At 49.1% G+C, this 139872-nt stretch overlaps 3 protein-coding genes across 3 annotated transcripts; all 3 read right to left on the bottom strand.

Annotated features, from left to right (window-relative positions):
* Positions 1 to 27054: 27054 nt before the first annotated feature.
* On the bottom strand, positions 27055 to 34414 carry Gatd3 (glutamine amidotransferase class 1 domain containing 3). The gene is made up of 7 exons (XM_048451332.3): positions 34235 to 34414; positions 34006 to 34058; positions 33438 to 33551; positions 32158 to 32277; positions 29428 to 29520; positions 28421 to 28577; positions 27055 to 27693 (listed from the first exon to the last, which is right to left on the bottom strand). Exons 1-7 carry the CDS (start codon positions 34367 to 34369, stop codon positions 27565 to 27567), a joined length of 801 nt encoding a protein of 266 aa, XP_048307289.1. The 5' UTR covers positions 34370 to 34414; the 3' UTR covers positions 27055 to 27564.
* A 933-nt stretch (positions 34415 to 35347) lies between these two features.
* On the bottom strand, positions 35348 to 48750 carry Pwp2 (PWP2 small subunit processome component). The gene is made up of 21 exons (XM_048451330.3): positions 48651 to 48750; positions 47653 to 47765; positions 46528 to 46622; positions 46251 to 46350; positions 45978 to 46121; positions 45238 to 45373; positions 44789 to 45030; positions 43677 to 43820; positions 43320 to 43390; positions 42706 to 42842; positions 42180 to 42328; positions 41930 to 42077; positions 41516 to 41666; positions 40709 to 40889; positions 39988 to 40135; positions 39278 to 39386; positions 38708 to 38773; positions 37666 to 37884; positions 37412 to 37562; positions 37224 to 37298; positions 35348 to 36850 (listed from the first exon to the last, which is right to left on the bottom strand). The coding sequence occupies exons 1-21, from the start codon at positions 48666 to 48668 to the stop codon at positions 36673 to 36675; spliced, it is 2775 nt and encodes a 924-aa protein (XP_048307287.3). The 5' UTR covers positions 48669 to 48750; the 3' UTR covers positions 35348 to 36672.
* A 1698-nt stretch (positions 48751 to 50448) lies between these two features.
* On the bottom strand, positions 50449 to 113435 carry Trappc10 (trafficking protein particle complex subunit 10). Its single transcript, XM_048451329.3, has 23 exons — positions 113277 to 113435; positions 97199 to 97280; positions 94264 to 94399; positions 89293 to 89489; positions 86813 to 87008; positions 84834 to 84945; positions 81221 to 81468; positions 78328 to 78474; positions 77635 to 77749; positions 77206 to 77282; positions 76235 to 76326; positions 74341 to 74481; positions 73966 to 74078; positions 70410 to 70924; positions 69370 to 69511; positions 67996 to 68154; positions 66813 to 67042; positions 64844 to 64944; positions 62509 to 62635; positions 61248 to 61418; positions 57714 to 57891; positions 52638 to 52832; positions 50449 to 51805 (listed from the first exon to the last, which is right to left on the bottom strand). Exons 1-23 carry the CDS (start codon positions 113341 to 113343, stop codon positions 51567 to 51569), a joined length of 3780 nt encoding a protein of 1259 aa, XP_048307286.2. The 5' UTR covers positions 113344 to 113435; the 3' UTR covers positions 50449 to 51566.
* Positions 113436 to 139872: the final 26437 nt, after the last annotated feature.

Here is a 139872-nt window from a genome sequence, read left to right on the forward strand (position 1 = left end):
AGCAGCAGTCATGGGTCCTACTGAGAAGGGAGCTTGCAGGCAGTCACAGGCGATCTGATGAGAATGGCGCCTACTTTGCTCTGGAAGACCGCATTCTACAACCCCATGCAGTACCATTGTGCATCCCCACAGGAATGTGAGGGAGGGGAGCCAGGGCTGTTTGAAGCGTGAAAGTTTACAGGAGCCTGAGAGCTGGCCTTGGACCTGGGGAGGCAGGCAGCCAGAGGACCCCCTTACCTAAGCAGCTCAGGCTCCAGGCTCCATCGGCTCCAGCTGGCAGACATGCTGCTCAAACTCACAGGTGTGGAAGAAGGCAGGGCCTGGCCACGTAGAAGCCAGCAGGCTGCTGCAGGCTGAGAGGTACTCCTGGACAGTCCTCAGAGCTGGGAAGGTGACTGTGTTTGGAAAGAGGGCTTTCAACGGGACTGGCTAAGAGTTACCATGAAGTCCTGCTCCTCTCCACCTCCTGAGAAGCTGAGATCCCCATGCCCACACTTAGTCTCCACAAGATGAAGAGGCTCAGAGCATAAGAAAAATGGCGAACTGGAGGAATTTGGGGAATACTAGCATCTGTGGGGTACAAAAAAAAAAGAGAAGAAAGGACAGTCACCAGGTCCCACCAACACTATGATCCAGACTGCTACTGCAGGGGCCCCTCTCCACTGCCCAGAGGCTGGACTAGGACATCGTGATCTGGGTGGTGGGGGTGGGATAGGTGGAGGGAGTTTCTCCTGAAAGAGGAGCAGGTGGGAGGGGCCTTAGGAGCAGGGACTCCTCCTCCCCCTCCTCCTCAGAGAAAGTGGTGTGCCTCTCCTCCACTGCTGTTTCCTCTCGGTGATTCCACACTGACTTTCTCCCCACCCAGGGAAACTCCATTACTGGTCTGGGAATCCCTTGTAGGAACACATGTGCACCTGGCTGCCACAGAGAAGTGCGGGAGGGCTGACCTCTCCCTGTGCCCACTGGTCCTGGATCTGGCAAGATGGCATCTTTCCCACACCTGACCCATTCCACCCACATCAAAGTAGACAGTCTCCTGCCTGAGCCCTGGGGTGGGAGTGGCGGCAGTGGTGGGGGCTCATAGTTGGTATCCACTCTTAGAATCACCTCATGGACCCTGGAGCAGCCTCTAGACCCCAGAATGGTCCTTCAGGACTCTTGTATAGCGTTCTATCTACAACTGTGATTCTCAACTGTCCTAATGCTCTGACTTTTTGTGGTGTCCCCAACCATGAAGTTATTTCATTGCTACTTTATCCCTGTGGTTTTGCTACTGTTAGGAGTCATAATATCCTAGCATTTCTGCATCATAAATCACTGTATCATGTAGCCATGTTTGAACCACAAGGAAAAAGTGACTTCACCTTAAAAAATGGGATTAATTTACCCTTTGTTTTACCCTAAAGATTTAAACCATATGATTTGGATAACATTTGTGTCATGCTAAAAAACACTGACAAACTGGGCCAATCAAGTGGTTCTAGCTTACATGAGACAACTTCTTTTTGTAAGTGACATTTAAGTTGCTTGAGTGGGAACTGGATACACGCTAACACCTAGACCAGTGGTTCCCAACCTTCCTAACGCTGTGACCCCTTAATCCAGTTCCTCATGTTGTGATGACCCCCCGACTACAAAATTATTTTTGTTGCTACTTCATAACTGCAACTTTGCTACCGTTAGTGAATTGCTAGTGTAAATATCTGATATGTGGGATATCCCACAAAGAGGGTAGTGACCCACAGGTTGAGAACCACTGACCTAGATGGATTTTTAAACTAGCCTTACAGCCTAGAAATGAACAGAGGGTGTTTGCATAAATAGGCAGGGGAAAAGCGGCCAGGCCAGGCTTGCTGTGTCTAGCCAGAGGAGCAGCAGCTTCAGGCTGCCCAGCATGCAGGGGTGGAAGAGCAGCTGAGTCATCAGCCTGGTGTATCCAGGTCTGGGTGATGCACCATGTGCCCAGGGCATTCCAGTAACCCTTGTATCTATGCCAGCTGAGTTAAGCCGGCTATAACTCCTGATCTCGCTGGTGGGCCTCCTACTGTAACGCCTATGCCTGCGCCTGTGCCTGCATTACTCTCGGCACAGTTCACGCACCACTGTACTGTATGCAAGCCAGGCAAGGGCCTGAAGATTAAAAGAACACACAAGAGACCTAGGTCATTCAAAAGGAGACCAGGCAAATGCCGTTTATTCAAGCTTAGGAAAATCCTATATACCTAGCTGCTGCACAAGGAATTTCCCCCAGGCAGGTGGGAAATCGCCACACCCAAGATGGAGTACACAATGCCCTATAGCTAATCACCAGGCGGGACAAGGGAGCACAGGAACAAACAGGATGTTTTAGTTGGCTGGCCAGAAACTGTCCTCAAGATGAAACCCAGAAGAAGGGGTAGACTCATGGGCCCTACAACCGGCACCATGTCAAGATTCTTTGGGAACTTAAAGGAAAACTGTGAGACCAATATGGCAATAAATTATTATGACCACAAATTATTACAAGTATTTTATAACTGTGACAGGACTAACCTGGACATGGGGTCCAGGCATTGCAGAGAGCCAGGGCTGGGCAGGTAAAAGATTAGTGAGATATAGCTCTCCTTGAGTCACTCTGGAGCAGAGAGAAGCACTCAGGTTGCTCCAGATGCTTAGGTGTGTCACCTCCCCACAATGCAATGAATATCATGGAAAATCAAACATAGCTGGGCAGTGGTGGCACGTACCTATAATCCCAGCATTCAGGATGCAGAGGCAAGATCATCTCTGAGTTCTGGGACAACCTGGTCTACAGAGTGAGTTCCAGGACAGTCAGGGCTAACAGAGAAACTCTGTCTTGAAAACAAAACAAAACAAAACCCAAAAATTAAACATTTCTATTCCTGAAGGAATGATGCTGAGGAGGCTGGCTGACTCCACATCCCCCCTAGAGAATCACAGGAGCCCTGGTTGGGGATGCCTTTCTGTCTGAGATGACCCCAGAGGTGTCAGCCTCTCTCTAACTTCCTCCTTAACGGAGGCAGGAGAATACCGTATGCCTCTGGTGCTTGGGAAGTCGGGAAGTGACTGGCATTTACGACAGGGAATGAGGGACCACCAGTCTGTGGGAAGCAGTGATAATGGCCAGTGTAGCATACTTCATCCACCTGAGTTTGATGTCAATACAGCGATTCTGGGCTGGAGACTCCACTATCATCCTCAGTGAGAAGCCAAGGAATCTGAGGAATCATCCTCAGTGAGAAGACAAGGAATCAGGTAGGAGAGTTGGCCTCGGGTCTAGCAGCCAGAAGCAGGAGCAGAGATAGATCAGGCTGAGCCCTGGGCCCTGGTGCCAGCCCCATCTCCCGGCTGTTATGAAATATCAGTTAAAGATGTGTTACATTTGTTTATGCTGTGAAACATTTGTTTAATGATGCAAAGATGTGTTGCATTCTCTTATGCTGCATTTGTTTAACTCTGTGAAGCTGTGTTACTTTGCCTGTCGAAAATACCCGATTGGTCTAATAAAAAGCTGAACGGCCAATCACTAGGCAGGAGAGGGATAGGTAGGGCTGGAAGAAAGCGAGAATAAATGGAAGGAGAAAAAGGGACGATGGAGGATTGAGAAAAGAAGGAGAGGAGGATGCCAGGGGCCAGTCACCCTACTACACAGTCAGACAAGGAATAAGAAGTAAAGAAAAGGGCTAGAGAGGTGGCTCAGCGGTTAAGAGCACTGATAGCTTTTCCAGAGGACCCCGGTTCAACTCCCAGCACCCATATGGTAGCTCACACCTGTCTGTAACTCTAGTTTCAGGGGAACCCAACACCCTCACATAGACATACACGCAGACAAAACACCAATAAACAAAATAAAAATAAAAAATTATTTTAAAAAAAGTAAAGAAAACACATACAGAAATAGAGAAAAGTAAAATCCCAGAGGCAAGAGGTAGATGGGTTAATTTAAGAAAAGCAGGCTAGAAACAAGCCAAACTAAGGCCGGGCATTCATAAGTAAGGATAAGACTCCATGTATTTAATTGGGAGCTGGGTGGTGGGCCCCTAAATTGCCAAAAACCAAAGAATAAAAAAATAGCCACCATACCCAGGCTTGCAGTAGGAAGCCTAGGAGTGTGGTCTGTTGTCCTCTACTGGGCTCTGCAGGGGCTATCATCAGGCATGCAATTGCTCCCTACGGGATTCCACGGAGGCTGACTGCCCCACCACCCAAACTGGCTGCAGTCAGTGCCTAGTTTGCTTTGCTGGGCAGGGCACTCTCCCGCTCCAGGCTGGGGTGCTACGGAAACCCTTCAGTATTAAGTTCACTTCCTCCCGCCCGCGTGGCTCAGGCTCCAATCTGGAGAAATAAAAGTCAGGCAAGTCCCTGCTGCTTCCCAGGGAAGTCCCAGCAAAGTCCCCATTCCTGCCCAGTGTGGGCAGTATGGGTAATTTTAGCCCAAATGGGAAAGGGGCTTTCTTTACCCCGGGGAGGCTGGCAGGACACACTGTGTTCAGCACATGTCCTCCGCAGGCTCTCTGGCTGTTGTCCAAAGGTGGTGCAGCCACGCCTCCAGGCAGTGGGAAGGTTTAGTGGAGAGCCCACAAATGCCTACGATGTAGTGTGTATGTGTGGGAGCAACTAGACACCCCCTAGGCTGTCACCCCGTAATTAAACAGCACTAAAACACTTCCCTAGGGGAGAATGGTGGCTCACATCTGTAATCCCAGCACTCAAGAGGCTGAGGCCACACACACATGAACTACGAGCCCCACTTACCTCTGGCCGGCTTGTCACTGTGCCTCTACCCGGCTGGCTGTCACATGAACTGTCTGAGGATATCACAGCGGAGCTGCCTCTGGAGTAGTGCGTCCTTCCAGTCACCAGCACCTATGACAGGAAGGCAAGACCAGGAACAATGTGGGGAGAGGACACAGAAAACGAGGCACCCTGGGCTCCTGACTGTAGCAGGAATCAGGGGCAGACCGTTGGTTGCAGGCAGCAGCAATGGAGGAGCTTGAATACATCCACAGGTCATCTTGAAGGTCACGATGTTTTCCTCTGCTGTCCTGCACATTCTGTTCCTCCATTTTTATTTGTTTGTTTGTTTGTTATGTTTATCAAGACAGTGTTTCTCTGTGTAACAGTCCAGTCCTAGCTGTCCTGGAACTCGCTTATATAGACCAGGTTGGCGTCGAACTCACAGAGATCTGCTTCCCTCTGCCTCCCAAGTGCTGGGATTAAAGGCATGTGCCACCTTGCCTGACTCTGTCCCTCCATTTCTGTTCTGCCTCATCAACCCCAAGAGGCCTGGCTCCTATTCAACAGGTCTGCAAGAAGTATGTCCCTGGGCCCTGAGGCAGCAGAGGTAGACAAGAGAGACCCCGTGGAGCCATGACTAGGGGTACTCCGACAAGTCAGGTGTGAAGAAAGAGGGGAACAGTAGTGGAAGAGACACCGAGCAAAGTGGTTAACACCAGAGGAGGGAGTGGAGGAGTAGAGAGGACCTTTTGAGACAGAGGGAATGATAGTATGAAGATCCTGGGGCAGAGATGTTCAGACTTAGAGGGGTTTAGGTCAGAGCTCGAGAGCCAAGGTGGAGCTGGGGGCGGCAAACTCAAGGAATATGGCCTGAGCTGAGTGTTAGGACGCGCCACCCCGTGCAGGCAAAGCTTCTACACAGGCAGGTCTCCCTTCAGGGCACCAGTCCTGCCAGCCAGCACTATCCCGTGCCTCCTGGCTGACCTGGATACTCCACTTTCACACTCGGGGTTTCCCCAGGGCTGTCTCTGTGACAAGGCGTGTGTCTAGGAAAGTCCCTAGAGCCAAGAACCAAGAAGGAAAGTTCAGGTTTAGGCTGTGGTCACTTAGGCTGTGCAATGCTGGACAGGAGCTAGTTGCTGGTCCTGCCTGTGTACACCAGGATGCTCTGCGGTTGCCAGATGTTATGTTTCTCTCTGGGGGCACTGGACCCCAAGATAACATTCTTTCCCCTCCACCCGCACTGGACCCAGAGGCTTTCTAAGGTCCTCTCCTGCAATTGACTGGGAAGGGGGGCATGGTCCACAGCTGCAGGGCCAGAGGCAGTAGCTCCCTGGGGCCTGGGGTAAAGCAAAGGGGAGGGAAGCAGGTTGTACCCTAACTGTCCTTCAGAAGCTGGAGAGGGTGATGTAAGGGCAACTGAGAGACAGGGGGCAGGTGTGTGGGCAGCATCTGCTCACAGAGCCTGCCATGGCCACAGAGGTCATCATTCATTGGGTCTGGAAGACATGTGCTCTTGCCTCTGGGCCTCAGTGGGTCGCGAACAGAAGAGCCTGAAGCCAGGGGACACAGTTAGAGTTCTCAAGGCAGAAGAGGACGTGTGGTCCCCTACCCCACAGGAGGGGTCTTACCTACGACCTCTGCTAGGACAGTCTGACGACAGCCTCCAGCCCATTTCTCAGTGACTAGTGACTTCTGGGATTCTCACGTGACAGAAGCAGCTCCTCCACCATCTCTGGGGCACCCAGTCATCAGAATGAGTGGAAGTAGACAGGGCTGAGCCAGGGATGGAAGGTCCGGTGTGGCCCAGGTGAAGAGGGCCACAGGGATGGTGACTGAAGGCCGCAAGGGGGTTATTAGTCCAGATACCCAGGTTGTCAAAACACAGAGATTTAAAAAGCCAAAAATAAAAGGGCTAAAAATAAGACGGAAACCCCCACTCCCTAACACTCGGGCCCTGACTGCTTAGAGCTTGGCCCAGTAATTGCGATGCCTCATACGAAAAATTCAACCTAATCCCAATGACCCTGGCGTCTGACCTCAAAGAGCAAAGATTTACTACCTCAGAATGGAGGTGCCCTCTTGACCTCTATCCTGTGATACCACAAATATGGCCCAGGAAGTGAGAACAGGAGACTCATAGCTGTAAACAGAACCCCATTCCCTCTCAGGGAGGCAATCTCTCTCTCTCTCTCTCACACACACACACAAACACATGCATGCATGCACATATGAACACATGTTGTCGCTTTCTGTGTTTTTGCCATAATGCCTATCCTTCACTAAAATTTTTCTGTCTATTCTGGTCTGGTGTCTGGGGGTCATCACTTCTAGCGTGACAGACATCAGGAACCAAAGGCCACACAAAACTCAGAATGCCACCCGAAACCCCCATTAGCCCACTCGAGGCTGTGGGAAGCATGTCTGCACTGGGTGGGGGGCGCTGAAGGGTGAAGCCGTGTCGGGGAAGGGGGTGTGATGGAATTTGAGTGTGCTGAGGGGTGAGGTAGGAGGGCAGGCATGGTCTCTCTTGGCCATTTTCACTATGGATCCGAGTGTGTTCCTCTCTGTAGACTGTTCAGGGGTCCACAGCACCTCTGTAAGTAGAGGGAAGTGTATTCATTGAAGCTGAGTCAGGCTAGGAGTCCCTGAGGGCTCGGGCCTTTCCTGCCTCTGCCAAAGAGGGAAGGACTCGAGGCCAGAAGCTGTCTGGCTCAGCTCCACTCAAGACTGCACCTGCTGTGGTCCCCAGAGGCAACTTTGGACACAGGAAATCAAACAGTAGTGCAGGGGTAGGAATTTATGACTTCCTTTTGGGAAGATTAGAAAGTTCTGGAATGGCCACACAGCCATGCTAGTGGCCCAGTGCCACCAGACTGTATACCCCAAAACAGTCGTGATAGACATGTGTATTGTTATGTTATATATTTTTTCAATAAAATTAAAAAATATTGGTTTGTAGAACAATTTTTTTCCAGTAAAATATGGGGTGAACATCTGAATATCCAGCGTTAGGAGCCATGGAACCTGGCCTCAATGTTGACTCCCCAACCTGCAGACTTTGCTTAAATGGACGTCTGGCAAGCGGTTGGGGGCTCCCAGGAAACAGGAACTACTTTTGTGGTGTGGGTCATGGGTCAGACAGCTTTAACTGCTACCCAGTCATCCTGAAATCCACGCCAACACTCAGGCACTGAACACTTCCTAAATAGTACTGAGACCAGGGACCAGACTTCCAGCAACAGATGATCACTTAGCTAAGAACATAAGAGCCACAGCCCAGTGAATGGGTGTTCTGGGGTTTTCTCTCTACTGCTTTCCTGGGGCATATGCCTCATCCACCTGTGTTTTTACAGGTTCTATCTGTGTCCCTGTGGAGCATGGCTAGTCAGGGAACATGGTCACTTGGTATCTCTGTCCACCTTGGTCTAGCTACCCAGAAGATGGCCTCCAAGCAGAAGTAAGCTCTCCCTCACAGCCTCTCTCCAAATCTGCCCTCTCCTCAACCCCAAGAGTGAGGCGAGCAAGGTCCCTCCTGCAGTCTCAAGCCTCCAATAAGGGCACTGTGGAGCAGCCTGCAGTTGAGTCTGGGTGTTGGTCGACACTGGTTCACTCCTGCCCAGATTGGCTCTGTCACTGCAAGCCTGGCATCGCCTGTCCCTCCAGCAGGTATCCAACAGCAGGTTAGCGAGAGGAAACAGCTTAGACTGAGCTGAGAGCTGTCATCAGGAGGGCATGGTCAAGTCAGCCCAGAATCACTGGGGAGGAGGTTGGATGGGTGGACGCCACACACCCAGGCTTTGGAGTTGCAGAGGAAGGAAGGGGAGGAGCTGAGAGTACCTTGGGAACCAGCAGGCTAATGTGTCCTCTGCCCTGCCTTTTGGGGATCCTTGCTTTGAGTCAGCTACATGGGAGCAAGGGAAATGGTGACCGCACCATGTAGTCATGCTGCCACCTGATCCCTGGTGAGCGACCACATGACTTGGAGATAGCCTTCAGTGCCAACACAGACATCTTGGCTTGGCCCGTGGCATTCCAGGACTTCAGAGATGGGACCTGTCCTTGTATCTACCATCCTCTAACGGGAATTCTCCTTATTGCTGAGAGATATAGAAATGGAGGCATGCGCACATTGCCCTAACAGTTGCCCAGAGGACCCTTACTCAAGCACTCTGGCCCTGAACACCAGGATGGATCGGATGCTGCGTGGCCTCTGGTGGGTGGGGGGCAGCAGCTGGTTTCCCTCTAAAGTGAACCTTGTGGCAGTACTGCAGACGTTCTAGAGCTCCGTATTCAAAGGCACTTCTTGGAGAATGGCTAGAGTAACTTCCAGAAGCTCCTGTGAGTGGGTTCCCCCCCCCAAAGGAGGGCTCAGGCAGCTGCGATCTATGTGTCCTAACAGATAAGCAAGTATGTGGTCTAAGTTCAACACTCAGGGGTAAAAGATCCCTGCCTGCTGTTGTGAGCTCTAGATAGATGTGCGTAGGCCTGGCGGCCGACAGAAGGGATTTCAGTGTGGCTGCCAATGCTATGAGTGGCGTTGACAACCAGGGGCCTCTCCTTGCTTGGGTGGGGTCTCCACTGAACAGGAGGCCTTATTCAGGATGGCTGCAGGACAAAGACAGATCAGCTTCAACACAGTAAGGGCAAGGGGAAAGACAGCAGGGAGCTGGCAGGCTGCTGGAGGGATCGCCAACCGTAGGGAAGAATCTGTGCTGAAGGTGCATCATGGGCACAGACACCCAAGGTGTGCTGGGAGGTCGGTCATCCTTTGAGGGTCACATTCTGAAGCCAGGGCAGCAGTCTTGTGATTCTGTGTTACAAGGTAACACGCAGAAGCCATGTGAAGTCCAGGCTTCCTCAGGAAGAAGACTCAGGCCTGCACTACAGCACTGTTGTCAAACCCACTCAGTTACGGTGTAAAGCCACTTAGCACGGTGGGGAGCTGTCCCTGCCACAAAGTAGGAAGCATGCAAGGGCAGTTCGGTGACACCAGCAGGGGAGCAGCGGGGTCAGGTATCCGCATCTGCAGAGGCTCTCCAAAGAGAAACTCTTCAAGTTGGCATGCTGAGGGTGTGCCTGGGAGCCTTTGCCATGTAAGTGAGACCTCGTCACAAAAAGGTTCCCCCAAAAGCATAGACTGTCAAAAAACAAAACAAAACAACAACAAAACCCCACAGAATAGACTGTAAAAAAAACAAACAAACAAACAACAACAACAAAACCCCACAGAACCAGGCATGGAAACCTCTTTTTGATCTGTTGGTCACGAGAGTCTAAGATACCTCCAAAACCAACACAGGGTATTGTTGTTGCCCTTGGTGGCCTTCCAGAGGTTGAAGGTAAGTCTCTATTGCTGAAAACACCATACATTTGAACACAGGACTTGGAGGATCCAAGATAAATCTGCCCTAAAATTCTTCTCCCCGAGGACTAGCTTTCATAGTACCAGAACGTGCTATACGTACTGCCAAGGAAAGGAAGAAACCCAACAGTCCTTCCCAGCTAGGACACCTAGAAACCACAACGACACCCTCGTATCTCGGTGGTGACCAATAGTTCTCCGTTAGGCGTAAGGCTGACTCAACTAGAGAGAAACCCATTCAACTACCTGAGGCTGGGGAGGTCTCGGATGATAGAGGAGAGCCTACCATTGCCACTTTACTAAGCCAGCACACTTCCTAACTGCATTCTTAAATACTTACAACCGCAGATAAGCCCAGCTCTCACCACCCATCAAAGACGCTTCTCTCCGCAACAAACAGAGACCATTACAAAAACCCACAACTGATCAAAATGCAGAGATGACCTAATCACGACGTGCCCGGGTCCAGTGAATGCATCTACAACACAACCCTTGCATCTCAGGCTTAGGGATTGTCGCTGAAGAGAGTGGAAAGATTGTACGAGGCAGAGTACCAGGAATTCTTTTGTGAGATTGTGTCTCCTAGAAATGACAGGGAAATGTCACTCGTGATACGTCAACAACATGGCCACCTAAACAAGGACACCACCGACAGACATGCTAACATGGAAGGAGGAGATTGCACAGGGCTCCACCCCGAGACAAAGAACCACAGGCAACTAACAAATGCCGAGAGTGGGAGAATTCATCTTCCCCAGAGATCATTCCCTTAACTGGCTACCTAATACCATCAGGTCAGCCCTGAACTCATATCCATATAAGCAACACTAAACAGACTCAGCAGGTTATATTTATATAGCTAGGGCCATTCCACAGAGAAACCCTGTCTTGAAAAACCAAATAAAATAAATAATAAATCAAAATAAATAAGAGGTGGTAAGGTGGCAGCGACCTCCTGTGTCTCAGAGGGAAGTTACAAGGGTACCCCCAAGCTCTGAGAAAACACCCCAAAAGAACTACATCATTCTGAAATCCAGAGTGGTGAATAGGTGACAGACAGCTGGGTGTGGGGAGGCTGGGCCTGGCTCTGCCTGTGCACACCTATCTAGAGCAAGGCTAGCTCAAGCTCCTGGGGCCCCAGCTCCCGTGGATCCAGAGTCCAGCTGACCTCAGACATTCTAGGAAGTGTCCCCACTTCCCTGACAACAAAGAAAGGGGAAAGGCCTCTGCCAGAGCCAGCCGACCTCCAGTGCATGGTGGACTTTGCCTGGACCATAAAAGAAGAGGTCACAGAAGAGTGAGAACTCACTGTAATGAGCTCTGTGGACTCCTAGGGAGGCTGTGGGGCCTCCTTGCCTAGGTCCAGGCCAGCCAAGCTCCCTGAAAGCCCAGGGAAGGACCCCACACTAACTGGATTCCGTGTACCCATGATGTCCACGAGTAGGTAGCTCTGTCCTCCAGGACAACTGTTGTAGGACTTTATGTCCTTGCATACAATATCTTCATTTCTCAGAAAACACCCCTGAGGAGAAAGCCCTCAAGACCAAAACACCCTTCTCGGTCTGTCTTCACTGGGGAAGCTGCACAGTACTCCAACATCAGCTACAACAGGAGTCCTGAGGGAGGTGGCAAGAACGGCTGTGGCCTCAACAACACTTTGAGGGGGCACTGGGTCCCACGCATCACCAAGATCAGGGACGCTGTCACAGTGCATTCTGTGCAGCGGCCATGTACACCAGGATGCACGAACGCCATACAATTCTTCCTCTTGCCGTTTCCACTAACCTGATTATACTATCTCCACAACAGCAACTTAATGGTGAACAGGGATGGGGATTGGGGGCAGACCCAGGGCAGACATTCCTTCTCCCTCCGAGGCAACTGGGGTCTCCAGCGGTTAGGATACATCTGCTCCACACCCCATGAACTGCAGCATCTCCTACCTCCTAGCACCAGAGTACACACCGTCCAAGACATCCCAGCTTCCCGGGAAGGCCCAGAGGGGGTTGAAGCTCTACAAGGAGTGCAGGGAAGAGGTCTGCGAGGCCACCCTCACAGGAGGTGTTGGGTTGCAGGGCAGGGACAAGTTGAAATTTTGGGTTTGGTGCTCCAGGGGGACACTGAAATGGGCTGTCCTTTTGGTTAGGGGATTTATGATGAGTTATGAATATCACTGGAAGACAAGTTTGGGGGTGGAGTCTCTTCTTAGAGGTTTCAGAGAGGAGGGGGCTAGGTACCAAATGACTGATGAGGAGCCCGTAGGACATGCTCAGAGTCAGGTGTCTGAGTCTTACAAAGCAGCAAGGGAGGGTACTGCATTTTGGGGGAAAGAATGTGACTTGAGGATGTAGGGAGGAGAGATGAGAAGGGGCCCCTTTATTTAGTCAATGTATGTCTGTCTTATGGGGTGTGCCACCAGCAGGCCCCAACAGCTTGGAGTCTGGTAGTCTAGGACCAGCATACAGAACCAGCTGTGAGAAAAAAGAGGGACATGGGTACAGATGGGTGTGACTTGAGAAGCCTCTCCTGTGGGTTCTGATCGGCTCAGACACCCAGGGCTGGTTCTCAGAGTTTGGGTGTCGGAGTTTCTAGCTTTGCCTTCAGTTTGGTGCTGTTTGATTTTGGTAGGTCACCAGGGCAGGGAACCCTTAAAAGGAAGCCAGTCTCTGTCCTGGGGATATAGTCAGGCCTTGGGTAGGAGGTACATGTGTGCTCAGACTCTTTCCCTCCCAAGTCAGGGAGGCAAGGCCCCTTCCTGGGCAGATGATCTGGGAGCCCTGGACCAGGAGGCTGTCATATCCTCTGCCTTCTCCAGGAGCCATGCAGGCTCCAGATACAGCTCCAGTCTCCAGGAGCCATGCAGGCTCCAGATGCAGCTCCAGTCTCTAGGAGTCATGCAGGCTCCAGATGCAGCTCCAGTCTCCAGGAGCCATGCAGGCTCCAGATGCAGCTCCAGTCTCCAGGAGTCATGCAGGCTCCAGATGCAGCTCCAGTCTCTAGGAGTCATGCAGGCTCTAGATGCAGCTCCAGTGCAGCAGTGAACTGAGGGGCACGGAGATCAGACTGTCCTCAAGGTCACTACATGATGATTGGCATAGTGGTTTTCAGGCTGCCCTTCCCTAGGACAGCCCGTGTGACTGCATCTGCAGAGGGGAGATGACCACATTTGCTGGACACAGAGACACCACCTGTTTAGCATCACCCATGAGGCAGGAGAAAAATGGTACCACTGAGTCTTGGCAAGATCCAAGCTCAGGTCCCCTGCACCCATGTAAAAACTGGCTGTGGTAGCATGTACCCGTACACTGAGAGCTGGGGAGAGGCAGAGACAGGTCCTGGAGCTGACTTGTTAGCCAGTCTAGCCCAAGTTGTGAGCACCTGGTTCAGGGACCCTGTCTCAAAAAATAAGGCGGAGGGCAGCCGTCGAGGAAGACATCCGATATTGACCTCTGACCTCTACACGCATCCACACATAAACACATATAAGCATGCACATCCACAAAGTACCACCTATAAACTTACAAGCGCAGGTTGGGAACATATAAGCACACGGCTGTATTAAATGTCTATCCCAGGAAAGGTGTCAACACCTTTACCTGGATCCCGGGAGGAAGACACTTAACACTGGTGAAGGGGATGGAGTGTCAGGGAACTGATAACCAAACGATTCCTCACTGTTCCTGGGCCTTCCTCTCAGCCTGGCCCTCATTGTTGGTCACTGATCACTCAAACTGTCTCTCTCCTTCTGTTTCGGTTTTTTCCTTTTTTTTTTTTTTTTTAGTTATTTTTCCTGCATCTATGTCTGTGCACCGCTTGTGTCGGATCCCCTGGGGCTGGAGTCACTGCCGGTTGGTCAGCAAGCATGCAGGTGCTGGGAATTGAACCCAGACCCTGTAGAAGAACAGCCAGGCTCTTAATCCCTGATTTAATCCCTGAGCCATCTCTCTAGTCCTCTGTCCATTTATTTGGCCATTGAATGTGATCCAGTACCTCGCCTCCAAGGCTCAGTTCCCCCTGTGGCCCACTCCCCGTGCAAGCTGTTAAGCAGTGTCTAACTGCCACCATTCTTCTTATCTCTGTCTGCCTCTGTCTCCAGGAGGCCTCTTGAACTCCTTGAAGTCAGCGGCTGCTGCTTTAACCCTTTGCGGCCATTCTGTGACACCCTGTCCCCCCTCCCCCGTATCTGTATGGAGACTGAATCGTTGTGTGGTAATTGTGACCCAAAAGTTAATAGTTGTGATCAACACTGGAACGAGTGGCTATGTTTGCCAACAGTCCCCAGAAGAGACCAGGTCTGCTTGGTAAACTGAAGCTAATAAAGCCAACCTAGCTTGCACACGTGGTTTTCATTTGATAAATTCTGACATTGTGCGGAGATATGAATGGTCCTTCGATATTACAGTGTGGGGATCTGGCCCGTGTGCTCTGTTCTCTCGCTGTCAATTGTGCCTCTGGTGACTCATTTGATAAAGAACTAGTCTTTCTTGTCCCCAATCGAAAGAGTCCCTGGCTGGGAATCCCCTGAGAAGATCAACTTCCTCTCCAGACAGCGTGGTGGTGACCGTGACTGTCTCTCTGTCACCTGTTCTGTGGTCAGGTAGCACCTGCCCTGGCCTGGCCCTCCATAGGAACTCTGGGTCAGGTGAGGGGTCAGGAACCATGGGAGGCTCCCAAAGGCATAGAGATTTGCCCTGCACATCACAATCCAAGTGTCCAGGCAAAGCCACACACACTGCCCTTCCCATAGGTGATCACCCTGCTATCCCACCGCAGAGGCTGCTGGGAGAGTGACTTCCCTTCCCGTCCCTCATCCATGACCCATGACCCTGTCACTGGCATCCAGCAAGCGAAGCTGAGGCCACCGAGACTTCCCTAGTCTTACTTTCTCCAGGTCTGTGGGTGAGAGGAAGATGGGGGTCCTGCCTACGTTGCTAACTTAACTCCGGTCCCCTATGGAATCAGTCCTGGGCAGGATTACCTGTCCCTTCCTGCCCACTTCCTTCCACAACGCCCGTCTTTCCCACATGCACTGGGAAGTCCTCCCCTCTCTTGACGTGGTCACCTGGGGACCTCACGGATGGCTTATGTCAGGAACAGCGATGTCCTTCGGAAGTACTGGGTCTCTTCTAAATGGTCTGTATCCCTGGTTTCCTCATGTGAGTACCGCAGAAGACCAAAGTGAAACAGGCCCAGCCATACAGAATGTGCAGAGCTGGGCACGAGGCCTGGGCACCCTAATGGGGAGGGGGAACATCAATGCTTTGACTGAAGTTCCAAGGTGTGGCCTTTGCTATGGTAGCATAGCAAATTAATTAAGAGGCTTAATCCGGACAAATCAACAGTGTTCCAGGTCATTTTCAATCCAAACAGGCTCAGTATCTCCCAGACACTGCCTGGAGTCCTGGGGCACCCATGGAGGCCAGAACATGTCCCTTCTGTGACAGACCCCTGGAACTTCCTGTTTGGGGCCATGTCAGAAACACCAAAAGATGCTCAATGTGAAATATTTTAGTACTTCTGCTATTTGGCTCAAACCAGGAAGTTCAAGGATGCATGACACAAGACAGAAAACAGTAAAAGAACATTTAAAAAATACTGAAAAGATGCTGTAATGTGAGGACAATCCCAACAAATTCCCTCCCTTGTCTGGAAGACTAACACCCTTCTCTCTCGGAGTCAGGAGCTAAGGGCACACATGGGCGCATGGGTCTCTAAGGAAGCTGCAAGCAGAGTCGAAGAGTGAGGGGTCAACAGCCCCGCTGTGCGATGGTTTCCTTCAGGAAGTGCTGGCCCTGTCACTGAGCTGGGGCTTGGTCCAAGTCAGTGTGGAGTGTGGCCATGTCATCTGGTAAGACAGATAGGCCCACCCAATCTAGGGGCTCCAAGTGGCTCTTGAGAAAATAAGATGAAAGACATGACCCAGCACCGGGGGCGTTCTTGGCAGTGTCTGTCCTGTGAAGCATCCTGAACCACTGTCCTGCAGCCGGAGTCTGGGAATAAGGAGTACCAGGTAGCAGACGGGACACAGCCCTGCCTGTGAGGATCCAGGCATGGGCACTGGGTATAGATGAGAAGCTCACTGAGGTCCCTCCTGTGAACCATTGTGTCTCTGACATGCACCCCACTCATGCCTCAGTTCTCTTCTGTGAATGGGCTCATCTGTGTCCTCGGAGAATTCATTAGAGGCGTCATGTCGGCCTCAGAGAACGTGACCTTGGCTAAAGGCAGATGTGACTGAAATTATATTCTTTAGGACTAGGGTCCTCTAAAAGGGGACATGTGGATATGGAGGAGGCCATGAAGATGTGGAAGTCATGAGGAAATGGAGGCCATGAGGAGACAGAAATGATGAGAAGGTAGAGATGACGAGGGAACAGAGAGGATGAGGGACGGAGAGGATGAGGGACAGAGGGGATGAGGGACGAAGGGGATGAGGGACGGAGGGGATGAGGGATGGAGAGGATGAGGGAACAGAGAGGATGAGGGATGGAGGGGATGAGGGACGGAGAGGATGAGGGATGGAGATGATGAGGGAACAGAGAGGATGAGGGATGGAGAGGATGAGGGACAGAGGGATGAGGGATGGAGGGGATGAGGGACGGAGAGGATGAGGGATGGAGGGGATGAGGGACGGAGGGGATGGGGGATGGAGATGATGAGGGATGGAGATGATGAGGGAACAGAGAGGATGAGGGATGGAGAGGATGAGGGACGAGAGGATGAGGGATGGAGGGGATGAGGGACGGAGGGGATGAGGGACGGAGGGGATGAGGGACGGAGGGGATGAGGAACGGAGGGGATGAGGGACGGAGGGGATGAGGGACGGAGGGGATGAGGGACGGAGGGGATGAGGGATGGAGATGATGAGGGATGGAGAGGATGAGGGACGGAGGGGATGAGGGATGGAGTGGATGAGGGACGGAGATGATGAGGAATGGAGAGGATGAGGAATCAAATGATGAGATGATATTGACATGAGACAGAGGTCTGAGAAAATAGAGGCCATAAGGATATGAGGGAGGTCATGAGGAGACAGGGACCATAAGGTAATGGAGGCCACAGTCAGGACAGTGCTGCTCCACACTAACTGATACCCGAGATACCCTGCAGTCACTGAGAAGGCCTAGGATGGATCCTCCACAGCCTTGCAAGGAGCTAGCTCTCTGACATTTAGGACCCTATGATGCCAGCATGCTCACTTTGCAGGTATGCAGTGACTAAATGAGTTAAAACATGTCTGTTGCCTGTGAGTAACATGGGACTGGCAGGCTCCATAGAGCCTAAAGGATCAAATGAGATTGTGAGCCAAACCTTGAGAGTAACCAAGGATCTGAGGCATGACCTGGCAGCTGGGGTGGAGGAGTTAGAAGGTCCCAGGTGGGAGATACACATTCCCACTCAGCCCCCCAAATCTTCCTGTAATTATTGCCCACATCACTTATATCAGGAGCCAACCATTGACTTCTAAGCAGATAAACTAGGGACAGATAGGGTGCGCCATTTCTAGAGCACTGCTTATGTATGATCTCGCTTGGCCCTCATAGAAATCTAGAAGTGGGTTCTGTGGTTGTCCCTGGACTCCACATGTACCTCATACATGTCCAGACAATAGCTCGTATGAGTCAGACACAATCCCTTCCAAACGACTACCCAGAAAACTAAGCAAGCGTAAAAAGGATCGCTGCTATGTGATGGGTTTTCTGTGGGCATACGCCAGAGGGCAAACAGCACGCATCACCTACAAAGGGGTGCTCAAGCTACCACACCCACAGCTCAGGTCAGGAGGAGTCTCAGGAGCGGAAGCCTCACCCCCACCTCCGGGAGACCCAGGGTACAGAACATCAGGTCCTTACCGCAGATGGCAGGCGTTAACTCCCTGCCGTCTTCTGGTTTTCCTGCCTTCTCTGTGCCCAGTGGTGAGAGGCTTCTTAGAGCCCTGGCTGTTCTTGTTACCAGGACAGCACCAATACCCGCTCAGCTCACTCCTGTCCCCACTCGCCCTCTGCCATTCCTTGCTGGGGCTGAACAACCTCTCTAAGTGTTCAGCCTGGTGGCCCTGGCTTTCTCATAGCTGCGCTCTGTTCTAAGCAGACGGTTTCCACCGCTGAGCAACAGACTAATGGTTTCTGGGACGGGAAGCAGCCTGACCATTGTCTGCCATTTCCCCATCCTATGGCCCACCTAAGAACAAACACACGTTCTTACTTACACCCCACAAGCCAGTCACTCATGTTTCCAGGCCTGTGATACGGCACTAGGAATCATGTCTGCTGGCCTCAGATAGTAGGATGTCTTTCATGTGTGTGTGTCTGAAACAGAGTTTCTCTGTGTATCCCTGGTTGTCCTGGAACTTGCTCTATAGTCCAGGCTGGCCTAGAACTCACAGACATTCGCCTGCCTCTGCCTCCTGAGTGCTAGGATTAAAGGAGTGTACAACCACTGCTTGGCTCCTGTGTGTCTTCGTATACTTTCTGTTGCTATGATAAACATTATGACCAAAAATGACCCAGGTAAGAAAGGGCTATCTCATCCGACCCTTCAAGCAACAGCTTGTCACTTGTCATTGCCAGGGCATGAACTGAAGGAGAGACCGTGGAGGAAGGCTGCTTGCTGGATTGTTCCCAGGTTCATGCTCTACCTCTCCTACACATCCCAGAACCACATGCCTGGTGACGATCCTACCCACCAGGTAGGCTGGGCCCACCTACATCAATCAGCAATCACGATAATGCCCCAGAGACATATCTACTGACCACGCTGATGGAGGCATCCCTCAGTTGAGAGTCTCTCTTCTCAGGTGTGTCAAGGTGACAGCCACGATCAGCCATCACACCCTGCTTCACCTCTAACCGGAGGCCCCTTGCTGTCTCCTCAGGAACTCCCTTCCCGTGGCCCCTCCTCTGATCCTCCCTCCTCCTGGTTCTCAGCACCCAACCCCATGGGTAAGAGGGATGTAGCCAGTGGGCAGCTGCCAGCAGTTTGCCCTGGCTCACCTGGGCACCTTAAGTTCCCAGAGTTCTGCTCAGCCTGAGGCCTCTGCTCTCCACCCCACCACCCCACTCCTTTTCCTCCCACTGCCATCCTGGATGGGCTAGTGTCTGGGAACCGGGTGACACTTGGCAAGGGGCATTTGGGCATTTGGCTGCAGCAGCTGGTCACTCATCCTTCAGATGTAGCTTCGGTGCAGGCTGCATGTGCTGTCATGTGCGGTGCCAGGACCCAAGGCTGAGTAGGAATGGCCCCTGGAGAGCTGCATCTCATGGGCACAGATAGCTACACGGCCCTAGGATCAGCAGAGCGAAGGAAAGTCATGGGCTTCCTGTCTAGGTTGCCTCCTGGTGTATAATGTACTCCTCCCAAACTTGGTGACTTCAGGTAGCTGCCTTGCCTCTGCTCAAAATGCTACATGTCAGCCAACTTTTCCCAGTATCCATGGCTCTGCAGTCACTTGGTCTGTGGCAATGGTACACTCCAGCCTATGGTCCCAGTGGGGCCTTGGGGTTCCAGTGCCTTGTCTCTCAAGTAGCCAGCAGGTCATAGGGTCAGAGTGAGAACGAAGGAAGGAGATTGAAGACTGCCTAGGAAGATTCAGGCCCCACCCACCCTTCAGACTATCCCTTGACCCCTTCCCCTCTTCCCATCTAGGGTTGGTGACTCTGTGAAAGCAGCAGAGGCCCAGGAGGAGCCCTGGGAGAAATCAGAGCCAAAAGCGGGTCTTCATTCTGTAGCCCTGAGGCGGCTCCAGGCAGCAAAGGCCAGGGCCCCACCTGAGAACTCACAGAGCTGGCCCGAACTGAGTTTAGGTTAAGAGCAGTCTCAGGACAGAAGACCCACAGTGAGACACATGGCATGCCAGGAGCCAAAGTCACAGAACCAGCTCCTCCTTCAGGCTAGGCTCCAGGTGAAAATCAGCTGGGGGGGGGGGGGCTCAATATCCTGCCAAGGGCACAGTGGCGGGAAACATATCAAGTGGGGGAAGGAGTGCCAGCCTACACAGCGGCAGGCAGCAAAATCAGCCTTCAACACCAGGAAGAGGTAGAACCGGACGAAAACAGAGCGCTTCAGATGCTCACACATGCACCTCCTCCTCCCATAGTTAATTACTTCAGAGAGAGCACCAGAGCAAGGAAGTATCAGGGACAAAGTGACCTCCACAATAATAAAGGGTTAAGTGAGTTCCACAAGATATAGCGATCTGTGGCATGCTAGGATGGACATGTGCCTAGCAGGGTCAAGACCTGAGGCGAAGCTGACGGAACCACACGGAGCAGCAGACACACCCACGATTAGTCAAGACTGCAGCGCCTCTGCAGAAGAAAGGAAGTCAGGACAGTGCTGAGCTCAGCAACACCATTGACCATAACGGACAGCTCTGGGGGCTGGGTCCAGCAGTAGCAGAAATGCACTCTTCTCTAGCTTTCAAGGAACGTCCATCAGTACAGACCACACTCAGGGCCATGAACATCCCCGACTCAAAGGGATAGAAATCAGACGTGGGACATCCTCGGATGATCACAATGGAATTAAATTCCATCGCTGGAAAATCCCCAAACACTCTCCGATTAAACAACACACTCATAAATAACACATAGGTCAAGGAATCTGGAGAGAATTTTAAAAACATTTTGAACTAAATGAAAATGAAAACAGAACTTAATGACAATTGTGGGATTCGGGGCAAACTGTGACTGAGAAAAACACGTCTGCCCTGGAATGTGTGTATCAGAGAAGACGGAAGGAACCTAAGCTGATGTCTCAGGACACCAAATAAAGAAGAAGAAGTTAAATCTAAAATGAGAGCAGAATGAATCAATAAAACCTAAAGCTGGCTCTCTGAAAAGATCAATGTTCTCATTCAGTTACTAGCCCACTAAAGACAATATCAGGAACAGGAAAGGGGTCACTATGAACTGTGAACACCATGCCCACAAATTGCATAAAACAGGTGAAATGGACACAACCTGCCAAAACTCGTACAGAAGAGACAGCGGTCTACAAAGGTTCCATCCATCTGTCCATCTGTCTGTCTAGGCCTATGTATCTGTCTATCTAAGAAACTGAAGTTACTATCAACTTTCCAAACTGGACCCAGGTCCAGAGGCCCAGAGGCTCACTGGACAATTTGACACTTGTGGGAGGACATTATGCAACTGCGACTATCTCTTTCGGAAGACAAAAGCAGAAGGAATGTGTCCTCGCTCATCTGCGAGGCCCATGTTTCCCTACCCAAACCAGACAGACGTCACAGACGAAGAAACCTCACATCATCTTCTCTCACGACAACAGATGGCAGAGAGCCTCAGCAGGGTTAGCAGATCCGGGCCAGTCATGTAGGAAAGGAATCCCACACCACGACCACGTGAGACCGCCCAGATGTAAAAGGTTGCTTCAACACCAGGAATCTGGGGTATATCATCTACATCAGAGGTTAAAGAAGGAAATCCCATCAATAAGAGTGGTAGAGGGGATATTCCTTAACTCAATAAAGACATCTGAAGAGCACGAAGAGCTAATATCACGCAATGGCGAGAACCTAGGCAGGATGCCCCTCCCATCATTCCTGCTCAGTATCACACTGGAAATCCTAGACAGTGCAGTAAGGCAAGAAAAGGGGAAAAAATGATTACCTATGTAGAAAACCAAAAGAATGGTTTTGCACACACACATATACACACAAGCACATGCACACTCCCCTACCTACAGCTCCTGAAACTAAGAAGCAACATATGAAGGTTGCAGAATTCAAAGCCAATCGCTTTCCTACAGGCCAACAACAGCTAGAATTTGATATTTAAAATGCAGCAACATTGACCCTAGTACCTACAGACTGAAACACTTAGGTATAAACCTAACAAAATAGGTACAAGATATATGAAAAAAAAACCCACAAAACTTTGGTGGAAAAAAAAAAAAATCAAAGCTCCAAGGACAGTTATCCCATGAGCTCGGACACAACGGCTGTGCTTGTCCAGGCGAGGAGCCCGTTGTCTCATCCGTGGACTCACACAATCCTAGCTGAAATCGTAGCAGGTTATTTTGCAGTGGACCGGTTCTGTTCTGAAGAGTGTACTGAAAAGCCTCCACGTTGCTGGAGAACGAACCACAGGAAGCAACAGGGCCTGACAGGACACCTGCTGTGATGTCCGGCTGACATGGTATGGTCATGGTCACGGTCAGTGGGCAGACAGCCATGGGAAAGCACTGGGCGCCCACGGCAGACCCTCGGAAATACAGCCAGCTGGCCTCGACCACAGAGTGGACGCAGTACAGAGAATCAAAGAAAGTTCTTCCAAAAGGTGGTGTTTGTGGATATCCACATTTTATTAGTTCCCTTTTCATTTGTTTCTGGATATAACACCGTAACCAAAAGCTTCTTGTGAGTTTATTTTGGCTCACCAATCCCAGAGGGGGAGGCAGGGCAGCAGACAGCCAGAGCAGGAGACTGGCTGGTCACTTTACAACCACGCTTGTGGGGCAGAGAGAACAGGAAGCAGGTGAGACTACAAACCCTCAAAGCTCACCCACAGTGATGCACTACCCCCAGCAAGGTTGCATCTCCTAAAGGTTCTGTAACCTCCCCAAACACCACCACCCACTAGGGACCAAGTGTTCAAATACCTGAGACTGTGGGGAATGTTTCCCATTCAAACCACCACGTACAGGGCTGGAGAGATGGCTCAGCAGTCAAGAGCACTGGCTGCTCTTCTAGGGGACCCAATTCCCAGTACAAACATGGCAGCTCACAACTGTCTGTAACTTCAGTTCCAGGGGATCTGACACCCTCACACAGATACATACGCAGGCAAAACACCAATACATATGAAGTAAAAATAAATTAAAAATGACAAAACCCTTCATACAATTCAAAAACAAAAAGCCAGAATATAAGTACATCTTTCACCTTCACGTTAGCTCAAACTGGAGCACAAACTTAAATTCACAAAGCTCAGAAAGTCCCAGTTGATCACAGAAGAAGAAAGCTAGATGATTTTTTTTTTTTTTTGAGACAGTTTCATGTAGCCCAGGCTGGCTTCCCATTCACTGTGCAGCCAAGGATGACCTGGAGTTCCTGATTCTCCTGATTGCCTCCCGGTGCTGGGATTCCAGGCATGTGCCTTCACACCTGGTTACATGATGCTACCAGTGTGATGTCAAGTGGGTGTGAGTGACGGCTCCACAGCCAGGAAAGGATGGAAACAGAAGAATCAAGGAGAAAAGGGAGTGTAGGGGGCAGAAGTCCTCGGAAGCCCCGAGAGCGTGTGTATGTTGACAGGGGCATGGCTGTGTCCGGGGTGCCGAAGCCTCAGTCCTGCAGGAGGGGCAAAACCTCACCCCGGTGAGGACCAAGAAGGTTGGCAAAGCTCTCCTTGAGGTCCACACGAGCGTTGATGAATGATTGATCAGAATTTATAAAAAGCGAGCAAATGCAGCTTCCTCCTCGCAGGTGTTTACAGCCTGAGACTGCCTGCCCGCCCACACAGACATGGGGAGGCTAGCTATCCCTTCCCCCTGTGCTGTGCGTAATAAACAGGACGAGGTTCCTGCTGGCTGCAGCAGGTGTCCTCTATCGGTGTGTGCACACCCACACCGGACCCTAGCTTTTCTCCATGTGTATCTGCCCCTTCTTCCTTCTCTTGCCACCCCTGGTCAGGACTCCAGGGCCCAAGCTTCGAGGGTCCTGAACCAGGTAGAAGGAGAGAGGCTGAGGTAGGTGCTCAGAGTGGCCAAGGTAGGTGGGGGTGAGGACAAGAGGAGCCCCTGGGAACTCATTTTGAGACTTGCTGGCTTAAATGGAGGCGCCTGTGAAGTAGACCTGGAAGGTAGGGGCAGTGAGGTTCCCACGAGGGCTTCTGAAGATGGTAAAGTGTAGGGTACAGGTGTAGAGCGGGTGGGGAGTAGGGAACAGTTTAGCAGGCCCTTGGTCATGATCAGCTCTGGGAATCTGCAGAAAGTCCCAAGGTTGGTCCACTGTGCCCCCTAGTGGTGATACCTAAAATGACAGCCTTACTAATGAGCGGCGTGGACTCGACTCTAAGGACAGAATTTATTCCAAGAATCACAGGTCTCAAAAATAGTTATTATAGTTAGTTTTTTTATTGACAGATAATTCATATAAGAGGGTCCTTTTCAAATACTTCAGAGAATGTGGTCAGGGAGATGCCTCTGGGTAGAGGTACTTGTCACCAAGCCTGATGACCTGAGCTTAGTCCCTAGAATCCACTTGGAGGGAGAGAACCTGGACCCCCCACATGTACATCTGTGCTAAACACACAGGTATAAAATAAATATAAATTCTTAAGAAACGAATAAAGTGGCTAGCTTCCCGCCAGCCATCCCAGCTTCCATCCAGAGGGCCTTCCGAGTGATCCTGCATCTGACGAAGGACGGCGATACAGTCGGAGACCCACATTGCAGCACGGGACTGAGCCCCCCGAGGTCCAAATGAGGAGCAGAAGGAGGAAGAACATGAAAAACGAAATCAGTACTGCGAGGGATGCTATCACCCACTGATACAAGGGAACGGATCTGATGAGAGTTTACCAAGGCCAGTTGGACTGGGACTGAAAGAGGACGTGATCTAACCAGACTCTCCGAATTTGGCCGGATTCTCTGACTGTGGCTGACCCGAAGTCTTTCTGAAAAGCCATTGACTATGACACTGGGACCTGTTTCCTCTACATATAATGGATTTTGGGGATCCAGTCTGTTTGGACACTCACCTTCCTGGACCTGGAGGGAGGGGGAAGGAACTGGAGCTTCCCACAGGGCAGGAAACCCTGACTGCCCTGGGGGATGAAGAGGGAGGAGGAGGGGGAGTAGGGGGAGTGGGAGGGTGTTGGGAGGGGGGGTGGAAATGGAAACTTTTATAATTTAATAAAATTTACTAAAAAAAAAAAAACAGGAAAAAAAAAGAAACGAATAAAGTATTTCAGAGAATGTAAAAAAAAAAATCATTCACCCTGGCTGCTTCTGTCCTTGGTGGGCCCCTGACCCCTTCCCTGCTTCCCTGTCAGTGTGTCCACTCACACCCTCCAGGCCGTCTGCCAACAAGCCCTTACTAGCTCCATGAAAGCGAGAAGCATGGTCTCTTATTCCGTGGATTGTGCCTGGCAGTCAGTGGGGATGCGATCATTTCCAGGCGCCAACAGCTAACTTCTGGCTTCAGGCCTCACCAGACCCAAGGACAGTCCAGCGCGGCTCTCCCTGGCCCCGGCTCAGCACACCTGTGACACTGACGGTCCAGGCCAGGCAGGGGTCTGGTTTATGCTAGGTGTGTTGGGGAAGCAGAGTGTGCTGGTCACACCTGGTCACCTGTGTGAAGTCAGGGAAGACGTCCATGGGGGTCAACAGAACCCACCCCCGCACATCTGAGCACTTGAGCAGAATCTGCCCAGGGACCTGGTGCCTGTCGCTAACAGCGCCGACCTTGCCCTTGGGGGTCTCTCATGGTTCACTCCCCTCAGTTACCTGTGGTGTGTGGCAGACATGAGAAAGGACGAAATCCAGGCAGCAGGTCACGCCTAAGCTTAAGTTCTACTTGTGGGCATGGGACATTCCAGAACATCTAAGGACACCCAGGCTACATGATAGGTAGGGCCTGAAGTGGGTAGAGGTTCTGGGGGTACAAATCTCCTTTGGGGTGCTCTGCTGGCACAACACAGCAAGGGGACAAGCAGCTGCCAGCCTAATGTGATGGGGTGGAAGCTTCCTCCATAGAAGTAAACCTGAGCACCCTGCCCACCAGACACTCGAAGGACATGGCTTACCAAAGGATTTGTCAGTAGACCGTAGATCTCTAGCTGGAGAAAAGCAGACAAGTGGGGAGCGGCACCAACAGACTCTGCCCAGGGGATGCCCAGAAGGCCGAGAGGGCAGAGAGGTGACTAACACCAGCAAGCACCTCGGGAAACACCACCCCCAGCCCCATTTGCAATCCTGAGCGCTAGTGTAGTGAAGATATTACATGGTGCACCTACCAATCGCGGTGGGAGAAATACTGAGTGCCCTCTGGGCACTGCTGGAGCTCAACTGCTGGAAAAGCCAGTCTGGCAGCCTACAGCTGGTGTGGTGCTGGAGCACAGGAGACCCACGAGGACGCAAGGATGCTCATTAGTGCCTACGTCAGCCAACTCAGCACAGCCAGAAGGCTGAAGGAGGTGGACGGGGAAGGCAGAGCAGAGAGACACACATCACAGGACAGGGATGTCACTCTGGGTGGCCTTGGGTGGACTAGACAGGCAGGAAGCAGGGGCTGTGGGTGGATGGTGTCGGTTCTGTACGTCCACTGTGGAAAGTCACTTAAGTGAAGCTGTATACATGTATGAAGCTTCAAGAGGTTCACTTCTGGGGAGTGGGGAGGTCAGACCCAGGGGTAGTGCAGGGGCCATGGGTGTCTGCCATCGGTCCTGGTAAGAGGTCTAAAGGCTCAGACCACCAAGAATCATGGTCTCTGGAGGAATCTGTGGCTGTGTGTGTGAGAGAGAGTGCCTGTGAAGAAAGGTACTGGGGGTACTGGGAGACGGCAGACATCCTGCTATGGAGGCTCTCTGCTGACTTAACTCCGCTTCTGCCCAGCATCTGACATAACTGAGCTAAAGGAGTCTTACAGTCCAGTGCTGCAGTCACCGCCACCACGGCCAAGGAACTCTCAGGCTGCCTGGCTGTCCAGAAGAGAATGTTCTGCAACAGATGAAGTGTGCCCAGACCACTCTGACACTCCTCCATAAGGGGACAAGTGCAGAGGGCAGCACCAGGGCACCACTGCCCTTTACCTTTCCTTCTTTACCCAGGTCCCGCAGTCTCACAGCCTGGGGCAGCGTCCCAGTCCCCGGCAGGAGGCCAGCACATGGAGGCCCACTCCTGGGGACTTCCCCGTTTCCCTGAGACTCATCGAAACCTCATGTTATGGGTACCATTCACTAGTTTCAGAAGGCCTGAGACACGGCTGAAAGTAGTTTCCAGTGTGGAAAGGAGTTTATTCTGTGGCTGCAGGGACTGCCTGCTACAGAATTCCCCTGGTTTTAGTTAGCCTGTGTTTACTTTGGGTGAGAGAACTTTCTTTATCCACAAACAAGGTCTGTCTAGTTATCACACGGTGGTCTGATAATGAAAACCTAAAATGTTTTCTTCTTTTAAAACTTGAGTCCCCTGGTCCATCTGACCTAGGATTGTAGAATTTAAGTGCTTCAACCAGATCCTCCTGAGAAGGAGCTCAGACCTTCCAATAGGGACACACAGAGAGGCAGGCCCCCCCACTGCTGAAGCTCCTGATGCTATTGGGGCCCATGGAGGAGCTCTGAGCTTCTTGCTGGGTCAAGCCCATCATGGACGGAGGCAAAGCTCCTTCTTCAGGCAGAAAGCGACTATTCTTCTAACAAAAAGGCAGCTCTTGTCCTTGCTGAATGGAGCCCAGGCAGGCTGACTGCTCCACAGCAATGAGGTCAAGTGTGGCCCAAGCAGTGCTACTTTCCCGTGAGTTCCAGCACCTTCTTCACCATAGCTCCAATCCCGTCGTGGATGTGATGGAGTGCTGTCTCGCACATGAAGGCCGGGGTCGTGACCACCTTGTTTTTCTGGTCTACATGAGCTTCGTGTGTAGCTGTTAGGGAAAACACAGCACAGGGCAGGACCACAGGGAATTGCGGGGAGTAGGCCCGCCCGCCCTCAGTCTTGCAGCTCTTTTGCCGCTCAAGGACATCACGGTACCAAGTCTGCACCTGCTGTGCTGCTGTCACCCAAGTAAACGAGAGGGGCTCCAAACTCACAGGTACGCAAGAGAAAGGAAATGTGACCTACTGGGGATGTGGGCAGTACCTGATAACAGCCTGCATGCTGCCCCACACGGGGTGGGGGGTAAAACTCACCCTGGCCAGGCCCCCCACAGGCTTCAGCAGTGGAAACTGAGGGGCCCGCTAGAGCAAGCTAGGAGCCCTGCTCACCACACTGGTCTTATTTCCTTCTGTGGTCACCAGCAACAGTTCCTAATCCTCCAGGTCCCAGAGTCCTGCCCTACCCTGCACTCCTCATAGGCCACCTAACCAGGCATTCTAGCTGTATACTCCAGGCAGATGTGCAGAAATATGGATCTCCCTGGTCAACCGTGGAGTCAGTATTCCACCAGCCTGTCTGTGGCATACCAAGCTAGCTCCACCCCACAACACGGGTAGGCCCTGTCCTCCTGCCCAGGGGCTGCCTTGAAGTAAGACCAGCAACCATAATTCCTGTAGAGAAGGCTGTTCACCAGACACCTTAAATGACCAAATGAATGACACTAATGTGCTACTTGACACCACACTGACCGACCGCCAGAAAGGATATGGTCACACCCTTCACACAGTGCTTGGCGCCCAGGGCTTTGATGGCTTCTGCAGTTCCAGCATAAGGCCACTTGCCACCTTCCTCTTGCTCGTGGCCCACGGTGACCTCGACACCTTTGATCACTTTGGCTGCGAGGACAGGCGCGATGCAGCACAAGCTGAAAGTTGAAGGAGCTGTGTCAGCACGGGGCGCACACTGAGAGTGAGGACTGAGGACAGTCTGTTCCCCAGACGCTGCAGCATGGTGCCTTGCCCCAGGCTTGTGGCACTGGGCAGTCAGGCATCAGGACTTGAGCAGCCCTGGGCACAGATGGCTGCGAGGGAAGCTGAGGGGTCAGGGAAGCTAAACTCTGCACTGCCATCTGGTGGCCCACTGTCTACAGCAACGGCTTTAAACCAGGGGTTGGGGTCGGGTGGAACGACCCTTTCACAGGGCTTGCATATCAGATATTTACACTATGATTGTCAACACTGGCAGAATACAGTTATAAATATTTACAGTTATAAAGTAGCAATGAAATAATTTTATGGTTGGAGGTCACCACAACTTGAGGACCTGTATAAAAGGGTTGTAGTATTAGGAAGGTTGAGGAACACTGATGTAGAGTGCCTAGTGTAGGTAACAGCCCTGCATGACCTCATGACCCTCAGCAGTGAGCTGCCCTGGCTGGGCATGGTGGTACGGGTGGTAATCCCAGCACTCAGGAGGCAGATGGATCTCTGCGAGTTCAATCAAGGCCAGCTTGGTCTGCAAAGTGAGTTCCAGGCTAGTCAAAGCTGATAAGACTCAAAACTGAAGTGAGCAGCCCTGACACACAGGAGGTGTGCAGCTGGGCCTAGTGAATATGGGCTGGGCTCATATGGCTGCCCTACCAAGGGGCCAATCCCACTTCCACCACACTCCCAGGCCAACGCTGGTCTTAGTGGGTTCCAACAGGTGGAGCTGTCATACCAAGAGGAACTCCCACAACCCTCTGGCATCCTCCTGAACTTCAGTGCGTCACCTACCCGATGGGCTTCCGGGCCCCGTGGAACTCCTTTAGGACACGCTCTACTTCCTTGTTAACCGTGCAGTCCTTCCCATCCACAGCGAACGTGCTCCTGCCATGAGAGGGGAGGCTCTGCTCAGTGGTGTGTGTCCCACAGTGTGGCCACATGAAAGGTGGGCAGTCTGCTATCACACTGAATGCCTAACTATGTATCTAGCTTCTCATTCACCAGCCAGCAGGGTAGAAGGCAAGATGTGGGTGGCCAGTCTGTGACTACTCTGCCTTCAGGATTCAGAGGCAGCAAACCAAAACCTCAAAGAGAGGGTTCTAGACAAAGAAACATAATTAGCCTAAGAGTAGCAGCCGACACACAGACAGGAGCACAAAGGTCAGGGCAGCTGAGCAGTGAGGAGTTACTACAATACCCTTAGAGAATGCAATCTGGTACTTGGCACATGTGTGCGCCTTTCTGCCAGAACACAGCTTCTGGGTCCTCCTGTGCCATGGCCTGCAGATCTGGCTCTAAGGGACCAGCTCACCAACAGGTGTTGACTCTTGTCAGTCAAACTCACCAATCTTCCCACCCTTTAAATTCTTAACTCTAGCACGTATGCACTCACCACCCCACCCCACTTTAGGATGCTTTAAAAACAAGCAAGGCTACAGGAAGTCACCTGAGCCACTAAGGTGACAAGAAACACGACTCACAGCATCTTGGCCACCATGTGGCATCTACATCACCGTAGCTGCAAACCTCAGATAAGTACATCAGACAAAGCGAGAACAAGCACCTAACACACTCTTGGCAGTGATGAGCTCGTCCATATACTTGGGGTTTCTCTAGGAGCTACACAAAGATGGCAGCAGTGCCCGGAGCGACTGGATTCCCACTGTAGCCCGACGCTACTCCTTTACCCTGACCGTGTGTCCACACGAAGCCCATCACCTGTCATGCCAAAGGCTAGTAGGCCAGCCACCCATGACCTCACATCGCTGAGCCTCAGCCATTTTTCATTACATGTGCACACTAAGGCTTAGCCACTTGCTGCCACACATGCGTGCTACATTTCAATGATACCAGCCTGGTGGTCTCAGGGGTGCAAAACAGCGTCAACGAGGGCCTGCCATTCTTCTGCAAAGGTCATTAAAAGGGAAGATGGCAGCTACCTCACAGGGGCTAGTGGGCTCAGACTCCTAAATTGCCATGGAGACTCACCACCTCACATGCTCCCGAGCCCACTCTCCTGAGTGAGCAAGACAGCCCAGCTGTGCTGGCAGGCACAGCTTCTGGACAATCTTCCACTAGGCAGGAGTTAACAGGCAGAAGTAAAGAACACAGACCAGCCTTCCAGGAAACAGTGGTCCGGGTGAAGGGAGAAGAATCCAGTGATACCCATGACCTGCATTGCCATTGTGAGGATGGAGCACACAGGCCCTCGGTTAGGGCTGGTACCTCCAGAATCACTGGTTTCAGGGTAGAGTGGGTGGGTGCTACCAAAGAGGCTGGTGGTGTGCAGAATCTGGAGAAAGGGACGTTTTGAAGACCCAACAAAGCAGTCAGAGGGTCCAGATTAAGAAAGGTGGATTGGGGCCAGGTGGTGGTAGCACACCTTTTATTGTGCCTTTAATGGTGCCTATCATAGCACTCGGGAGGCAGACGCAGGTGGATCTGAGTTCGAGGCTAGCCTGGTCTACAAAGCGAGTGCCAGGACAGCCAGGACTACACAGAGAAACCTTGTGTCGAAAAACAAAACAAAAACAAACAAAGGTGGACTGGTGACACTTCAGAGCATGAAGCCCTGTGTCCTTCCCGTCTGGGAGCAGGACATCTAACAAAGTGCCTGGGGATACTGCAGAGCCTGCTCAAGGCTTTCCCTGATGACAAGTCAGGTGGTCACCTCTCAAACAGGGTCATGTTGAGGCTAGAACCACAGAAGCTTCCATGAATGTTCCAGGGAAAAACATCTAGAGCTGTGAAAAGGACGCCAACTCGTCTCGCCTTGAGTTTATTTACTATTTCCCACGGCAACAGCCCAGACAGCAAAGTACAAAAGGCCCCCACCTTTCCTGCCGCCACAGTGTGAGAGGCTGTCCTGTTTACGGCTCTACTGCTGTGAAGAGACACTATGACCAAAGCAACTTAGAGAAGAAGGCATTTTTAGTCCACACCACACCAAGCATGGCATGAAGCATGGCAGCAGGCAGGCATGGCCCTGGAGCAGTAGTAAGAGCTTACATCTGATCTGCAAGTTGGAGGCAGAGAGGGAGAGAGGGAGAGGAAGAGAGAGAGAGAGAGAGACAGACAGACAGACAGATAGACAGACAGACAGAGACTGAGAGACTGACCAACTACATGAACCTGGTGTGAACTTTTGAAACCTTGAGGCCTACCCACTTTGATAAACTTTCTCCAACGCCACCACACCTCCTAATCCTTCCAAAGGATTCTACCAAATTGGGACCAAGCACTCAAACATATGAGCCTAGGGTCACTGTCATTCAAACCACTACAGAAGGACAGCTCTGTGTGAGAACTGACACTTGCAAGGACAAGCAAGCAGTGTTTGATGAGATCTGACTCCAGTGTGGAGGTCAATAAGACTGCCCAGCCCACCCGGACAGCTTCCAGGCACTGGGGTGCTCGGAGGAAGTAGAGAACCCCCCGCTGGTCTTGCTAAAGTGACCCCAGCCCACCCTTGTAAAAGAGCAGGCACTAGTGTGGTCTAGACCCTTACACTTGGACACGCACAGGTTTTTGGCAGCTCCAAAGCCTCCAGGAAAAATGGCGGCATCATGGTTGGCAGCTTTGAGCTGGGCCAGGTTGGCGATCTTGCCTCGGGCAATCCTTGCAGATTCTGCCAAAACATTCCTGGAAAGAGCACAGACGGAGCAAAGGATCAGGGCGTAGGCAGGGCCAGGACACAGGCACCACTGGGGGCTCTTGAACATGGTTCACAGTGCGAAATGAATTGGCTTACACGTGGAGACTGAATTCTCCCCAATTAGCACATCCAGGCAACATCTGGAGACAGTGACAGGATTCTAGTGACCTACATAAACCAGCCTTTGCAGGCTGGCCTCAGGATCGACACTAGGTTACCTGGAATCGGGTCAGGAGGAACTGGAGGCCCACCAAGTATCCACAGCAGGCAAAATTCAGTGCTCCTCACTGGAGCGGGTGGTGTAGGAAACTACTTTTAAGGATGCCTGAAGCCACCTGAACATCAGACAAAGCAGGAAGTTACCCCTGCCTCACCTAGGCTTGTACAACGCGGGAGGAGGGGCAGATTCAGGGGCCTAGGGCCTGGACAGAGAAGGAAACGGCTGGGATCCCAACAGACAGCCTGAGCAGTTAATGTTCCTCTCCCTACTCTTGCAATCAGGCCTCGGATAAGAGATGTAGCAGTGGCCAGGTGGTGGTGGCGCTCGCCTTTAATCCCAGCGCTCGCGAGACAGAGGCAGGCGGATCGTTGAGTCTGAGGCCGGCCTGGTCTACAGAGCTAGTTCCAGGACAGCTAAGACTGTTACACAGAGAAATCCTGTCTTGAAAAATCAAAACAACAAAAATGTAGTTGTGCTGGGCATGGTGGCACATGCCTTTGATCTCAGTATTTGGGAGGAAGAGGCAGGTGACTTCCTTATGAATTCAAGACTAGACTGGTCTACACAGTGAGTTCCAAGCCTGTTAGGGCCAAAGAGACCCTGTCTCAAAAAGCCAAAAACCAAAACCAAATTTAAAAAAAGTAGTTGTAAATTAGCTAATGCGACACAACACAGTGCCACACAATGACTAGCAAGAACACACCATGACCACCTTACATCCAGAGCAAGGACAACAGTGGCTATTGCCATTCCCACAATGCTTGCTGGGAGGTCAGAGCCACTGTGCCCACGGCCATGCATTTCCAGAACAGTCGGATGACGGCTGGTGTGAAGAACACACGCTCCACAGCATAACCAAGAAGGCTGCAGGACAGAAGCTGCCCATGGGAAGAGGGGTCCTGTACGGTCCGTCCCCTACCCCCATACCTGCTTTCGCTCTCAGAGGGCTGTCCCTTGGTGTGGTCAATCACATGCATCTGAGGGACATCAGGAGCAAAGATCTGGACCTCGGCCCCTCCTCGGCTCAGGTGGACCAGGATCCTATGTGGAGAAAATCCATCATGGTGTCACTTCCAAATGTGTCCTGTAGACTCATTTTACAAGTGAACTTCCACCAAGTGCAGGGTGTGTGTGGGGGATTCCTAATTTATAGGACACCTTGTTGGTTTTATAAAGCAGTTCCCACCACTTATAGACCTCTGAGAGGGAAGGGTGGAACCGGAGCACGTAGGTAGGTGTGTCAAGCGGTCTTTACAATTCCTTATACCGACTGGTGAGCAGTGGCGGTTGCTGACTCAGCAGATGTTGCATTTCGGGTATGTTCTGGGCCTTAGGCTGCTGCCAGGCACTTTGCCTTCATCCAGGGCCCAGGCGGCATCGTTTAGTCTTGCCTGTGCTAACTGCGGGCTTGAACTTAACACGATGTGAACCCACTGTGTGTGGTCATGCTTCGCCGTTTAAACCAAGGGAGTGTTTACGAACGTTGAGGACTTACGCAGAGGCCTCGTGGATCTCGGTTCCGTCGTAGACTCCGCAGCCTGAGAGCACCTGCAGGAAGAGAGGCACTGACGAGGGCGAAGGGCCCGGTACGAAATCACCAAGGGGAGAGGAAGGCTGAATCCCTGCAGGGGCCGACCTTGAGAGGCCAGGTGGGCCACCCCAGTCTGCAGGGAATGAGCCAGGGGAGGAAGGAGGCCTGGGAGTCTGTCTGGCCATGCACTCACCAACGCCACCCTGGCCCCGGGCCGCGGTGCGGAACTGTGAAGGGCAGCGCGCTGGGAAGGAGTATGGTGGTGTCCCGAAAGCGGTGCGAGCGCAGAAGCCAGCCTCGGCACCACCAGAGCCCTGACGGCAGCCATAGCGAAGGACACACAGCAGCGTTGTTCGTGCACAGTAGGGCGGAGTCACTCCTGGCCAATGGAGGAGCGCGCTGCGCGCCCTTTCCTCCCCTGAGGGTTGGTGGGCGGGACCACGCCTGCGCAGTGGTCAACAGAGCGCCGGAATAGCGGCTAATTGCTCTGGAGGTTCTTGAACAAGCCGGGCCGGGTCGCAGAGCTCAGAACACACCGCCCCCACCCCACCCCCCGACCAAGGATACCGGTAGGCGAGACTGCAGCTGCCCAATGCACGGCCATATGTGGGACACGCCTCTTCCCTGGTTTTGAGCGGGCAAGGGATCAAGTCTGGGAAGTTGCCAGCTTAGGACTTTGCTATGAGTGTTTTGGTGGCTGGGCCTTGCCTGCCTAGTGCTTGAAGGGCATTCATCGTGGAGTAGGCCGCCCAGATTGCCCACTGCAGCTCCATTCTATGCAATCACCAAAAATGCTCGTAAGCAGCATAGTCCCCCCAAATAATGGGGTTGTCACTGCGCAAGCCTAGCTTCTAGTGTGCGCTGAATTCCCCTGCAGGTTCCTCATTGGTCACGGTTCTGCCAATCACGGTGCACTGGCTGCTTCAGAGGAAGAGCTGAGCACCTACCTACTCTTTCCTGTTCACATTTTTTTTTTGTTTGTTTACTTTGTTTTAGAGACAGGGTTTCTCCGTGTGCTGGAATTAAAGCTGTGGTGGCTGCATTTGATGGAAGGCTTGTTACAGTCCAGTGTCCATAGCTCCACCAAAGTGTGACTGCCTATCCCTTTCCACTGTGAAAGCTGTCAAAGGCGGCTTCTTTCAGCTCCTGGGGGGTGATCCTTAGCACAGCATTTGGAAATCAGCTGCCAGGTGTTCCTATCCTAAGATGGCAGCCCTTTCACATTTAGCACATTTAGGAGACATATGAGGGAGATAGGCCGGGGAGTAGAGCATATGTAGAAGCCAGGGAGCGCACACAAGTGGGCTTGGTGGTCCAATATTTATTGGAAGCCAGGGCACAGATACGCAATGGAGTGGCAGCAATTTGCATCTGACCTCATCCACAGTGGAGGAATGAGCATGGTTACCAAGAAGCAGGCCTGAAAGGCACTCCAAAGGGTGACTGAGCCCTGCTTCTGGTATAGTAATTAAACTTCAAGTTCGAGATGGGTGATGGCTGAAGTGTGGCTCGGTAGTACTTGCCTGTCATTCTCCAAGCCCTGTTCCACGTTCAGCACCACACAGACAAAAATGGTAGGGCTTCAAGTATCCACTGCTGCAAACAGAAATCTCAGGAGGGCACTAAAACAAGCAAAGCCCCATCTGGGCAGCCAGAATCCTGCCCCTGGGCAGGCAAGACATGAGCCCCCACCCCCATTCTGAGCTACACACAGAAACACTGTGCAGGAACAGGAAACCTGGAGATACCAGGCTGAGCTCTGGTTTCTCTCCATACCCGTGGTCAAGCCTGAGTGTATTTCAGGTAACCAGGACAATGGTGCACCCCAACGGTGACAGCAATGGCTGAGTGCACCAAGTGTCACATAGATCCATTCCTGTTGAATGAGTTGGGACCTGTAGGTGACTTCACTGGTGAGCTGGACTTGGTCAACCACCAAAGTATCAGTAGAGCGCCCCTCTGGCATGAAGGGACTGTCCCCTCTCCCATGTAACCTGTGCACACTGGCACTGATCTGGACAAGCTTCCCTGGCCAGCCTTGAGCAGTCACATCCACCCTCCTGGGTCAGCCCAGCACACTTTCTGGCTCACTCCGTATACCTATAGATGACCAGGGCCATAGGTCTGAGCAGACAGCCACTCTGGTCTTTCTAACTTAGTTGAAGACAATGTCTTACCCAGGACACACTATAAACATCAGGAACTCAAAGTTGAGAAGTGAAGTCCTCACATTTTTAAAAAAGCTTTCCAACCCTAAGTTGGGAAAAAAGTTCATTCTCAGAAGTCCGTGTTAAAAATATAAATAACCGACAGAAGCCTGCAAGTCCACACTTCTAAAATTGTCCCCTTTTCAGAAGTCTATACGCAGGATCACCACAACACCAGCATTCTGAGCCTACAGCACACACGTGCCCATGGTATCCATCCCAGTCCTGGACCTGAAAGGTTGGCTTGCTGCCTCATAGCATCAGGTACAGTCTCACAGCAACAGTCGCAGCTGCAGGGTTCTGAGGCCTCTGGCACCACTCACTTTCTGGGCTCAGGGGCGCAGTGGGTCCATCTCCAATCAGGCTGTGAGGTGGGGCTTCTACACCAGCCACCTCCAGTCAATCAGGCTGTGGGGTGGGGCTTCTACACCAGCATCCCCTCTTCTTCCTCATCATCCGCAGCCGTCCCGAGTAGGTGTAGACTGTCATCATCAGACGCGTCTGTGTCCTCTTCTGTGTCTAAAGGCTCCAGAGTGCGCTTTATGCCCCGCTGCTTGGAAACTGCCAGAGCGAACTGGATGTTGTAACGGTTCCAGTTACAGCTGGGGACACAGGACATTAGGTAAGCACCAGCGTCCCACCCTGCCCCCACCAGCAGGACTGCATCTGGCCTGCTCTCCTTGCTGGCCCTTCCATTATAGCCTTTACAGAGCCAGGGGCTGACTCTACATTCACAGGACTAAGGGGAAGTCTCAGATCTTATCTCCCAGAGCCACAGTTGAGAGCAAAACCCAGCAGAAAGAAAAAGCTGCACCTTGCACTTGTGGGTGCCACGGCTGTCAAACAGGGCTGCCTCACAAATCTACACAAAGCTAGAAATGCCTACTACGCCTTGAAAAAAAAAAAGGCCAGGAACAAGGCTTGGAGGAGATGCGAGCCCTACCCTGCCCTGCCCACCAACCCTAAGGCACGTACAGCTTGGAAACATCATCCAGATGCCGCTGGAGGCCCTTCTGAAGGAACTGGACCACAGGCAGCAAGTGCCCTGCCCTGGAAAGAAGAAGTTGTCAGTGTGTGTGCAGGGGAAGCTTCCCTGTGGCCATGATCAAATGGCTTGGTGACTTAACTCCTAGGTGAAAAGCAAGGGGGAACCCATTTTATACCTGGATTTCAGCCGCTGTCCGTGTGACATAAGCAACTTCTGGGTCCATATAAGGTAAAATTCAAGGTGCCTAGACTCTTCAAAGGAGGCAGCTAAGAACTCAAGCACTTTCTCTACATATAGCTCAGGAAGGGAAGCGCTGACAACATCAACTGCAAAAAGAAAAGCCAGGCTCAGTTGGCAAAGAAGCTGCCAGGAAGAGTGGACACAGAGTTCCTCTGTATGAGCAGAACAGGGCTGGTGGTCCTGGCTTACTTTCGTCCTGCGGCACAGCCTCCAGGGCCTCCTGTTCCAGTTTCCTCTCATTGAGCCGGAAGGCCATGAGGATGGCACGGGTAAACTCCCTCTGCCGTAGTGCCTCACGGATCCGCCCAGGTGTCACACTGGTGTCCAGCTCAAACGGGTCAAAGAGCATCTGGGCATCCAGAGAGAAGATGAGGAGCCCTTCTGTGCTGGTGGCCGCCCAGCAGCGCCCTATGGAGCAAGCAGCATGGGAACTTCCTCAAAACTTGAAAGCTCATGTATGCCCCACTTCAGAGCAGCTGTCAACAGACCGCCGGCTCAGATGCCCACTTCCTCGGTGTGGTCCAGGGCTTAGCAGGCTTCCCGAACAGGGAAGAACAGGGCAGACCTGCAGCCTTGAAGGCCATAGAGTTTGTGCTGCAGCTGCTCAAACTACTCACGCCGAGGGTGCACCTATACACTGGGCATAATCAACGGTGGCCTATCTTAGAAAACCAAAGCTACACAATTGTGTAACAGGGCAGATGGGACAGATCTGGGCTTCAGGCTGTGGTTTATGGAGAGCTGGTCTACCTCCCACAATGGGAAGGAGATACAGGGTGATCACCTTCAAATGGGTCTGACACAGAACGACAACACACCATACTTCACCCTGTCCCCTCCACCAGTGTGGCAGTGCTCAGGACCCTAAACCTCGGTTGCTGTAACGGAGCATACAAACCTAGCAAGCCGCAGGCCTAGGCAGACCCTTGCACACACTGAAGGAGAGAGGCACTAGCAGTAGCTGAGGTTTTGAGAGTCTGCCTCCTGGGAAAGACACCTAGACTGCTACTCCCAGGAACAGGGCTCAGGACCCCACTACAGCTAGTATGGTATGGAAGGAATTTCACAGCTGTCCACACCAAGAGCCAGGGTAAAAATGGAACCAGCCATTCCCTACCCCCCAGGACAGCAATGCATAGAGCCTGCCAGCGGGCTTAACCCTGCCCCTAAGAACAAAGGCTTTGACACCTATCAGGATCGGCACCTGCTAATGAGGGTTCCCCAAGCTTACCAGTGGGAGAGAAGCGCAGGGAAGTTACCCTGATTTCAGGTTTGAAGTGTCTAGAACTCATATCACCTGAGGAGGAAAAACAATTGTACTTACTTGACTGCACTCTGAGATCAGCCTTCAGGTCCACTGTGTTGCCCAACGGCAGGCACCTCAGAGTTCAGGAGGGAAGCAGCCCTTCTAACCATCTGCCAGCAGCCCGAGAACCCTGTCACAGTGCTGTGGCCTCAGGGAGCTGGGCATCAGTGCACAGGTCTGAGGGCATGAATTCCTGAGGGCATCTGCTGGCCAGCAGACGGCTCTGGCTGGCCCAGGGAAAGCCTCCAGAAAGGTACTCCAGCTTCTGACTCATGTTTATTGGGACAGTCTACCTGGGATGTGGGTGGGTCCTAGCACCGAGTCTCTGGAGCAAACAGATGGGGCCTTCTCCCATATGAAGCAGCCCAGGCACACAGGTTCCAGGAAAATGTCACAATGCAGAAACAGCTAGACTCCTCACTGCAGCCCCATGGAGGGAGCAGCAGTGTCATCAAGAAAAGTAGGTAGTGGGCAGGGAAAGGGACATCTGCTCACCTTTCCTTACACCCGGCAAGGGAATTGCGACGCCATTCTCCTCTCCAGCATCTTGATCAATGAGTGCCAAATTGCCAAACTCTGTCATCTTTCTTCGGTTCAGAAATTCCTAGAATAGATGCCACCCTCATCTCAATATTGCCCATATCATCAATCATGCCTTAACTGATGCGTGGACCCTGCCCATAGAACCTTCCTTCAGAGCATGCACACGTACACATGCACACACGCACGCATACAAAGACAGCTGTAGGCAGCCACAGGCTTGCTCAGAGGCCTCACCCATACTCCTGAGGCAAATTGAGTATGAGGAGGGTTTAGGGCACAGACTGGTGAAGAAGGGCAGATACCCGGAGGGTAGTGAGGACACAGCCCTTTAATACTGGGGTTGCACAAAGGGCAGGGACAGGCAGAAAGCCGTGCCTGGCCAAGACCTGCCTTTGTTCTCTTCCTTCCTTAGTTTCTTCCTTCACAGGGCTCTGAAGAAGCCCGTTAACCTGCCCTGGGCCAGTTTATGCCAAACGCTCCTATCTTCCAAGCAACCTAACCAAGCAGTATCAGTCCCAAAGATGGTAAAGATGCCAGGCCCCGGGGGTGTGGGCTCTTCTGGGCAGTCAGGCCAGTATAGCCTTCCTGTTTTGCCATAGCCTTAGGCCATGCGCCAAGCCCTTGGCCCACTCAAGGCCCATGGAGCCAATACACCTGCTTACCTCCATGGCGTCCAGAGACAGGTTGCAGGAAAGCTCAAACCTCTTCACCAGGATCTGTTCCCGGACGTGATAAAGGCACACAAACTTGGACATGCCTCCCGCCAGAATGTTCTGCCCATCCGCAGAGTAACACAGGGTAGTGAAAGCCCTGGGAGGAAGACACAGTTTCTCAAACACCAAGCACTTCAACATGTGGGCTCAAAAGCCACCTGGAGCAGGTAGAGACCCCACAGTGACACCCTGGGAGGCAAATACTTCTCACACTACTGTTGCTCAAGGTTCTCTGGTCAACTTTAGCAAAACGGGTATACCTATGACCCCTAAAGCAACACATACCCAGATGGCACCACCTAAGGGACCCACGAGGACAGTCCATAATAGGTCCAGAACTATGTGGTTCTAGTTGGGCACAAGAGGGCAGGAAAAGCAGCACACATGCTATCAGCCCTCTTAGCCTCTCTTTGGGACCAGGCTGATGGCAATGGCTTGTCAACTAGAGAATTCCTTATCTGCAGGTGTAAAGACCAGCAAATCCACAGAACCTCCTTATTGGGTATGGTACGGACTTGCTTGGATCTCAGAAGCAGCCTCTTTGCTACAGAGGCTCAGGCCCCACCTACCTCCACTAGGGACTAGTTGCATTTAGGAAACAAGCTGGCAAAGGAGCCTCTGTGCCCTATGCTGGCCATCCCCCACTCCTGCCAGAAGAGTTGACACTCACTTGCCCTTGGCTGAATGTTTGGCCGTGATCTTGTCCAGCTCCTTCCTGCCTGTCTTGAGATCATGCCTGCCCTCGATGGAGCCCACCTGTACAGCGTTCTCAGGGTCCCAGAAGACGATCTGTGAGTTCAGTGTGGCCACAGCTAGCTCTGCACCATCAGGCCGAAAAGCCACTGACAGGGCTAGAGAGAGACCAACATCAGGCCCAGGAGAGCAGGGATATTCCTTGAGAGCAGCACCAACCCTGAAAGGCAGCACAGTCCAGCCAGGAACAAACCAGCACCACTGGCTACCTCGGTGGTGATGCAGAGGGGGCTTGGTGCCAAGACACACAAATCTGACAGAAGGGCTGTTGGCTGGAGGTGAGTCACAACCAAGATTACCCTGAGGCAGTAGAGCGACAGCCTCAGGGCTGCAGTGTGCTGATCCTGCAGGTGACAGAACCTAAGGCCAGATTTGAGGCAGGAAGCACACAGGTCCCCCGGTAGCACAGTCTGCTCCGGGCACTCCCAGGGACTCAGTGGTTTTAGCTCTGGAAAGCAACAGGGAGCATGACAAAAGCCCAAGGGCTCCCAGCCCGATGCAGCCTGCCAATGGGCTAAACAACCAGTTTCCTCTGGTCTCGACACCAACCTTGGGGGCTGCTTAGCTGCTGCCTCTGCGGCTCTAGCATCATTCTCACCCACACCGAGCTCACGCCACTCAGCTAGGATGAAGGAGGGGCACTCTAGAGGAGATACGGCTGGAGAGCAACAGGAGAAAAGTAGCTCTGGCCCTGGCCTGTCTGCAGACCCCAGCCATAGCTCACCATCAGAGGTCAAAGCCAATGTCTCTTTGGTCCTCCAGCTGTCAAACATGTCCCACAGGCGCACTGTCTTGTCCCAAGAGGCACTGGCCAGGATGGACTTCATTGGGTTAAAGCAAAGACCACTGATGGGCCCCTCATGGCCAGACAGAACCTACAGAGGCGGAGGATCAGAGGCGGATGTGGGAGGGCTGGAACACTGATGCAGGCTGTAACGAGGGAGTGCAGAAGCCAGGCTGACCCCTCCATTAACTGCTGTGGCTTGTTACATGGAGCTCTGGGCCGAGCTCTGCACCCAGGTCCCTGAGCCCCAGCCACTGCATTGGTGTTGTAAGGCGGAAAGCAGTGACAGTCTGGCCCACCTGCCACCCAGCACCGGAAGTCCATGCATGGTCCAGGGGACCAGATGGCTCTTACATCAAGAAGTCTGCCCGTCTGCATGGACCACACAAAGATCTCGAAGGAGTCCTGAGCTCCTGCAGAGACGATTTCCCCACTCGAGTCAACAGCCACACAGGAGAACTGCGTGGGGCGTGGAGACGTGAAGGTGCGGAAATTCCGGTACCTGAACACAAAAAAGGTCAAGGCAGACTGCAATACACACTTGCACCTCCTGAGTGCCTGTCCACACAGGAACTGGAGCCCTAGTGCTTGGAGGGGAACTCACCTGTGAAGGTCAAAAGCCCTCACAGTTCCATCCAAGGAGGAGGTGACAATGACATGGCCAGTGGTGGTGAATGTTACACCGGTGACCCCGCTGGAATGCTCCGTAAAGGTGACAAAGCAGAAGCCACTGAGGGTATTCCATACCTTGACCTGTAGCAGGAGCATACGGGAGCCATCAACACAGTCACCCCAGACCCTGTCCATGCAGCCTCACACAAAGGCACAAGTGGCTACACCAGGTGACGTCTAGAGAGGCCACCTGTCCCCCAAAGTGGAGACTGAGGGTACGTGTGGGTGGTAATGGAGTTCTAGGCCCAGTAAGCGCCCGACACTTCAGATGCTGGCTGCTGGCACTGTTACCCTTACAGAGTCAGAAACAGGGACACTCAGACTCTCTTCATTCAAAGTCCACTAAATAGTTAAAGTCTTTTGGAGGTCCACTGAGGCTGTTAAACCTGAGAAATCAAGGCTAACCCTCCACCCACCTGGCCTACCCACAGTTCAGCCCAATGAAGCCCAATGCCCACCTTGCCGTCGTCCCCACCAGTGACGATGTACTGCCCATCAGGGGAGTAGGCCAGTGACACCATGCTGTTGAAGTGGCCCTGCTGCTTGAGCACATAGGATTCACTCTGCCACTCCCACACCAGCAGCTGGCCCAGGCCTGTGGGTATAGGAAAACTGGGGTACTGTCTGGACACCTACCTCTGCACACAGCATGGGACAGGGTGTCCCCAACTACTCCTGCGGTGCAGTCAGCTGGGTCTGGCCCCACCACCTGCAGCTGGGCAGGCGGCTGGACTGGAGCAGAGCCCAGGTCCAGGACACCTGCTACAGGCCAAGACCAAGGGGCTGTTGAAGGTCTGACATTTAATATGAGCGTGGGCCTCAGAAGATCAGCAGCCTGCAGCCTTCAGTGACTCTTCCGCCATACACACCATCTTCGACGGCTGTGCTTCTGCTCAGGACAGGCTACGGAAAGTCACTCTCCCCAGGGGAACTGGCTTCTACTAGGAGGTAGTGTGGCACTCTGGGGCCTTACAAGCTCCAGTCTGGCTTCACTGGGGTCTATCCCAAGATTCGACTTTAGGTCAGCTTTAAGGTGGAAGCTTCCCTTCTACTGCAGAGCAGAGAAACCAACCTGAGCAGCCGAAGGCGATCCAGTCCCCAGAGCTGTTGATGGCAACTGAAGCAACCCTCTGATCGGAGATACTGAGCAGACAAGAGCATAGGAAGGGCAGGGTGAACAGAAGTGGCCATCCTATACACCACTGCTCCCTCCTTCCCCCTGCAGAAGCTCAGGTCCCCGCACACTGGCACCTGTTTGCAGTTACTTGAGGAACTAGCACTTTAGCGGACAGAAAATGGACACCCACACCCAGGCACCTGAGACTGACACCTGTGGCTGGTGCGGAGGGCAGATTGGTGGGAAGCCTCAGGCACATTCACCCCGGGCCTCACTGTGCGTGTACAGAAGTGTACAGTGAGCCAGACTTACCTCAGGGAGTGGATGAGGTTGAACTCTGGGAGCTCATGCAGATGGAAGATTCCAGAAGCAAAACCCGTGACCAAGAGATGAATCTTCTTATGATAAGCGGCAGCTGTCAGGTTGTTAAAGTCTCCTTCTTTATTCAAGAAGTACCTGGATTAACAGACAGAGGGACACGGGCTCTGTCCCCAAGCTCGGGGTGGGTCTGGGTCTCCACTTGCACCCAGAAGCCTGGGACAGAGGCACAGGAGAGCAAGCTGCACCAGCAACTGCCCGGCCCAATGTTTCCTTCTAGCATGCTGTCTTCCCTAGCGGCTATGTCTGCATGTGAGGGTGACCCTGGGAGCACTTCTATGTTTCCTGAGTCTCTTCAGAGGTTTTTTTTCTTTATTGCTCACAGACTCTAACCTTCTACACTGGCACCTGCCCACAGGCACAGTGGATGCTCTCCCACTAGGATGGGGCCAAGCATACCCCATCCTGGTCTCCGTCCTGATTCTACCTGGGACATCCTGAGACCTCACAGAGCCCTGCAGCCCCACCCTTGCCTGACACGGCAGGGTGGTGCTTTCCCATCCCACACATTTTCATCTTCCAATTCAGATGCCTTGACAGTCCTGGCCTTCCTTACTCTGAAAAGTGGCTCCCATTCAAGGCCAGCTCAAAACAGAGCTGGCCATGGGCACTATTCCTTTGTCCACAGCCCTAACACACTGCCACTGCCACCCCACATGGTCATACAATCCCTCCAGGCCTCTTAAATAGGAGCATGGTAATAGTCCCCAGGACCAAGGCCAGAGTCTAGCATACACTGAGCGCCAAATAAGTCAAGAGGATGGTAAAGGCTGCAACGGCCACACAGGGCAGGCTGTGGTGACATATGCCTCCCCACAGCTATTAATTCCGCTCTCAGGTGGCCACAGTCTCTGTATATGACATCATTCATATGGACCTGTCAGACCATGAGGCAGCAGGTCCTCTAGCCTTTAAGGCAGGGTCTTACACCTACTACTTAAGGACCTCAATCCAGGCTTACAGACAAGGAGCTTATTCTCTGGACCGAGGTCTAGGTCCTCCCCAATAAAGTCCCATTTCAGGAATACTCAGCCTTGGAGACATACTTGGCCAGCCGTGAATACTTCACTTTCCCAACTTTCTCCTGTTCAGTTGGCACGGCCTTCCCTCGGATGGTGGTTTCTCGTTCCCCGTCCTCTTCATCCTCCTCCTCCTCCTCCTCCTCTTCTTCCTTCTTCCTCTGAAGTAGGTCTGCCTTCCAGCCCCTAGGGGCTTTCAGCTTTAGGCCCTCAGGGGGTGTGTCACACTGCCACACACACAGGGCTCCATCTTGGCTGAGCGAGTACAGCTGCAAGAGAAGCACCTGGGCTGGAAACAGGCTGCTCATTTGCTGCCAGGGCCCCTCCAGTGTGGCTTTTGGATTCCAACTCCACCAAGGGCCCTTTGACCTGGGGAGTGGCCAGGGCGAATCCAGAAAGACCCGCAAGCAACCTAGAGCAGCCTCATTGAGACTCAGACAGCCAGAGTAGGAACTGCAGGCAGGGGGCGTACGTACATCCAGACTGTTGGACTCAAAGAAGCAGGCCACAATGGCGTCCTTGTGTCCACCCAGGGCATAGTAGATGAGGTTGTCCCAGCGCTCAGCTCCAAACACCCACGTGGACATGTCTTTGCTTCCAACCACAAAGCACCTGGGATAGAGAACCTTGCTCAGAGGCCATGACTACTCATAGACGACCACCAAGCTCTCCTCAGCACCCAAGACAAGGCAGAAACCTGCAGATGCCTTCAGGGTAAGGACAATCAGTGTACAAGGCGGGACCCAGGCCTCAGCAGCTCTAAAAGCTCCCAGACAGCATAGCTGGCTTGGATGTTCTTGACAAACTGAATGGAAACTCTTTTTTTTTTTTGGCTTTTCAAGACTGGGTTTCTCTGTAGCTTTGGAGCCTGTCCTGGAACTAGCTCTTGTAGACCAGGCTGGTCTTGAACTCACAGAGATCGGCCTGCCCCTGTCTCCCAAGTGCTGGAATTAAAGGCGTGCGCCACCACCACCTGGCTCTGAATGGCAACACTTATTTCTACAAAGATCTGCACTCTATTAGGTTTCCTTCCAGTGGCAGATCAGAGAAGGAAGAATACTACAGGCTTCACTCGGAACAAGGAGCTCAGCCTGACTGTTGGAGGCTACACCTAACCAGAAGAAGGCACATGGCACATTTTAAAATGCAGCCATGGCTTACAGGAAGGAGACTGCACTCTCCAGGGACAGAGGTACAAGGTGCCCCCCAGTCTCACTTGGAGTCATCTGTCCAGTCGATGCACGTGGTCTCATCGTAGGGCCCAAAATAGGTTTTGTCCAGAACAAATGCGTTGAATTCTCGCTTCTTTCCAGGGGCATGGTACATCTGAGCAATGTTGCCCTTAGTAACAACAAATTTTCTGCAGAGGAAACAGGGTCACAGGTGATACGGGGAACCGACAATAGCTGGTCCAAGATCAGTGCCCTGTATCTGCTCTTTACAGAGTGGCACCCACAGTGACACCCGGTCAGGAGACTGATGGTCTTACCTGCCATCGGGGGAGAAGGAGACGCTGTGCACGGAACCCTTGAAGTGGAAGTGGTGGAGCACCGACCTGCAGGCCAAGCTGACTAACAGAGCCTCACCCCCTGCAAGAAGCCAGAGCAAGAAGGTGGCCACCTGACCCCAGGTGCAGCACATCTGCGATGAAATGCAGGAAGGTGCTGTACATGGGACACAGGTTGCCTGCACCCGTACTAAAAAGTCGAGCTTGGGTGTGGTGATGCCCTTGTCACACAGTGCCTACCCACACCGAGATCGAGTACCTTCATCAACGATGATTGCAAGGCGACCATCTGGAGACAGCCCCACACACTTGATGTTGTACTTAGTAGCCAGAGGCAACGTATCTGATCTGTTGCTGAGAAACACAAAACCCCCCGTACACAGTTGGTCTCGTGCACTTGGACAAGGGAACCCGCTAGACTAACAGCTGACTCTCCTCCATAGGGCCCTATGCTAGAGTTCATTCCCTGCCCTCTCAGGTAGGCTTGGTATTGACCCTGGATATGCTTAAAGAAATGGGAAAAGGGAAAGTACACAAAAGGAAAAGAAGCAAGCTTTGACTGGGCGGAGGAGGGGGTAATATCTGTAAGTCCAAACAAGATCCTAATTATTTTGTCTGAGCTTTCTTTAATAAACAGGTTCTCTTTACTCCAAAGTCCCTGAGAAGATGCTATTTAAAGAAATAGCAACATAGAAGACCTGACTAGACTCTATAGAGCCATCCGCAGTCATCACCAATAGGCAGAGCAGGTTCCACGGCTGCCACATCCTACAGAGCCTGGAAACGGAGGTCCAGAGCTAGCCAACAAACTAAGGCAGCAGAACAGAGAGCACAGTGGCCTGACAAATTGGAGCCTCTTGCCTAGGCCATACAAGGTCAGCCCAGAGCCTCAGACAATCTTGGGTAGAGTTGAGTCATCCCCAGCCAGACAGAAAGGGGACCTCACATTTGCTGGGACTCACAAAGCTAAACCTGACTTTGAGCTGCCAAGCTGCCCATTCTAGACCTCATCATCTCAGCAGGGTAGCCAGGAACCACTGGGGCTACTGAGCAAGGGTCCAGGGCACCCTGAACACTCCAAACCACTTGGCCTGGGGTCCCCAGAGGCTTTCCCTGATACTAAGGGCTCACCTTTGAGCTAACCCTCCTACCTGTCACCACCTCCACAGAAGAGGTAGAGTCCCTTGGTGGGCAACAGCGTGACCTTTTCTTTCCCTTTAAGAGTAATGTTGGTATCCCAGACACTAAAACAAAAATTGGGTACCCCAACAGCCAACTCTACCATGACCTGTGGCCTCCTACATCTAGTAGCCCTGCAAGTCACAAAGAGGAAGGCTAAGAGGACAGCTAGCTGTCATTGTTAACATTGCTTCTCCATACTTACTTCTTAAGGTCAAACACAGTGACTCTATTTCCCACAGGGCTGATAACAGAATTCCCATCGCAGGTGAAATTTAAGTTTCCACACCGATAAACTGTACCCAACAAATTCGAGAACTGCAAAGAAAACGAGGCCGTCTTAAAACAAAGAAAACAGTGCCGCCTCTCTGAAATGGTGACGGGAGGCATTTGTGGAAATGGCAAAGAACTTGACCCCCAGGCAGGACAAGAACCCAACCAGGGTTCCCACTAAGGGTAGAAACTCCTAAGGCAAGAGGCATTTGCCAGGCACAGAAGGGCATAAGATGCCTGCTCCAGACCAGAGAAGCTGCATTAGTGAACAGGCTCCAGGAGGAGCTCACCACACCGAACAGTGCTATGTTCCCAGTCTACTCGTTCAATAATCAAACGCAAGCATTGCCATCCAGCAGACACCGCTCAGTGCAGACACCTGGACCTGTGTGCTATGTCCAATATGAAGAGAATTGGCACACAGGCAATAAGAATGATACCCAAACACAGCAGGGTCAGGAGTGCAGTTAGGTAGCTGCTAAGACGGACTGCCTAGGCTGAAACCTAAGACAGGAACCAGTCAGGGTTGTATGTAAGTGGACAACCTGGGTTGTATGTAAATGGATAGCCATGCAACGCTATAACGCTGGGCAGAGTTTGGCTTCTAAGAGGTGTGACAGGTTCCAGGCGAGCTGTGGAGACTGCTCCTGGGACTAGCGGCCCTGCAGATGTGGCTTGAGGTTCTTTCAGCAGCCAGTGCTGTAACGTCTGACAGGACGAGTGAGGACAAGGCTGGGTACAAGCATAGAAACCCACTCTAGAGGAGTCGGAACTTCAGTGTGACTGGGAGGAGAAAAGGAGCAACAGCTTGACACGGGCAGGCCCACCAATGCTTCCACAGGCGGCCGATATGCCAAGGACCTCGGTCTCTCCTGCGTCCGCCGAGCCTTCGCTCGCCCTCCCGGTGCCCCCGCCCAGTCCGCCGCTCACCCGGTAAGCGAACTTCATCCTGCAGCCACACGTGCGGGGTCCGTCCTGAGCCACTTCCGGAATCCGAACTACCTCCGGCGTGCAGAACACGCACTTCCGGGGCGGGGCAGAAGAGCGGCCGGAGAGGCCCCGCCCCCTCCCCGCCGCCAGCCGGCACCACGCAGGAGAGGAGCGGGAGAACTGGCTCACAGACCGCCAGGACCAAGGAGAGCCCAGCTAATCTCTGGGTCTCGCTGAGCAGCTTCTGTGGACTCCCTGGCAGATCACCGCATACTGGACTGTGACGGAGCCATCGCAAAAGAACCAAGTTCAAACGGAGTTTCTTCTTAAAATGTGTATTTTTAAGAGTTTTAATGCTTACACTTATAACAATCTTAGTACAGTGGCTTTACTCTGTCATATTACAGAATACTAATGGCACCAACTCCTTGGCTGTCAAGGCAGCCTTTACCTTCCCTAGCCCGAGTCCCAGAGAACAGCTGCCAGCTGTCTTACAGAGAAAGGGCGTCTTTGTGAGAAATAAAAATTTTAAAGTCTTGTAGGGCTTATTTTACACACCACAATGGAAGGGATTCACACTGATCTGCCCAGTTGTTACATAAAAAGTGGCAAGTTTAATTTTTTAAAAAACTTAACCTTGCTTTAAACTCTAGAGAAAAAGCCATGTTATTGCCTCTTCAAGGGATTTCTATTCTTGCCTGAAACGTACAGGCACCTACTCCAGGCTGCACAATGCGGCTGTAGGCAGGAGACATTAAATACAATTCCCATGTTACAATTAGAAGTTACAATTCTTCCAATCACAGGAGACCCCAAGAAATTCACAATTATAACTGACTTTCTTTCCTCCTACTTGTAGCTACACGCAGTACCAGCTGTCTGTAAACACTGGTGCACTTGCTTCTGAAACACACTCCCTCTCTGGCTTCCCAACGTCTACCATCAGTTACATCTTCACCAAGCTAGCCTATCTCACACATACCCTTACAACAGCATCCAGCAAGTCTCCTAGCTCTTCTACAAACAGAAGAAACAAGGGTGAGTCTGGGAGACATCTCCCATCTTGAAAACACACATGTAGTTTCTGGGTAGCTAGAGAGGGAAAAAAAATTCCTTGACAAATTTGATTTCATCCTATTTCCAGATGACAGAACTACCATCACCATTTTAGATTTCTCATTGTTTTATTCTAAACATACGATTAAAAATCTTTAGAGAACTCAGAACTATGAAAAATCAAGGAGTGGTAACCTCGGGGTTAGACACATTCTAAAGGTGAGCAGTACACCACACATGGGAGAAGGAGGCTAACAGGGCCAGGAGGGAGCTTTTCAGACAGGGCAAGTCTCAAGGACCTCCTCCTTTGTGGTCTTTGATGTCTGCAGGGCAACTGTCTAGTTTTACAGCAAACAGATTTCAGAGGGCCATAAACATCCAGTACGTATGACATTCTAATTTGCGGAACTAGCTTGTCCAAGCTTATTAATTTTAAACTGCACATAAGTTTCAATAAATGTTTATTTTTTTATGTATTCCTCCAATTCCTGCAAATGAGAGATTGGGGGCAGGGATAACACTGTCTTTTACTTACTGACTAAGTTAAAAAGGAAATACACCAAATACTGAAAATGTTGGCTTGGTTCTCCCTGGCTTCTGCCTGTGTTCCTGATTCCCTGGGGGGGGCAACCACTGCTGAAGAGGGCTCCTTCCTCTTGCACTCTGCATCTCAAGTTCCACTCATGTAAACCATACCAATGAACCCGGAGCACTCTATCTCATATATACAAAAATACATCACTTCGGAGGAATGAAAATGTTTAATACATACAGCATTTATTTACAAGCTATGACTTTCACACCAGTAAAAACAAACACACATTTATTTTGTCCTTGATTTTTGGTGCAACTTATACACAAACATTACATCAGTTAGTCTGTACTCTTAAAAATAATAAATCAACAATATGTACAATTAAATTTACAACCAAAAGTAAATGAACCCGTTGGTGCGGTATGACTGCGACCCAGGGGAGCTGCAGAGGCTCCACCAGGCCGAGACCTCCTTTGACAGACCAGAGCACGAGAGACCTCTCTCATCTTCACTCCACATGGAGCGTCTTCAGTTCCAAGACTTAAGGTGCAAAAGATGTCGATTATACAGCTACAATACATGAGCAGACTTTAAAGTGAGAGAAAGCATTTCACCCCCACATCCAACAATTATAATAAATATAGATTTAATTCCAAGTGCATATGATATTCAATCATTAGGGAGAATCGGGGATCCAGAACTTCTAGCCTAAGCCATCTCCACATCACACTTCCTTGTGCTCTGGCCGTCTCTCCAGTGCCTTTCATGTGGCTTCTACAGATGGACCTTGTGATCTGCCGGGCATCCCAAGGCACAGAAGGGGTTATATTCCTCCCCCCACCCCCACCCAAAGGTGTTACTATAAAATCATAACTAGGGAATCTGGAGTGTAGGACAGGGCTCCCCCCTCAGGAGGCCCACCAGTCGCCAAGGGCTGGACTGTGTGAGCAAAGGGCACACAGTGCCATAAGAAGGCTGTGGAGTCTGCTCAAGGTCCACCTGGGAGAAACGGAAGTGTTTGGGAGTCACCTAGAGAAAGGCTGTGGGAGGAGACCAGTCTTGTGGGGAAGGTAATATGAGTTGGGGATACCAGCATGGGGACAGGGTCAGGGATGAAAAAATAAAAATGAATCCTGTGTCATACACAACATGAGGTGATTCTCTACTCCACTGAGCAGCTGAAGGACACTGTTCTCTGCGGTGTCTGTAGCTAGGCAGAACTGCCAAAGTCTGGTTAGAGCTAGTGTGTTACCACAGACCACAATCCAGCCACAATCCCTAAAGTGCACTCACGGCCACTCTGGCTTTGCTGGCCCATGACATCGTCAGGTAACACTGACTTCCAGGACGTGGTCGTCTTGACTGGGAATGACCAGGATCTGCATGCCAGTGCTCGAGTTGAAGACCTGGCCAGCGGGCAGTGCCTGGAGCCGGGGCATGGGCAAGCCCTTATGTTCGCTGCTGGAAGCTGAGTGTGTGCTGCCTCTACTCCGCACGCTGCTGCAGTCCAGCTGGTCATCTAGGTGCTTGTCCACTGACAGGCTGTCATTTTCTATCCAGCTGTCTGTGGAATACACAGGAAGTCAGACCAAGCCACCGCAGCATGAGCCTGGGGAAGGGGGACGCTAACCTGGACTATCATGTGGACGCAGACGAGTCACCTGAGTGTCACACTGTTACACAATTATTGTGGTTTTTGAAACTAGTGCAACAGACTGGGGTTTGGATTAATTTCTACCGGCCCTGAAAATGTTTTAGCGTTTCAGTCTACCACATGAAGCTACAGTCTATTTAAATACAAAATTTATCATTAATTCTAAAAGGGCTCTGCCCACAGCTTTCAAACTGTTTAGTAGAAATCACACTTCAGATTCAGACTCTGAACTGGCAGTGTGGTTTGGTTCTCTCAAGATACCAAGTAGTGGCAGAAACCACAGTCCCCAGTTAGTCGTCTGTCTGTCCGTTCCCTCCCAGCCCCCCACCACCATGGCTGGAGACACACCAGGCTAGCACTAAGAAAACTGTGCAGCCCACAATTTGGGGATTTTGTACTTTGTTTTAAACCCTATCTTGTCTATATCTGTACTTTTAATTCTATTTATTTATTTATTTATTTTGGTTTTTTGAGACAGGGTTTCTCTGTTGTAGACCAGGCTGGCCTCGAACTCACAGAGATCTGCCTGCCTCCGTCTCCTGGTTACATCTGTACTTTTAAACAAGCTCTGTGCAAATGCTTCTACACAGAGGAGGTAGGGATGAGGCTATGCTTAGATGCTCAGTGGGTCTGGGCAGTATATCAACTGACTTGCAGTAACTTTCCACCTGGGATGGGTCAGGGCATGACCTACTTTATGTACAGAGGGGAGCATCTGCCCTTCTGTAAATAAATGCCTTACCAGCATCCAGTTGAGAGGCATGAGCAGAGTGGTGGGGGAGGTACTTAAACAGCCGGACATCAGGCAAGGGGAGGTATCCAGCAAACAGAGGCATCACTTCCATATGGACTCTGTGAGTGGCCTGGGCAGCCACAGGCATGGATATGACACCACAGCTCTTCCCACATACAGCCCAGTTGCTGCTGTTGTCCACAACTGGAATGAGAACACACCATTTGTACAGACAGCAAAGTGAGACCCCGCCCTTTCCAATCCTCACAGTCGGTCTCGCTGTAGCACAAGTCTCACCAAAGCACACCTTACAGAACAATCAAGGCACACCATTGATTTAGTGCAACACTCAGTTCTAGTTTAGACTGGATCACATTAGTCGTTGACAGAAAACCACCCTTTCCATCAGACAAGTGAGGCGGTATAAACTAGGCTGCCTGGAGGCAGGAGGCGGATCTGTCTGGAAGTAGCTGCACCAAGACCATTGTTCTGTGCTGTGCTTTGGTCTTCAGTGGGTGGTGCTACTGCAGGATCACATCGCAAGAGTGCCAACTCCATCAGTGGGGTCCAGTGGCTGCTAGGAGGTGGGCCTGGTTGGAGAAATGTCACTGGAAAAGAAGGGCCTTTGAAGGGTCTATCTTGTCCACAGATCCTTTTTTTTCCGCAGCTTCCTGCATACCACAAAGTAAGCAGACTCCTTCATCACACTCCCCAACCACCACGTTTCTGCCTTGCCTCAGTCCCAAAGCAATGGAGCCAGCTGAGGGTGAGTAGAACCACAGCCAATGAAAACCGGTTGGTTCCTCTGGATTCCACAGGCACCTGTCTCAGAGAGAGAAAGCTGCCCAGCACTACCTGGATACTGCTCCTGGGTGCCACCATTCATGGAGTTAGAAAAATGCCGTCAACCTTCAGATGTTTCCCAAGGATGTAAAAAGATGATACACTTTGTACTACATAGCTTGGTCACAGCAAGTCCTCAGTATGTGGAGCTGTCATTAACATAAATTATTTTATTATTCTGAAACAGGGTCTGGCTGGTCTGGAACTCACTATGGGAACCAGGCTGGCCTCAAACTCAGAGACACACCTACCTCTGCCTCTGGAGTGCTGGTATTAAAGGTGTGCGCCACCACTGCCCAGCTGACCAACATGTCTGCCTCTTAATCCCCCTCCCACCCCCCTTACTGATCTAGGATGATCCTGACAGCCAGTCTGAGGTCAAGACAACAAGTGAGGAAGGACAGCCCAGACCAGGATGGTGAGCAGGAAAAGACCCTTCCCACAAGAAGCAGACAAGCAGCAAGGAGGTCACAGCTTCCTATGCTCTGTATGACTTGAAGGCCAGGAGCAACAGTGGCAGGTGGGGTAGCCATGAGGTTAGTTGGCGTGCAGACAGGCAGGGAGGCAGCTGCAGGGTGTCCCATCGCCAAGTGAGCACCAGGCTGCTGCCTTCATGCCACACTCATGCTGGTTCTGATGAAGGTACAGGCCACATTCACCATCATATCCCTTACATTCTTCACCAGCATGGACTTGCTGGGAATGGACAACTGGACTTGAGAATTTTCTCCGTAGTCACAGTCATATATTGTTCAGTTCCCTCCTCTTCCTCCTCTCTTTCTTCTTTGGTGTGTGTGTGAACATGTGTCATGGAGCACATGTGGACATCAGAAAACACCTTCCATCATGTGCCTCTCAGTGTGGAGGGCCGGACCACATTCTCCATTGCTTCTAGGAACAAAGGTAGAGATTGACCTCTGTGACCTCAAGGTGTGGCGGTACACGCCTTTAGTCCTGATGCCTGGGCGGCAGAGGCAGATTGACCTCTGCAACCTCAAGGCGTGGTAGTACACGCCTTTAGTCCCAATGCCTGGGAAGCAGAGACAGGCAGATCTCTGTGAGTTCAAGGTGATGTAGCACACGCCTTTAATCCCAGCGCATGTGCTTGTTAACTCTCTACTGCTGCGTCCCTGCCTACTCCCGAGGCATCATCTGGGATAATGGGCAGCGGACCAATCCAAGAGTGACACGTCAGAAGCGAGGACTGTTTCCTTTATAAGGGCTGGGTTCCCCTCATTCTGGGTCTCTGCCATGTTGGCTGATGCTCGCTCTCCCAAGGGGCATTAAAGCTTTACTGCAGAAGTATCCTAAGTGCCCCGCGTCGTTCTTGCTGGCGAGAAGGTAGCGCGGGACATCTCAGGGATTAAACTCTAGGTTTGGTAGCAAGCATCTTGACTCACTGAACCATCTTGCAAGTCCAAAAGCATTGTGAAGTGTGTCTTGACAGTTACAGAGGTCACATGAACCCAGCCTCTCCTGCTGTGCATAGCATGGCCACCAGGCAGCAGTCTTCAAAGGTCCACCACTTTCAAAGGCACTTGGGTCAGACTTTTTTGTTTGTTTGTTTTTGGTTTAATTCCACAGAACCACAGACACGGGTCTTTGTCAACCTCAGATCCATTACCCTTCCTGCAATGCTGTCACCTGAGACTGTCATCTCAACTTGTAACCTCTTCAGAAGAGGAGTTAAGATGTCCATCAAAACCCTGTGTGTAGCCAGAGCTTGCTGCTTTACCCCATCAGTCAGTAGCTGAGGGCATCCGAGCTACCTCAGTCTGGTGCTTCACACTTTTCACACGAAGGCAGCGAGAGCAGAAGTGTGGAGAGCGTTCTGCACTGTGTCCTCAAGTGCACTGACTCCACACTAGCTCAGTGCATGAGCTAATGACTGGCAAACTATGGGCATCAGTGCTAGCATCCAGCAGATATTTTCTTGAAAATGAACCACATGAGGCTACTGTGTCATGTCAAAACAAACAGTCCAGAGCAAAGCCGGGCAATTCCCACCCGTCATCCCAGAACTTCAGAGGCTGGGGCACGAGAACTTCCATGAGTTCCAGGCCAGCCTGGGCTACAGAGTGAGCCTCTCTCTGTCTGCAGCCTCCTCACCACCTTCCCCCTCAAAAAACAGCCCCAGTCAGTATTTGTCATGACTGATAATGCCTAAGACTTTAAACAAAACCTAGAGTTTGCGAACTTTGCATTTGCCACTGTGCAGGTGAGCTGCTCAGCTGGAGTCTGAGGCTGTGAGTGAAATGAAACATTTTTACAACTGCACAAATTAGGAAAGAATGTTTTCTAAATGATCACTCATGGTGCTACAAAGTAACACCTGGCCAAACAGCGCTCACGGCAGGACAGATGGGAAGGCTGCATGAAATGAGCAACTTCACACTACGCAGTAGTGATCTGTAAATGCTTCCTCAGGTAATTCAAGTACTACACTGTCTCTCCTCAGAGTGGACACAGATCAGGCACAGAACTTCAGTTGCCTCTGATTAAGCTAGACAGCAAAGAGATCAAAGACCCCGGACATTACACGCACTGTCATTTTTCTACTTGGGATGTTAAGTGTTTGTACTGCTTGATTTATTACTATTGTGTGTATGGACACAATGATGTGCTGTACACTAGCAACCCAGGCAGCTAGTACTTAGAGACATGGCCTTCTCTTTTTCTTTTCTGCTCACATTTATTATTGCTGGTGAGAGGAGAACATGAATCAGACACACACATGTCACTGCAGATATGTGGAGGTCAGAAGACAAGTTTTAGAAGTCAGTCAGTTCTCTCCTTCCAGAGTGGGTTCCAGGAATTGAACTAAGTTGTTAAGCTGCTGAGAACACACACTTGAGCCATTCTGCCAGCCCTGTTTGATTTCATGTGCACTGTATGTTCCTGTGTTTGCACATGTGGCCAGAGGTCAACTCTGGCTGTCATTCCTCAGGCACCATTCCCCTTGCTTGAAGATATGACCTCTCACTGGCCATATCTTGCTAAGTAAACTAGTCTGACAGGCTTGCTAATCTGGCAGGTGTGCCTCATGTAGGTTCTGGAGACTGAACTCGGGTCCTTGTGCTAGCTTAGTGATCGAGCTACTTCTCTAACCCCGTTTTTGAAATAGACTCTCAAATAGCCCAGGCTGGCCTGGAATTCATTTTGTAACAGAGGTTGGCCTTAAACTCCCAATTCTTCTGTATCTGTCTCACAAGTCTGGTGTTACAGACATGCACCAACACACCTAGAACATTGGTGTGTTAAAAAAAAATCGTTACATTACTATTAATGTATATGCATGTGTATAGGCATAGACATGGCATGGCTGGTGCAGGAGAACTGTCTGTATTCTGTCAATCATGTTTTAAATAAAATGCTGATTGGCTGGGCAGGAGGTGAAGGCGGGAAAACCAGACAGGAAGTGGAAATGATGTAAGGAGAGCAGGAGAATTCTGGAGAGGAGGAAGTTGATTACTCCCACTCCTGCCCAGATCACCGAAGCAGCAGGATGTGATCTGCCCCACTGAAAAAAGGTACCGAGCCACATGGCTGAAATAGATCAGAAAAATGGGTTAATCAAGATAAGAGAGTTAGCCAGTAAGAGGCCTGACCTAATGGGCCAATCAACCTTATAACTTTTTTTTTTGTGTGATTTTTTTCTTTGTGGCTAAACAGCTGTGGGAACTGGGCAGGACATAAACCCAAACAAGCAGGCCTCCTTCATGTTACACATGGCACACATGTGGACATCAGAGAACGTTTGGGAATTGGTCCTCTCTTTTCACTGTGGGCTTCAGGGGCTGAACTTAGGCCATCGAGCAGGAGCTCCATGTGGGTGCTTTCACCCACTGAGCCATTCTGCTGCCATCATTATTTTAAAAACTATAAATATTTGGTTCACCAACCATGTTTAGAGTGATTTTGAGAATGGCAGAGCCTGGGGAGAAGACAGGATAGTGTGTGGTCAGGAGCTTCAGCTGTTGTGAGTACACTGACACAGCTTTAGGGTAATGGTGGGATGCTAACCCTACACAGAAGGGCAGATGTATCCGTGGTCCTGAGTCCCTAGACTCCTGCCTGGTGCCTGTTAGAGTGCACAGTAAACCAGAGCTGTGCTCAGTCAGTCCCAGACCGTGCTGTATCATGAATCTATCAGGCAAATGTTGGGATTCTAGAACTCCCAGGATGCCGCATGCCACTGGAGACCGTGGAGCATCATACCATCAGGAAGAGCTAGAGGCCTACCTTCGTACATAAGCTTGGTGGAAAAATATTCCTCAGACTCCACGAGGGCTTCATCCTTGTCCACGTCCAGGAGGTCGGCGAGCCGTGTGATAGACACCTCCAAGGAGCAGAGTGAGCCCGTCCTACAGTACTCAGCCCCTGAAGCAGGGAGGATCTCAGCTCTCACATTGTACAGTGTCTGGAAGGAAGGGACAGAGATGATAAGGGACAGCTTACCCAGTAGCCAGAGGAAAGGCTGCTGAGGGCCAGGGCAGAGCTGTCCACTCGCTTTTCAGCACAGGGAAGGCCGCCCCTACTATGTGGCCACAGAGCAACCTAGGCAGCTAGTACTTAGAGACATGGCCTTCTCCTCTTTTTCTTTTCTTCTTACATTTATTATTGCTGGTGAGACGAGAACATGAGTATGCACATGCCACAACATGTGTGTGGAAATCAGAAGCCAAATTTGTGGAGCTGCTTCTCTCCTCCCACCTCTTCACAGTTTCCAGGGATCAAACTCAAGCTTTTTGCAGTAAACACCTTTCCCTTCAGCCAACGAAGCACAGGCATTTTCAAAACATGGGAGCAAAGGCAGTGAATGACCCTCCATGTGTCTCTTCCACATCAAGGTTACTAATATTTGCTTCAGCTTGATCTAAGTCTCCATTAGAGTTTATAAATCTGCCTAAGATACTCAGAGGCAAATTCCAGACAACCTGCCGTCTCACCTCTTATGTTAACGCTGAATATTACTAAAGAATAAATGCTTTTTTGCCAAAACACAACATCATTACCAGAACTAGTAAAGTTAACACAAACCTCTGGGTTAATTTGGTCTATAACCTCCCTTTTCCTTATCAGTCTCTTTCTTGATGTTTCTTTTGCACAAACCAGTATTTTATCAACACCCAGCACAAAACAAGGCTCCCAACCTGCCTGCTGCTGGTGGCACAGGTGAGAACATGGGCAGTTCAGGTTCTGGCATGTGTGGAGCAACAGATCATATCTCAATAGAAAACATTGCCTTGCTATTCAAAGGAGGTATCTGAGATCAAGAATCAGGTTCTTCTGAGGATTCATGGAAAGATGACAACTTCTCTGGGGATTCATGAAGCTAAATTCTCAGGCAGTCTTGGTAGTGACTTTCTTATCAAACACTCAATTAAGTCTGATCAGAGAAAGGCAAATGCTCACCATTCTGATGGGCTGCTCTCCTGCTCTCCCATTATGGGGCCCTGGGAACTGACACATACAGACATGAGAACACAAACCCAGCCCTCTGACTGGGGTGAGGTGGGGGGCAGGGATGCTGCAGAATGCTGAGTAGTCCATCCACACAGGCCAGCTCTGGGGTGTTCAACTGAGATACAAGGCTGTCCATTCACACATCCTACACCAGGTATTAGTTGGATACACTAGGTGGAATGATTTTTAAGCCTAGCAGAGGACACATTTCTTAAAGGTTCAAGGATGCCATCTACGGTGGCAGTGGAATTGATCTCAAGTTATCCTCTCACACTGGTTTCTGGAGAAAAGTCAATGGCTGCATGAAGAGCTCGCTCCCCGAGAGGTGTCAGCACCAGTCCCTGTCACCGGACTGCTGACTCTACAAGTCAGCTTTTCCAGTAAGAAACTACCAATCACAGGCAGTGGCATCACACCATTCTGTGGCAGCATAGGGACAACTGATGAGTCACAGAACAGAGTGGCTCAGACAAAATGTAAGCACAAGCACCAACTATCAAGTCCTTAGAAACCTTTCTGACCTTGACTTTGGTGATGAAGGGAGAAAAATTAGATTTCATCAAAAGCAAAAACTTCTAAGCTTCTGTGGATATCGTCAAGTGAGTGAATGCTAACTACAGAAGGGGTACATGTTTACAAGTTATATACAGTAAGGGACAGACACCTGAGATATACCAAGATCTTACAATCTAATAATGAAAAGTCAAACCACCTCATGTAAGTGAACAAAGGAGTCAAGCCAGCATCTCTCTGATGACCGGAAACTATAAAACCACATACCATTTGGCCTCTTGGGAATCCTCCCACCTCACCCCCAAACACTCTGCAACCTCTTTGGGATGGTCCTGACTAAGGAGCCAGCAGCTGCAGTGCTGTGAGGTACAACCCCGGGACCCCCAGAGAGCTGCTAGAGTCCCGCATCTCAAAAGCCTACCCAGAGTTACACTGTGACCCAACTCCACTTGGGGGCATTTATTCCAGAGAACCAGTTATGTGTCCTGTGTGTGTCCACAGAAGAACTCATGAGTAGATTTCCCTAGCATCATTGTCGTAGGAGCACATTATCAACAGGAAAGATTCTGGCCACTGACAATGGATGGACACGTTGGACCATCTGCTGTGAAATAGCATGTAGCAAAAGGAACAAAGTCCTGACATGTGCTTCCAAATGGACAAGCCTTGAGGACACTGCCAAATAAAAGATGCTAATCACATGTCACATGGTATCAGGGTGGGAAACTCTGAGGAAGTGTAGAACCACAGACAGACCTGCTAACAGGTCTTACAGATTCACCTGGGTAAAGAGGAAATGAGGAGTAGCCATGAATGGGTAGAGGTACTTTTGGAACACAAAGTATTCCCCAACAAGCTCTGAAAAACGGTCACATAACTGAGTGTTAGGACATGTGGAAGGCACATGCTGAGCACTGTCACACATAGAGACACCTCAACAGCTTCCCACACAAAGGTCCTGACTGACGCTCAGTCTCAAGAACACAGTTAAGAAAGCAGCCCACCAAAGGCCTGTGACTACAACTGTTCAGGAGGAACCTGGTTCTCAGCTTGAAGGACCCCTGAACTGGTGTGAGAGGAAGGGAAAAGACACAGTGGTAACAGAAGCCAGACAGACTCCTCCACACCAGCGATTCTTGACTGCTGATCGTCACATATCAGAGCTGTGTGTTGGCACTACATACAAACAAGCCACAACACTGGCTATATTTAACTCTATGGCTAATGTACAGAGTTGAAAATAAGGGCTTCAAAATAATTAGACTGATTTGGTTAGAGGGAGGTAGAAAATAAAAATGGTTAGTGTCAAGAACTATAAACACAAACGCCTTTCTATCTGCCCAGCACAAAGTCAAGGAACTGAGCTGACTGAACCAAACCCAACCAGGCTTGAGTGCCCAGCAGCACACTCAAACTTAAACAAGAGGCAGAATAGGAGAAAGTAATAATTAACTTTCTCCTGTAACACTTCCTTGCTTTGTGTTTGAAAGCAGAGCCTCAGAGCAGGAGCTCAGGATAGAGATGAAATGACTCTAACATGTATCCCAGATTGTTAGGACAGCACGAGAAGGCGAGGGGTCAAGGTCACAGACCATCAGTATTATCAGGAGTAGGTGCACCCCAGGAAGAACACAGTACCACAAAGTGGACAGGCATGGGCTTAGCTGCTCAGAGGTCACGGCCTTCCTTGAGCTGTGGCTCCAGTAGAAAGAATCCACCTGAACCTCTGGAGTATCAAGAACATGACGTCCCCACACTTCCATCCCACACCTCCTTTCCCAATAATAGATTACATACAAAAAAGTTCTCCACTTGGAATTCGTAAGTGTAGGGCTTCAAGGAGACAGTCAGTCGCTCTTCAGAAGCTGGGGAAAATCCCACGGAGAATCGGCAGTGCAGAGGAGGGGGAGGTTCCTGAGTCCATGTCAACTCCCAGACAAAGAACACGGACTGCTTGCTGTGAATAAGCTGTAACGAGAAGCACAACTTTGGTCACAGTTCTGGGAGCCTTGGGGAGGACACAGACCTTTCGGTTTATGCAAAGGGGCATGTGTCAGGCAGTCTGCTGTGAGCCTGTGGGGTCCTGTGATTTAGCTGCACCTACTATGTCTCAGTCCTGCCTGCCTGGTCTGACATAGAGCCTGGCCCCCGGCTGGTAAAAGAACTCTGCTTTATGACTACGTAAGCTTCACAGCATCAGCAATCATGAAAAGGAGCTTTCAGAATCATTATTAGCACACAGCAAGCTCCCAAATGGCTCCATAATGGGGCATTAATGCCACTGTCAAAGCTGGACCGATGCGTCCTGGAGGTGGTGGAAACTTCAGAAGGTAGGCTAGTAGTTGAGGAAGGATATGAAGAAAACATTGGGGCCCTGCCTCCCTTCCTCCCTCTCTCTCTCTCTCTCTCTCTCTCTCCTTTCTCTCCCTGGTTCCCATAAGGCCAGGGCAACAGCAGTTCTGCTCTACCACGCTCTCCTCTCCATGATGTACTGACTGCCTCCGCACAGGACCAAAAGTGACCACGGACTAAAACCTCTGGAACCAGGAACCAAAGAAGCCTTTCCTCCTCTCAGGTGATTCCTCTCAGGGACTGTAGCACAATGACAGTTTACATCCATGTCAATCATTTCTTATTAACACAAAGTAACTTAGGAACAAGTCTAGCCAGACACATGGCCTAAACACCAGGGCCACACCTGTAGGCCCAGGGACAGGTTCAACAGAGATGGAACAATGGGCAAAGCCAGCAACACTGACTATCCAAAGGTACACAGGAAAGTGCAAAAAATGCCAGGGAGTGAGGGACCAGTTGTGAGCTTCTCATAGCAACATATATATTACATACATACATACATACACACGTATGTATGTCCCACAGGTGGGCTTAGAAGGATGAGGGGACAGGTGGGCTAAATAGCACATGTCACTGCAGCTCTGACCCAGGGCCTCCTTCCTGCCCAAAGCTCATCCAATCAGCATCAGGCTCTGCTCAGCTGCAGTCAGTTCCCCCCACCCCCCCAACCCCCATCTGCTTCTCTGACCGGCAGAGGAGTTACCTGCTGGGAGTGTGTGTTCAGGGGCGTCAGCCTCAGGCCGGCAGCATGACCCATGTCTTCCAGATTACTATCTGACAGCTCAAAATCCAGTTCTGACAGGTTCTGGACACGGACCTGCACATATTTCCTAGAGCACAGAAGCAAAGTGAGTCACTCAGGGCTCTTACCCCCTGTGTCTCAACTACGTGAAAGGGAGACCCTGTCCAAGGGAATCATGACAGACAATGGAACACAGTTAAAGGTGCCGGAATAAACAACTAATCTTTTAAACCGGCAGCCTGTGAGAAAATGGACCCGAGGAAGCTGATCTGATGTGTGGTACTCTGTGTGGAACCTAAGAGCCAGTGGGTTTCTCAGGGGAAGCCCGACTACCCTTCCCCACTTCAGGCCTTCCCTGCTCACTTCTGCTATCTGGAGAACATCAAAAAGCAAGTCTTTAATAAAGACTTAGAATCACCATGGAAACAAATCTCTGTGCATTCCAAGAAGGGTGTCTAGATCAGGTTAACTGAGGCGAAGTCCCACCCTCACTAGAGCGGCACCACTCCATGCTGGCATCCCAGCCTGAATAAACATGAAAAACCGAGTGGAGCACCGACACCCACGGCTCTGCTTCCTGACTGTGACACAACACAAGCAGCTGCTCACTGCCCTACTGCCACCCCTTCCCTGCTGTGCTGGACTGTGTCCCCACAACTGTGACCCAAGGAAGCCCTTCCTTAAGTTGCTTTGCTCACAGCGACAAGACAGGTATAATTATAGCTGAGTTTTTTTTTTTTTAGCTGCTTTAAATGAAGCAGCCTTATTCTTTTAGAGATTACTGAGGTTTCAACCTTTGTATGTATAATGTGTGTTACAGACACATTACACACACAAAGAGAAAAATACTGTTCGTGTAACATTTCATTCTTATAACTTAGCCAAATCCCATCGGTCTGTGAGAAAGAGGATTGTTACAGTAAGAGGGAAGTATCTGAAGCAGGAAGAGCAGACACTGTACGGCCCTGACACTGCTGTCATCTCTGGACCCCTAGGATTGATGACACTTCTAGAGTGGGTGCTCAGCTAGGCAATGTGGCTCCTTCCAGAAGACACCAGCACACCCGAGTCATCTGGGGCTGGGATACCAGTATAGTGAGAACACTCTGTAGCGTTTGGAGCAGCCAAGAACTAGGCCCCAAGGGATAGTGCTTTAAAAACCCTTGAGAATGCACTGGACAGCACCTTGTAGAAGTTGAACACTGAAGTCTGCCAGAAAGTCAATCCTAGGGGTCCAGAGATGACAGCAGTGTCAGGGCCGTACAGTGTCTGCTCTTCCTGCTTCAGATACTTCCCTCTTACTGTAACAGTCCTCTTTCTCACAGACCGATGGGATTTGGCTAAGTTATAAGAATGAAATGTTACACGAACAGTATTTTTCTCTTTGTGTGTGTAATGTGTCTGTAACACACATTATACATACAAAGGTTGAAACCTCAGTAATCTCTAAAAGAATAAGGCTGCTTCATTTAAAGCAGCTATAAAAGTTTATTTAAAAGTATATTTAAAGTCGGTATATTAAAACAGGGAGGGGGTAGAAAAAGACTGGTAATCAGTTGAAGATCTTGTTGTTTTAACTTTGGCATAGTGGCTGTGCCCTAATCTACTGCTACTTCAGTCAGCAACTACAACTCCGCAGTTACCAGCCTGCTTCTCTAGGAGTGGCCTGGCCACTCAGGTTGTAGTCTGACAGGAATTCTGTTTCTGCAGGCACTGGCTCTGTAGCTGCCACCAAAGGGAGCATTAACTAAATCTCCATCGTTCTATTTATAAGTAAGACTTGAAATTCAAAGGCTGGGATGAAAACCTGTGAACTCAGAGAGGCTGAGTAAAAAAAGCTAAAACTTCTCTCCTTGCTGGCGTCTCCGAAGATCCATGCTTCTGCTCCACCAAAACAGAAAAACCCACGTCACTCCAAATCCATCCCTACTACTCCTGTGTCTCTGTCTCTACCGGATGCACTCTGATGCTCTATGGTCACTTTCTGTCAACTAATTGCTAACTTAGCCTTCTGATCTAAGGTTAATTTTATTTAATCAATGCAAATACAAACTAGGGGTTCACAGTATGACTGAGCATCCCCAACAAGATCTGGTTTGGATTTCACCTAAAACTTTACACTGACATGTCAGCTGTGAGGCAGAGGAGAAGCTGGGAACACGGTCTGGTACTCAGGATACAGGGAGCTACTCTGGTGATGTGTAAAAACCCCATACAAGGACAAGCTACGCAGCCTGTCCATTCGTGGGGGGGGGGAGTGAGGAAGAAGCAGAGCTGACCCCCATTCCCCGCTTACCGGGTTCCAGCAGAGAGCAGAGAGTGTGTGGTCCTGAAGGGCACACTGAATGTCAGTGCAATGACAGTGGAGTAGATAGACCACGGGCAATCGATGGAAACCTGTGAAGAAATAGGCCACCTTTAAGCCACTGTCTAAGAGCACAACCCTGTCACCATCCACCCAGCTGCACAGTGGCTTTATTGTGGTTCGCCATCACTGTCCCAAGAGGAAATTCTATCAGACATATTTTCATATGAACAAGTAAAAAGGAAAACAAGGCTGCAGAATCAGCAAGAAATGGAGACAGAACTGGAAACAGTCCCAGAACACCAGCTCAGCTCACAGCACAGGCATCTTGGCAGGAAAGAGCAAGGCCACCTGTGCCTCATGCATCTGGGGTCCAAATGCTCCTCACAGTGCAGCATGTGTCCTAAGGCTCACATAACCATGAGCCACTGGAAAGCAAGCAATCATCCAATTACTTCACCTGTCTGACAGAAACTAGTTTAAAGGCCAACCAAAGTGGAGCTACAGTGGAGAGCAAGAGAGACACTCCTAGGGCGGGAGACGAAAGGTCTTGAGTTTGCTTTTATCCTCACACAGAATAAGCAGATCTACTGGGTGCAAACGACATCTCCCACTAAAGGAGACATTATCTTTACCTTCTGCATTCTCTGCACAGGGTGCAGGGAGAAACATCTTAACTACTCTTAAGAGACTGTGCCGTAGCTCGAATGTGAATGGCCCCCTCAAGCTCGTGTTTGAATACTTGGTGTGGCCTTATTGAGGCACTGTGGCTGCAGGCAGGTTCTGAGGTTTTAAAAGCCCACCATATCAGTTAGCTCTGTCTCATGCCTGTGGATCAAGGTTAAGCTCTCAGCTACTGCTCTAGTTCCATGCCTGCCACATGTTGCTATGTTCCCCGCCATGATGGACATGGATTCTAGCACTCTGAAACCATAAGTCACAAATTAAAGGTTTCTTTTATAAGTTCTCTTGTAGTATGAGGGGGCCTGCTTTTGGTCCTGGCTGCCCTGTGTGCGGGGCCCCTTTGTTCTGTCCTGCCCGGCTAGCTTACACCCGGAATAACCACATAGAAATTGTATTAATTAAATTACTGCCTGGTGCATTAGCTCTAGTCTCTTATTGGCTAACTCTCACATCTTGATTAACCCATTTCTATTAATTTGTGTATTACCACGTGACTGTGGCTTACTGGCAAGATTCTAACCTATGTCCATCTTGGGCCGGAGATTCATGGCATCTGCCACACTCTGACTCTGCTTCCCAGCATTCTGTTCTGTCTTCCCCGCCTACCTGAGTTCCGCCCTATCAACTAGGCCAAGGCAGTTTCTTTAATAACCAATGAAAGCAACACAAATACAGAAGGACCTCCTACACCATTCTCTGGGTCATGGTGTTTTATCACAGTAACAGACTGGAAGACTGGGAAGGAAAATCTCTTCTACAGAGACTGACTATCTTATACCTTAAGCCATAATGCATTTAAAGTGACTGCAGTCTGAGGTCTGTCCTATTTGTCCTACTGTTCCTGTACCCACACTGCACAATGTGTGGCTCAAAAGAAGCCACAGAGTTGGAACCTGTATCACAGGAGGACAAACCTTGCAATACTCCATGAGCTGATTTCACATGCACCTTTGACCAAAGCAACAATATCTCTGAGTAACTTTTAACAAATGCCAGCCCCAAAGCCTATCTCAATGGAGTATTCCTGGCTGAATTGGTCCAGGGTCTGTGTGACACAAACTCCTGCAACTTGGTCACAGGATGCATGGATCCACCCTCCCTCCCAGTGTCATAGTGACTCCACTCTGACTGCAGCGAAGTCAGAGCTTTGATGTCTTCTATGGTGGCTGCAGTCCAGATGAGTGTACAGGGGAGCACAGGAGGACAGGCTCCACGCTCCTCCTACCCAGACAGGCAGAGGCTACTGCCTAGTTGCACAACCCAAGGCCCTCTCTACCTTGTGATCTGTGGTGACCATGCAATGGTCAGTTCTCTGCATGTCTTTTTGCTTCCTGTGGGGCTCTGGTGTCCCCAGAACACTGGTATCCCCACCAGGGGCTGGAGCTGAAGGCAAAGACAGAACCTCGAGCTCAAACTCGATCACATGGTATGCAGGTGCAGTGGGAAGACCGATGCTTGTGACCTTGTCAGAGGACTGGATCCGGAGCAAAGCAGTGGAGCACTCTTCTGTGGGAGACAGAAAGCCACCTCAGACATAACTCTTTGTTTCATTCCCTTGTCAAGTAGGAAATAGGCATAATGGGACGCACTGCCGAGCTCCTGCTGTCCTGTGCACATGAATGAGGACAATACTAGGCAGGAAAATATAAGACCCTAGACAGGGCTATACAGGAGGTTCACAATCCAGGCACTGCTCAAAGTGCAGACAGGCAGGGGCAGCTCCCACATGGCTGCATGCTCCATCACATAGCAGACCGTAGCTCGACTCAAAAACCTAGAGGCAGATATTGGGGTTCAACCTGAAAGTCAGAGAAGCAAAACAGTCAACCACTGGCTCTAACCTCTACCTCAATCTGAAATGGCCACTTGCCTCTTGGAATCTCAGAACAAGACTGTGTGTAAGAGCCTTCACCTCCCATCTTATATCCTCTCGAGGGCTGGGATTAAAGGCGTGCACCACTACCGCCTGGTTTCTGTGGCAAACTAGTGTGGCTTCTGGGATTAAAGGTGTGTGTCACCACTGCCAGGTCTGTAAGGCTGACCAGTGGGGCTGCTTTGTTCTCTGATCTTATTTATTAAAATACAAATGAAATACCACTACAGCAGACCATCACTTGCCCCAAGGAAAAAGAAGTAGAAAGCTAGGAATTAGTGCCTAAAAAGGTGACCTGCTTTTGCTCTTTAGTGGTGCCAAGCAGGGGTGGACAGGCTAGGAGAAGCATCCCTGTGGAACATGGGTCAGCTCTGAAACTGCACTCAAGGTTGGCAGCATTTGGCACCTAATGAGCACACCATGCTCAGGATATGTATGCTTCATTCAGGGGCTAGCTCAGGCCATCTATAAATGCTGACCTCAGAAGCCAAGACAAGGTGCTGCAAAGTGTCAGGGCCGTGATGCCTGGCTAGTCTTCCGTCCCTGAAGAGCCTGAGCACAAGTGCACCAGCCCTGGCTGCCTTACCTCTTGAGTTGGAGTAGACCACGGCTCTGTTCTCAGCCTGGCACAAGATGAGCATGGCTTCAACATTGCTGAGCTGGAGGCTGTCTCCATTTTTTACTGCATAATGACCCGTAGTGACAGTAAACTTGACTTTCTGAGGAATGCCAGCCAAAAGGCTATCTAAATGAAACAAGACAGCAGTTAGGATCGCTGTCCCCCAGAGAGCAGCTGCAGGAGCTGTGGAGAGGTGAAAAGAGTCGCTAAAAGTCCATTAGCCCTGGGCACCTCTCCCTCCTGCCTCACCTTTTCCTCTCAGTGCCAGTCACAGAACTTCCCTGAGAACAAAGGACACCGTGAACCTGAGGGAGGAGGGTGCCCCCTGGGCTCTAGAGTGAGAGATTGCAGGGTTTACTAAGCTGTCAAGTCAGGACAGGCAGCTCCAGGACAGAGTAAGGAAGTGGGCATTGGAGCTGCTCAGGAGAATAGAGTAGTGGATCAGGCAGGGCAGAGGAGGGGTGAGAGGCCAGAGACAAGAAAGAAAGGCAGGAGAGGGAGGCAAGGCCACAGCAGAAAAGGGAACAGGGCCAGGGCTTCCTAGGAGCAGAGCTCAGGCTGTAGCCAAAATGTTCCCATGCACATGACACCTGAGGACATCTGCTGGTGGCCTGGGGAGAAGCTGAAAACTAAAGATGTAGAAAGAACGAAGGAGATTTAACAGAAAAAGAAAAAAGGAAAAAGCTTTCCTTGCTGTGTTTTCCTTTTGTTTTAAATAGGAGGCTTATCATGGCTCACAGCTAAGGCTTAAGTCAAGGACCCACAATTGCATCTAGTATTGGCCTTTCAAGGCAGTCAGGGCTCTGCATGGAAAGACAGGGCGTGCATGTGTTCACGTGTGCACCTGTGTGTGCATCTGAATGTGCACCAGAAAGTTGCAAATAAAGGTCTTCCCAGTCTAAGGCCTTGCTTCTCTGGTGTTCCAGAACATGTCACATGGCAGCAGTCCTGTAAATGCCTCTCCTTTTACTTAGAAAGCATACCAGCAGGTCAGAATCTCTGGGTTTCTAGGGCTATGCTGTGGAGTTAAGCCCACTCAGAACTTTCAAAGAGGAAAACCTGATTAGGGTGTGAACTACACTCCGTATGCTATCACCAAAAGGGAGTCAGGTGTACAAGTTCCCTGCAGAACACCTTTGTGTCTTACTTTCAGATACACCACGGTTACTATGCATGGTGGCCAGCAATCACAGGACAGTGACTGAACAGAGCTGCAGCCAGTGGCTTCCAGGCCATTTCCACTACTCTTTCTAGGAGAGGAGCAAGGAGCTGGGAAAGATGGTACTGAGACCCTCCCTGGAACCCTCGGTGGCTTCCTGTGTGGTTGCAGGCTCCACTCACCAGCCAGGGGTTCCACATGCAGCTGAGGCTCCTGAGAGTACACATCGTACTGTACAATGGGGTGGATGTGTGCAAGGACAAACCACACAGGGCCTACTGAGGCCCGGAGCTGTCGCAGCGTGTATGTTCCAGGTTCCTTGGCCTAGGGGCAAAACAAGGTACTTGGTAAGACAATCCTTTCTGTGTTACAAGTTCCCAAGGTAAAGACAACTGTCCTCATACTCAAATGCCACCCGTCTTCCCTGCAGCCCTCTGTCCTGCGCATCACATCTGCACCTACACTGCTCCAAGAAACATCTGGCTCTCAAGCCCTTTTTGAACAACTGATGCTTCTGAGTCAACATTAGCCTCTGATGAGGTAGACACGGTAAGGACCTGTTAGTGGCCCACGTCTAGAAAGGTACTAAGTGAGACATTCAACAGGGGTGATTCTACTAGAAGACCATACCCAGGTGGAGCAAAAACACCTTTCTTAGATCTTGTCTGTGTATGAGGTCAAACAATAAGGGCATGCTCCATCAGAGCAAAGTGTACAGTCTGACACCATGTAGCCTTCAAAGGAAACAGCTTATAGGTCAGGTCACCTTCAAAATCTCCTTACCAAGTGAGGGGGTGTCTTCACACACACAGGAACTAGCTAAGAAAATCCAATAACCCAGCCAATTAAAAAGCTAAGCAAAAACCCAAACAAAGAAGTTCATAAAAACTTCATTCAGTAGCTGGGAATTATGGTTCATGACTGTCAAGAGGCTGAGACAGAAAGACTGTCTGTCACATGCTTGAGACCACTGTAGGTTACACAGTGTAAGTTACACACTGGCTACAGTGTAAGAACCTGTCTCAAAATAAAAACAAAACAAAACTAGGAACAAACTTCATTCAAAAATTTATCAACTGCCGAACTATTGTATACAAAGTTGAATCTTCTCTAGGATAAAGAAAAAACACTGGAAGTCACAGCGGACCTCACAGTGCCCTCAGGCTCCCTCCCCATCTCCACCAATTTGAGAGCCATGTCCTGAGCCCAGTCCTACCCATACCTGGGTCCTGAATTCTATCTTGTTGGCTCCTGGCTGCAAAGTCACACTGCTGCACTTCAGGACATGGGCGCCATCCTCCAGGGCCAATCCGGAGGGTGCCTCTAGAGAGGAAACACTTTCCTGCCTCCTCAGGAGCATGTGGACATTCCTACAGATAATGCCTGTGGTGTGCAAGGAGTTATCAGAAGGGCTCCTCTCCAGCATCTCCGACAACTCCAGGGCAGGCAGGCTGTTCTGAGATGCAGGGAACTGGGAGGCTTCGGCTGGGAAGGTGATGATCCCGTTGGAAGTTTTGTGCTTGGTCAGCCACTCAGCTGTCTTCCGGTAGTTGTTTTTATCAATACTAAAGTGGACGTTGACAGCAATCTGGTCCACGTGGACAGGGATAGGCATCTGGCTGCAAACTGTTATCTCCACAGTCAGGACACCACCCGCATGGACCACAGCGTTGGGAGGGTCAAAATGGAGATCCTTTAGCCGTGCAAAGGAGTGCATGGGTAGCACCACCTTGTGACCTGCAAACACATACTCCATGTCCCACACTCGAGCCACATCTCCTGCTAGCACTGGGAGGAAGGTGCTACCAGCTCAGGAACGTAGGTGTTTATTTAGAACAAAGATTGCAAGCTTCTCAACCTCCCACATTCCTTCTATCACAAAAGCAGACTAGACAACACTTCCAGAACTCTGGGGACAAGGAAATTAAGAGCAGTGAAGATTTCCGCAGCTGTTTTGTCACTTCAGGAAGAGGGAAGAACAACTGCTCCCTCTATTTCAAACTAAAACTGGCCAGCAGTCTGGTCCTTAGAGTCACCCCCAGGGACTCAACACCCTCCGAAACAGCTCTTAGAAGACCCCTAGGAAAGAAGCCAAGTGCTCCACTGTGCCCTGAAAGTTAGTCCAGGCATCTGCCAGACTATGGAGACAGTAGAGAGACAGCTGTCTATAGTTTGGGGATGTGAGGGGACATGAAGGCATGAAGACAGCTTCAGCAGACACGAAGATGGGTGAGAATCCAGTGTTCTCCTCTCCTCAGTGCCATGGTGATGTTTAGAGAGAGTACAACGCTACAGAACCACTGAACAGGACTGATAAACCAAAGGGGAGTCTGGAGATGGGTTTGGTGGAAGTAAGCTTAGCAGGCATGAAGCTGAGGCTATGGCTGCAACTGTGGGTTGACCGATCCAAAACCAACCAACCAACCAGCCGACCAAAGTCTGTCCATAAGTTAAAGCGGATTTGCCATAGCTGAAGAATGAGCAAATGCTTTTGAAAGTTGTATTCACACAAAGGGACCAGGGAGCAGGAAGGAATACCCTCACTCCCATCATTCCTCACACAGCAGCAAGCCGAGAAGGCACACTGGGGTCTGTAAATCAAACCACCACCCTGATACTGCTGAGAACATCAGGCAGGTGGCTCTGCTAAAGGGAGAGGCAATCCACCTCTGCAGCCGGTGATCACACAACCGGGAGCCAGAACCTTGTGGAGGACTCTGTCATACTCAGTAACTGCTACAGACTGACCAATCTATGCAACCCAACCCAGGCACATCTTGTGGTAAATAAAACAAGCCCTGGCCCCCAGAACAAGGGTACTTGGATATGGGTGTCTGGTAAGTAATTAGACTAAATGAGGTCAAGGGGCATTTACAGCAAGACATCCCTGAGTGCTTGCTGTCTTCTGCATTGTATATAAGGACATAGCAAGGAAGAAGCTCTCACCAGAACATGATTCTACTATGTCTATCTCCAGAACTCAGAAACAAATGCCTGCTATTAAGTCCCTGTGCCACAGCACTTTATAATGGCAGCTGAAGAGAACACAGTATCTCTCTTCAAAAGGGCTCTTAGTCAACTAAACACAAGGAGCAAAATTTTGGAAGTGTCGTCTGGCTACACAAAAACATCAAGTGCATCCTTCCAATCTAACCTTCCAGAGTCTGCAATTTGGAGGCTCCCAGCTGGAAGCCCAGGAACAGATTCCAGAAGGTGGATTGGTCTGAATGACAGTTGGCTCCATGTTTTGGAAATAAAAAGAAAATGGTACAGTAATACATGCCACACCCCATGAGCCTTGAAAACACTGAGTCAAAGAATCCAGTCACGAGAGACTCCATGTAATAGGAGTCTACAGAAAGCAGGGGTGGGGGCTGCAGGGAGACAGAATGGACTGTGGTGGTGGATATGCACATCTGTGCACACACTAAAAGCCACCGAACTGCATGCTTCAAATAGGAATTCAGGATATGTAAATTCTATTTCAATAAAGCAAGACGTGAGAGTAAATGTTCTAAATCAAAAGAGAACTGAAGCCAGGTGGTGAATCTCTGTGAGTTCAAGGCCAGCCTGATCTAGAGCTAGTTCCAGGACAGGCTCCAAAGCTACACAGAGAAACCCTGTCTCAAACAAACAAACCAACAACAAACAAACAAAAGAACTGGGACATATAACCAAGCTTAATATATATTCTAAGAATTAAGTGATATGTGGCTCTTCACTGGACTCCCATAAAAATAATTTATATGTTTTAGTCTTCTGCTGTCACTTTAAGAACTAACCACGCCCACCCCAGCCACTTTGGACCTCCCCCGCCGCCATCTTCTCTCTAGTGTGTGTATGTTTGTTTCGTGTCGTATGTACGTGTGTCTTTGTTCTCTCTATGTTTGTCTATATCTCTCTTTCTTTAAGTAATAAATGTCTAGCTTTATGTATAGCCTTATGTCCATTTACTCTGCCGTCCACCGCATCCAGTCGCCTGACTCTGCCGCTCGCCCGGGGACCCTGACTCCCTGGCCACATGGCGCTGCCACTTGCAGCTGCTCCGCAAGCTGCCTGGGACATCCCACCATGGTATTATTTTTAAAAAGAACAATAATATGGGTCTGGAGAGATGGCTCAGTGGGTTAAGTGTTTGGTGTGTGCACACATGTATCTCAGTTTGGAACCTCAGCATCCACAAAAAAGCTGAGCATGGAGGTGCATATCTGCTACTGCACACTGGGAGGAGACAGGCAGAGTACAGTAGCTCTCTGACCGCCAGCCCAGAAACAACATGCTCCAGGTTCAGTGGGAAACCTTGTCTCCAAAAACACATGGACACACATGTACACATGTGCGCATACACACACACGTGGTAATGCATGTTTAACACTTGAGAGGCAGATGCAGGCAGACTGTTTCTAGTCCAAGGCCAGCTGGGTCTACATGAGTTTCAGAATAGCTAGGACTACATAGTAAGAACATGTCTCAAAAAAATAAAACATAAAAAATATAGCAATTCATGGTAGCATTCTTAAGAAAATCAGAAAGACCTGAGTCTGGGCCTCAGGTGGTATCAGAGCCCTTCAGTCCCTGAGAATGCCTCGTGTGATAAGGAGTCTGGAGCACTCCTCTGTGTCACAGAAGCATGCTAACCTGTTTGGGTGAAGTCTCACTCAAGTTCACCAAAGAGAAAGACCCACGGCTGGTGCACAGGCAGGCGCTACGGCTTCACTCCTTCTCCTTTCATACTGCATGGAAAACACCTGAGACACAGGATTAGCCACCAGTCTCACCTGGGTTGTCTTCTTGCTGGCTGGCATAGCTGAGGATCTCCTGGCAGAAGTACTTTCGCTCCTCCTCTGTCAGATGATGGTCACTGGCTAGAAGGCTGCTGGTCTGCAAGTAGCTGAAGTTCAGAGTTAAGGAGTGAGGACCTCCTGAGTAGGATGGTGGGCAAAAGGGCTCCAAATGTCCTCTCTTGCCTTCAAAGTACAACACAAGGAGAGCTGTCACTTAAAAAAAAAAGTTAGAAACTCAAAGTTAGATTTAAAAAGAGTGGACACTTGCTCTATGCTCCACAGGAGCTACCTGCACACTCATTGTGAGCAACACCACCATACATCAGGCAGTGACTTATTATTTCATGAAACACTGGACTCAAAGGATACTTTTCCATCTGCCCAAGGTGTTTTTGGCACTCGGCTAGCTGCTTTCTTGTGTGCGTGACAGGCAGGGCCCAGCCCTCAGCCAGGTAATTCTTCAAAGCTCCCTGAAGATACATCTCTGCCTTCTGGGGTGACCTTTTCCTCCTTGCAAAGGTAGCAAACACAAGGTTGTTAGGCATCACAAGGGCCAGCATGGCAGACCTCCATCTGACACTCGCATGTCCACAGTCCTCCCACAGCCCTTCCCACCACCCCTCCTGTGAGGAGCCATGAAGGACGGCCAGGGCGCATTCCGAGCAGTAGACTCATGCTGATAACATGCTGATAACATGCTGCTGCTCTGACATCCGTACACCCTTCCTAGCTAGACTTCAGGTCAGCGGAAGAACACTGTCTTACTGGCAGGTGGGACGGCTGGGAAAAGAGAAGGGCATGTCCCTAGCCCTGGTGGCTAGCCACAGCCCTGCTGCCACACCACACTGGACTCATGCCAACAGTCTACATGGCCCAGCCATCGAGCTTAGGTCAGCTATGACTGGGCAGATACGAGCTGCTTACAGAGACTGAGCGCACCAAAGATTAGACAAGCAAAACCAGAAGACCTTCCTAGTTCCAAGGAAGGCACAACGATGTTCAGAATAAAACCAAGTTAAGTTTATGCCACAGATTCACCAGGGCCTGTTATACTTCGAGGAGATCAGTGCTCCCCTTTCCTTCCCCAGAGGCTAGGATGCTGGGCTAGCCAGAAGCTAATACTGCCAAGCTCTCCAGGGCATCCTTGGAGAGGAATCTCCATTTCCACTACTCCAGACATAATCAGAATTCAGAAGTCCCAAATTAAATGTTTCTCAAATAAAGTAAAATTTAAACTTAGCAAAATACATTTTTTCTGGATTCTTTTGGTTCTCCTATGAAACATTGTTTGTTTGAAAGGTCCAGAACTTTCCAAACCTCTTCAGTCATAACCTCTAGTGCTAGAAAGCACTTAAATCTCCAGTAAGCCGACAGAGTCTGGGGAAATCTAACAAGAAGGAAGAGGCAACTGTCATTCAGCTCAGAGTGTGGCCAAGGTGAACTGAGCCTCCAGGTTCTGAACAGCAGGCCAGTGCCTGGCACTGGGATTCTGCGCTTCTGGATTCTGCAGTGGTCAAGTGCACTAACCTCACAGCACCCAGAGATGTAGTTTCCCCCAAATGCAGAAGTGGAACATGACTGCTTGAACCTGCTCAGAGCTCCTACCCCACCGTGAATGAGCTAGGTGAGGGATGGCTGCTCCAGAAAACTTGGAGCCACTCAGGCATCTACAAGCCCCTATCTAGCAATCCACACCAGCTCTTTTTTTTTTCATGTACTAAAATTACTTTAAGTACAGATTTCAAAACTTCGCTTTGAATACACCTTCCCTTCTCCTTTAGAACTGCTATCTCTTTGCATAGCTTTGAAGCTGAATCCCACTATGCCAGGCTAAGATTGCTCTTCTTCAGCAGACAAGAAGGCTCCTGTGCTCACTCCCAGCTCACCCCTCGCACCTGCATCCAAGGGGCTTGTGACACAATAGAGAAAGACTACATAACCAACTACTGTTTACTGACCTGGAAGGCAGGCTCTGAAATACTTCTCATTACTTATTAAAGTTAATTACAAGATTTTGTGCACATGCATGTGGATGTGTATCATTAGAGTTAATTAAGTATAGTAGGTCAAAGATCAGTAACAACAGTAATAAGCCAAAAAACCTCCCCATATGGTTCTGGAAGAAATTCAAAGACAAAACAATGACTGGCTAATGGATTCTACCTGTTCCCATCTATCAAGTTATGCAAACTTTACACTCTATGTATAAACCTTCTCATATGTGTGCAAAATGTTTAAAATCAAAGAGGTCACCATTAATTACATGTAAAATTCTGCCAGATCTTTTCCAACGAGCTTGGCAGATCGAATCCTCCCAATACTTGTATACATCTCAATGGTGGCATGGGACAAGTCCTGCGAAAAAGTTAAAAGAGCACAATTATGTACTTGAGTTTCTATTTTGGTTCTATGTTTTTAATGATGTGTATGCGGGTGAGGGAGTGTGCACACGAGTGCAGGCGCTAGAAGCACTGGATGCCCCTGGAGAGTGTGTTATAGGCCATTCAATATAGGTCCTGGGAAGAGAACCGGGTCCTCTGCACAAGCAGTACATGTTCTCAACCACCGAGACCATCCTCTAGACCTGTACTTGAATTTTCAGGGCACATCTTACATTTACTTTACCCAAAGCTACAGCAAGATACTGTGATGAAACAGCTTTCAACTCATATCCACTTTCAAACTGTCACATGACATAATTTCCATACAACGTCAGCAACTTGTACACGTGTTATGAAGCATGTGATGAGAGACAGCCATGGGCTCACACAGTGAAGCCCACTTAACTCCCTCCCTACTACCGTCTGTGCCTACCCGTCCTGGCACTCTTCCTACCAGCTCATGGTCTGTCTTCCACTGCTTCCTGGAACCACTCGAATTCAACCTTTCAAACCCAGCATGAGAGCTCCGCCCAAGCACAAATGGGCACTTTCACAAAGAAGAGTATTCACTATCTGTTCTTATAGATTCTACCTAGTAAAAGGGAAAACCTACATTGAGCAAAATTTTAATTATTTCAATGTTGTGCTTGTGTCTAACTATGGTATCAGGGGCACTAACATGTGATCAATTACCCAGTGTTTATACAGAGCACCCCAGCATACTAAGTAAATTACCACAACAATGAGGGGTCTAAAGTACAGTTCGTCCAATACCAAAGGGCATGCAGAAGAACAAAGCCAGCTAGGGCTGAGTGGGCTCTGTGGACAGAGGAGGGACTCTTGCCACACTTACCAAGTAGTGCTTTTCAAAGGCTTCTACTGATGACAGCGCTTCCTGGAGTTTCTTGTAAGGACTCTGAGCTGTGTTGGCTGAAACACAAAGGTGAGCGTCCTTACGTGGCAGCAGCATAACGGTCACATGTGATCACTCACTTTCAGACCTCAGGGTGATGACCTGACTCTTACAGGCATCGCAAAAACACTAGCTTTTCCAGTGTGGCCCAGATTATGATGTCTATTCCTTTCCAATTTATGACACAGCCTAGGACCTTCCCATAAAACTGTTCTCTGAGATTGGACTTCCCATAAATATGCACCACAAACACTGAAATAGGGACATGACTCATGAACAGGCAGCACAGACTCGCACACTCTCTGAGTCCCCCCGGCAGATGGCACTCTCACTTCAGCAGTCCCCACTGTGCTCCAGCAGTGATCATACCTGTTTCAGGTCTCTCAGCCCCTAATCCCGCCAAAAGATCAACTGTTCTGTTGAGATCTTCTGAGTTGGGGCCCTTTTCCGACACAAGTCCACACAGGTACCCTAAGGACTTTAGCTGTTGAGGGAAACCCATAGTTTGAGTTCATTTGTTGTAAGTCAGTAGGCAATCCACAAATGTAGTAAATATATAATCCTGACTCCCGTTCATTGTGGGGGAAACTTAGCTTTCTTATCTAAATGGTATGAATTTTACAGCACACCTTATGGGATTGCTGCAAGCTCACACCGTTTTCAGGTTAGTTCCAGAATAGAGCTGAGGTTGTGAATCTGCTCTCTGTCATTCAGCTAACTGTGACCCACTTTTTAAACGACTGCTCTATGTGCATCCCTCCCCACTGTGCCCTGCCCCTGCGGTCCACACACAACACACACTGGCCCAAACCTGCATTTCTGCAGCCTACTGCACCTCTTACTTGCCCATCCCTGACACTGACACTGTCTCACTTGTCATCTGCTAAAGAAGCTGACAAGAACTAAGAAACTCTGACCCATGGCTGTGTTCAGATGCACTGTAAGGATGTGAGAGTATCCAAACTAGTCTAAATACACTAGATTTCTCCTAACAGCCCATGCTATCTGCCACACAGGCACCCTTAGAGACAATGCAAACACTTCACACATAGTAGCAGATACCTTTTCCATTGCATAGCTCCACAGTCCCACCATGTGGGCAATATTGGAGTCTATCTGTGCCCGGTCACAGCAGCCTTCTATCCTCTGCAACACCTCCAGACAGCTCAGGAATACCCAGCAATCCAGAGCACCGGGCGGGACAGAGACCTACGAGGACAGAAGTGCACATGAGGATGCTGTAAGCACAAACCTATGTGCTCATAGCTTTCAGTGTAGCACAGCCATGACCACAAAGCTACAGAAGGATAACCTATCACAGGCCAGAGACAGGAATAACCTGTGTACAAATGTATCTTTGAGTCATGTGTCTGGCGACAATAAAGGACTTAGTTTGCATACAATTTTCAGTTACATATTTTAAAACCTTATTTGGAAAAGTCTATGTGAACTGAAGAGTTGGCTCAGCAGTTAAGAGCACTCGCTACTCTTTCAGAGGATTCAGGTTCAATTCTCAGAATTCACATGGTAGCTCAAGACCACCCATAACTCCAGTCCCAAGTATCCAATGCTCTCATCTGGCCTCTAAGGGCACCAAGCACACAGACATACATGCAGGCAAACACTCATACACAGAATATAAACAAATAAATGTCTATGGAAAGCTATCACCTGGCTCAGCATGAGGCCTGGCTATATCTGTCTAGAAGGTGGGAAGGGAGCACCAGGACCTCAGGTGATTTTATGGGCACACTAAGAACAGACTGTTCAACAAAGCAGAAAGGACATTAATGACATTCAACAGTGACAGCTGAATGCTTTACAACAGATCAAAGCAGTGTTAGAATTAAAGAACTCCTATAGCTTAGGCAGATACATACTAGAACATGCACCACAGACTCTATTCAACACTCTAAGTTTGCCTGAAGCATCATCACCACAGCTGGTGACAGCCCCAGGAAGGCCTCTGGCCCACAACCAACTCTAAGTGCACCTTTCCCTGATGACTGACATGGTTTATCTTGTAACTGATATCTCAGTTTTGGTGAACATGCTACTTGGGTCTACTTAAAGTGAAACACAAGTGAATCCTGCGCTGGTGGCATGTGAAGGCCACCTTGTGCTCATGAGACAGACTCCCGACAGCCTCCTTTTAGATCCCCTGAGCCCAGAGAGTGTAGAATCTGGAAGAGGCTGGTTAGATGACAGCATGGTCAGTTTCTGGAGGGTGAGATTACTCACTTTCATCCTAGCACAGAAAAGCTCCCTTCACGGTTGCACAGCTTCCATCAGAAGCAGGCCACACTAAGGGATCAGTACTAGAACCCACAAGAGCATGCCCCTCAGGATGGCAGCATCCCCACCTCCCACACTAGGGTGAGCGGGGAGGCATTATCACGACAGGCTGCAAGTCTGTGAACCTAAGTGAACATACCATCTCCCCTGTACATGCTAGAGAAAGAAAGACCGCTAGAGAGGAAAGCACAGAGACCCACTAGAGCAGGGCCCCCCACCAGGTATCACAGGTGCCCAGGAGAATCATGCTTCACTGTGGAGAACTATTTCTCCTACTTACTTGATCACATAAAAGAAAAATAACCTGGTAAAAAATAATAGGATTAAAAAGAAAAAGAGGGAGTGCCATGGAGATGCCTTAATAGGTAAGACTGTTCCCTCTGAAAGCATAGGACCTGAATTCAAACCCCAGTACCCACATAAAAAGCCAGGCATGGATGGAGGGTAGAGGGCAGAGACAGATAGATTCTGGGAGCTCACTAACCAGTCACCCTAACCAAAACGTTGAGTTTCCAGTGCAGTGAAATTCTTTCAATTGCATTTTATGTGAAATATGAAATATCTATCACCATGTGTGTGCCTGGTGCCTGCCAGAAGAGGGCACTGGATCTCTTGGGACTAGAGTTATAGATGGTTAAGAATGGACATGTGAATGCTGAGAATCAAACCGTGTCTTCTGGAAGAACAGTCAGCACTTTTAACTGCTGAGACATCATGGCTCCAGCCCTAAGAGACTCTGCCTTAAAGAAATAAGGTGGAGAGCAATAGGCACACAACCACAAACATGTACTCTCCTCACACATGACCATAAATGCATAAAGCTTTTAAGATTATTTCAAAGACATGTTGGGTCTGTCATTTAGTATTGTAGGGTATAAAACAAAGTTACTGTATTATGAAATACTGCCCTACCAACATTTTAGTTAACAGAGCAAATTTATTTACACCGATTTCTTGAATCTGAAGTGTCTCCCACAGGCTCATTATTGAACTATCCTCCAGCCAGTAGCTATGTTACCTTTAGGAGATGGGGTCTAGCTGGTGGAGTAGGTCTCTGGGGCAAACTCTTGAAGGCTATAGACTGGCCCCTGGTTCTGGCTTGTTCTGTTTCCTGATCCGCTGAGGTGGGAGGAGCCTCCATCAGACACTCTCCTTATCATGATGGGCTGAAAACCTCTAGAGCTGTGGGCCAAATTTCCTCTAAAATGATTCAGTCAGCTGGTCACAGCAAGGGGCATGTGACTGACATGGCTCTCCACATGCTCTCTGGGCCTTACAAGGATGATCCCTTGGGAAGCCTGCAGCAGGTCATGGGATGACAAGCCCCTGGGCACAGATGATGAAGATTATGTAACAATATCTTATGGCTCTGGGTAAGACACTTTAGAGGTTTCAACTGAGAAAAGTGGATCTGACATCCTATGTATGCACAAGCGAAGTTTCCAGGCAAAGAGGCCTCTGAAACACCATCTTACTAAAGTATACATGACTTCAGGCAGTGAAGAAATCAGTACCCCCTAGGTGAATTACTCTCAAAGGAATTAAGATATTTCTATCACTTCAGGTAACAATTCAACCCCTTCCTGTCACTCATTGGCTTCCTCACATACTCATTAGGCCCAACACTTCCCAGGGTAAGTGGGGAGAGGAGCCAACTCACTTCTAAGAGCTTCAGCTCCTGCACACAGCTGTGCAGCAGCTCCAGGGCACGCTGAGCCACCTCCCATGGCCGCTGTAGGAAGAGGAGCAAGGTGCACTGGCGGGAGAACAGGTAGCTTCGCAGGTCCAGCAGTGTGGCTTCTTGCCTCTGTATCAACTCACGCTTCTCCATGTCTATGGGCTTACGGAGCACCAGTCCATTCCAGCTCTTCACCGGCTGGCAGAAAAAAGTCAGCCAGTTGGCACCATCTAAACAAACACACACCATGAAAGATGCTGACTTGCAGGCACTTCACCTAACTAAAGCTCCTGCCCAGGACCACGAGGTCTCATACAGGAGCAGGCAGCTTTCCGACCAGCTACCATTCCCCTGCCCCACCAATCACCTAGTGCTTTGGGATGGGGTGGCTCCCATAAGTACACCCATTTGGATCACAGCATTGGTGGTTGAACAGAGTACATAGCATCCTACCACGCCCAAGAAGTCCTGTGTAGGTATACAATGAGTAAGGCAGTCACCTTGATGTTCACAAGCTATAGAGCTGGGAGCATCTACACTCCATGTCACTGGCTCCAGCCAGTGAGAAAGCACTAGGCTGCCTTACTTTACTCACCCTGTAGCTCCTCCTACCAGCTCCCTGAGGAGAGGTATTGGAGGACAGGATAAAGGAACAGGGAAGAGGGTGCAGCGTCCAGAGGAAAGGTAATTCCTGTCAGCTTCCCACCAAGGTCCCCAAGCCTAAATTATAGCCTTGATACTAAATATGATCTTAAAACAAAAATCTATGGTGCTGGAGAGATAGCTCCATGGTTAAGAGAAATTGCTGCTCTTCTAGAGGACCCAGGTTCAAATCCCAGCACCCACATGGCAGCTCACACCTGTCGATAACTCCAGTTCCAAAGGATCCAACACCCTCACACAGGCATATATGCAGGCAAAACACCAATGTACATAAAATACAAATAAATAATTACATAAAAAAGAATCTATAATAACTCATTTCATCTGTATGATTTAACCTCACAGCCACTCCATGCTCAACCTGGTATCTGACATCATTCAACAGCTGATGTGTCAACCCAGCTTGTAGCCTCCCTGACCACAACCACTGTGATCACCTAAGTGGACCTGCTACTGCATCAAGCCTGGTGATACCACACAGGCAGTTCACTTTGTCAGAATTTATGGTCACTGTCATGTTCTACTTAGGCCTCTGGGCAAATGACACTTCCCAAGAGGGGTGGTCTCAGACATCCCTTTTCTCAAATCCCTTCCATGTCCATGACTACTTCTGCTGCAAATGGCGCTGATCTCATTCACGTTAAAAGGCCGCCCCATGAGAGCAGGATTCTACACTGCTCCTAACTGCATCCAGAGCCATGCTGGTGCCAGGTGGCCCTCCAGAAGTCCATGATGAAGCAATTCTTTCATTCAGCTACAAAACTTGGCCTGGGCTTATTTTTAGGTTCTAAATTGTCCCACATTACTTAATTAATTAAGTTTTTCAGGGCAAGATTTCTCTGTGTAGCTTTGGAGCCTGTCCTAGAACTCATTCTGTAGACCAGGCTGGCTTTGAATTCACAGAGCTCCACATGCCTCTGCCTCCTGTGTGTTGGGATTAAAGGCGTGACCACCACTGCCCAGCTCACAGTTGTTGTTTTTTTAAATTGAGAAAAAACAAAGAAGTTTTTTGTGAAGTGAGAAGTGTAAGAACAATTTTATATTCAAAAGAAGTGTATATATTATATGACTATGTAATACAAAAATAAATGTGAACAGGGCCGGAGATATGGCTCATCAGTTAAGATCATTGGCTGCTCTCTCAAAGGATATGGGTTCAATTCCCAGAACCTTCATGGCAGCTCACAACTGTCTGTAACTCCAGTTCTGGAGGATCTGGCATCCTCACACAGGTATATATATATATATATATATATATATATATATATATATATATATATATATATATATATATATATATATACAGGCAAAACAACAATGCACATAAAAAAAAATAAATCTTTAAAAAAATAAATGTGAGAAACAGTTCCTCTAGTTTAATTAGCAAATGTTTTACTTTGGTTATAGACTGGTATCTAGATATTAGCAGAGTAAGGCATCCAAACTATTATATAAGGATTGGTCTGGACCAGGGGTCAATTAGCAACACTTTGAGACCCATCTCAGAACCAGGATAGGCCCAGGTAAGCTGACTGTCCTAGTACTTCATCATTCCACAGGTTCTCAACTGTTGCTACAGTCCCTAGACATCACTGCTTCCTTCAGACACAATGACAAGGTTCTTAAAAACATGTCTAGCTTAGCCTGGGGATTGGGAGGGCAAGGAGAAAATAACTCAAAGTCTAGCACCAGGGGACATCTGCACCCACGCTTAGGAGACAGCTCAAATACTGTGCATCCTTTAACAAAAACAGCTGGGCATTTGATTGGGTCTTTGGGAGATGCCATGACAGTGTAAACAAGAAAGAAAGAGAATAACGTCTCAACAAGGTAAGAGGGCTTGCTGTTCTTGCAGAGGACCTGAGTGCAGTTCCCAGCACCCGTATCAGGTTAGCTCACAATTACTGTAACTCTAGCTCCAGGGGATTCAATGCCTTTTTCTGGCTTTCTTAGGTACCTGTATGTACACGTGCATATACACAGAAGCATACACACACATATGAGTACATTTTAAAAAATCTTTTTTCTAAGAGTCTCAATGTATGATACTGTTTCTATCTAAATAAACAATGAAAGCAGGATGACTTATTTTATTTATTACTATTATCAAATTTTTTTGATCACTTGTTTTTTGCATGACAGGGCTTCTCTGTGTAGCCCTGCCTGCCTCTGCCTCCCAAGCACTAGAATCAAAGGCATGCACCACCACCACCCAGTCAGTTCTTTTATTTTTGTGTACATGTATATACCTATTTGTATGTATGCACAAATGTGAATGGGGAGGCCAGAGATCAGTGTTGGGTATCTTCAGTCGCTCTCCCCATTTTTTAGGGCAGGATCTCCCCCTGAACCCCGAGCTTGCTGAATGGTAGAGTGGATGACCAGTGAGCCCCTGCCATCAGACTGCAAGCACACACCAGCACACCCAGCTTTCAGATGAGTTGTGGGGATTCGAAGTCAAGTCCTTGTGCTTCACTGAGTGTGTGTATGAAACAGTGCAAGTTCTTTACCTACTGACTTTCTCCCCGGCTTTCAACTGCTTTCTTTGCATGTGTTTTCATTGTGGTAATTTTGTAATTTTAAAAGAATTCAGAACTACTTAAATGTTTGACAGATCAATGTTGCTCCTGGGATGGTGTCATAGTAAGCTCACAGAAGGAACACTGAGGGCCACAGACAGAGAAAGACATCTACTCTCTTTAGAACTATGGAACCTGAAAGTAGCTTTGTAAGTGCTTTTACTACTTGAGATTCCTCAAAAAGTGACAATGAGTAATTTTTAATTATCTATTTTATTTCCAACAGGAATGAGAATACCCCTTATAATTTGCATAAATAACAGCAAATGATTGATTACAGGACAAACAGATTAGCTGAATGAAAAGTAGGGGAACTGCTGAGCAATGGCTTAGTGGTTGAAGCATCTACTCACCCCCAGCCCCAAAGTTGACCACATACTGTGAGAACAGGGCATCCAGCTCGTCGTACTGTACCAGGGCATCTTCAAACTGCTGCAGCATCTCAAAGACAAAGGCAAGCTCCTCCTGTCACCAAAAACACCAGTCAGCCATGGAGAGCAACAGTGCTATCTAGGAAAAAGGCTCAGCCAGTGATCACAAAGCCTCCATAACACCACATCAGCCCTCACTCACATAGGAGGATGGAGAACACAAGGGAGAAGGAAAAGCCAAGGCCAGGTCTAGCCATCCAGCAGCACTGGACATAGCTGGTCACAGTGGTACTCATTACCAGAGTTACATCATAACCCAGTCTCTCATTCCCTCTATGGTTGCTTTCTTACTTTTAATCTGAACTACTTTTAGACTTATAAAAATGTTGCCAATAAAACAATGGTTTGTACAGAATTCTTCATCAGTTTTCTGCCACATTGACACCTCATGTAACTGCAGTACCATTCTCAAATTCTGAAATCACTGTTCGTACTAAACTATTAACTACACAGCTCTGACTTGAATTTCATGAAATCCATTTATGCACCTAACTCTTACTTTATGTGTATGGATGTTTTGCTTACATGTATGTCTGTGTACCATGTGTGACCAAGAAGGCCAGAAAGAGGTGTAGGTGTCAGTTACCCCTTGGAGGGGGACTTATAAACAGTTGTGAGCTGCCATGCTGATGCTGAAAATCAAACCCAGATCCTCTGCAGCTAGTGTGCTTAACCGCTGAGCCATCTCTTCAGCCCCCGTATCTTCATCCATCAGTTCACTCACTCTTCTACCCATTCTTTCATCTATCTATCCACAGACCTATGCATCTGTATATCCATCCTCCCACGCATCCATCCACTTGCCTACCCAGACCATCTAACCATGGATCTATCCATCCATCCACCCATCCCATCATGTATGGTTCAAATGACCTCTATACTAATTCAGGCAATTTGTCTTCATCTAGACATTCCCCTTCCTTGCCTGGAATTCCTAGACTAAGCTTAATAAGCTTCAACAGTGAGGAGACAGAGCCATTAGAAAGGTGTCTACAATCATACAGAGCTGGATGGTGGTGTCCCACGACTTTAATCCCAGCACTTGGGAGGCAGAAGCAGGTGGATCTCTATGAGTTCATGGCCAGTCTGGCCTACAAAGTGAGTTCCAGGATAGGCTCCAAAGCAACAGAGAAACCCTGCCTTGAAAAACCAATAAATAAATAAATAAATTTGTGTGTGTGTGTGTATATCATCATACATATAATGATAAGCACACTCAAATTTCCTGACCTGTGTTAAACCTTCCTAATAACCTTAGATGCTTGAGAATAAGAAAATCTAATTTCTAATCAGGACAGGTCTTTTATTTATCAAAATATGCCATTTTTTCAGCAATGAATGCATGATTGATATCTAAACATGATGCTTATGCTTTCCTAGTCAAAAGATGGGGGGAAAAAGCAGAGAATCCTAAGAGCAAGAGTCCTGTGCCTGTACTACTACAGCTCCGCATCACATGGAACCCAAGAATTTTCCCCTTCGAAAACAAAAGGCTGATTGCAAACAACAATTCAAAAGCCTAAATAATTTGGTGAATTCCAGTAAAGAACTGGCTTAACACAATCCTTTACTGGAGCCTGGAGCTAGGAATGCTCCCAGAAAACACCCTAAACCTCAGTGTCTGGACAACAGTGAACCAACACACCCCTATCAGTCACTCTCCAATGCTGGGCGCCTCTGCCCAACTCACGGCAGATGAAGCCTGTGTCCAAACAAAAGAAAGATGAGTTCAATGAGCAGAACGAGGTGGGACAGTGTTGAGTTGTGAGGTAGCAGGAGACCCACAGAACTCACGGTCATCTGCTTACAATGGAAACACCACTCTGGGCTCCTTAGCTGGCTCTGAAAGCCAGCAGGAACTAGCCTGAGAGCCGCCTCATGCAGTCAGGAGAGGTCAGTACCTGAACCATGAAGTATTCACAGAAGCTCCAGCCTGGCTCTGTTCTCTTCTCCCTCAAGGTCCGCATGTCATCCTCAAACTTGCCAAGGTTTTTGGTAAAAGACATGAGCAGCAGCGTCCTGAGTTTGGTCAGGAAGGCATTCCAGGATTCCTGAGTTCGAGAAGAGTCCTTCAAGGGGTCAGAGAGCACAACACACCTGCAAAGACACAAAGGGCAGGCTGGGAAAACCTTGGGACAACACACTAGCTCAGCCAAGCCTCCTTCCCAAACTCCCCAGAGCCTCTCCTGCTTTTCTTCTCCCATCAGTGAGAGCAGTCAGGGAGGGGCCAGAATAGGTGGCTGCCTGGCAGGAAGCACTGCCCACTGCGAGGCTTCAAGGACGTCTGCAGGGATGAAGTCAGAGTGGGACCGAAGAGGAGTGGCCCTGCAGGGTGGTTGTGACACAGAGCCACAGCACCCTCAGTTCCCAACCCTTGTTCTCACGCGCCTCACAAACTCCACCAGCTCCTAATGCCCTCAACTCAGGAGAATCACAGTCCAACTGCAGCACCGGGCTTCACCTCCCCTCACTCCAGCCTGCGTTACTGAGCATGCCATGCTCTTCTCCTCCCTCAGCTCTCTCTTCTTCACTTGCCGTCTCTTCCACATTGAACCCACTCCACTAGTCACTGAAGTACATCCTGGGAGACCCCTGCAGCAAGCCCTAGCCCTCCCTGTAGATCTGCTTCTACCACCACACCATGACTCTGTAAGAACAACATTAAGACAGATGACAGACAGGTGTGATGCGATTTAACTGCAAGGAGACTGTGCCCATGATGCAAATAAACCTAAACTCAGAAACGATTTTAAAATCTTAATGGGCAGCAACAGTTTTCCTTAAGAAAAATTTTATTAAGTTGCTAGCAAACAGCAAAATGAACCAACTCTGTTCCAGCACATCCCCTCAGGGACAGCAGCTTCCATGGAACCACCAAAGAAGGTGAGGCAGCCCAGAAAAGTCAGTCCTTCCATCACCCACTCAGTAGGCACTGATCCCTCCCAGAAGGGCAAAAGGCAGGGCCAGCCCCACCTGAGGTCACCTGTCAACAGGAGCCGCAATCGCCAATCCTTGTCAAGCAGCAGCAGTTTCCTATACTCCCCACACTGCCCGGAAGGAATCTACACCACCACTTATGAGGCAGGTTTTCCTTCAGCAGCCTGCGGCTGCCTACCCAGCAGTCCCCACACTGCATCACACTATCATTCCCTCACTCCTTCCTTGGTAGGCCTTTCAACTCCCATGGTCTCTAGGTCATCATCTGCTTGCATTAATCAGAAAGGTGGAGCCCAGCACAGCTACTAATGGAAGGAATGAAGACCCATCAGGAGACAGCAGTGTTTCCCAGAGCACAAAGCAGCGGAGCCACTGCTAACAGGGCACATGGGAGGAGGAGCTCCACGGAGGGCCTGATACACTCACTGATGGTACCACCACCTCAAACAATCACTGAGTCAGCATCTGACTTAGCAGTATTTGCCAAAGGCTTGAAGAATGCACAGAATCTGTAGCCACAAAATTTCCCTTTAAGGAGTTTATCCTAAGGAAGTAGTTAAGGACATTCACAGTATCTGCGCTGGAAAGACACGTACAATGTTGTCTAGAATAACAGTAAGCAAACAAGAGCCCAACAGTCCTTGAGGTGTCTAGAAATAACATATGGCTTATTAATGTAATACTACAATGTACTGACTAGCAATAACGGAACAGAAAACTCACAATATACTAAGGTGACAACAGCAGCCATCAATGTTGCACAGAATGACAATGCTCTAAAGACACACAGAAAATGCTCTGCCCTAGGCTGCTTTCCCACTTACTTCATGTAGCCTGCCTGTACTTCCTGGCTCATCCCCGTCCCCAGCGCGCCTCCCTCAGGCTCCCAAAGCAGGCTGTCTATACTCTTAAAGGTTCTTGCAGCATGGGAACATTCCACTGGAGGTAGTGACCATGGAAATGACAACCTGTAGCACCAGGACAGGGTCCAGGCTCCAGTGCCCATCTGTGAGACCCGGCTATCAGCACACGAGTGAGCACAGAGCCAGCTAACCAACTGGGCACAGCAGAGCTAAGGAGAGAGAAGTTTGAGCAGGCACAGATGGGCAGTAAGCCACTGTAACGAAGGGATAAAGCTGGTGTTCTGCAACTTCCTTCCAGGAACTTTTAACAAGTGGACTATAAACAGAGAAATGTGTGTCCCACAGCTGAAAAGCTGTTTAGGGAACTCTACACTATTCAAGGACTGATCTTCCCCAGGACAACTTAGCCCAGAAGCCTCTCCCCTTAGGCTGCACACTTAGAGATGACCTGCTAGGCCAGGAACTGCAGAGGATGGAGGGGCTGGGAGTGGTGTCCAGCACCCCTTTGTAGTTTTCAACTGGTTGAGTCAATGGTTATCACTGACATCACCCAAAAGGGGTAAAATGCAAGACACGCTTACCTGTCACTCTGTTTATTACAAAAGTCATTTCTTATTTTGTCCACAATAGAAGTTCGAGGAAGGATGTTGGTTTTGTTTTTCTTCTTGGCATCATTTTCAACTACCACTATTAACCAGTCCACAGAGCTATGCGCTTTCAGAACATTCTGCCACTTGGTGAGGTCGTCTTTTACCGTAGCTTTGTACACTTCAGTATCCTAAAAATAAATAAGTCATTGTGAAGGCAAGCTCTCCAATGTATGGGGTATCAATAACAAAAAGGCACTAGTCACAGAATGTTAAAACACCGGGGCAGCCAGAGGGTAAACTGGAATGTAGAAAAGCCCAGAGGCCTGTGCCTAAAGTGCCACGCTCAGTTTCATACCTGTCCCAGTCCCAGTATATTCTGGCACCCAAAGGCATGCGATACAGCACACAGGCTGAAGAGCTGAGGTCACCCGAGGTGACACTGTCCATGAGTGAGAAGGAGCTTTGGTCAGGGTTCTGTGCCTAAGCCTCATAAGGCTGACACAGTCATGGGTCAGCCAGGAGCCCAGCCTCCTGACGGCTGCCCTGGAGCCTCCTAGGAGCTCCAGAGTCCTGACCCAACCTCACGTCCCTTGACTTCTCCACATAAGACCAAGAGAGACCATCTCAGCTCCCTCAAGCTGCCCCAGCTCACAGAAACTGCTCAACTCAAACTCAGTTTCATTTCTCTCAAACTCAGTTTCACTTCTCTCTCCCAGGACTAACCCAAGTGGTCAGATAAAGCACCCCTCCCCAACAAAGCCAAGGAGCCACAGCACAGAATTCCTCTTGTTGGTTGTTCATCTCTAGTGTTCCTACGTACCATACTTAAAATTTCATTTACACTTAGAAAATTAAAACCAAGATGCAAGGACTGGGGCTGGCTTTGGCGAAGCCCTTGTTTAGCATATGCCTTGGGTTCAACAACTACAAAAGATACCACAATTCAAAATTTTGAATTAACACTTTTAGAAACAACTATTGTTTAAATACACACACTCCTTTTAAATGTATAGAATTTATTTGTTTTTATTTTATGTGATTGAATGGGTGTTTTGCCTGCATGTTTGCCTGTGCACTATATATGTGTCTGGTACTCACAGAGGTCAGAGGAGAGTGTTAGGTCCCCTAGCACTGAAGTTACAGATAGTTATGAGCCACATTGTTGGTGCTGGGATCCAGATGGGCAGCCAATGCTCTTAATTGTTGAGCCATCTCTACAGGCCCTCGCCTCTCCTTTAATAGTTTCCCCTCACTGTCTCATTCCAGGGCTCTTTGGATTTTCAACTCTCTAAACAAGATAATTTCAATCAAAACTCCCATGTCTCCTCTCCTCTCCCACTTTCTTTTCCTTCTTCCTGTCTCTCGAACTGCATTTCCAGCAACCGCTGGGTAAAAACTACTCCAAATGGCAACAACTTCTAATACTACTGTGCCCATAGATGTGCAAACAGAAAATGAGGTGGGGGAAGCTACATGTTTTAAGGTTGGAAGACCCACACTGGGTGAGTCTCTAATGGCCTGGGTCCCTCCTCATGGCCTTCTGAGAGCACAAGGCTTCCCACAGCACAGTGACCTGAGGTCTGGCCAGCAGATAGTATAGACTGCCTTAACAATCACAGCCCAACCAAGCTGAACTAGAGGATATATAGAGGACCCAGCCCTCTCAACAGAGAAAAGTCCCTGGGCACACAGAGAAGAGTATGTGGAACAGGGCATACCAGAATAACCATCTTCAGAAAATACATCTTACACACTTGACATACAGAAGAAAAAAACGTGTCAGCAAAGGATTATTTCAAAAGAACAGACTACACAATAGGAAGAAAAGCTTGATTGCCCCACAGCAGACAACAGTCAACAGAGCCAAAGTATCCACAGTGGTGTGTACACAGAACATGAAAGGGGGAGACTATTAGGAAATGGTGCCCTGCCAATTTGCTGGCTATTTAGACAAAAAGATTGGATGTCTAGACCCTCAACCCACATTCCCACCTGCAGAATGATAGTTTGCAGCTTCCAGACCAAACTCAAGTGACAAGATACAAAGTTACCAAGGAAATAAAGGAAGATCAACTCTTATTTCCGACACTGACCTTCCTGAGGAGGACACATTGCCTAGAAAGCATGTCTCACCACACGCTTCTGAGTCAGCTAACACGTGTGCCTGACATTGCCTATACCCCCATCTCAGGAGGATGCCAGTGATCTGAAACATGCCATCACTAGAGCACATAAAGACAGGCCACCAGGACATAAGCCACAACACAAGGGGCTCTGCAGGAGAGGCACAAAGACAACTATTAAGACCCACATTTTACCACCACAATCTGCAAACGGAGTCACAGAGGAAAATGAAGTGATACAAAGAAATAGTATGAACAAGTCTTTGGGAACACAATGTAATCAAACTAGCAAAGTTAACTGTTTCTAGAAACTGAGGTCAACCTAGAAAAAGCTAGGTGTGGATGCCCCACACCTTTAATCCTTGCCTCAGGAGACAGAGGCAGGAGGCCTCTGTGAGTTCAAGGCCAGCTTAGTCTACACAGCAACTTTCAGGCCAGCCAGGGTAACACACAGTGAGACTTTGTCTTGAAAAGAAAAGAAAAGAAAAGAAAAGAAAAGAAAAGAAGAGAGAAGAGAAGAGAAGAGAAGAGAAGAGAAGAGAAGAGAAGAGAAGAGAAGAGAAGGAAGAAGGAAGAAGGAAGAAGGAAGAAGGAAGAAGGAAGAAGGAAGAAGGAGGAGGAAGAGGAGGAGGAGGAGGAGGAGGAGGAGGAGGAGGAGGAGAAGAAGAAGAAGAAGAAGAACAACAACAACAACAACAACAACAACAACAACAACTGGCTATAGAAGTTTGGCAAAGATATCTCAATGGTGTAACACCTGCCTATAACGTATGAAGCCCAGTACCAAATCCTCACAAAAATAACAACCACAAGAATAATAATGATGACCATGTCTGAAAAATAAGACACTAAGATGTATTTAAAGTGGTAACCAGAGTAAAGTCTGTAATGTTAAATAAACATCTGTTATTAATAAAAATTTAGGAATAAAAATCCATGCATTTTAGACTAAAAAAATAAACAGAAGAACAAACTATGAAAATGAAAGCAGAAATTAATTGAGTAGAAAACAGACTAATAGTAAATCAGGCTAAAAAATTGAATTTGTGGATCTCTGACAAACTAACTAATCAAGGAAAGAAAGCAAAGACACACAAAGAAGAACTAAGGACCAGGCATCCAGGTCAGAATGGAACACTTGGTGCAATTCAATAGAAACAATTTAGAACTTAACTAAGATGCATAACTTCTAAGCAAAGCATAATCTATCAAAATTAACAAATGGCTGAAACAGACCAGTTTCATGGAATCCAGGAAGCTTTCAAGGAAGGTCTCACAGGAAGATACTGCCTCAGTCTCACACATAGAACACCCACAAACTGTACAGCCAGCAGCTCCAATGCAACATAAATGGTCTCAGAGACCATAAATGGAAACTCCCAATTTTTTTTATGACTCAAAGATTATACTGAGGGCCTAGAGAGATGGCTCAGAGGTTAAGAGCATTTGCTTTTCTCCTAGAAGACCCAGGCTGCTTTCCAAGAACCCACATGGCAGCTTACAGCCATCCTTAATTCGATAACCCAATGCTCTCTTCAGCCCTCTGTGGGCACCAAACATGCATGTGGTACACATACATACATACATACATACATGCAGGGGAAAAAAACACATAAAAATAAATGTATCAGTACTTAAGCCTCATAAAGACAGCACAAAACAGAAGTTACAGACCAACCTTGTGTGAATAGAGAATGGAGAGCAGAGAGTCCCAAGGACTCCAGTGAGTATTCTCCAGTGTCAGGCTGAGCAGGAGCAACCTATACCAGTACTACAGGTCTGTTTTTCAAAGTACTCGTACATACACAGGAAATTGAGGGGAAAGGCCTTTAGGAAAATCAACTTATATTCCTAGTGTAAACTAGTGTAAAGTCTTGAGAAAAAGGGGAGTAGATGCTGTTTCCTTCACAGAAGCATGTGCCCCAGTCCAACTAACGGAGAGAAGCTAGGGACATCCCACTAAGAAGGTCAGGTTGAGGCAGAGGTCCCCATGACCTCTCAACAGAGAAGCAATTCTACCAGTTAGAACTGAAAAAGTAGAAGTCTCCCCCCCCCCCCCCGCTTTCTCCACATCACAAGATCTGGACTTTGGGTCCAAGAAAGTTATCAATAAACTAATGCATACAGTCAAAGAGGTCATCAAGGTCAATATGCATATAAATCAACAGGATTCCTATACACAAAAATGAAAACGCATGCAATGAAGCCCCACTCACAATCCCAGAAAAAAAAAAAAGGTAATGTACTTGGGTTGAGATACATCTCAGTGTTAGACACTGGCATAGCACATGCAAAGCCCAGGGACAGGCCTCCAGAGTCCTGTCTTATTCAAGTTACAAAACACGGCTGCAGCCTCAAGAGCAGGCTGAAATCCCAGAGGAAATGACTTCTGTATTCACACACTGCTAAGTGCTTATTTTATTACTTAGACCGGAAGAAATAACCCTCAGAACTTCCTCTTAGTTCATGGGCAAGAGAATCCTATCTGAGCTTATGAATACGCAATTACAAAACACACGTGAAAGCTACAGTGCCAAGCAGAGTAAAGAATGGGGCCTACCAAGTGGAGCAAGTCCTGGTGGGGAAGAAAGGACATGACAACAGAAGGTGAACAAGCTCAGGCTGATTAAACCCACAGCTACCAGGGCTCACAGTCAGAACCATGCTATACTCAGGGATTCCCCAGGAAAGCCACAGTTAGGTGAAGCAGGAACACAGGGACAACACCACCTGTCTGAGGAACCAGGGCAATATAACACCAAGAGAACACAGTCCCACATACTAGATCATGAGGTCACTTTTCCTCTCAAACAGGCTTTCTGCCCCAGCCAGTACTCACGCAGCACTCGGTCCAGTAGATGTGGAGGAAGGGAAAGGTGAGCAGGGCTTTGTTCCCCTCTTTGGGCAGCAGCTCCTCCTTGAACTGAACAAAGTTGGATTCCAGGTGAATCATCTTTGGAGCTCGGCCATAGGACCTAAAACAGTTTTTAAAAGTCACTGAGAAAACAATTGAACAACACAGACGGGAAAGAAAGGTCGTGACAAAACAGGATCATTCATATCTAGGACTTCAAAAACATGCTACTCATGAATTAAAACTGGGCAGAAACCCTGCATGAATGATTACAAACAGCTCTCACGTCAAAGCCCCCTCTTCAGAAGGACTTTCATTTATTCAAAAACACAAGGTACAGTAGCTCAAGGGTCCCCTGAGCAAGCCTGCCCCAAACTTGTGAGAACAGCACTCTCGCAGGGAAACCTACCCTAGGCTCACTCTAAAAAAGGAAGACAATTGTCCCAGGTGTCAAAAGTATAGAAAGTTATTAAGCTCTCAAAAGCCCTAATGCTTTTATGACCTACTGAATTATTGCTGCAAAAGAACAGATTTTTGTTTTCTGAGCTCAAATTGAAGAGTGGCACAAGCCTCCCTTTCAACCCAAGGAAGCAGTCAGAGAGACCCATAGGCCACCTGCGGCTTATCGACACGTAAGAAGCCCCTGCTGATTCCCATGCTCTGTGTCTAACAAATGGAGACTGTCTGCATTAACCATGATTGTACTTTCATTCATACTTGTGGGCTTCCTATCTGCAAGGTCTCTACTGCCTGTCTACTGTAAGATTAACCAAATTTCCTTTCCACATGATTTGTTCTTCTGCCTTCAAAGTTTACAATCTATTTCCATTCTGCTACTGGACTTGATTTTTACTTCAAAATTCTCCGAGCTCCACGCATCACCTGACTTAAATGCACTTTTTCTTCAAAGACAGAAGTTTCCTTGGGATTCCTCCTTCAGTTACCCCAGAAATGCTGCCACTGCTTCTCATCTCCTAACAGTCTAGAGACATCCTGCTTCCAGCAGGACTTCTGGCCCAATCCAATAGGCTTCTCATGGCTGCCCCAAGGTCTAGGAGCACAGGACCCTACTGTGGTGGCTATTGTTCACATGCCTGGACATGCAACCCTAGAGCTCTACACAGAAGGAGCCTCCAGGCATCAACAGAGATGACCAGGAGCTCCTGCCACTATACAAAGGAGGAGGGACTCTGAGACAAGAGTTTCTTGTCTGCACCTCTACCAACCTCCTTCCCATCTCTGGGTTCTCCCTTCCTTCCAGGGTTTCACACTTTGTCACTTGTCACAGACTAGTCTTCTCTGATAAAGCAAGATCTAACATTCTTACTCGACTTCTCCATTTGTTTTTCTTCCCCAAAACTATGTCCACATCCCACACCTGCGATGCCGTGTCCCTTCCTCTCTGTCCACATCCCGCACCTGCTATGCCGTGTCCCTTCCTCTCTGTCCACATCCCACACCTGCTATGCCGTGTCCCTTCCTCTCTGTCCACATCCTGCACCTGCTATGCCGTGTCCCTTCCTCTCTGTCCACATTCTGCACCTGCTATGCCGTGTCCCTTCCTCTCTGTCCACATCCTGCACCTGCTATGCCGTGTCCCTTCCTCTCTGTCCACAGCCCGCACCTGCTATGCCGTGTCCCTTCCTCTCTGTCCACATCCTGCACCTGCTATGCCGTGTCCCTTCCTCTCTGTCCACATCCTGCACCTGCTATGCTGTCCCCTCTTCCTCTGCTGCTGCTCTTATGAGTCCTCCAAAGCTTCCATGTGGAGACTTACTCCATATTTCCCTGGTGCTAAGACAGCCCTCTATGGAGCAGCATATATAATGGCCCCATTTCAGAAATGACCTAAGGAACAAGCTCAGACTTAACTAGTCAAGGGCTCTCATTAGAAGCCATCCCACAATCTCAGAATTCTTAGCCTCCAGAAGCACAAGTCAAATAGATTTCTCTTCATATACATATCTCAGCCCATAATGCTGTTTAAAAGCTCTGTCCCTGTGAATAATTGCTAGTTAGTCCTTTACACTCACTAACTGGGGCTCGAGGAAAGGGAAGAAATAAAGAACACATTTCTTCTTGTGCCTTCAGGAGCATTTAGTAATGTACTTATCTGACATCCTTTACAGATCACATCATTTCTTCAGGGACTACCCACCCCCTTCCCAACGTCAATCTGCTCAACTGTTTTCTTTCCTTAACAGCATCAGACTTTTTCAAATGTTGAATAATTTTTCTCAAAGAGCATTCTCCAGCACTGTGTATTTGTTACGTTGTTAGTGGCTAAATGAAACACCATACTCAATCACAAAAATACTAGATAGACACTCACTAGAGAGCCAGGGTAAGACACCTGCTACGATCACACTAATCTTTCATGTTATTTGGGCAAAGCGGGTAGTTGGAATGAAGACGCACATAAGAGTCAAACTCACACCAATAGCATACCCACGGGAAACTTAAAATGCTCTAACTAAAATCAGGTCACCTGGACTAGCCAGTCAAAATCCACACATTTTCTACAAGTGTCCTAGCTTACCCAGACAATTTCCCAATCAACAATTTTGTCTGGTCAAGTCACTAGGCAACACACTCCCATCTTCCACCCCCTGCTACACACACACACACACACACACACACACACACACACACACACACAGGAGAAACGGGGCAACTAGAAGACTAAGTTACTTAACTAGCTTTGACCTGCCTCTGCATTCTCTTCTATTTTATATCTAATTTTCAAGGAACGCCTTTCTCTATGGTTTCTCATCCTTAAGAACAGTATGAGGACAGAAGGGTCAGTCAGGACACTCCTCTATCCTGTGGCCTGCACTTCACAGCACAGGCATTTACTGTTTCACTTGCTCACTCAATCACCTGAACCCCAAGGAGAATCCAGCCCAAACAGACACCATACCTTCTCCATTCCATTGGTTCTCTTGGAAGCTGCTGAGAAAGTGTCGGATAAATAGAGGTAAATAAATTCTGATCTCCAGCACCTACAACAGGAACAAAGTAAAATCCAGTTATGTCATTTTAAGATAAATACAGAAGAAATATGCTTTAAAGTTTACAGTGCTGATATTCTTAGGCTATTTTATATTCAGTAGAGTGGATGGAAATGCAAGGCTCTTTTGTTCCTAAATTTAAGCAACCACTTTCAGGAACCCAGAACTTAATGTGCACGGTTGAACAGGGCCCCTCATGGAGCCTCTACAAGGATGTATGGCTCTCTCAGAGAATGAGGTTTGCCTTGGAAGCAGCTTGGCCCAGCCTCCTTGGCTCTGTGGGCACTGCTTTCCCTTGGCTCTGTGGGCACTGCTTTCTAAGCCCACAAAAGAGCCAAAAACGCCACACAAGCAAAGGAGGCTGAGAAGTGAAGAGGCCCTTCTGTCCCAACACAGTCACTCAGAGCTAACAGCACTGAAACACACCAACTCCATGTGATCACACAGAGCACCACGGGAGCATCCCCAACTAAGAGGAGGAAATGCCCATGATCCCAACTCAAACTGGGTACTTAATCTGTGAGCCCCTGACACTAGTGAAATTAGAGGTGAGCAGGTAGGGGCACAAGGCTGGCCTGGGAAATTACATATAAATATGCCTGATTTCACACTGGCACTCAGCAGCTTGCATCCTAATTTACAAAACTTAAAAGTTCATTTGGCTCTCCTGAAATGACAACATCACCATAACAAACACAAACTAAAAAGGAATTGTTTACTACAGACAACTAAACTGTTATACCCAGGGTCCTCTTTACGAGAAAGCACTCCCCTAACTGCCTTTATTGATTTTAAAGAGGAGATGGGGAATTGATGTGAGCCATTAGCACAGTTTCTTATTTTGCCATCATGAGTTGAAAGCAGATCCTGAAGATTTCACTGCAGCGTCAAATCTCCGGGGAGAGAAGTGGTGCATCTGGGCACCTGGGAGTGACGGCCAGTGTGGCGCTGGAGGGCTGGCTGCCTACTCCTGACTAGCAGCATATGCCTGCATTTTGTGCTTCCTGTGCCTGTGCACGAGACAGGAAAGGGAAAAGACAGCTCCCCAGCAGGGCCAGCAGGGCCAGGGTGTAGCTACACACACACACACACACACACACACACCACCACCACCACCACCACCACCACCACCACTACCACAACCACCAAGCGAGACCTGGCAGGAGCCATTACAAGTCTGCTGTGATTTTCATCCTGTTCATTTACTTGCTAGTCATCTCTCTCAGAAATCAGTAAAGTAAGAAATCCCCAAGCCATTCTCCACAGGAAACCACTGCACAGAAAGGCCTGCAAGGGTAACTGCAGAACAACCCTTCTTGCATTCTGTGACTGACTAGCCTTTAGCTGTGTCCTGTTTGAGTGTTAGGGGCCATGCACCTGCCTCAGCTGCCACACTGTAGGATTTAACCTGCGATAACACCTGGCTTCCACTCTTATCAGGAAATGAGTTTGGTCTTCCAAAATCGCAATGTCTCTGATGTCCGAACTGCAGCACCTCAGAATGGAGCCTCAATGAATGACTGGGTCTTTGGAATTGATAATTCAGCTGGAACTACGTCTCAAGGGGGCAGGTCCTAAACCCAACCTAACAGTGTCCTGATGAGAAGAAAATATATAAGCTCAAGGAGCCACCAGGGATGTGAGCAAAGGAAATGGCCCTGATAAGGCAGGGAGAGGGGGCCTGGAACCCAGCCTGGCACCATTTATCCTGAACTTGTGGTCTTTTGAGTAGCCCTCACTTATCAAAGCCTCACTTTGATAAGAAGAGTAAAGTCTTCTGAGCCACTGAAGCCATAAATGAATAAGAATATATATACAGGGCTCAAGAGATGGTTCAGTCTACAAAATGCTTGTCCCACAAACATCAGGACCAGAGTTCTGTCCCTAGGAGTCATGTTAAAAGGCTATCATGGGGGCACATGTTTATAATCCCACCCTGGAAACAGACGAACCCTGAGGCTTACTGGCCACCCAGTCTTCTAGACCATGAGGTGAGTTTACAGGAAGGTGAGAGACGAGACTCTGTCTCAAATAACAAGATGAATGACTCCTGAGCAATGACACCTGAAGTTGACCTCTGACCTTAATGCACAGAGGTACACACTTACCCACTCACACACCTGCACACACAGAGAGAATATGAAGTCAAGCCACCATAAGTTTCTCAGAACACATAGCCATTACTATTACTATAGTCCTAAGTATTTTTATCAGTGTTACAGCAGAGAAAGGTGCTTTCCCCAATGCCTGACGGATAGTGCTGACATTTTCAGAAGAATTTAATCTCTGCTCACAGGGAGGAGATTAAACGGGCAACATTTCTTCCTAGATTCCTGAAGCAGCTCACTAGAGAAGGGAGTGTCTCTGAATCATGAAAGCCTGGCTCAGAGCAACTTCCTCAGAGCAGCAGACTGTAACAGGCAGGCCAGCTGCTCCTAAAACAGTTCCTGAAGCACAGCTTTCAAGTACCCTACCCAGAAACCTCTGTTCTACCATCCTGACTCAAAGGCTATGAAAAGGGCCACCTCAGACCATTGATTAGGAGGCCTTACCAGATTATCGAGAAAAGGCCATGTGAAACACTGCCACAAGCACAGGTCTCCTTCCCTGTGGACCCCAGTGCTCGGAGCTGACTAGTAAGAGAGTCAAGAAGCTAGGTTAGGCAGCCCACAAATCACGATCCCAGAGAACCTAGACAACAATGAGGACCCTAAGAGACACATACATGGATCTAATCTACATGGGAAGTAGAAAAAAGACAAGATCTCCTGAGTAAATTGGGAGCATGGGGACCATGGGAGAGGGCTGAAGGGGAGGGGAGAGGCAGGGAGCGGAGCAGAGAAAAATGTAGAGCTCAATAAAAAAAAATCAATAAAAAATGAATTATTTAAAAAAAAAAAGTTGGGTAAAAACTAAAAAAAAAAAAAAAAAAAAAAAGCTAGGTTAGGGAGTCATACAGAGACCTGACTGATGAGACAGACCAGTCCACACCCAGTTACAGGGTGTGTTGGGTCACCTACACTGAAGACCCTCTAAGCATAATGGAGCCAGACTAAAGGACAAACATAGAAGTCCTCGAACATTCAGTTAAGAGTAAGCAGTGGCATGAGATGGCTGTGCGCTGTGCAAGGGTGGGCACCGCCTCGTGTGCTGCTTGAAACACCAACAGCCCTGAGGCTCAGAGCAGAAAACTGCCCACAGGAGAGCCAGAGCTTAGACATCTACTGATACAAGCTATACCTGAGGCTTCCCCAAGAGCACATGTTCATGCTTTGCCCAGGCAAATTAAAACTCTGGACACTCAGAGAAGAGAAGGGCTAATTACACTTGGGTGAAGTCAGAGAGTACTAGAAGCACAACCAACAGCATCTCTTCTCATCAAACTCGGTGTCCTGTGACCCAGGCAACAGCAGAACACTCTGGATGGGGTTCCCGAACAGCAGAAAGCACATCTCAGAGTTCTGAAGCCAAGGCCCAAGAAGAGAGGCACTGTTTGATTAGGGCTTCCAATCCTCCTTGTCGGTGTCCTCTGGTGGTGGAAGGGGCACGGAGTTCTTGGGCGCTTTGACAACAGCACTAGTAATCTTTGTAGGGATCTGGCCCAGCACACCTGAAACTTCAAGTCGGCCTGTGAAGGAGGGCCACTGTATAGACGGGAACTGCAGTGGGGGAGGAAGGGTGCTTCCCAACAGGCAACAGTCAAGTGCTGTTAAGGGTCAAAAAGACCTGGTGTCACACTCTTCAAGATCAGCACTTTGACCTGGGAGACCTGTGTTAGGAGGAAGATCTCCAGTGCTCGCAGACACTGTGCCTTCCCTCAGTAAAACCTGAGCAACAGGAGCCAAGCCATGGGCTGCCAAACCACTGTTTAAGAGGGGACTGTCCTCGCTCTCACCAGCCACATCTATTTTGAAAGTTAGATGAGCTCTAGGGGCCACTCTGCTCCACAGCACTCACAGTGGGGAGCAGTGACAGACTTTAGTTAATCTACAGGGCTGGACAAGTATGCATGACTGGAGGCACTCGGCCAGGGCTACGACTCACATTACCAAAGAATTCTGCTACCAAGGTAGGACACACGACAATGAGACTAAACTAAGAGGATCCTCCAAGAAAGCCCTAGGGTTCCGTTTCTGAACAAAAGAGTCAAAAAAAATGCACACTGTACCTAATACTTGCTGTCTATACACCTTCAGAAATAGCTGTTTTCCACACACACTGTTGCAGAGTGAACAAGAGCTACAGTTCAAATAGAGGCAGCTCCCACATGGCTGGAATACCTCCCTGGAGGGCCAATCTTCGAGCCTAAGCATGCATGTTCTTGATCCGACAGCCAACACACATTAATCTCTCCTGAACAGCATCTGGTAAGACAAACTTTCAGATGGACAGTAAAACACCCAAGGACACAGGCTGGAAAGTTACCTCAGCCTGTTCACAACTACTAGGGAATTTACTCTAACACACATAATGTCAACACTATAATAAAAAAAAAGTCACTAATAAAAACTTCATGTGGAACCTGTCATAGGGAAATCTAGTACTAAACATATAACCTGCCTCAATGGTCCCCTGTCCCCTCGTCATTGGCTGTCACTATGCCTGTCCCATTTAGCCTTCCTCCTGGCCCCTCCTCTGATCCATGCATTCATCCACATAGATAGGCATGTCGCAAACGTGCACATGCTCATGCACACGCTCATGCACAGGCACACACAGACGTAGCAGTGCGCATTCCCACACGAGGACTTTTTCCCCTGCCCCTGCTCTATGCGACAATAGTTCCCTCAGTAGGAGTAATAAGAGGGAACGCAGGATGGTGCCTTCATGGCCACAAGCTTTATGTTGTGGAGTTTTGCAGAAAAGGAAATGTGACTGACACATGAATACCAGTCTCAAGACACAAAGTGCCAAGGTCCTTTTCTGTATACATCAGCATCACTTCACTAAGGAGACAGCAGTCACCTTCAACAACTCACAGAGCCCAGCTAATCTGGAAGCTGAAGAATCTCAGAAGGAAAAGATTGCAATAACTGCGTCACAACATAAGACCACGAAAAGCCCCAGTAAATGGTAACTTTTTAACATAACTTTATTTATTGTTATTATGTGTGTGTGCACTCACACACACATGCATTATGTGAGCATGTGAGCACATATGCCACAACATGTGCAGGTCAAAGGACAACTTTCTGTTCTGCAGCCTTCAATAGGTTCTGGAAATTGAACTCGGGTCATCAGGCTTACATAGTAAGCACCTTTACCTGAGAAGCCATCTTGAGGGCTCCAGTTCGTAGGTTGGTTTTTTTGATTTTTTGACTTTTTTTGAAACAGGATTTCTTTGTATAGTCTTAGCTGTCCTGGAACTTAACTTTGTAGACCAGGCTGACCTCAAATTCACTGAGATCCGCCTGCCTCTGCCTCCCAAGTGCTGAGATTAAAGGTGTGCACCATCAGCGCTGGTAGGTTTCTGTCAAAGCAAACAGGAGCACTGTGGCCGCCTGGGTAAGTGCTGTATCTTAAGAAGAGTCCTGCCTTGGACTAAGGGTTCCTTGCTTCTTTTCTCATGTTCTCCCCTCATCACCCTAAAGCCTTTGTTCAAAAACAACCTTCTCAATGGGGTTTAACTGCAGTTTCAGCAGTGCACGATGAAGAAAGAGAAGAACCTGGCAAATCCAGCAATGTGGCATAGCATCTGGCATGGCCAGAAACAAGACAGACACGGGCACAGGGGAGCTCCTCAGGTTGGGCCCACACCCCAAGTACAGCACAGTGCAAGGCACACTGAGGGAAGAGGGGAGTTGTAGAAACCAGTGGAATCAGCAATATCTCACCTGAGAGAGGGAAATAAAAAGGTTCACATTCTATTTTAAATTATATTCTTTAAAAAATGATGGGGGAGCATTGCACATGGGCCATGTGTCTATGTGGAGGTCGGGGGACAGGAGTCAGTCCTTTCCTCCACTATGTGGGTCTGAGGATCAAACTCCAGCAGTGACTTTACCTACTGAGCCATTTCATCAAGCTTATACTACTTTAAATAGTGAGGGAAACCATTTTGTAAAATTGCATTAGGATACTTAGGTAAAGGAGATGCCAAAGTAGAGAGCAGAATTCAGTCGTCCCTTAGATCTGAGAGACTTGCCCCCAAAACCCCAATGGATACAGAACTCTACCAATGCTCAAGTCCCTAATATAAGGTGGTACAGCACTTGCACAGAACCTACACACACTGTTCCACACACTGTAAATAGCTCTAATGTCAATGTTGTGTAAGCCTCAGTATACTGATTACATATAGTGTCACAAGTTGAGTTACAGATGCAGGGGCAGAGTTTCCCCCCAGAAAGAAAGAATGTATATAAGATAGAATACTTGAGTAAATAAAGCCTTGCCATATTGAATTTTAACTCCAACAATCTTTAAAATACAAAAAGACCCCACTGAACACACTTAGTGACGAGTGTCCAAGTCAAGGTAAGCTTGTAGACTGCATTTCTACTAAAAGGAAACAAGGTTCCTTGGAATGATGGTGGCTGCAGATCAGAGGCAGGAAGCACAGTAAGCTAAACAGTCCAGAACCCAGCAAAGTGCCCTGCCTGCCTCAGAGACGGAGGCTCTGAACTGACCAAAGGTAAAAGTACACACACCAATGCAGTAGCAGCGAGTGGCCAAACACACCAAGAATGCTCATGACACTGAAAGAGATAACTGTCACTAAGGAGAACAGTGAGCCGGCCGGGGGGCAGAGACAGGCAGATCTTGTGAGTTTGAGGTCAGCATGGTCTACAAGAGCTAGTTCCAGAGCAGCCAGGGCTGTTACACACAGAAACCCTGTCTCAAACATCCCCCATCCAGAGAGAGAGCGAGAGAGAGAGAGAGAGAGAGAGAGAGAGAGAGAGAGCGAGAACGAGAGCGAGAGAGAGAGAGAGAGAAGAACAGTGGGGTGGGGCAGCTCTGAAGACACTTTTGTGAAGGGGAAAAGCTAGGCATACCAAGTACTATAAATACGCATGTATAAATGCTTTTAACTCAAGTATTCCTACTAATAAATGAGGAGAAACCACTCAAATTAGAATCTCACCATTTTACAGCCTTTAGGAATTAGTAGGAAGACAATAAGACATCATGTACCTGCTGATGGAGGAATACACCACCAATAATGAGACAATCTTGCAAAAGCAAAACAAAAAGGAATAAAATGTTGAGCTCCTAGCTACACCTACTAAAACAGTGAGGATTCTGAAGGACAGCTGCAATAGGGCTGCAAAAACACTGGAAGGCAAAAGAAAGAGGGGAGCAGAAGTTCTAAGAGAATTAACTTAAAAATTTCATTTAGGAAGCTGGAAGATGGCTTGGCAGTTACAGCACTGTTTGGTCTCCACAGGACCTGGGTTCAAATCTCAGTACCCATAAAAGCTAAACAACTGTCTGTGACTCCAGTTCTTCGGGCCTCTGCTGCACTGCACAAATGCAGTACAGACAAAACACCCATACACACAAAATAAAACAATTTTTTTTAAAAAAAAAAGATCTTTATTTGAATACTAATCCAAACTATGTTTTTAGAAAAGTTAAGACACACAGGAGGCCAGGTATGGTAGTGTACAACTGTTACTATCCCAGCACTCAGAGACAGAGGCTAGAGGTTCACGAGTTTGAAGCCAGCCTGGGCCACATGGCAAACATCTGTCTCAAAGGACACAGTGAGTTAAAATTCACTAGCTCATATTTTAAAAAATGCTTTAAGTACAAATTTTGTAGCTGTGTTTTTAAAAGCTTGTATCTTTGAAGATTATTTTTATTATTTTACAAATTGTGCGTGTGTATACACACACACACACACACACACACACACACACACACACGTATGTATGTGGGGAGGGTGACTGTAGAATCCAGAAGAGGGTGTTAGGACCCCTGGAGATGGAGTTACAAGCAGTTATAAACTGTAACCGGGTTCTCTTTTAACCACTGAGCGATCTTCCCAGCCCCTCTAAAACGGTCTGCAGCTCTGACAAGCCACTGTTATCTTGATCAGAGAGAAGTGGAGACCCACATCTGTGTGTCTTCTACAAAGAGGGTCACTACAAAAAGGGGAAGGTCCTCACTGCTTTCAAGGGAAGTCATGTTATCAGTAAGACCCCCGACCCATTTCAGATAAAAAGGGCCAAGAGGCTCCTAAGTCTCTGAGTAACTCCTAAGGAGTCTGGACTGACCATAACAAAGAGGTTAATTTAGGGCTACCAACATGGTCTTAAATACCCAACAGGAGAGCCCAGCAAAGAGTAATGTAATTAGCAATACCCCAAAGCAAATTTCTACCAGCACTGCCCAGATTCTCAGTCCAACCTGGGTAAGCCAGGGCCTGGCACGTCTAAAAGTTTACAAAGCATTGTTCAGGTGGTCACTCTAGCCAATGTAAAAGGCTCTACCGACTTGTTCATCAGTCCGGGTTAAAATCCTGTCTCCCACAAAGCACAGGAGAGGCAAGAGAGCCTGTTCAAGTGGTAATCAACTAAGGACCTGCACTTTCTCTTCAAGAGACCCTACAGAAGCCTGCTTGGATCCCTCTACATGCCTTTCGTGTACAGAAAACCCTAACCCCTTTGAAAGACGGCATAGCTCAGTATTTTCTTTACTGCATGCAGAAATCCTGAGGCTCATACACACCTTTGTGGAACCCAAACTTCTCTCTACTTCCAGACAGGAACATGCACCTTGGCCTCCATCACTCCCTAGTCATACTTTCAGGACTCCCTGTGTTTTAGCCTCTTGTACAGCTTGTGTCTTCCAGGGTTCAAGAGTGCTGGCCCCTGTGACACTTTGACAATATTCACCCCCTGGCACTGGACGGCCCACTTCTCATAAGCCTCCTGGATGAGACAATGCAAACCTTCTACCAAAATTATGCCAAGTATGGTTCTCTTTTCATGGCCTGCCAGGAACTCCTGCCAAATAATCAACTACAGACAGGGCCAAGCATGCAGCACCCTTGCTCAGCTCAAAGAAGCTACTAAAGAAGAGACTTCCAACCAACCCCCCAAGATTGGATTCACAGCTCTGCTGGGGCAGAGCATGGCAATGTGAAAGGACGGCCATGATGGAGAGATCAAAAGGGGGAACGTGTCCCCAATGCAAGCCTGGTTCACAGCTCCATTCCACCCAAATTGAGGAAGAGAGAATGGTTCACCAAACACATCAGAAGCAATCCTATATCACAGAGCTGCTTCATCTGCATGGGAAATTGCATACACAGTGGTTTGCCCTAACCAAACAACTACCAATCAGGACTGTCCTCATTTACATGTGGGAATTACATGCCAGGAAACTGCAGCCTAACCAAAATGTAGTCCACTCTCACTGAAGAAGAACTCTTCAACAGCCCATCATCCCACACAAGCTGTCCTTCTACACCCACCACTGCTCTCGCCATGTGCTACATCAGCAGTTCTCAACCCAGGGTCGCGGCCCCTTCAGGAGTCATGCATCAGGTATCCTGCACGTCAGATATTTACATTACAACTCATAACAACGGCAAAATTGCACTTATGAAGTAGCAGCAAAACAATTTTACCACAACACGAGGAACTGCATTGAAGGATCACAGCATTAGGAAAGCTGAGAACCACTATTCTAAAGAACATGGGTTCTTCTAACAAAAGAGGAGCCAGGGAGATGATTCAGGGGATAAAGTGCCATGTCTTGCTGGACATGGTCAAAGGTGGCTGTGGTTGTTTGTGGGGTCTGCAACTCTAGCACTGACAGAAGGAGGGTGGTGGGGGACAGACGGATCCCTGGAACTCGTCTGTCAGTCTGTCTAACCAGTCAATGAGTACAAAGTTCTGAAGAGACCTGCTCTCAAAAGACAAGGTACAGAAGACACCCGATATCAACATCAATCTCTCTCCTCCTCACACATGCACACACACATGTACATGCGCACACACAAAAGGAAAAGGAATGACAGTAAGAGAAGATACCTTCAAATATGTAACTGATAAAAAGATGCATTATCGGGAAAATAAAATTGAGTAACAATTCAAAATGAACACCTCAACAAACATTTCACTAAGGGCTGTAGTGTGGGGCACTCATCATCTGGAGACTGAGGCAGGAAGAGCTCCAGTTACAGGCCAACCTGGACTACACAGTAACACAGTGAGACTGTCTCAAAACAAACACAGAGAGAGGAATCTTCCACTCCAGGGAGAAGGCAGACAACAGGCTGTCAGTGAGGATGTGGGAAGCTGCACAGTGCCAAGGATGTTAAACAGTATAACCACTTTGGGAAGGAGCTGGCACTTTCCTAAAAAGCTAAACATAAGCTCACCATGTGATGCAGCCATTCTCCTAGAAGCCTCTATGAAATAAAAACGCAAGTCCACGCAAAGACATGAAGGACTACAAGAGCCAAAGTGTAGAAACAATCCAAAAATCCACCAACTAGTGACCAAATAAATGGGAGGCAGACTGGTCACACAGTGGCTCCCTGTTCAGTAATTGGTGGAAGGAACTGCTGACGGCAGAACAAACTAGTACACAATGTTTCTCCAAGACGCCAAACACAGACTGCATGATGTGATCTTACAGATGACTGGAGCGGCAACTGCATCTTCTGAGGCCTCTTCTAAAAGCCAGGTAGCTCCCCCAGCACAAGGCCAGCCCATGACCAAGAGGCCTCGGTTTGGTTGTGATGTTAATTGTGCACTGACTTACAATAAAGAAAACTTACCCAAACACAGTTGCCGCTAGCTTTCAAACTAGTATACCCCTGGCATACCGGTTAGGTTTGCTTTACTGGATTAACATGTATTCCCCTGCTTAAAAGTTCAAACAGAATGGGCAAGTTCAGTTTACCTAAGAACAAGCCAAGTAGTCTCTGAGAGTTTTCTATACAGCTTTTAGTGCAGAGGAAAAGAACATTATGGCATCAGAAGCATATACCTCATGGAAGCGTTAAGAGACACCCAGCAGGATGTTCCCTGAGAGAATATGTACTCGCTTATTTCATCTACTACACAAACAGACTCAGCACCCAGTACTTGCCAAATGCTATTCAAGGGGCCAAGAACACAACAGTGAAATAGATCAAGCCCTCTAATCATGAAGCTTTACACTCTAGCCTGATTCAGTGCGAAGAGAAACAATCAGCAAAGACAAAAACAAATATTTCTGTTAGGAGTTCTGTGCCAAGAAAAATGGGTGACGTCAGTGGGATCCCAAACACAAGTGAGGTATGATAGGCAAAGCAAGCCTAGGGGTCGGTGACATTTGAGCAGGTACCACAAGGCAGGCAAAGAACTATTGTGTCCCCAGAAGCTGGGAGAAGAGGGAGGCAGAGAATCAGAGAGTGCCATAGAGAGCACTAGGCCAGGGGCAGTGCCAGACTCTACAGCTCCAGGCAGTGTCAGAGGCTAGCTTGGGAGGGGTGGGGCTCTTGAGAGGCCTTTTAAGGTTATTCGGTTTCATTTGGTTTTCATGGTGCTAGGGTAGAGTCCTTGCCCATGCTAAGCAAGCAGACACCACTGAGCCATAGCTTAGCCTTGGGAAAGGGGGTGTGACAGCAGCGGGCCTGAGCTGGGGAGCTGGGTGCTATGCCTTCTCTGCAAGGTGGAGTGGATACAGGAAGGCCACTGCAGGAATCCCACAGACAGAAAGAAGGGCCTGTGACGTGGGGACCACCATAAAGGTAAGAAAGGTGACAGGATCCTAGACGTACTTCAAACACAACAAAACAGTTGCTGAGACTGAACCAGTCATGAGAGGGGAGTCAAAGCCAACAATCTGCAACTTAAAAACAAATGCTCTCCTAGACCAAGTTCTGTGCTAGGGAGCAGCTTGTGAGCAGACACAGACAGGTGTGACCAGGGTAGAACAAGCAAGACAAGGTGGGTCACAGAAAAACACTTAGAGGAGGCCGGGGGGGGGGGGGGGGGAACAGACACAGAAAGGCGCCAGGGAGTCCTTCAGCCTGCAGTCTCTCACCCCAGCCCCTGCAGGTGGGGCACAGAGCTCAGCCTGTGATGCCCCAGGAAACCTCACTCGCACTAAACCATGTCATTCACGGGAAGACACTGTCCGCCAACAAAGAACTTTCCTAGTACAACAGCCCTTCTGTGACTGCTAGGACAGACCGAAGGAAGGGCTTACTAAATACAATACCATATGACATTCTGTGACATTCAAGACACTGAGACCTGAAAAAGTTTAGGGCTCTCTTCCTTGCTAGTTTCTTTTACATATACTGATTCCTCTAACTTCATGTCAACCTAACTATCCATTTCACTGCTGAGGTCCTCCAAAATAAAAATGACCAAATGGCCTGGAAAACACAAGTACTCCTAACCAGCATGGGCGGACGGCACGCCTACACAGCCAGGCTTGTTGAAGCAACCCTGTAATCTCAAAAGTTACTTGAAAAGCTGAGGCAGGACTATTCCAAATTTAAGACTAGTCTGGGTATCTTAGTAAGTCTCAAAACGTAAAGACAGGACTGGATATACAGCTCCATAGCTAAGCACTCGCTGGGCTCCTGTGAGAGCCTGGGGTCTATTCCCGCCACTGGGGAGGCAGGGCAGGTGATTATATGGTTTCCTCTTCTTGCCTGCCACGCCTGCAGACCCCTTCCTGCTCCCACCTACACCTATATTTATTTACTTTTTTTAAAAATTGGTTTTTTTGAGACAAGGTTTATCTGTATAGCCCTGGCTGTTCTGGAACTCACTCTATAAACCAGGCTGGCCTCAAACTCACAGAGATCGTTTGCCTCTCCCTCCTGAGCGCTGGGATTAAAGGTGTGCACCGCCACTGCTATGTTTACTAATTTTAAGAAAAACACACTTCACAGTTACTTTGTTTTTGTGCTTTCAGACTGGGTAGAAAATCCAAATCTATAAACTCTCACCTCCAGGGGAAAGTCCAACTCCAACCAGGTACAAAACACAGCAGAGTCGCTGATCTCTGCCGCCTTCCTTCTCCTTTCAAAATTACAGCACTAGACCTGTCCCTGGTGAGCCGCTATCTCTTAGACGTTTCGTGTCCCAAGGTGAACACATGTGCTGAACCACAGAGGAAAGCTACAGACAGTGGGACATCAACTGTCTCTGCTGCATGAGCACACAGTAGAAGGAACGGGTCTCCCCTAACAGATCTTGGGTCGGGAGTCTGTCTTTCTTTCTGAAACAAAGAAACCTAGTTTTTAAGGGGAGGGGGACTAAGCTGAAACTTAACATGTAAACCACTGGACCAGCTGGATTTCAGTAGTATTGAGCATGTTTCATGATGAACAAATCTATGGTAACATCTAATCATTCTGACTAGGTGATTCACTGGGCTGCCCAGCCGGCACCCTGCACATTCCACACAGGGCATTAACACCCTCTGTAGACGAGGTCTCTCTCCACCACAGCCCATAAGGCAGGACATGAAGAATCTTCCAATTATGGTTAAAAAACAGCCCTGCAGCCTCAAAACATTAAAATAACTCAGCAATATTTTCAAACAACAATCTCTTCTGTTTCCCCCTAACCTTTGAGAACTTTCCATTCTTCCCATGCCCACAGTCTAGCAGAATTCATTGTCCAAAGAAAAAAGGCAAGGAGGACAACTCAGCTCATAACATGCTTGCCAGGGAAGCACGAGGGTCCAGGCTTGGGTCCTAAAAATCCATGTGAAAAGCAAGCCACGGTGACAAGCTTGTGACCCCAGCAATGGGGAGGTGAACACAGGTATTATTCCTACAGCTCGCTAGTCAGCAGACTAACTGGAAAGCCCCAGGTCCCAGTGAGAGACCCTATAGAAAAACAAGCCAAGGTAGAAAGTTTTGGCAGGCCAACTCCTGAGACTGATCTCTGTTCTCCACAGGTAATGAATCCGCACATACACAAACATACACAAAATGATAAACATGAACTCTGCTTTCATCTTCAAATGAACAGACTGGCTGGGTTCAAGGAGCTCTAAAGTAAGAACTTTTTGAATAAGATGAAACATTGTCTGGGGAGCAAACACAAAGAGAATCGTAATGTGTAGCATTGAAGTATTGTTAGGAGTGAACTGGCCTGTGGGTAGATTTCTGACCTGCTTTTACTGCTCCTCCTTCAAAGCATAAAAATATAAAGAAGGAATGAAGTGGAACCAGGGTGAGTGCTCACCAAAGCTCCAGGAACATAAAAATGGCATCAAGTGTACACTGTCAAATCAGGTTTTCCAAGAGAAAAAAAGAAAGAAAGAAAGAAAGAAAGAAAGAAAGAAAGAAAGAAAGAAAGAAAGAAAGAAAGGTTTTATTTTAAAGAGATTGTTTTACCTTTCTCTGAAATTACTCTGTTTTCTGAAACTCCAATGAAGAGTTGTACCTTCCAAGTCAGGAACACCATCCACACACATTCTTATAATGCTACCTCAAAGCCATGGCAATTCCCCACCAATATCCCAAACTCCAACAGGCCTGCAGGAAGGCACACTGCACACTACCACTGTCCCACACACAGGAAGGTAAGAAAGGGAATATCGCACACTTCCAAGCACTAACTAACAGAGTAATGAATCCTTCCCCTTTAGTCACAGCTAATACCTCAGAGCATGGAGCTTTACCTTCAGAAGCGTACCGATAAATGCTTCTGAAGGTTAAAATGCCTACACTCAAAGTTAAGGGTGGGAAATACAACCAGGTGTGTGGATGGTGCTCCAGGTAGTAAGTGCTCATCCGTGATTCCTACTGTGCATAGTACCTGGGGGAAAGTTCTCAGTACCTGGAACACATTGGACCTAAGCATGAATCGGGTGCAATTTCCCTGAGGGGACCAGGGAGCACCTGGGCAGGGTGGGGCAGCCTCCAGACCAGCTCTGCCACATCTGTCCACCTGCCTGTCTGTGAAGTCTGGCATGGCTTTCTTTCAGCTGCCAAGCCTTCTGGAGGTGAAGGAGGGGGAGTGGAGAGAGCTACTGCTGAACTATGCACGTTTCCCAGCACAAAGGGAGACACATCCATGTCCCTGAGAAAGTTCATCTAGAGACAAAGCAGTCAAAGTCTTTAGCTATGAAATGTCTGGGAGGTTACAGAAGGGGGCTGGGAGGAGTATGCCCATTCCTCCAAGGGCCCAAAGAAGAGAGCAGAGCAGGGTGTGCTGAGGAGCTGGGGAATCCCGGGACCTAGCACCAGGTTTTGCAAAGAGTGGTTCCTGTTTAGAAAAAGTACCTTCGTAAGGTCACATACATACTGAACTTCTGACAGTAAATATCACACCTGTGATATTTGAGAGACTATACCTACACCTGTACTTTGAGAGACAGCACTGCAAGTCATCAAAACGTCAACATGTCAACACTTCCCAAGAGTTCGTGGTTTGCAAACCTACTCAATTCTTAAGTTATGCTTTAAAAATGAGAATTATCTTTTTCTGTAGCAGAGAAACAATCCCTCTGTGCGTGTGCACGCACGTGTGTGTGTGTGTGTGTGTGTGTGTGTTGAGAGAAGGGACAAGTGCAGAAGAGGGAGGGTGTGTGTGTGTGTGTGTGTGTGTGTGTGTGTGTGTATTATGTGGGAGAAAGAACAAGTGCAGAAGGGGCTGTCCGAGCGGGAACTCGCTAATAGAGTAGCCCAGACGTCTCAGGAAAGAGCCTGCAGGCACAGGAAGATTCGACCGGACAGAGCTGGGTGCCACCTGCCACTCTGGCGTGTCTGTTACTACAGGAAGAGCACCTGCGCCCTGCGGAGAGCAGGGGCCTACCCACCGGGCTGCAGTCAGTGCGCAGCTCAGCCCGCAAAAGAGCCGATCCGCGGGGAAGGCCGGCCCGGTCCGGTACCAGCAGTTCTGACAGTACCGAGAGAGCTGGTCCGGACCGCCCCGGGCAGCACCCATTGCTCGGCACCGGCTGCATAGCGGGTCGAAGGTCACCAGTGGAAAGGTCGGAGATCAACTGTGTCAGCCTAGGTGGGAGCTGCCCCGCCCAGCCGCGCCCCCCAACCCGGTCGGCCGCACTTACAGGTGACGATGGGCTTGTTCTCCATGGTGTAGACCACCGGTGGCTGCGGCTCCTCAGGGGCGTCCATGGGCGTCCGGCGTCACCGGCCCGGCCCCCCGCCCCCCATGGGCACCCGAGGCCGCGCGGGGCCCGCTGAGCCCGCGCCTTCGCGCTGCCGGCCCCAGGCAGCTCCTAGCCGGCCGCCCGCCGCCGCCGGCCGCGTCCACTTCCGGCCCCGGCGCCGCCGCGTGACCACTTCCGGGGCGCGCGCCTCAAAGGGGCGGGCCCTGCGGCCGCCGCCTGCTCTCCTACGGAAAAGGCCGAGTGCCGGGCGGGCTGAACGAGGCGAGGCAGCTGCAGCTGTTGCAGGGCAGGAGACGGCTCTGCCTCGAGGCTCGGGCAGTCCCGAGGGCTGCGGGAGACAGCGGGGAGTGCACCTGCCTGCGCTCCGGGATCCATGCTTGTCACCTGCCCAGACTCCATGACCCTTGGACCCTTGATTGACTTCGTCTTACCTCCCTAAATTGGATGAACCTCGGGTTCGCACCTGCAGATGCTCCCTGACCCTCATTCCCGCTCCTATCCGTGGCCCTCCACCGCCACTTCTTGCGGGATTCCCGCTATTCCCCAAGAGAGCTTCCTGCTTTCCTGCCTCTGCAGGATGCCTCAGAAAATCCATCAAAACCTTGGATCAGTTTTTACCTCTGGACGAGTTCAGCTGCGCTGTGCCAAGCTGAGTCCCTGCACGCTTGTTAACACCGATTTGCCAAGTGTGCTAACGCAAAGCAACGGAGATTGAAAGCGTTCCCACCCACCCGCTACAGCTCAGAATCCTTTGTGTGCACCATCCCCTTGCAGGCTAACTTCCCACTGTCCTTTCTTACAGTTTGTTTCCTCGTACAGTCAACACTCAGTACTCTTTCCTTTGGCTCGCAAAATGTAGGGCTATGCTCTTCCTGGGCCCCACCTCGCCAGCCCTGGCCACCCGTATCTGGTACTACTTTGAAGTCACTGGGTATTAGGAATGCCACAAAACCAAATCTTACTTGGAACTGCGTAAAAATAAAGCAGATAGATCTATGGGAGCTTTCGCAGATAGAATTCAATGTGCACATGGAATATCAGAGCATGGCCTAGCTGTTAGGTGCATGTTGGTGTGGACTTTGGTACAACTGATGAGGGCAGTTATCGCTGGCAGAGGCTGCCGGGTCCAGTCTGGAGACAGGAGCTGAGCAAGTGAGGATGCAGAGACTGCAAAGGCTCCGAAGGTGGTGGCCCCTGTCCACTTAAGCGTGTGTAGCTCGACGGTGCAAAAACACAACCTTCCCCTCTAATGGAATAAGAGCTGGTTTATTCTGGAACTAAATTTGAGTGACCAACCGCACAGGAAACAAGGGTTTGAAGAAATCTTTTGAGGAATCCCAAGCAGGTTACCCCAGGTTTCATGGTCCCCCACCACAAAGGCAGTTGAAGAAGTTTTATAGTAGCAGAGCATAAAAAGTCATAAGTCAAGACAATTTAAAATACATTGGTGGGTACATCAAAGACGCAGTGACAGCAAAATGGAGGAATCTCTCCTGTTAGTCTCAAGCGACATCCTTACTTAGCTTTGGAGTTGGTGGAAGTTAGTCTGCTAAGTTGATAGGCTCCGAAGGTTTTTATCTATTGGTCACAGGGCGCTAGTTCTGGCATGGGTTATTGTTAGGAATAATTCTTAAAAAGAGCCTCTCCGCCAACGCAAATATTTCCAATCAGACCAAATTAGACCGAATAGAAGATGCCCACGTGTAATGCAGTGCTCCCGGGTGGCCCAAGAAAGCCTGGCGAGGGGAAGAGAGCAGGGGAGACCACATGAAACCTGGAGGCCACGTATTCCTTCTTTGGGCGGCAGCCTAAATAGCCTGTGGGAGTGGTCCTGACCCTCCCTGGGGAGGGGTCACTGCTCGGCAGGCTTTCCCAGAGGTGGAGTCCTGACCAAGGTAACTCCTAGGGGGAGGGGCCTTAGGATGGATGCCAGGGCCTGGGGTGACACTTCCAATCAGCAATGAATGGCAATTTAGGGGGCAAAAGCTGGGCTGTGACAACATAATTAGCCTCTAGACCTTCAATGTCACACACTCTCTCCATCACTGTAGTTGTAACTAGTCAGTCAGCCTTTGTCACGTAGCACCTTTCCAGGAATTCTGGTTCACAGGAATGAGATCCAACAGGGTTTCTCAGGAGCAACAGGGACACTCAAGGCCAAGCACCAGGACATTCAGCTGAGACAGTAGAGTGAGGACCCTGTCCCCAGGCCACAGGTTCCCTCTGAGAAGTGACAGCGAGACTTCTGATTTACATGCCACTACAGCTTTCGTCCCTTCCCCTGCTTTTTGTTTCTAGCAGCCCTTTAACAAGTTACAGTCAAGTCTTAGCTCAGCAACCCTATAGCAGAGGCTGTGGCAGTCCCTGCCCTCCAATAAAGCCTACAGCAAGGACTGGATATGTTCTGATCAAGTTGGAGATGAAGTCCTGCCAGTTAGAGGGTCTGGTGGGGGAGGCACCTTGAACAGTCTTTAACACAGACAAACCTGCAGGAGCTCACACAGAGAAGGCTAATGGAGCTGTGAGCTGGAGTGGAAGACTCAAGGGTAAAGCTCAAGGGTAAGACAGTCCGAGACTTTGTTGTAGATTACCTATCTAAGTCCAATGTGCTCCAAGAAATGACTAGACAGACGTGGCAAGGGTGAGGCTGTATTAAGACAACTTCAACAGAAAACAACCACCATGACCCAGAGATTCTGTTTACAAAGGCCAGAGCAACTATAAAACATACATTCAAGGAACTAAATTAACATCCATGAGGAAAGGCTGACAGCAGAGTAGCCAAAAAATTACTTTATTATTTATTTTTAATGTGTGTGGGTGTTTAGCCTGCATGTATGTCTGCACAACTGGTACATGCCTGGTACCCACAGAGGCCAGAAGAGGGCACCAGATTCCCTGAGATTAGAGTTACAGATGGTCGTGAGCCACCATATGGGTGCTGGAAATCAAAGCCAGGTCCTCTGGGAGAACAGTCAGAGCTCTTAACTACCAAGCCATCTTTTTAGTCCTATAGGGAAAGCATTTTAAAATAATCAAATGACTGGAAAGATAGTTCAGTGGTTTAAATATTGCTGCTATTGCAGAGAACCCGAGTTCAGTGACCAGTACTCCCACTGGGCAGTTCCAGGGACTCTGACACTCTCTTCTGGACTCTCATGGAACCCTCACACATGTGGCACACACATGCACAAACACACAAATAAAAATGAATATTTTTTTTTTAAAGAACAGAATTCTGGAGCTAGAAGACATGGTAACTGAGATGAGAATGTGACTGGATTGGGTGAGAGCCAACTAGAGATGACAGGAGGAGGAGCCGTGGCATGACCACAGGTGGAGAGAAAGCATTCAACCCAAAGAAAGAACCACAACAAGAAAAAAACTCAGCGACCAAAAGGGGCACGTAGACCGGGCTGGTTCCCAAGGAACAGAAGTTGCCAAAGGAGAAGAGAGTGAGAAAAGGACAGGGGAAAAATAAAAATAATAGCAAAGAAGTCATAGTGAGAGCTATGTCTGCTCAGGTTAGAAAACTCGGCAAAGCTGGCTGTGGTGGCACATGTCTTTAATCCCAGTGCTTGAGAGAAAGAAGCAGGCAAATCTCTGGGAGTTCGAGGCCAGCCTGGTCTACTAATCGAGTTCTATGACTATTACACAGAGAAACCCTGTCTTGAAAGACCAAATAAATAAATAAATAAAATAAAACTTGGCAAATTCTGAGTGAGATACTGTGAAGGTTTGAAAGAAAATGGCCCCCAAAGGGAGCGGCACTATTAGGAGGTGTGGTCTTGAAGGAAGTGTATCACTGTGGGGCGGGCTTTGAGGTCTCTTTTCTCAAGCTTCACTCAGTGTGACAGTCAGTCGACTTCCTGCTGCCTTCTGGTCAAGATGTAACCAGCACCTCATCAGCCTGCAGGCGCCATGTTCCCCTTCATGATGATAACGGACTGAACCTCTGAAATGCTGAGCCACCATCTCGATTAACTGTTTTCTTTGTAAGAGCTGAGGTGGTCGTGGTGCCTTCTCACAGCAGTGTAAGCCCTAAGACAGATACATACAGAGATCACAGGCAGGTGAACTACTGCAGAGCAGAGCTGAAGAGGAAAATGTGAGGCAGACAAAAAAAACATGGGATTACCTTCAAAGGCATGATGATAAGGGTGAGGCTTGCTTCTTATCAGAAGCCGAAGATCTGAAATGAGGTGGAAACTCATTACAATTTTTATCTACTTAGTGTGTTACATATGTGTGGCACAGGCACATGTATGTGCCGTGGTGTGAATGTGGAGGTCAGAGAAAACTTTCAGGACCCAGTTTTGTCCTTCCTCTCCGGGGCCAAACTCAGATTGTCAGGCTCAGCAGCATAAGCTTCTACCCCCTGAGCCATCGCACCTGCTCTCTGAAATAGTCAAAATACCAAATTTAAAAACACATCAGCTTCGAACAGTACCAAATGCAAATTATCCTTCAAAGTAGCAGCAGACACTAAAGACATCTCAGGTGGCCTGAGGGCAGAATGTGCAAGACCTAGAAGACCTCCTCGGATGGGGGAAAATAGGGCCAGATGAAGACACTGAGGCCCAGGAAGGAAGGCACCAAAAACAACCAACAAGGCCTGGAGAGCTGGCTCAGTACTTAAGAGCACTGACTGCTCCCCCAGAGGTTCCAAGTTCAATTCCCAACAACCACATGGTGGTTCACAACCATCCATAATGAGATATGGTGTCCTCTTCTGGACTGCAGGCGGACATGCAGGGAGAATGCTGTAGCTATAATAAATAAGCAAATCTTTAAAAAAAAAAACAACAAGCTAAGTAGTGGTAGTGCTTGCACCTTTAATCCCAGCACTGGGAAGGCAGAGGCAGGAGAATTTCTATGAGTTCCCAGCAAGTTCCAGGTCAGCCAGGGCTACAAAAAAAAAACTTTGACTCAAATAACCAGAAGAAAAAACAAACAAACGGCCAACAAACAGTAAATATGAAGTTCCAGGCTAGCCCCTCTAACTGCTACTCACTTTTTTGTTTTATTTATTTACTGTTTTACATCCCAACAGAAGGTCCCTTCCTCCTCCCAGCCTCCTCACCCCATTTACTCCTCCTTCATTTCTCTTCAGAAAAGGGCAGGCCCCCCGTAGGTGTCAACCAGCCATGATATATCAAGGTGCAGTGAGACCAGGTACCTCCTCTCCTATTAAGGCTAGAGAGGCAACCTGGTCTCACCTTACTTTTTTGTTCGTTTGTTTTTGTTTTTCAGGACAGGGTTTCTCTGTGTAACAGTCTTGGCTGTCCTGGAACTCGCTCTGTAGACCAGGCTGGCCAAGAACTCACTGAGATCCACCTGCCCCTGCCTCCCAAGTGCTGGGATTAAAGGTGTGCACCACCACTGCCCGGGGCTCCTCACTTCTTTATTAGATTGACACAAGGTTCCGAGTGGGAAATTCTTTAATATGATAGCCAGGACACAGATGGTCACCCCTATAGCTAAACCGCCAGGGGAAAGAGTCAAAGAGATTTAGCTGACTCAATAAACGCAAAAGACCTCAAGACAAGACAGAAGGGACTGACTGAGAAACGGCTCCTGCGTTTGTTTCTCAGCACCGACCTGGCAGCAAACAGCCATGTGGTTAACTCCAGGCCCCCTGAGATCCTACACCCTCTCCTGGCCTCTGTGGGAACCAAGCATGCACATGGTGCACAGACACATAGGCAGGCAAAACACCAGGCACACCAAAAGAGAAAAAAGAACCAAAGCATAAAAACAAGAAGTGGATGAGAGGCAGCTGCAGAGCCCAGTACAAGCTGAGCATGTGCCAAACCCTGGATTAATGGCCAGCACCACAAATTTAAATAGGAGAGAGAGGGGGAGAGGGAGAGAGAGAGAGAGAGAGAGAGAGAGAGAGAGAGAGAGAGAAGAGAGAGAGAGAGAGAAGAGAGAAGGAGAGAAGGAGGGAGAGAGAGCTTGTGGTGCTGAATTGAGAATGGCCCCCGTAGGCTCATATGTTTGAATGCTTGGGCCCCAGGTATCAGAGCCATGTGGGAAGCGTTAGGAATGTGGCTTTGTTAGAGCAGGTATAGCTTTTCTGGACTAGATGCATCGCTGGAGGTGGGCTCTGAGGCTTCCAAAGCTCACATCAGAGCCAGGCTTGCTTTCTCTCCGCTCTCTCTGCCTCTAGCCTGCAGGTCAGAGGTGAGCTCTCAGCCACTGCTCCTGTGTCATGCCTTTCTGCCTGCCTTCCACCACACTCCCCGCCATGATGATCACAGACTCACCCTCTGTGAGGTAAGCAAGCCCCCACCAGTTAAGCGCTTCCTTTTCTAAGTTGCCTTGGTCATGGTGTCTCGTCAGTTACCTGGTCACTAAGACAGTGCTCACCGTACACTAGCCTTGTTGTGATATGTTCACTACTTTTGTTCCTGTAACCAAATACCTGACATGTAGAAGCCTAAGCAAGGCCAGAGCCAGGTGGTGGTGTAACCCCTTAATCCCAGCACTTGGGAGGCAGAGGCAGGCGGATCTCTGTGAGTTTGAGGTCAGCCTGGTCTACAGAGCAAGTTCCAGAGAGAAACCCTAGAAGGGGGGGGTTATTTTGGCTCATGGCTAGAGAATACGACCACCATGGCCAGGAAGGTATGGTAGATTATGGTGGCAGGAGGATAAGGCTGAAATTCCCTACATCCGGGCAAATCAGGACCAGGGCTTGGGGGGTGGGGATGGGGGAGTGACCAACCTCAGTTTGGTTTCTCCTTTTTCCCTTTTAATACACAGGGAGACCCCAGGCCTTGTGATGGTGACACTCGCACTGTGGACATGGCTCTTCTCTCAGGTAATTCTGTCTGGAAAGTCTAACAAGACACACCCAAAGGCGTACCTCATTAATGCCATAGATCTCTCTCTCTCTCTCTCCCTCCCTCCCTCCCTCCCTCCCTTCCTCCCTTCCTTCTTTCCAATTGGAAATGGATTCTTACCTCGTAGATCATATCCTGACCACATTTTCCCTCCCTCTACTCCTCGCAGCCCCCTCACACGCCTTCCCTCTCCCCCCAATCCACTCTCCCTCCACCTCTCTTCAGAAAGGAGCAGGCCTCCAAAACACAACAACCAAATATGACAGAACAAAATACAGCAGGAGCAGGCCAAAGCCCTCACGCCAAGGCTGAACAAGGCAACCTGGCAGGAGAAAAAGAGTCCCAAGAGCAGGCAACAGACTGAAAGTCATACTGGCTCCCACAGTTAGGAGTCCCACAAAGATCCATCAAGCTGACAGCCACACATACAGGCAGAATACCTAGTGCAGACCCCTGCAGGCCCGGTGCTTGCCGATTCAGTCCCTGTGAGCCTGTGTGTGTCCTACCTAGCTGATTCGATGACCGTGTTCTTCTGGTGCCGTCCGATCCCCCTGACTCCTACAATCATTTTGCCCCCTCTTCTTCAGGATTCCCCAAGCTCTGATGGGAGGGATCTGATGGAGAGCTCGGATTTAGGCTCTCTCTCCATTGGTTCTCATCTCATGCTAGAGGAAGCCTCTCTGATCTTGACTAGACAAGGCATCAAGCTGGTCTTCCGGCAGGCATGGCCTATGGTTGAGAGCAGGGGGATATCCACCCAAAGGGGCTGGGGCACAGTAATGAGTGGGGGGAGGGAGGTCAAGAGGAGATGGCCTTTGGAATCCACTGGAGGCATGGGGGGAGCAAGGGAGGATGTAGCTGGTGTTCTGTTGTAGCACTAGGGATGAGCCTGAGGGACTGGTTTGAGAGAACAGAGAGTCCCTAGAATGTTTCTTAATCTGTCACGTTGGCAATCAAACTTAGCCCTCATAGTATCCATTACCCATCAGGAAATTGAAAACTACTGTGAATGGGAGGGGCTAATGGTGTAGTGGGTAGGAGAAGACTCATCAAGTAAGCCCAAAGCCATGGGTTCAGTTCCCAGCCTCTTGATTTCTCTCTCACTTATTCCCCCTCCCCGGCTATGTCGCATTCGTTAAAATAGCTAAAATTAAGTTAAAATTCAAAGTTCCTGGGAACGAAGGTGTGGGCTCCACAGCCTGCTCTCCACGCCTCTTGTTAGTACAGACAGAGGAGTACAGCCGCCCCAAGGAAACACCCACAGCTGCTCCTCGAGAAGATGTGGGCACTGGCTTGGAGCCAGGGCAGTTCCACAGGAAGGTTTTCCTTCCGAAGGGAGGGATGGCTAGGGTGAGCCTGAATCTGTGCTAGGTGGCACTCTGGCTCCACTGGCCTGGAAGTGGGCTGCTGGACCATTCTCCTGTGACAAAGCGTCTATCAGGGCCTTTCTGTTCCCATGGGAACTTAGAAAATACTTGACTTGGCACAAAACGGGCCCATTGATTCCTTCCTTTTTCTCCTAGAAGATGCTGCTACCCCCACTAATCAATACCTGTGGGTTTTTTCCAGATCCCCTTCTCATGAGACAGCGCTTTGTTTTGATTTGTTGGTTTGGGAAGCTGATGGGTCCAGAACTCAATGGTCTTTCCCGATAGCTCATGATGTGCTCAATTATGTGTCTAGATATTATGTATGCTTTATGGAAGGGAAGGCTTTGCTTGCCCCACCCCCAAAGTTCAGGGTCAAAAAAGAACGGCAAGTCAGCAAATGTTCATAGCCAGTTTACTCAGGGTGGTCCCAAATTGGGTACAACATAGACATCCTTCAGTGAGTGAACAAACTGGGGCCCGACTGTACCTTGGAACACTAACTCAGCAAAGAAAAGGAATGAACTTTGTCGCTGCAACAACCTGGGGGAGTCTCCAGGGAAGATGCTGAGAACTTCCAAGCCTTGCTGCTTCAATCATGAAACATGGTGGAAAAACAAACACCAGAAAGGTGGAGAGACCAGAGGTCACCATGGAATAGGAGGGTACAGTGAAAGTGGGGAGGCTATGAAAGATAGTGTGTGGGGTCCCCCTGGAGAGGAATGGTCTGTAGCAGAACGGTATTAACAGTATTGACGCTGGTACCTGGTGTTTTGGTTTGGATATGAAGTCTCCCCTCCCCGCAAAGACTCATGTGTTGATGGCTTGGCATCTGGTTGGTAGTGCCATAGAGAGAGATGATTGGATGGTGAGAGCCCCAATCTATTATTATTATTATTATTATTATTATTATTATTATTATTATTATTTGTGTCTTTCACATCATGCCTTCCGATTCCACCCAAAAGAAAATAAAACAAGTTAAAATTTAAGAGAAAAGAAAGACAAAAAAAGGAAGAAGAGAAAAAAATCTTGTCATGGAAGCTGCAGTGTGGCACAGTGAGTCTCGCAGTAAATCCCTTTATCCATACATTTTTACACACAGGCATTTATTGCAAAGAATCATTGGTCTGATTCGAGGCCCCTGGGCTCTGCTGCACCATCACCGCTGGGCCTCACTGGGACTCTTCCTGGACACTGCATTCTTGCTGCCCTGTGTGTTGGAGATCCTGCAGCCCTGGGACCACAGGGCTGACACCCCACTCCCACCATGCCTCATACTCCAGCAGATCATAGATGGGGTGAATGTTGAGGTGGGCCAGCACATAACCCTGGTTCTGGGCCTAAGTAGCCGTAGAGTTGGTCAGCCCCTCAGCTCTTCCCTTTCTTCGCACCAGGGTGGAGAGCTCCAGTCTTCTTGACTAATAACCCAATGAGGGCTTCCTAAATGAAGGGGCTGTTGAGAGGTGGAGCCTAGGTGAAGTAACGAGGTTGTGTCCTGTGACCTATCACCTGTGGCATATGCCGTATGACCGAATTTCATTTCTGTTGCTGGGATAAAGAGCAACTTAGTGGATAGAGGTTTGTTTTCGCTTACAATTCTAGACTACAGTCTGTCAAGCAAGCGAGTCAAGGAGCAGGGACAGCAGAGACGTCATAGCAACTGTCAGGAGTAGAAAGAATGCTCCTCAGCTGACATTCTCCACATTCATACAATCCAGGGCCCTGAACCAGGGAGTGGAGCTGCCCACTTTGGGGCTGGGCCTTCCCACATCAATAAAAGCAGTCAAGACAACTCCCCACCCCCATACCCCCAAGTCAACTTAATCTAGATAATCCCTCAATGAGACTCTTACTGGTGAGCAGCTAGAAGTGACCAGTGACTGAAGACACACATACTTTCTCTCCATCTCTCTCTCTCTCTTTCTCTCTCTCTCTTTCTCTCTCTCTCTCTCTCTCTCTCTCTCTCTCTCTGTGTGTGTGTGTGTGTGTGTGTGTGTGTGTGTGTGCAGATTTTTGCTGCCATGATGCTCATTCAGCCTCCCACCAATCCAAAACCAAGGACCATGAAGCCCACTGATCCCTGGAAAACCGAGCCGAAATCAACCTGTCGCCCTTTAGGTCATTCTTCACAGGTATTTGTTGCAGCCATGGATTAGGGCAGGGCACACCTGGTCAGAACATTGTCCGCAGTTCTGTTAAGATTTGACTACCACACCCCAGCAGGGAGCAGGGACTTAAGAGCCCATTCCTCCGCTGAGGGCTGCCAATCTGGATGCTCTCAAAATTCAGCTTAGTGTTTTATTTTATTTATTTATCTATCTACCTCTGGCTTTTTGAGACAGAGTCTCTCTATGTAGCCCTGGATGTCCTGGAAGTTACTATGTAGACCAGACTGGCCTTTAACTCACAGGAATTTGCTTCCTCTGCCTCCTGAGTGCTGGGATTAAAGGCGTGTGCCACCACGGCTGGCTGTCAGCTAGTACACCCAACTTGAAGCTGCCCAGCTTGAAAGGGGTATTGTATGAATTTCAGGTCATTCATGAGGTATCTCAGGCATCTCGACCCACCCACCGCCCCTCATGAAGTCTCCAGGCATCTGGGAGAATCTGCACATTCAGGCCAGATGTCTGACTCAGCCATCCCCTGGAGGACGCTTTTCTACTAACATTTAACGAATGCTTCCCTAAGGAGTATTCATTAGGAGCTCAGAGAGTCCGCCAGGGAGGTAAAAACAGTGACAGTTATAGGGAGATAAGCAAATGACATGTAAACATTATTCTCCTGCTAAATTAAACTAAGTCCAGGGCGGGAACAGAGTCAAGGTGGTAGGCATGTGAGAATCCCACTGCCCACAGGGAAGATGCTCTGAGAAGCTGTGGCAGTCACTCCCCGAAGCGGCAGTCTCACTGAGGGGCTCTCTTGGACCTTGCGGGGGGGTATCCCTACCACACACACCCACTCTCGGACTTCTTCTTCGGGGTCTCATCTTTGCTGTCACTGTCCTGTGTGCTCTTGTCAGGCACAGTGTGCCTTCTTTCTACGTCTCTTAAATGAGTATCAATAAAGAAATCCAACCTGGCCCTGGGGACAGCGTTTCCCGACACTGTTCAATGTTTCTATTTTTAGCTCAGCTGTCTTTTTTCTTGGCTCCTCACTCTCTCTCACCGTGCCAGGCTTATTCCCCGGGAAATCTGTCCTTTCCTGTGCCCATGAACCTCAGGCCGGGAGCCACCACTCTACTGAGGTCCTCACCTGAGCTTCACCTCAGCCAGGGCTGTTATCCTGGAAGCCAAAGCCAACTTAGCCACGGGAGCGAGGCCAGTGCCTCTCACCCCAGTCCCTGGCCTATCTCCAGTTGGGGTGACACAGCAGACAGCGGTGATAGCAAAGACCAGGAAATGGTGAACTACCCAGCATGTCAACCTCTGAGAACACGGAGACTTCACAGAAGAGGTCAGACCAGGGCAGCTGGCTGACCTGGATGACTACAGTTGTTCCTACGTAATTGGTGTCGTCCACTGTCCAACCTGGGTGGCCTAAATGGTAAGAGAGGAGCAGTCCTCCTGAAGGCATGGAGTGTCAGCTGTCTGGGCCACCTGCTCTCAGCTTCCCAGAGGAAGGGTGCCAGCTGGAGCTGTGCCTCCAAGACTGCCATGGGTGCCACTCTCCTGTCCCAATGTGGCCGTATTCAGATTCAAGAAGATGCCACACAGTCCCTGGATGGCTCCTGGTTCTCTGGTCCTCACTGTCACCCCCAGGACAGGGCCCTGCAAACTTTACTGTAATGGAGACAAGTTGTTCACGGTTATCCAGCCCAGTACCAGGGAAGCAGAGGTCACAGGCTCTCGTGTGCCTGAGTGTTCCAGGTCTCTCGACTGTTCCAGGACTGGGCTGGCTCAGAGAGTTGCTGCCAACAGGTCTGCTTTGAACCTCAGCTGTTCTCACTCATTGCCCCCAGAAAGCCCAGTGTCTCTGACACGCTTTCCATACCACAGAATTCAAGTTTGAAAGAGCAGGCCCTCAAGGGGCTGGTGGCCGTCCTAGCCAGCCCACTGGCCTCAGGCCTCCCCCAGTACTGTGGCTGGGGCCAGGGAACAAAGACCTTCCTTCCTCCCCAGCAGCTGGCTGTCCCCTCCAAGACAGAACAGGGCCGAGGTGACAGACACCATCATGACTGGCCTGTGTTCTCTGAGGCTTGCCAATGTTCGCCTGCCCTGTTGCCACCCGGAATGTCTCAGCAACAAATTCTTTATGCCATTCTAGCTTTGCCTGGTGCTCAGAGCCGATCCAGCCCATCCCTCACCAGGCTTTATGAACATCCTGCCCAGGTTTCCACAGAAGCTTTGTGTCCATACCCTCAACCTAAGCAGACAGTGAAGACCATTTCTAGAGTCCTCTGGGAAGGCAGATTGCCATCTCTCAGCGCAACCCAGCACTCGCTCTCGGGCATGGACAAAAAGAAATTTTTGTTGAAGTCGCTGGGGTTGGGTAGGATGGTTCAGTGGTTAAGGGCACTTGCTGCCTATTCTATTTGGTTTCTGATGCTATGATAGACACCAAAGACCGCACCGAACTTGGGGAGGAAAGGGGGAATTGGCTTATACATTAGAATCCAGGGAAGTCAGGACAGGAACTCAAGGCAGGAACCTGAAGGGAGGGGCTAACACAGAGACTCTGGAGAAATGCTGCTCCTTGCTTACTGGCTTGCCCAGCCTATTTCTTCCTCTTCCTTCTTCTTCTTTTAAGATTTATTTATTCATTATATATCTAGCGTTCTCTGTGCCTATATGCTTGCAGGCCAGAAGAAAGTATCAGATCTCATTACTGATGGTTGTGAGCCACTATGTGGTTGCTGGGAATTGAACTCAGAACCTCTGGAAGAGCAACCAGTGCTCTTAACCTCTGAACCATCTCTCCAGCCCTCACCTACTTCTTTATATACTCTAGGATCCCCTGTTCAGGGATGGCACCTCCCACAGTGGGCTGGGCCTTTCTCCATCAATCATTTATCAAGACATCCCACAGACTTGCTGACTCATGAAGACAATTCCCCACTTGAGGTCCCCTCTTCCCAAGTGACTCTAGGTTGTGTGTAGTTGACAAAAACTAACTAGCATACTATTCTCCCTCCCAGAGGCCCTGAGTTTGGTTTGTAGCACCCATTTTGAATGGTTCATCACCACCTGTGACTGCAGCTCCAGAGATCTGATGCCCTCTTCTGACATCTATGGGCACCTGCAATCGCGTGCATGTACCCCCCCCATACACATAATTAAAAATAATAAAATGATTTTTTAAGAAAATGCATCCGGTTGCTGGGTGTGGGGATACATGCTGTGATCCCAGCTTCTCAGAAGTGAGAGACTAGAAGACTGCAAAGTTCCAGGCAGTGGTCCTAGTCAGGGCTACAAATGTTGTGATTAAAAACATCACCAAAAGCAGCTTGCGGAGGAAAGGGTCTATTTCGCTCACAGTTCTATATAACAGTTCGTCATCAAAAGCAGTCAGGAACAGGGGGGCAGGAGCTGATGCAGAGGCCGTGGAGGGGAGCTGTTTACTAGCTAGCTCATCATGGCTTGTTCAGCCTGTTTTCGCATAGGACCACCCGTCCAGGGAGGCCTCACCCACAGAGGGCTGGGTCCTCCCCCATCAATCACTATGGCCCCACCCAGAATGGGCTGGGACCTCCTGCATCAATCGCTAAGCAAATACTCTACAGCTGCATCTTATGGAGGCATTTTCTTCATTGAGGTTCCCTCCTCTCTGATGACCCTAGTTTGTGTTAAGTTGACACAAAACGAGCCAGCACAGCAATGCATCAAAATCCTGTCTCGAAGTAAAAACAGAAAAGATCTCTCTGTACTAAGTGATAGATTGCTTGCTTAGCATGCACAGGACCTTAGGTTCAAATTGCAGACGAAACAAAGAAAAATTTCACAAAGACGATTCCTAAGATTGGGGTGAGGGGCTTGATGGTAGACCTTGCCTAGCATGTTTGTAGCCCATGATATAATCTCAGTTCTACAAAAATAATACAGTTTTTTTTTAAAAGAACACAAGCTCAAGATGGGTGTGGTAGCTCATACCTGTAATCCTGGCCCTCGGGATGCTGATGAAGGAGGACTGTCAGAAGTTCAAGGCCAGGCTGGCCTCCAGAAGAGGACATTACCTCAAACATCAAAAGAGAAACAAAGAGAATGACTGAGCAGGGCTAGGAGCAGCCACATTCATTATTTTTCTGTCGCTGTAATAAATCCATGGCCAAGGTAACTCACAAAAGGAATGGCTGCAGAGGAACTAGGGACACAGCAGCAGGCGGTTGTCACAACAACAGGAACAAGAAGCTAAAAGCTCACGTCTTGAACCATAAGCCCAAAACAGAGGGAACGAACAGGAAATAGGGAAATATATAAACACCCAAAGTCCACTCCCAGTGATGTACTTCCTCCAGCAAGGCTCTACCCTCATGAAGGTTCCACAATCCTCCCAGACAGTGCCATCAACTAGGGACTGAGGACTCAGAGATCTGAGCCTGTGGGAGATATTCTCATTCAAACCACCACCAGTGAGGCTGAAGCTGAAAGTGAACCCATTCACATAGCCCAAGTACCTTGTCCACAGCGCAGATGTAAGAGACATTCTTGCAGCCGGCAGCGGGGGTGCAGTTCCTCTTCTCAGGGCAAAGAAATACTCAGAAATATCTGCAGACTAAAATGCCCAGGAACTCCCCAAATGGAAGATGACATACTGCACAAAAATTAACAAAATTTGGAAACTAAACAAAGCCAAACAGGTAGTCTACTGCAAATCTACGAATCTCCTCTTAACTCTCCACCGAAGGCCCGCCCCATAGCGCACGTAAACCCAATAACACGAGTTCCAAAACCCAGGTGATGAGCTCACTCCTGTCAGGATTTAGAGCAGGCCTCAGAAAACAGTTTTGACCCAAATGTTATTCTTTTAAAGGAGGAACGGGAAGAAATGAACCCAGCACTGACTTGAAAGATTAGAAAATATTGTTTAAATGAAACGAGAAGGAAGGAATCAATAACAATAAAAGCTGAAGTTCCCAATGAGAACAGAAAGGGCGGGGCTAACTTGTCACTTGGGTAAGCAAAGGTCAAACAAAACTTTTAAAAGAAGGGAAAAATCAGTACTGAGACAAGAAAATGCTTATCCCTGAAGCGAACATTAAATTTTAAATTAGAATGAAATGTTGTTTTCTGGGGGGGAAAAAAATGACTTAGGAGCATTGTGGGAAAACTAAATGGATCCTTAACAGAGAATAAACCAAGAAGGTTTGGATGAGTCCTTTCCCTTCACCCACCCCCACCCCCAGCAATACCACCTGCCCAGACGGCGTCCCAGGGAAGTCTACCAGCTGTGAAGCCCAGAGCCTAGGAAAAGCACGAAGACAGACAGCTGCCTCTTATTGTAGCACTGAGGCATCAATGCCAAACCCCAGCAAAGATGGCACACGAAAGGAAGCGTCGTCACCAGCACACCTTTCCAGTAGCCAATGAAACGTTGGCAGACTGTCCAGGGCAACAGTAAGGAGTGAGGTGTGTCACAAAAAAAACTCAGAAAGGTTGCCCCTACTAGCAACAGATGTGAGAAGAAAACCCTCATGATTGTCACTAAGGTTTGACTGTGCTGCCAAAGCCCATTTTTGGAATTACATCCCTAGTGCAGTGTCGGGGTGGGCTGAGTGGCTGCATTAGGTCCCAAGAGCTTTGCTTGCATTACAGAAGGGTTGGCGCTGCAAGTCTGATCTCTCTCGCTCAGGCTGGTCTGGCATCAGAATTTCCAGTTCCCAGAACCACAAGAAATACATCTTGACCGCTTGTGAATTACTTTCCTGTGGAATTCGATCCTAGGGCAACTCTGTTGTTCAGCGTTTCTTCCTGATTCTGAACAGGGCGACATATGCCATCTCTGCATATGTAAATACCAGCCCCAAAGCCTGCTGGTATGTGCCTAAGCAAACCAGTTTAACCCGTGCCAGTATCAGGCCAATGCAACTTAACAAAAGGAGGAATTTGGAGGTGTAAGAACTTTTAGTAAGTAGCTAGTATTCACCTAGACCTTCGTGGTCCCGTCAGCAGCAAGCCTCACACTTACCGATCTCGTTTAATCCTAACAGCGCCAACACAGAACTCTTCAATGCTTTGCCATGAATCCATTAAATAGACCCGGTAATAACTATGCCTCTTCTAGGTCCCAGACAGTCAAAATCAAGTCTTCACAGAGAGATGGCATGCCTGTCACATACCACGTCTCTCCCCGCTCACTCAGAGACCCTTCCCACAGCCAGATGATGCCCCAAGTCTTCAGACCACGTGAGGACCATCCCAGAAGCCAAACACGTGTCCAGTAAACAGCAGCTCATCTTTACCTGATCAGTTCTGAGCTGATTAGGGGACATCATAGGGGACCGTATTCCCTGTACTTGGCAGCCGTGGAGACACCCCCACACTGCCCTTCCCAGACTTCTACCATCCAGGCTGGGAACAAGTTCAGCCACACTATGGCTCAGATCACTGCTTATACTGTGCAGGTCCATGGAGAGCAGGGAGGCTACTCATGGAGCTGGATCCTTGTTCTTACCCAACAAGCTGCTGAGCCAGACTTGGGGCAGGAATGGGGGAGGGGGAAAGAGGTGGGAGGTTATACAAACTCTCTGTCCTCACATAGGCCACTCATACACCTTGTCTCCAGTTACAGGCATCTGGGGACAGCAGAAGCCCAGTGGAGGGAAGGGGAGAGATCAGGGAGCATGAACCCAGCTGATGGGAGAGGTCAGGGAGCAGGGGTCCTGGGCTGGGCTGCTGACTCGGTGATGTGACAGTGGAATACACTGTCTAAGTGTTACTCTCTGCTCCTTGGGGACAGGGCATCTAGAGATATAACGTGAATAGTCAACTGACCAAATCCTGCAGAAGTAGCGGGGTCTAAGTAAGACTCTAGGACTGTTGGGCAAGACGTTGGACCAAAAAGTTAGTGTGCTTTGCTTGGCCCTTCTACTGAAATCCACTCGGGGCCATGAGCTGGTGCCTTGCAGCAGCCTCTGGAGGAAGGAAGATAAGTGATTGCCTTCTGGGTGTGCTTCCTGTATCTGGAGCCTGCCACCTTCTGTTCACAACCCTATCTGAGCAGCTGAGGGTTGTTCTTGATCCCAGAGGATACATGGAGATCCTGAACCCCACAGACAGGGATGTTGGGGAGCTCATAAACTGGGGTGAGGCTCTGGCAGATTTCTGGGGTGAAGGAAAAGTAGGCAGGCTTAAGCCAGGCTCCCCTCCCTGAGCTTTTGTTGGAGACCATGGGGTCGATCTTCCTCAAAGCCAAGGAGCTGGCAGGAGCCGTGTCATGCATTTTTAAGTGGCCATTAGAGGAGGGCAGTCTCTAAATGGGTTGTGTGGGCCACAGAGGCTCCAGCAGGCACTGGAGTGGCCATAGGACACAGTTATGTTTCAGCCTCCCAGCAAGACTGTGGTGTGCTGCCAAGAAAAACACTCCTATTTACCCTGGACCAGCACAGCATGTCCCCAGTTGGCATCTCAGGCCAGGCCAACGAAAGCAACATCGGTGGCAAGTGTGGGGAAGGGCCCAGGGCCTGGGATGGGGTTGTGAGCCTAAGGATTTTGTGTTAGTTTTCTTTCTATTGCTGTGATAAACAGCAGAGCCAAAAGTAGCTAGAGGGAGTATTTGTTTTGACTCCCATCACAGTCTGTCATCAAAGGAAGCCAGGGTAGGAGCTCAAGTCAGAAACCTAGAAGCAGGAACTGAAGCAGAGTCCAGGGAGGAGCGCTGCTGGACAGGCTTGCTCTCCCTCTGTAGACCAGGCTGGCCTCAAACTCACAGAGACCCGCCTGCCTCTGCCTCCCGAGTGCTGGGATTAAGGGCATGCGCCACCACCGCCTGGTTTCATCTAGCCAGGCCCACTTGCCTAGGGATGGTACAGCTCACGCCAATCAGGACAATCTCCCACAGACATGGCCATAGGCCAGCCTGACTGAAACAATTCTTTAATTGTGTTGCCTTCTTCCCAGGTGATTTGAGGCTATGTTAAGTCCATAATAAAACTAACCAGGAAAAAGGACAAATGCTTAGAACTCCCCTGGACACAGGCTTCTCCTTCAGGGGCTTCGTTCCTCCACTGTGGCACACAAGAGACCCCATGAACACTGGCAAGGCAGTGACTTCTGATACCAGAGTGGACACAGATTCCAGCTTCAGGCCTTCCTTCCTTCCTAACAGCCTCTGGCAGCATCCACATTAAATTTTTTTGTTACTTTTTAAGTTTATTTATTTGAGGGGACGGGGTCATGCCACTATGTATAATGTGTGTGCGTGTGTGTGTGTGTGTGTGTGTGTGTGTGGTGTGTAGTCAGAGATAATTGGTTGTTTCCTTCCACAATGTGGGCCCCCATGGATATAACTTGGGTCATTAGTTTTGGTTGTTGATACCTTTTACCCAACGAGCCATCCTGCTGACCCTAGTGCTACAATTTAAGGGCCTCTTGGTGCCAGGTTTCTCAACACAGGATCACTAGTTTACACAGGCATAATCAAAAAAGAGTCATAACCACAGAAACCACAGGTCTATCGCTGACTCCCACATTGGCTCAAGTAGATGGCCCAGAAGAGGGTCAGTCAAGGTTCCCAGCCTACGCCTAGGGCACAGTAAGCAGATGTGCTCAGCCACCAGCTGGGTGTCCTGTCTCAGTCACCAGAACAGAGCATGGATTTTCCTCTCAGCCCTAGAAACCCACTTGCAGAATTTGTTTCATCCCTAGGAGAAAATCAGACAGCAATTGAGGACAGATCACCAACTGAGAAATGAAATACTTTCTTTGGATTTCTTACCCAGAAGAGCAGAAGGTGGAGAATGTCTTAAAAACCAAGAGAGGGGCTGGAATCTTCGGGAATACAAACTTGTACAACAACTCTGGGAATCAGTATGGTAGTTTCTCAGAAAATTGGGAGTCAGCCTACCTCAGGATCTAGGAATATCACCCTTGGGCATATAACCAAAGGATGTTCAATCATACTACAATGATATTTGTTCAACTATATTCATAGCAGCATTATTTGTAATAACCAGAACCTGGAAGCAACCTAGATGCCCCTCAACTGAAGAACGGATAAAGAAAATGTGTGCTCATGGTGACTGGAGAGATGGCTCAGAGGTTAAGAGCTCTAATTACTCTTCCAGAGGTCCTGAGTTCAATTCCCAGCAACCACATGGTGGCTCACAACCATCCATAATGAGATCTGGTGCTCTCTTCTGGCATGAAGGCAGACATGCAAGCAGAATGCTATATTATATACTAAATAAATAAACATTAAAAAAATAAACAAATGTTAAAAAAAGAAAAAGTGGCACATTTACACATTAGAGTACTACTCAGCAGTGAAAGAAAAATGACATCTTGAAATTTGCATGCAAATGTATAGAATTAGAAAACACTATCCTGAGTAAGATAACCCAGACCCAGAAAGATGAATATGGTATGTACTCACTCATAAGAGGATACTAGCTATAAACAAAGGATATTGAGCATATAGTAAATGATCCTAGAGAAGCTAAGTAATAAGGTGAATCCTAAGAAAAACATATAAATTTACCTGGAAAGTCGAAATAGACAAGGTTATCTGACAAAATTGGGAACATCGGGGTGGGGAAAGAAAGGAGGGTGGAAGGGAAAGAGGAGAAGTGGAGGGGTAAGGAGAACTTGAGGGAACGGAATAGTTGAGATGGAGAAATGAGAGCAAGAAAAGAGATATCTTGTTTGAGGGAACCATTATGGTGCTAGCAAGAAACTTGGTTCTAAAGAATTTCCCAGGAATCCACAAAGATGACCTCGGCTAAGACCCTAAGCAATTGAAGAGAGGGTGTCCGAACTGGCCCTGTAGTCAGACTGATGACTATCTTAAATATCACCATAGACCCTTCATCCAGCAACTGACGGAAACAGAGTCAGAGACCTGCTTCAGAGCACTGGCCTGAGCTCCCAAAGTCCAGCTGAAGAGTGGGAGGTGTGAGAATATGAGCAAAGAGGTCAAGACCATGATGGGGACACTCACTGAGCTAATGGGAGCTCACTGACCCCAGCCAGACTGGGAAGGAACAAACATAGGATTAAACTAGTCCCTCTGAATATGGGTGACAGTTGCCTGAGAGCCACTGCCAGTGGCAACAGGATTTATCCCTACTGCTTGTACTGGCTTTTTGGGAACCTATTCTCTTTGGATGGATACCTTACTCAGCCTAGATGTAGTAGAGAGGGCCTTGGACCTTCCCCAAAGCAATATATCTTGTCCTTTCTGAGGAGTGGATGGGGGTGAGGGTGGGGTAAGTGGAGGGAATGGAAGGAGGGGAGGGAGTGGGAACTTGGATTGCTATGTATAATGAAAAAAGACAGTTTGTTTTCTTTCTTTTTTTTCTTTTCTTTTCTATTTTTAAAAGAGGGGCTGGAGAGATGGCTCAGCATCTAAGAGCACTGGCTGCTCTTGCAGAGGGTCTGGGTTTGATTAGCAGCCACTTGGCAGCCAACACCATTTGGATTTCCTGTTCCAGGGGATCTGATGCCCTCTTCTGACTCCAGTGTGTTCTGTGCACACATAGGGCACATACACACATGCAGGCAAAGCACGCGTAAATGTAAAATCATTCCTTAAAAATCCAGAGGAAGTAATAACAGGCTATGGTTATTCACACAGCTACACATTCCTTTTAAAACCAGAGCAAAATAGGGGCATCTTCTGAAAACCTAAAATCGAGTTTTTACCACAGAAACTGCAGAACTGGTTTGTTCACACTGAAGGAACCTTGGGTGGATTCATTAATATCAAAACCAGAACAAGTATGGGGTAGGCTGGGGGGATGGCCCCAACTATAAACTGACTGCTTTGCAAATAAAAGGACCTCAGTTAAGATCCCCAGAACTTCCATTTGAGAAATGCAGGGCACCAGAGAGTCAGGGACAGGCAAATAAATTAAAATGGAGGAGCTTTACAAGATGAGATGGCCCTGGTTAACAGACAGCTGGTGTCGATCTCTGGCATTGATACACGTATGCACATAACATCTGCACATACGTACACCCATGGAGGAAAAAAAAGGATAATTGTATGATGATAGCAAGATCTAATTAACCCTAAAACAATACAAACAACATAAATGAGGAGTGCTGAAAGTGTGACCCAGTGGTAGAACTCACTACTGAGTTCATCAACTAGGGACTAGGGGCGTGGCTTGGTGGACTGGGGGCGTGGCTCAGTGGTAAAGCATCAGCTTAGCATATACAAGGCTTTGGGATCCATTCTAAGCACCTCAATGCCTAAAAGTCAGCTGCAGGCTCCCACATCTGAAGTCCAGATACCCTGGAAGCTCACAGTTATTCTGAAGCAGTCTGAGTGGCAGAAGCAAGAGAGACCCAGGATCAATGAGATGGAAGGAGATACCAACTCCCCAAAGTTTACCTCTGACCTCCACACACGTGCCATGGCATGCACGTGACCCACACCCAATGATAATTAAGAAAATCAAACAATTCTTGAAAAGCAAAGGGAAGAATAAATAAAATGGATTTCATTTAAATGAAATACATGTCTCAAAGACAATGTAAAGAAGGAAACCAAGCTATGTGTGTGGCTTTTACATGCATCTGTGGGAGCAAAATTAGTTCATTCAAGTTACAGAGTGTGCATGAGCCGCCAGAAGCAGCCGACGGCATGGGGAGGAGAAGAAACACTCTAAACCATTCAGAAAACGGGCCCCAGGGGTGACTCCACGACCTGGCCTGGACAGTGACCGGGGATGGGTAAGCCAAAGCTTCTAGTCAGCCCTTGCTCCATCCCAGTGTACTCAAGCCATGGTGAGTTCACCACTAATCTGTGTGCCAACACATGGCAATGTTGAATCTTTCAAAAGAGCATACTTATTTGGGAGGGAACCAAGCTGAAGAACACAGGGAACTCAGGCCTCAGATCCAACTCCCTGAGGTAGGGTTTGAAGGATATACGGGGTAGAGAAGCAGGTGGTCTGAGGATGGGGCAGGAAAATAGAGGGCAAGGCTCTGAACGCATGACTCTCCATGGGACACGTGCTCAGAATGTGGTAGCATCACAGTAATTACCGTACTCCAACAATGTAATCCATTGTCTGCCATCTATTGGGTCCAAGTGAAGGGTCAGTGGCTTCAACAATCACTGAAAAGCAACTCCCCCCCGGCCCCCACATGAAGGCATTACCCACAACAAAGTTGGTAAAGTAATGGCATATAGCTCAACTGTGTGACTGCCAACTTTGACATTTTTTCCCACATTGACCGATTGACTGATAAACATGCGTATATCTGGAGGTCAAAGGACAATGTACAGCAGTTGATCCCCGCCTTTCATCATGTGGGTCCTGGGGATCGAACTCAGATCCTCAGGCTTGGCAGCAAGCACCTTTGTTGTCCGAGCCATCTCATTAGCCCCAAAGCTGGTGATTTCAAATACCAATGAAAAGCATGGGATGGAAAACCAGTAGGTTTATGGGTTTAGTCATGTATCTCTTTGGTTTCAAGATGGGCAATGATGTCATTCTAATGTGGGTGGCAAATTTGGAAATGCAGGGCCCCTGGGGGCTCCTCCTGATCTCTCACAGCAGGTGCCTTCCACAGTGCCTCTCCCCCACCCCCTCCTTGCCTCTGCTGCACTGGTTGTGTGCTCTGGGCCACACACGGAGGACCTGACCCTGTCTTCCAGCTGGACTCTAGCAATGGGAGCCTAGCAGGACACAATCCCGTTTGTATATGGTAGAGGACAACCACTGGCTTGAGCTAGCCTAGTGGACAGGTGGAACTGACCACTGAATTACAGCCATATGGGACTCTGTTAGGAGGAAGTGACCCATTTTAAAACGTCTGTTGGAAAGAAGCCTAATAGTAATGGTGACCCAGGAAAGGCTGAAAAGCAGCCCTGGACACAGGTGTGAATGGTGTGTGTGCATGTGCATGCATGTGCAAGCATGTGCACGTGTGCATGTGTGTGCGAATGGTCTGACCCAGGGGACACATTAGGCAAAGGAAAGCTCTTGTCTCACAGCAGAGTCAAGGCTAAGCAACATCATGGTTACCTCAGAAATGTCCTTGGATATCTGGACTTCCTCTCTGGGGTCCTTTGCCTGGGGCCAGCTGCTCTGCTCACAGACCCTGCAGTCACAGTGGGCATCTGTCTAGCACCGAGCTGCTGCTCTCGGTGCTAGACAGGAGGAGCATACAGGATGGTTTCCAAAGCCTGCTTCCTAACAGGGTGCTCTTCTAAGGCAGACCGGATTCTCTCATTCTGAAGTGTGCACTCACGTGTACCTGTGTCTGTGTTCCTGCGTGTGCTGTTTGTGTGTGGGTGATCCATGTGTGCTTGGGGGCATGTGTGGGGCTTTCCAGAGTTCCGGATGGAGGTTGAGCTAGTGCCACTGCACTGTCGCTGCCCTGGAAGGACAAATCCCGCAGCAACAGACACATGTCCCGGGCTGCTCCCACAAAGCAGGACAGCATGGTTCCTGCAGTGCAGTTTGGTTTTGGAAGACAGACAATAGGGAACTGGACAGCCTTTGGTTTGTTCTCGCAAGGCCTTTGCCCTGCCCCCTTCTTTGCCTTTGATGTTCTGAGATGGGGTCTCACATAGCTTGCGCTGGCACTGGGCTCTTTACCCCACTACCTCAGCCTCCCGAGTGCTAGGATGATCCATGTGGAATGCTATGCCTGGTTATGTGGTGCTGGGATGGAACCCAGTGTTTCGTGAATGCTAAGCTACACTTTACCAGCTGAGCTACAGACCCAGCCAATTTCCCTTTTAATGGAGAAGTGGCTCTTTGTTATCTTCAAAGAAAGAAGGCAGCTTTTTAATCAAAGTAGTTCAGGATATAGGCCTGCTGACTTTGAAAACCATTCATTTCTCAGCGGCGTTGAACTTTGAGAAAAGATTTATTTTTATGTGTATGAATATTTTGTCTGCATGTATGTCTCTGTAACACATGTACTCTTGGTCCCCAAGGAGGCCAAAAGAGGGCACTGGATTCTCTGGGAGTTTTAGATGGTTGTGGGGTGCCACATGGGTTCTGAGCATCAAGCCAGAGTCTCCTCTGGAGAACCGGCAAGAGCTCTTAACTGCGGAGCCATCTCTGTAGCCTTCTCAATGGCTTTTATGTATATAATGTTTTGCCTGCATGTATGCCTACATACCAGAAGAGGGCACCAGATCTCCTTATATATGGTTGTGAGCCACCATGTGGGTGCTGGGAATTGAAATCAAGATCTCTGGAAGAGCAGCCAGTGCTCTTAACCCCTGAGCCATCTCTTCTGTGCCTCAATGACTTTTAAAACCCAATGTGGGGCCTTGTGTCCCTCAGCATTTCACAGGCCAGCTGAGTTCTCTTTCTATTGCCCAGGGTACAAGGGGTTGGAGAAGGGTGGCCCCAAGGAACAGGAAGCATGTGAAGGTTGTCCCCTCCTGGAAATCTACACAGACCAGAAAGAAAGAGGCAGAGAGTCACTTTCTCATATATTGTGGACATTTTATCCCTCGTTCACAACAGTGTTTGTAATAAACAAGTATGATACCTCTGCATTTTGCCTAGAAAGTTCTGCCAAGGAGGAGTGCCACACTGCCTGGGTGACCTTCCACATGCTGTGGACAGGAGAGCTTTGCATAGCAGTCAACACAGCCGGGCAGTAGATCCACGCCTGGGAAGCTTAAGTCAGTTCCCGGACCTGGACATCTTCCTAGAGCACGGACCTCCGTCCTTACTACAGAAAGCTTGTGAAGAGCAAACTTGTAAAAAGAAGTGTACAAAAAGACACATCCATATAACACAGTTGCACCCTGTAGACAAAGCATCCCTTTGAGATTGCCCACAGTCAGAGACGGCAATGGGGAAGAGGAAAAGAAGCTCAGATGTCCGCCCACCCTCACAGCAAGCAATCAGAAAAGTCCGTGGTTTGCGTGGCTCCAGAAAGAGCCGGTCCTGCAGTTAGAGGACTCGCTGGTACAGACGCTGCTAGGAGGGGCAGGCCTTAGGGCAAGTCCCGTTTGATTGTCACAATGTTGCTACTCTGAGACAATAAATACAAGCAGAGCAGTGCAGCTCTTCATTGAATCAAGTAACTCCAGTTTAATAGAATACAATGTAGTGCATTTCAGGGCCTCATTCACAGTCCGCCTCTCTCCGAACACCTTTGCAACAGAAAGAACCCAAAAAGCTAGAGAGAAAAGGAAACTCCAGGTGACCTGTCAGAACAGAGTTCACAGTTTCGCAGGTCTGTGAAGAGAAGATGCCACCGTCTCCAGTGGCTGCTCTCAGTGGTTTACTCTGGAGTGGTTTGTAAGAATACCACCGTTCCCCTGAATCAACTGATTTCAAATGCCTGTAATAACTCCCATCCATATGTCCACCCTATCAGCCAAGTAGCTCACCCAAAGCCTGAACTTGCATTTTCAAATCCTGGCCCCTCTAGGCATGGATCTGGGGCCTGAGTGTCAGCACCCAACGGACAGCCCCTTGGCAAGACTCTGGGATGAGGCCTAAGGCAGGTCAGGGATGCCCTCACCCAGGCCCAGGTGCCTTTGGTGTGGGGCTGGCCCATAGGCCAAAGATGTGTATAGAAAGAAGGCAGGAGGCATCTCAGGTGCGCCATTCCAACCCTGAGCCTCATGACACTGCAGAGGGCCAGAAGCCACACCAAACGGCTAGCACTAAGCGTTACATGCATCTAGCTAGTGGTGGGGTCTGTGTGGGGGACAAACAGCCGAGGTGCAAGTACTCAGGGCTAGAAAGGCTATTTTTGGCTTGTCCTAGAAGGTCTCAGGCAGAGACAGGGCAACATGCAGGAAGAGCCACTTACTCTCCATCCTGAACCTGATACAAAGTAGTCCTGGTGGGCGTGGATGGTCTCCTGACATCTCTTGCACTGCATATGAATGTAACTCACTGCAGGGTCTAACCCTGACTTTTCCTGATGGCGTAAAGACAGGACTCGAGCAGAGACAGAAAAGATTCTCAGGGCAAGGTGCACAAAAAAGGGGGGGGGGAAGTCAAGGCATCTGTGGAGACACCTGCGTTATTTCTACAAGAAAGTTGTTATATTGTTGTGGCCTGTTATCTAGCAACCCCCACATTCAGAGCTCATCAGACAGTTTCCGAGGACTGGGCCTTATACCATCACAAATGTGACTCATGGATGCAGTCACCAAACACCCACAGATAGCAAGTGGCTTCTTTCTCTGGGTTAAAGGTCTCATCAAGAGGAGTGTCCCTGATCTCTG

This window comes from Myodes glareolus, chromosome 18 (genome assembly GCF_982192425.1).
Source record: "Myodes glareolus chromosome 18, mMyoGla1.1, whole genome shotgun sequence".
NCBI lineage: Eukaryota > Metazoa > Chordata > Mammalia > Rodentia > Cricetidae > Myodes > Myodes glareolus.

What these genes read in the sequence shown, in the direction of transcription:
- Gatd3 (XM_048451332.3), bottom strand. Translation starts at nt 34,369, where the DNA reads ATGGCTGCCGTCAGGGCTCTGGTGGTGCCGAGGCTGGCTTCTGCGCTC. An exon ending in TTTGGAGCTGCCAAAAACCT is followed by an intron (nt 29,521 to 32,157) that starts GTGCGTGTCCAA and finishes CTCTCATGGCAG; the next exon opens with GAGCACGTTCGCTGTGGATG. An exon ending in GGGGCCCGGAAGCCCATCGG is followed by an intron (nt 28,578 to 29,427) that starts GTAGGTGACGCA and finishes TTCAACTTTCAG; the next exon opens with CTTGTGCTGCATCGCGCCTG.
- Pwp2 (XM_048451330.3), bottom strand. An exon ending in ACTGTGTTTGACCTTAAGAA is followed by an intron (nt 46,623 to 47,652) that starts GTAAGTATGGAG and finishes TGTGTTTCTCAG; the next exon opens with CAACAGATCAGATACGTTGC. An exon ending in CTGGATGATGTTTCCAAGCT is followed by an intron (nt 36,851 to 37,223) that starts GTACGTGCCTTA and finishes CTGTGTCCCCAG; the next exon opens with CTGTAACTGGAACCGTTACA.
- Trappc10 (XM_048451329.3), bottom strand. Translation starts at nt 113,343, where the DNA reads ATGGACGCCCCTGAGGAGCCGCAGCCACCGGTGGTCTACACCATGGAG. An exon ending in AGGAGCTGAAGCTCTTAGAA is followed by an intron (nt 78,475 to 81,220) that starts GTGAGTTGGCTC and finishes CTGTCCTCGTAG; the next exon opens with GTCTCTGTCCCGCCCGGTGC. An exon ending in CCTTTGAAAAGCACTACTTG is followed by an intron (nt 76,327 to 77,205) that starts GTAAGTGTGGCA and finishes ACTTTTTCGCAG; the next exon opens with GACTTGTCCCATGCCACCAT.